General features: G+C 42.8%; 7 protein-coding genes across 12 annotated transcripts; 5 read left to right on the top strand and 2 right to left on the bottom strand.

The window, feature by feature from the left end:
* The first annotated feature begins 5,222 nt into the window (after positions 1 to 5,222).
* Positions 5,223 to 8,007, top strand: LOC115789188 (lysozyme C-like). Its single transcript, XM_030742469.1, has 4 exons — positions 5,223 to 5,515; positions 6,666 to 6,824; positions 7,661 to 7,736; positions 7,819 to 8,007. Exons 1-4 carry the CDS (start codon positions 5,389 to 5,391, stop codon positions 7,883 to 7,885), a joined length of 429 nt encoding a protein of 142 aa, XP_030598329.1. The 5' UTR covers positions 5,223 to 5,388; the 3' UTR covers positions 7,886 to 8,007.
* A 4,496-nt stretch (positions 8,008 to 12,503) lies between these two features.
* On the bottom strand, positions 12,504 to 75,225 carry mbd2 (methyl-CpG binding domain protein 2). The gene is made up of 9 exons (XM_030742467.1): positions 75,195 to 75,225; positions 40,386 to 40,476; positions 37,863 to 38,006; positions 31,215 to 31,374; positions 28,827 to 28,967; positions 27,743 to 27,833; positions 27,487 to 27,664; positions 20,579 to 20,706; positions 12,504 to 13,181 (listed from the first exon to the last, which is right to left on the bottom strand). The coding sequence occupies exons 1-8, from the start codon at positions 75,208 to 75,210 to the stop codon at positions 20,589 to 20,591; spliced, it is 939 nt and encodes a 312-aa protein (XP_030598327.1). The 5' UTR covers positions 75,211 to 75,225; the 3' UTR covers positions 12,504 to 13,181; positions 20,579 to 20,588.
* c12h18orf54 (chromosome 12 C18orf54 homolog) lies at positions 37,820 to 84,407 on the top strand. 5 transcript variants are annotated; one of them, XM_030742466.1, is made up of 17 exons: positions 37,820 to 37,982; positions 74,481 to 74,618; positions 75,208 to 75,343; positions 76,422 to 76,581; positions 76,688 to 76,855; positions 77,361 to 77,460; positions 77,541 to 77,601; positions 77,675 to 77,855; positions 78,676 to 78,767; positions 78,915 to 78,954; positions 79,047 to 79,085; positions 80,649 to 80,741; positions 81,001 to 81,055; positions 81,231 to 81,282; positions 82,614 to 82,778; positions 82,905 to 82,969; positions 83,992 to 84,407. In XM_030742466.1, exons 3-17 carry the CDS (start codon positions 75,209 to 75,211, stop codon positions 84,140 to 84,142), a joined length of 1,557 nt encoding a protein of 518 aa, XP_030598326.1. In that variant the 5' UTR covers positions 37,820 to 37,982; positions 74,481 to 74,618; position 75,208; the 3' UTR covers positions 84,143 to 84,407. The 5 variants fall into 5 exon arrangements, with proteins under 5 accessions (XP_030598326.1, XP_030598324.1, XP_030598322.1 ...); XM_030742462.1 differs by lacking the exon at positions 78,915 to 78,954 and having other exon boundaries at positions 37,821 to 37,982; positions 78,977 to 79,085; XM_030742464.1 differs by lacking the exons at positions 74,481 to 74,618; positions 78,915 to 78,954 and having other exon boundaries at positions 78,977 to 79,085.
* Positions 84,408 to 85,666: 1,259 nt separating this feature from the next.
* Positions 85,667 to 87,680, bottom strand: spag16 (sperm associated antigen 16). Its single transcript, XM_030742461.1, has 3 exons — positions 86,715 to 87,680; positions 86,491 to 86,595; positions 85,667 to 86,423 (listed from the first exon to the last, which is right to left on the bottom strand). Exons 1-3 carry the CDS (start codon positions 87,678 to 87,680, stop codon positions 85,776 to 85,778), a joined length of 1,719 nt encoding a protein of 572 aa, XP_030598321.1. The 3' UTR covers positions 85,667 to 85,775.
* On the top strand, positions 87,459 to 102,687 carry wdr91 (WD repeat domain 91). Of its 2 annotated transcripts, none has more exons than XM_030742459.1 (18): positions 87,459 to 87,547; positions 90,732 to 90,868; positions 91,137 to 91,316; positions 91,395 to 91,602; positions 91,712 to 91,794; positions 93,426 to 93,535; positions 96,704 to 96,875; positions 97,495 to 97,686; positions 97,878 to 98,050; positions 98,155 to 98,209; positions 98,309 to 98,404; positions 98,752 to 98,846; positions 99,076 to 99,229; positions 99,941 to 100,049; positions 100,210 to 100,322; positions 100,474 to 100,581; positions 101,031 to 101,120; positions 101,486 to 102,687. In XM_030742459.1, exons 2-18 carry the CDS (start codon positions 90,746 to 90,748, stop codon positions 101,648 to 101,650), a joined length of 2,226 nt encoding a protein of 741 aa, XP_030598319.1. In that variant the 5' UTR covers positions 87,459 to 87,547; positions 90,732 to 90,745; the 3' UTR covers positions 101,651 to 102,687. The 2 variants fall into 2 exon arrangements, with proteins under 2 accessions (XP_030598319.1, XP_030598320.1); XM_030742460.1 differs by lacking the exon at positions 87,459 to 87,547 and adding an exon at positions 88,368 to 88,629.
* A 190-nt stretch (positions 102,688 to 102,877) lies between these two features.
* On the top strand, positions 102,878 to 107,418 carry LOC115789187 (CAX-interacting protein 4-like). Its single transcript, XM_030742468.1, has 2 exons — positions 102,878 to 103,750; positions 104,536 to 107,418. Exons 1-2 carry the CDS (start codon positions 103,184 to 103,186, stop codon positions 104,680 to 104,682), a joined length of 714 nt encoding a protein of 237 aa, XP_030598328.1. The 5' UTR covers positions 102,878 to 103,183; the 3' UTR covers positions 104,683 to 107,418.
* Positions 107,419 to 109,406: 1,988 nt separating this feature from the next.
* thap1 (THAP domain containing, apoptosis associated protein 1) lies at positions 109,407 to 112,296 on the top strand. Its single transcript, XM_030742612.1, has 3 exons — positions 109,407 to 109,594; positions 110,256 to 110,448; positions 110,632 to 112,296. The coding sequence occupies exons 1-3, from the start codon at positions 109,524 to 109,526 to the stop codon at positions 111,043 to 111,045; spliced, it is 678 nt and encodes a 225-aa protein (XP_030598472.1). The 5' UTR covers positions 109,407 to 109,523; the 3' UTR covers positions 111,046 to 112,296.
* The last annotated feature ends 17,865 nt before the right edge of the window (positions 112,297 to 130,161 follow it).

The following is a 130,161-nucleotide window of genomic DNA, read 5'->3' on the forward strand; positions in this document are numbered from 1 at the left end:
ACACACTGGGTAATTAGAGATTGGACACACCAGGAAACACAGCTGAACTGAATCACACACTAACTACACAGTGGAAGCAAAACTGAATATCAGGCACATGACACAAGGACTACCAAAGCAAAACAGGAAGTGGAAAACGGAGACTCCGACTAAGACACATGAACCTGATACAAAGACACAAGACTGACTAAAGGCAGGGCACCGAAGATTAAACACAGAAACGAGACCAGGACTGAATCTGGGAAACAGGAATAAAATATAAAATAACCATAACCCAGATCAGAACTCAGATATCTAACTAACAATAACACAGAGACACAACAGAACCTGAGAATCCAAAACCAGAAAACACTGGGTCCTAGATCCAGGACCGTGACACTGCCAAGTCTTCATAATCAGAGGACAATAAAAAGATTCACACTGACAGTGGCTCACCAACTGCTGCACCTGCAACAAAATGCACACAACAAAGCAAACAGCAAAACAACAACAGATACACAGACCAACGTAAAATCTTAATTACTTACTTACAGTGACCCCCAGGGCCACAGGCAGGCAAAGATGGACCCAGGAGACCAGGTTTGTCCTCAGCTCCCCCAAGAGTACTGAATCCCAATAACTACCACATGCCCACCCCAGAGGAAGGAAGAGGGAGGCCCCAGATGGAGCCCCCATGAGCAAAGGGCAAGAGCTCTAGAGAAGCTGACCATCTTTACAAGAGGCGAAGACAGGGCACCAGGCACCACCCAGCAGACATCCCTCTGCCCCTGCACTGAAGAGGCACGAGCCACCACGGACTACAACCCCCAAGGGAGCGGGTCAGCAACCAAACCAAAACACACCACCATGCACCCCAACAGGTACATACATCCTGGGGGAGACAGAAACTACCAGCCGTGGGTGATAGGGAGGAGCAACCCTTCACCCTTCATGACAATGTCCCACAGGGGCCAAGATTATATTATCTCCCATGGTGCTGATTGCAAGTCAGCTTGAAAAAAACTACAGCTGGAACGTTTTCAGTGTTTCGTAAGACCTTCAACAGATTTTGTAACCCTGGAATGTTTATTCAGATAAGTGAGCTGGGTCTGAAGCTGAAACACGAGCAGCAAAGAATAAACATTAACATAATACGTCAGTATAGTTACACAATAGAAATTCTGTAAACAACAGGAAATGGAGTTACACACTTATCATATAACAAAGACATTTGATAGACTGTAGCTCACATGGTAAATGCACTTGTTCTCTGCTCTACTGGAGCACTTAAAGCACTTCATACAACAAGTCTAATTCACCCATACAAGCACTTTACGTCTAAGGTCTTTCTAACATTCACACTCAGATGAATCAGTCACGAGCAACTCAATCTTCTGTTTCTTGCCCAAGGATAGACCAGAGCAGCCAGGGATCGAACCACCAACAATCCGATAAGTAGAGCACACGCTCTACCTCCCGAGCCATAGCCACTGTGGTGACAGAAATGGAAACATAGCTACACCAACCAAAGCCTAATTACAAAGCAAAGAGTGATCTGCATTTTAAATGAGAGCTCCATGTGTGGCACTCTGTCTTCATTTTACTTATGCTGCTAGAACCATTTTTGTCTCAGCACAGTAACTTTTTGATTGCACTTTGTAAATGGGTCCCAATGCTGTGCCAATAATGTTGCTCAATCAAGGCTGAGGCTAATCAACAGATTCTCAATCCCAAGACATTATACACTAAAGTTTGGTCAGGACCAGGGTTATAATAGTTTTGGATTTTACATTATCGTTTAGTTTTAGTTAGTTTTTACTTTTTTTTTCTTTAATTCAGTTAGTTTTAATTAGTTTTCAGAGTGGTTTTGCTCATTTTTATTAGTTTATTAGTTTTATTGCTTAGTTTTAGGGCAGCACGGTGGCGCAGTGGTTAGCACTAGGTTCAATTCCACCTTGGCCCAGGCCTCTCCCTCTCTCTGTGTGGAGTTTGCATGTTCTCCCTGTGCTTGCGTGGGTTTCCTACCGGTACTCCGGTTTCCTCCCACATTCCAAAGACATGCACTTACTGGGATTAGGTTATTTGGTATTACTAAATTGCCCATAGGTGTGAGTGTGAAAGGTTGTTTGTCTCTCTGTGTTGGCCCTGCGACAGGCTGGCGACCTGTTCAGGGTGTACCCTGCCTCTCCCCCTATGACAGCTGGGATAGGCTCCAGCCCCCCCGCGACCCTGAACAGGATGAGTGGAAGCGAATGGATGGATGCTTAATTTTAGTTTAGTTTTCTTTAGTTTCAGTATTAGTTTTAGTTTTTCATACTTTGTCAGGTACCATAGTAACTATTGTGTAATAAAAACTCAACCAAAGATCCCGTTTAAATAAATATATTCAACAACCAACTGTTCACAGACAGCAGCACTATGTGCTAAATGTGTGTAATATTAAGGACACACATTTTCACTTTCTTCATTCCCTCGCATCCATCCCGACAGTTTTAGCAGCTCCCTCCAGGAATTTGCTGACATTTGTGAGTCCTTGTATTGATTGTTATTCTCTCACTGATAAAGTGTCCAGAAACGCACAAGGACGGAACAGGTTCATCGTGGCAGCGACGAGTAGTCACGTTTCTCCGGAGGTGAACGCCAGATCCTGTCGGTTCAGAGCGGTTTCCTTGTGTGCGTGTAACGGGTACCGGTTCACAGCGCCCGTGAGCAGCTTTACCGATAGCTGGAATAATGGAAAACAATAAGATGACACAGGAGAAGCGGTTTGTCGTCTCTGATTCCTCCTCAGCTATTTTTATTAACACATCACATATCATTAACTGTTAACACTGTCCATTTTAAATCAGCATCATCTTGCTGTACACACATATGTATAATGTCTCCTTAGACATGTTTCAGTGTCCATAAATCACACATATTCATCAGACATTAACTCTGTTACAATATCTCCTTTATGTCTCTTTCTCATATCACAGATTAACACTGGTTAGTACTGTATTTTAAATGTACCTTTAGAAAAATACCATGAGGTATTAATGGACTCCATATTAAACAGTAGTAAGTAAATAAACACAAACTTTTAAACATATTGATTAATTTATACATTTTACTCTTCTCAGTTTTAATCTACCTTTTAACTAGCACAAAGATATAAACATCAAATACATAGAGAAACTTGCCACGTAATACATGAAACAATGAGAATGAAAGTGCATCAGCTCACACAGGCTTTCAGTAGTTAGCTGCCTGCTAGCAAAATGGCCGCACTGCTGTCACTTTCACTCTCGGTGACGATCGATCTCATAAACAAAGGATAACGCATCTTACCGCTCATTAACACCATCGTTCTGAATTCGACTTTGTCTACAAACATTAACTAGCAGTTACACCCACTTTCCTTACAGTTTCAAACACAACATACCTGGAATAATGGAAAACAATAAGATGACACAGGAGAAGCGGTTTGTTGTCTCTGATTCCTCCTCAGCTATGAGGGGAATCCACGAGCGGCAGGCACACCACCATCTCACAGTGCCTCCTACTGGTGGGAGCGGAGTAACTGCATACACACTCAATATTTAACACAGTGTGTGAACCAAATTTGACCCATATAAACACAAACAAAATATATCTGAAACACAGCATTATACACCTTATTCAACTGCTTATTTCTAATTACATCCACATGTGAACACACACTTGTGGGCTTCACACGCGCTTCTCAGGTGGACTTTGATGTTGCTGTTTTTTCCTCACTGAGACGTGTTCCATACATTTTTCATCATTCACAACAAGACACGCTTCTACCTGTATTATCGGACTCAAAGAAACTCCATACGGGACGCTTTCTCAGCAGACCGCTGCCATTACTTTGCGGTAATGCCAGCGGTGAACACACGCATGCACGCACACAGCTGCCCGATGGCGCTCCCAGCTTAAACTGGGAGAGCAGAAAATGATCAGTCCATAAGGCTTTTAAATCAAATGACAAACAAGTCTATAATTTTAGTTAGTTTTTAAACTCACAATACAGTTTTAGTTAGTTATCGTTTTTTCCTTTTAATTTTAGTTTTTATTTATTTCAGTTAACGACAATGTTATTTCAGTTTCAGTTTTCCTTATTTCGTTCATTTTCATTAACTATAATAACCCTGGTCAGGACCCACAGCCATAAGATTTCTTGAAGAACTGAGTACCTATCATTGTTTCACAATGCAAGATAGTCCAATAGAAATAAATAGCTGCTGTGATAGTGCAAGAAAAAGACACCTGGAGTCAGAAAATGACTCCAGGGGTACACCTTGCTTTTTAAATATGGCATTAATGGGATTCTGACCAAGCATCAGTATAAGAAAGGTGGGTAACTGAGGGAGAGATGTTTTGATAGCTGGCATTTAACTTTTACATGGTCTCTGTGTCTCTGTGTGTTCTATCTGCAGGGATTTGCTCATGCTGTCAAGCTATGACACCCTGAGCAAAACCCACAACACTGATGGACCCACCGACATCGGCATCTTTCAAATCAACAGCTGGTGGTGCAATGACCTCATCATCCCCTCAACAACTGCAACGGTCGGTGATGAGCCAACAGATCTTGTTGTGGCCTGAATGAACCTGAGCTTTAACCCCCTGAACTCTAAATCATCACAGGTGCTGCCCTAATGCTGTATTTTGGAAAAACAAAAAGTGAATAGTTTTTGATGGGTGTCAGAATGACTGCTTTCTCCATTCCCTGATTTCCAAGACATGGGAAACTTGGGAAATGTGATCACGAGGTGGTGGAGACCCAAACAGAATTAAAACTCCAATGTGATGGTGACACTAGAAATAGATAGCTGTCTGACAGACCTCCCCACCCACCCATGTAAAAGGCTCTTTATATCCCAAATACCAACCTCTGAACAAAGGAATTTATTCTTAGTTAAAAACATTATGTGTAAGTGCAACATCAGCACTGCAACTTGTATCTATTTCCCATATTTCTCCCATATTTCTCCAAAATATGGGATTAGAGCTGGAGTTAGGACTTTTCAGAAACAAATGTAAAGAGTTTTTGAGGCATGTGACAGTTATTTTGGTCCCCTGATTGCCAAGATTTTGCAGGGCAATAAAAAACATTCAAATGTCAGAAGGTTAGGGTCATCACTGACCCTACAAAAAAAAAAAAAAACTTTTCTCAGAGTCTGTCTCAGTCTGACTGATGTGCTTTGTTTGTCTGGCTGTATTTTGTAACCACGGACCCACTATTGCTTGCTGTTTGCTTTTACGTAACTCATGCCTTACGTTATGCATTTAGGTCCTCTTATCTGAACCCAGACAGTCTCAGCATTTTCAGCCGAGCTCTTTCGACAAACCAGGAGATTCAGCAGCAGCCGTGGAAGCATTCAGACCAACAGAGACGCCATCATGAGAAGTCTAATATTTGTGCTTTTGGTGGCTGCAGCCAGCGCTAAAACCTTCCAGCGCTGTGAATGGGCGCGCACGCTGAAGGCACGTGGGATGGACGGCTACCGTAATGTCAGCCTGGCTGACTGTGAGTATGAACCTGTCAGTCTGCACATGTTTGCTTTATTAAGAAACCTAAAGACCAACCAATGCAAAATGACTTCACATCCACTGTTGAGGGTTATGTTCATATCGACCCTGTATATGGAAGTTTTGCCTGTTTGGCATAACCAAATGGAAATTATATACCAGAAAACTGTAAAGCCAGAAATGCATGTAAGCAAATATGTTCAAGTTTCTGAAGCTATCCTCCTTCAGGATGTGGCTAAAATGCAGCACTAACTCTGTCACTGAGTGGTTCAATGATGACCCAGTTGATGACTCACTGTCACGTATGCTGTTTGCACTTCATGGAGTCGACCTGAAAGAAACTACAGTGCTGTCCAAAAGTCTCATTTCTTTATATTTTGCTTCCCAGGACTTCCTTGTAATCTCTAAGTGGTCTTCAGCAGTCGTTCTCCAGTCTTTCTGAGGTTCTTTCAAAGTTCTTCTTTGGACATCGGCTGCTTTTTCACTCATGTTCAGACAGTCCTCGTACCTGACCATGTTAGGAATGGGGCTTTTTTTCACACTGACCTATAAGTCATTCAACCATAAAAAGGCACTCAACTCAGGGGATGAACCAGTGTTGTGCCTACACATAACAGACAACTTAGAAAAGAACCAGTTTTAAATTGTGTCTTTAGACACTTTGTTACTATCAGCCTGCTGCAAAACATATAATTTGTTCCCATTACTTTAATTAAATTTACAAAAAGTAACAGTTTGACAGGAAGAAAATATAATCAGTGGATTCATCTGCCGTTCGCTGAAGCCTCATCAGAAATGGAAGGGTGGCTGTCAGGAAGAGCTTCTTGACAGCCACTCTTCAGCTGGTGGTGTTGGAGATCTTATCAAAACCGATGGAATTATGAACAAAACATTGAAATAAAAATAAAAACAGTCAGATTTTGACATGCAATACCATCTGGAAGCCTCTGATTGTCGTGCTTCATTTTTCAGTGTGGCAATGATCCCAAACACACCGCGAGTGCAGTGAAAGCATAGCTGTTAGAAAAACACACAGCATCAGCCTGTTTTTATAATATAACAACAGAAACGTGTGTGAGTGAGAAAGTGTTGCTTTAATACCTGAAGTCTGGGTTTCAGGTGTGTCGTCTCTTGTGTTTCGTCTGCAGGGGTCTGCCTGACCAAATGGGAGTCGAGCTACAACACGATGGCGAAACACCACAACAACGATGGATCCACTGATTTTGGCATCTTTCAGATTAATAGCTACTGGTGGTGCAATGACCAAATCATGTCTTCAAAAAATGGATGCAACATCAACTGCAGCGGTCAGTGATGAGCCGGGTCTTATTCTCAGGTCTTGTTGTAGCCTGAACGACGCTAAGCTTTAAGATCGGGTCGTGCCGTGAAAAGAACTTCATCAGTATTAAAAACGTCACGTTTTCTATCAATCATTACGTAAAAGTTATACAGGTCCAGCCCACTAGAGATCAGATTGGGGTTTACCTGGTCTATGAATTAAAATGAGTGTGATATTTTTGCCCTCGGGCCAGGGTTATTTCACTGATGTTACCGAGCTGAGGTCTGTGGAAACATCACCTGATGATGACCCCGGTCTGACCCTATCTTTGGGAGAAATATGGGGTCAGAGTTTTCAGAACAAATGTAAATAGTTTTGGAGGCACGTGATAATTATTATTTTGGTCCCCTGATTGTTCTGCAAAGTCGTGACAATCTAATCTCAGAGGGTTGGAGATCATCACTGATGAGGGTTAACTGAGCAGATGTTTCCTGCTCCACCGTGTGTGAATACTAGTCACTAACTACAGAATAACTACTGGTAACCTTCTGTACTGTAACAGGGACAAAAATATTTATGTTAATATTAACTTCTGAAAACATTTTGGTCCTTTCTATAAAAATGGGAACCAATTAAAGATTTTAGTTTGCGTTCAGCTCATCGTAGCATCTACAGGACTGCAGGAACTGCCCTCAACCCACTGAGAATCCTGCTTCCTGATCTGAGATCAGTACAATGCTGAACATATTCTGAACACACCTCGTCCTTGTACCAAAGGTGCTTCATTAACATCACTGTTTGTGTGTGGATTCGTGTTGTACTTGTTGGACCTTAATCTCCACTTTTTTAAAATGATCATAACAGAGCTTTTGAGTGATGATGTCACCGTAGCAATCAAATGTGCCAAGCGCATCGTTTTGGAACAAGGCATCAGAGCCTGGTGAGAACAGATCACATGATCCTCAAACTGCTGCTTTCACTGGCCTGATGTTCACATGTGAAGGTGATCCTTGTGGTTTCAGGTATGGCTGGCTTAATCACTGCGATGGCCGTGATCTCAGGCCCTATTTGGACGGATGTGGTCTTTAACCAACGCAGGAGGGTCTCACTGACATGATGAAATGTCCTCATCTTCTCCTGAAGCATTTAAACTATCTCTGAGCTGCAGAACAGCGAGCTGCTCTAACTAATAAACTCAGTTAAAATCTAAACTTTCAGTGTGTTTGATTTATTTCTAGGTTTTAACCCTAACCCAACCCCAATACTAATCTATGCTGATCTAAGTCTTTACAATCAAACAAGAGCATAATACCTGCAGCTGACACAAATCAAACACTATCTAGAGTTTTTCCAAAAAGTCCCTCTTGCCTTTCTCAGAGAGGTCAGGGTTATCAGTGATGATCTGATTCCTTTTTTCACCATATTTCTTACATTATTTTTCAGCTGGAGTCCTTTTAATTATATCTGGCTGTCTCTTATTCTGGATTAATGGCACAGATTAGAAAATTAGCGCCACCTGCTGTTTGTTTTCATTCATTCATTCTCATTTTATTTTGGTAATAAAATCTGACTGACATTCAGAAGGGAACGTGATCATGTTAACACGCGCTCATTTTCAAAATGATTTTCTGATGTAAAAAAATCATAAGTTACATTGTTCAGGTTGTTTGACCCAGTCAGTGAAGGTGAAGAAAGTTTGCCATCATGTTTGGAAGCATTAGGACGTAACTTTAACACAACCTCCGAGTCTGAGAAGTGAAGTCACACCAAGCACCTCAAACTTTGACTCTGCCGGCGGCAAAAAGAAGTTCAAATTTTAAAAAGTCTATGAGAAAGAGCCTTAATGTGTTTATGTTCTCGTTCACCAGTTTAAAGTCTTCCTTAACTCAACATGAGTATTTTGTAAATTTATGGTCCCATGCTGTGTATAATAAATGGTCACAGTCAGGAATCTGAATGACTGCAGCTTGTAGAACTTCAGCAGATTTTGATTTAGATTTAGGCATAATTTAGTCATCTGAACAGTTTTAGTTTTAGTCGACAAATTATGGTAAGAATATAGTCACTAAATCTACAGTCGATTTAGACTAAAATATAAAGGGTGTAAAATGTAAATGCTTTTTCTCCAGTTCCCTTCAATTAGTCATTATACACACTTACACAAAATTAAACATTTATTCAAAGTTAGGGAATATTATTAATAATATTAACATTAGCGTTTCACCTGCTTCCCACACACCTGATCATTAACACCACCTCACTGAGATAATCGGAGCGTTTTACAGCAGGACGCTCTGAAAGGTACAGGGCAGTGTTCAGGACTAAGATTATAAAGGCTAATCCACCGCGGTGTGGAGATTTTCTCTGAACACAAACTGGGAAAAACACTTTACCCTGCATGACATTAAAATGCTGACCTTTGCATGGAGATCTGGGTGACTGGTTTGCAGATGTCGTTTAAGATTTGTCTGTTTTTACCCGAGATAGTCGCCCCACATGGTTTACACATCGTTTTGTTTGTCACAACGTCAAAGGACAAATGCGTCCATACATCGGCTCTTCTCTTTCTCCCTGCTGACATTGGTTACATCACTTAGTTCTATCGGAAGGAACGACCAATCACAGGCTAGTTTGGTCTTCCTGGGTTTAGAGCAAATTTGTGTATCTGTGCGTTTGATTGGATGTTTTCCTAACTTGTCCCACCCTGTCACAAAATTAAATAAGTTCTGATTGGATGTCGTCCCCGACAAGCATTTTTGTCTCGTTTTCACTCCTTGATGAAAGTCAATTAATTAATTTAATCATCGTTTTTTTTCCTTTTAGGTAGTTTTTATTTAAAACTGAGGAAAATATTTCGTCAACAAAATTAACACTGATGACTTCATCCATCTCTCACAGTGTTGTGGTGGAAGTTCAGCCCACTCTTTCAGTTTGTTGCGGTGTTTGAGGTTGTGCGCAGCTCCCTGAAGGTCCTGCCACAGCATTTTAGTCAGTTGAAGGTCTGGACTTTGGATGATTGTAACATCTCGATTCTTCTCGTTTGCAGCCCTTCTGCTGGAGATTTGCTGCTGTGCTTGAGATCAGTGTCCTGTTACGTGACCTGATTTGGGCCAAGCTGACATGTGACCCTAAAATACTTTGATATATAAAGAAGTTTGTTGTCGACTCAGGGACTGAAAGGTGCCCAGGCTGTGTGGCTGCCAAACAAGCCCAAATCATCACCTCTCCACCACCGCGCTCGACTCTTGGTATGAGGTGTTGGTGCAGTTTTCTCTGCTTTGGTCTCATCTTTTCCAGCAGTCTTGTGGTTGGTTGGCGAGCCAAAGTAGTGCTGCCCTGTTCTTCTTAGAGAGCAGAGGCCTTCTCCTCGCAACCCTTCCAAACAACATACAACATGCTTGTTTCTTTCCAAATTGTGCTGTCATGAACTTTAACATTTAAGATACTGTCTGAGGCCTGCAGAACCTGAGATGTAGCTCTTGGGTTCTTGGGTACCTTGTGACTGACATGTCACCACCACACAGTGTGTCCCTGCTCTTTCAGTCACCCGGCTCGGCTCATCTGGTTTAAAAAACTAAGATAGGGACAGAAAAAAGGTCCAGTTTGATCATTCAAAGGCAGATTTCACAAACCAAGAGCTGATTTAAGAGGCCCGCTTCCTACTTTTCCAGCTACAGTCGACAGACAGAAACATTTCAATAAGTCTGGTTTTCAGAAGTCATGATTTCACAGAGCTGAAGAGTAAACACAGTGACTTCACTCCTGTCAGTGATGCTTGGCTGACAAACATCACACTGAGTTCATCGTTTATGTTGAAGCTCTGTAGCTGATGGAGGTTTCAGCACCTTCAGATGGCCACGGTGGGGATTTGAGCGCCATGTAAACAAACCTGAACTGAGCTGAACTGGGATGATGATAATTTAACTGCAGTTAAAGATGTTTGAATTTTTTGAATGCTGCTGTTTATTTCCCATAAACTACAGTTAGGCTGCACCAATGATGACTGCACAAAGACACACACACACAAATTGTTTGTATTGATATAATGGATTTTTTGACCCCTCACCTTACATCCTTACAGCTGCGCTCATGAATATTCATATGTTATAAATGCAAAAAAATTAATTTGTGTATGTGAAAGGGGTCGCTCATAGTGACAAATACGCTGATAATTATGCTCTGCAGCTCTCATCAGCACTGGAGCCTTTTTCTTGTTTATTATTGTGTCTTTTTGTTCCTTTGATTCCAGAGGAAACGGCTGCTTTAAGTCTGAAAACGCTGATAAAGCCTCTGCACGCTCGTAAAGTCAGGCTTATGCTCAGATTCATGAAATATGCAACATATAAGCTGCAACCTCTCTCGTCTTTGTGCTCACACTTCTCCCAACATGCAGGAGGACACCCCAGCTGTCATATTCATATTCACTGAGTCGTGCTGCTCGGTGAATATGAATATTTTTAAAGAGATAAAAAGTTCATATTTGGTCAGTGATCACTTTACTGCTCACAGCAGAATGGAACAGGTATTTATACTACTAAAATACTTCAATACTTCTTATTGAAGTACGCTATACTCAAGTTGTGCTGACTGTATCCTGACTGTCCATGAACACAAAAATTAGCTTTTTTGTTACCATTTTGTTTTCATCCCTGAGGCCTGCAGTCACAGCACTCAGCAGCTCCTCTACAAAACTCTGCATGTGTTAAACTTTCTCTGTATATGAAGTTTTTATACCTTCATGTTCTCAAAGAGCTCCTCAAACTCTCAGTCTGTTCATGACATCCAGCCCTGTGTGTGTTGTAGCATCTCTGAATGAAGTGCTCTCGAGTCTGAATGGGAGCAGAAGTCTGCAGCCAGCTTTCTGCGTGTCACAGCAGCAGAGCGATGCTCGTGTTTGCGAAGTTTGAGCATAAATCCAGCTTCATCACGACTGAAATCACCATCCTGCTGGCAGCTTCCTGCCCCCAGTCGAACCTCGGCCGGGGTTTTCTCATGCAGAGCACGGACGGAGCTGCCGTCACAGGATGGAAACAGGAATCCCTGAACGAGGCAGAGAGAGAGGAGCATCTGGCACCGAAGCGGGATTTTAAATGTGTGGTTGCGGTGATCAGAAACCGGCATCATGGAGCCATTAGCAGATGCAAATGAGGGCAGAGCTGGCAGGCTGGTTTGTCTCAGTCCATCTTTAACACACAAACACCACACACACACACACACACCAACACAACCACACAGACTCCCAACAGCTGGACCGGGAACAGTTTGTGCCAGCTAACTGACAAACAAACTACCTGCTGATCACTTTTCTTCGAGCTCCACCAGAGACGTCTTATCCAAGAGTTTCTTCATAACAGCATTTCCTGCTCTGCAGGCCTCTGCACCTCGATGCTCCCGGCTCTGCCTGGAGACAACGGTCCCCCCCACAGATCAACTCCTCACTGAGAGGCCGGGGGGGTGGCACTGAACCTGGTTAGGTTTGGGTCTTCAGTTTACACCGATAACCCCACACAGCCAAAGTCCCTTCAGCAGCAACTACAGTTTCAGTCTTCTCGGGACACTGGGATTTATGGAGGCTTATCCCATCATTCCTGGCAGTCAGAGAACTTCTATATAAACTTCCTTCAGCCCACTTTGAGCCACATCTCTGATTTCTTCAGCCTCAGTTTGGGGAAAAATCAGCGTCAGAGAAAAATAAAAGAAGCGTGACTGCGAATATAATCATTTATTCCAGTACAGGAAATGTACACATACGTTCTCAGAAGGTATAAAATTTGTCTTTAAATAAGCAATTGTTCTATTTCATATTCATGTAAATTCTCATTAATTAATTAAAACCCCTGAAGCTGACATATGACACCACAAAACAACCAAAATCATCAGAGCGAAAAATCAAAGTTAGAGTCAGCAGAAGCCGTCCAGCAGTTTGCAGCCTGACTTTGGGTCTTTGTGAGGGAGTTCTGAAGGACAATCTCTGGTTTTATTATTATTTCATCTGCTTCATAATAAAAAGAGAAACTGTGATCAGATAAATGCATGTTGTAAAGTTTGCACAGAGAGGATTTAAAGGCTTCAGACTCCACTTATTGCTGCTGTGGCCTCCGAGGCTGAAGGATCTGTTGCTGGTATTGTTGGGATTATTGCTTTCACTGCTGCTGCTGCTGGGAATCTGGAAAAAAGGTAAAAAAATCACTGCTTCCAGATGTTTACAAATGTCCAGTTAAAAAAAAAAAAAGTCCTGAAGAGGAAGTTTGAGGGAATCGTCCACAGAAACAACAGATCGGAGCGGGGGGGTCTGTTTGGGTCTGTGGGAGGTTTTTGGTTCGCTGAATGCATTTAGATGAAGATGAAGATGAAGATAACCCTGAGACTGGTGAACAGAGGAACTCTGGAGAGACACAGAGAGAAGAAGAAGAAGAGTTATTCATCCTGATAACAGGACAGTTCACAGTTCTGATTTACAAAGGAGGAATAAACACAATCATTTTAGAAAAATATGAAGCGGTCACACAGAACGCAGCGATGTGAGACCGTCCAGCAGTTTAATATCAACACTGCGTTTCAAACACTTTGGTCAATAAGACTCAAAAAGAGCTGCGATATTGATAAAGTTCAGCTTATTTGAACCCTGGAGAGAAACTGTAGGTTAACAGATTATCAGTATCAGAGCTCGATCATTAGGGAGTATCAGACTGATCATAAATGAGCATTTTATTAAATTAATCTTTAAAAGGCAGTTTTAGGTTTGCTTCTCTCAGCTGCAGCCTCGGCGTGTTTGACAGTCAGTAAAGACCTCACACTGGATACAAGGTCACCGAACAGCTGCTCCGTGTTAGGATCAGTGCTTACAGCACAAAGCTGTGAACTGTTTGATGAAAATAAGAATTTATATTAGTTGGTGATCATCGGGGAAACTGCACCGAGGCTGAAGCAGAGATCCTGGATCAACTAAAAAATGTTGTAACAGCCCTTTTCCTGTGATGGGGCTTTGCTGCTCACTCTGACCCCGAGCTTCAAGCCTTTGGATGGTGCCGTTTGTTTCAGATACATTTTAACTTGTGATTATGGAGATGAGCTTATTTTACTTTATATGACCGTCTGACTTCCTTTGTCCAGCTCTGAGGAAAAGAAGATATTTCCGGGGTGAATCGTGGTATTAAAACTGTGCTCACACACAGAAGCTCGTGTGTGTGTGTGCATTAATGAACACTGATATCTAACATTGTGTGAGGCTTCCTGCAGAGACCTCTGAATAAAACTCCACCGCCCACCTCCTTCGTCTATAAAACTCAAATTGACTCGTTAAGTTCATCTTAATAAAACCCCCAAAACAAACTGCTGTGTTTCTGCCTCCTCCTGCAGAACGAGACACATTCGCCTCTGGACACACAAAAATATCCAATTAATGCACTGAGCTTCCATGCTAATCATTAGCTTCTCCATTAACCCCTCGCCACCTCCTCCTCCCCCCTGCTGCATTAATGAGGAGGGTGGAGCTACAATTAGGACCGCTTGTCTGCGGAGGCCCTCTGAAAACATTTTAATTATACATAAAACATCAGAGTGAAGCGTTCAGGCAGCAGGGGAGCAGGAGTGATATCAAACATTTCCTCCTCCTCCTCCGTCATGTTAACTCGTGTTTAAAACAAATGATGGCACATTAAAAACATCACAATCAAGAGAACAAAGAAGGAAATGTTTCCTCCGGACTGCTGACCCCTCACTTTCCAAATTTTCATCTTTAATGTGCCATTCTGAATCCCCACGTTCCCAAATCCTAAATAAACTGGTTCCTGTTTCAAATGTCCAATGCAGCCATTTTTAATCTGTAACTGTGGCGTTTTCCTCCTTCATTTTCTATTTTCCACCATAAATCTCTTCTGAATCCCTCTTGCTGCTTTCATTGTGCAGCTTTGAGCTCTAACTTTAGTCATCCTGCTAATTACCATCCTCAATTATTTATCTGCCATTGTAGTTGCCCCCCTTTACCTTCTGATTTAATATTTAATTGTGCCATTTGATTCCTTCGTCATGCAATTTGTCATTCATTGAGGTGTGTTTAAACCCCCCCCCATTCCTCCCACTCTCAGCCCTATACTGGTCACCATTTAAATGCAGAATATTTGGAGCTTGTACCATTAGGCTGTTAGAGGGTAATTTGATTACATTTGTCCCAATTTAAACTGACAGCACCATTTGGATTCCCTCCGTCTTCCCATTTGTAATGTTTCTACAGTTTTGAGTCCAATCTTTTACCCTTCACTCTGCAGTTTATAATTATCTGTTTAAAAGCTTCATTGTACCTTCCACCCCCCCACCTGTGACTGAACCTACCACCCCACAGGTAAGCGTTTTATTCACGGTCCCTTCCTGTGCCATTGTGACTCCTTCAAGACTTGTGTCTGTGTAGATTCTCAGTTATCCAGGTCATAGTAGTCTCTGGAGCTTGAAAAAAGGCGACTGGACTTCTTTTTGTTTCTTGAAGACGTTTCACCTCTCATCCGAAAGGCTTCTTCAGTTCTCAACCAAATGGTGGAGAGACCCAGGTATTTAAACCCCTGTGGGCGTAGTCCCCTGGAGGTGGTTATGACCCTCTATTGATCATGTGCGTGAACACTCGACAGGACAAGATTCAGCAGTACATCTGCATCTGAAGGAAAAAGGGCACTCTTTTGAGGATGCCAATGTTCACATTTTGGACAGGGAAAACAGATGGTTTGAAAGAGGAGTGAAAGAAGCCATCTATGTCCACTGTGAACAACCATCATTGAACAGAGGAGGTGGATTACGTCACCAACTTTCCCCCGCTTACAGTGCTGTCCTGAGCTCCCTTCCCAGACGTCTCAACCCCCATTCACACCTTTGTTCCAGTGACCTCAATAGGCCACAGGAAACAATGGAGCAAAGTCCTAAATTGGTTTCAACTGAAACCACTGATTAAATATGACCCACGCCCCCTTCACACCTGGGCACATGTGTTCAAGCACATGATCAATAGAGGGTCATAACCACCTCCATGGGACTACGCCCACAGGGGTTTAAATACCTGGGTCTCTCCACCATTTGGTTGAGAACTGAAGAAGCCTTTCGGATGAGAGGTGAAACGTCTTCAAGAAACAAAAAGAAGTCCAGTCGCCTTTTTTCAAGCTCCAGAGACTTCAAGACTTGTGTTGCTAAATCCAGACTTGATGATGAAGTCTTTGTTGTGTTAGTGTTTCTTTGTTTTACTGTCTGAGTATTAATGTGCGCGAATGCTTTCTCCCTTCACTGTTTCCATGTTTCGGTCTGATAATCCTCGACTCAGTCTTAATTACTCCCTAATAATTAGAAAATCCCGATAATCTGCTGCTTAATCGAGGCAATTCAGCTAACTGACAGCGCACACGCACACACACTCAGCGGTTATCAGCCTCATGAATGACTCTGAAGCAGATAATTCTGTGTCTCAACATGCACTAATTACCAGCAGCTGAAAAATGCTGCAGGAGTCTGAATCAGCTCCTCTGCAAATTACAAGATACACAGCTAATATCCACACACACACACACACACACACACACACAGAGAGAAAGAGAGAGGCGCTGTGTGTGTGTGTGTGTGTGTGTGTGTGGGTCACAGTCTTTCCTCAGTCAGCAGAGTGAATCTTTAGTCTCGATCAGATAAAAACAGCAGTCTGCACATTTTAAAGGAACAGTTCGACATTCAGAGAACTCCTCTTCCTCCTCATGTGAGGAGATGATCTCAGCTTCATGTCTGTGGGAGAGCTCTGAGTGGAGGAAGGTGGAGGCTCTCAGAAGGAACACTTTATTTTACCCCTTTATTCTGTTTACACACAGAAATCATAAATGAGGAGGATCACTCAGAAATTTTTGACAAATTCCACTTCAACTTAAAAGACATAAAATTAAATTAAATAGGAGTGGACTGATGTCAAAACTCAAAATCAAGGACTGCATGATTGGTGAGACGGTGGTGAAAACTTTAACATGGGTGAATGGTGGGTGTGACTTAGTTCATTTATATATTTTTGTTGGGAACATCCAGCGGCTGCTACGATGATGTGTGAGCGTCTGTGTGGGACTCTCATGCTTGCAGATAAAGTGTCTTCATGAACGAGGCCGCCCACCGGAGAGCAGAGAGCTCAATTCAGTTTAAATAACCAAATCATTAGAAAACGTACTCGTGCATGGAATCTGATTTCTACTACAGTACTGGTACTGGTATCTGCCTGTACTTGTGTATTTTTCTGAAGAGTTTGAACTTTGAGGAGTTACAGCCGCTGTGGTACAAGTACTACTGCAACTTAGAGCAACACCTGCTAATGAGAACTGATGAGATTTAAAGAAAAAAAAGAGGGCGTTAGACGTGTTCCCCCATCACTCATGGCACCACAACACGAGTGATTGCCACCTAGTGTACCATGTTTCCATGCAGAATAGAAAGAGCCGCATAAAAGATGGAGAATGGCAGAAGCCAACTCAGCCAGAAAACCAACATAAATAAATTAGCAGGATGCTGCAAATAAGAGTCAGAGCAGCAGGAAGCAAAGCAAACAGTGAGGATTCGACAAAGATTTAAAAGGCTTGTTTCAACAGCTCTGAAGCAGAAACACACACACACGCTGCCCACTGCACCCCCTCTCGCTGGTCCAGCTATAAAAACCCATTAGTAATCACTCCTCGACTCTCAGTGGCTCTTTTCGCCCAAACGACTTCCATCCAGCCAATCTGCATAAATCTGCATTAATGGACAATTTTGCCTCCATAGAAAACAAATGTGATAAAAAAAAGCCTCCTTATCTGCCAGCTTTTAGTGGAAGCATCAGCACACACACACACACACACACACACACACACACACACACACACACACACACACACACACACACACACACACACACACAGGCAGCCTCCATTAACAACACATAAATCCTGGCAGACATATCATGACATGTCTACAAAAGCACTGTAACACGAGTGCAGGACAGAAGAGCACTGTGATGCTGATGCTCTAGCTGCACAGAGCCCAACCAGTGAAACTGCAGCATTTGCACCACAGACTGTGAACATGTGCACGCAGCCACTGTAGACCTTCACTGATTGGTCTGTGGCAATTTAAAGCCTCGACTTCACAGCCATCACCATGCAGGTGCAGGTAGAAGGTTGAGAGCTAAGCGAACAGCTAACGCTGGAAAGCTCGGCTGGGTGATTTACACACACACGTGCTGCAGTCCTGTCAGAGGTGCAGGTGAGAGCACGGTGTCAGATCAGCCTGTCTTTAACCTGCAGCTCCCAAACAGGAAGTCAGTGTCACGTTGGATTGCACCAGTGCGCGAATAATGCAGGTAACAGTCAATGCAGCAGTAGGACTGCTGCAGGGACCACAGACAGGATAAAAGATGGCTGTAACTACCCTGATGTCACCCACTGGCTGACACGAAAACACCGACACATCAGGAACGTGCTTAGAGGTCAAGCTCAGGAGCACTTTCCCCACTTCTACGGAACCTGAAGTCGCCCCCTGGTGGCCATTAAAAACAAAGCAGTTTTAAGTCACCTCCACATTGGCTTCATTCTTCAGACCCACGAGCTGCAGCAGCCTTTAATGCTGCCGCTGTACGGACGTGTTTAAGGCCTGGGATTAGTCTGCTTTGGTGTTTGATAAGAGGTTTGTTTTCTTTGTTACATTTATTTTGCTACAGCTGCTGTAGAAGCAGAAACACCATCTTTAGCGCCACCCTCAGGACAAACTGCACTCAAGTTTTAAGCCACGAAGTCGCACCAAAGTTTAACTGACCAGACTGCAGTCATCAGATGAGTCTCCTTCTTGGACAAAAACCCTTTAAGGTCTGAAACTGCAGCAAAAACCTGTTCAGCAGCCTCTAATCTGCTGAGCCGTCCCGTTACCCCGGCGACCCTGACCTGGATAAGCAGCCGAGAAACAAGCGAGATGATGGATGGATGAGAACTTCTGAAAGTAAATGTTTTTAATCTGCTTTTGTTTACAGGCTCCACAGAGTGAAACACAAGCAATAACCAAACAAACTGTAATACAGCACACGCATTAACCACTAACACACACACACGACCCCACAGACCATCAATCACACACACACACACGCTCACACACACACACACACACACACTCACACAGCTACGCTGCTGCAAAGCCGCGTTTCAATCAGACACTGAGAATCTCATCAGCATTCACAACAAGTCTCACTGAACACACACACACACACACACACACACACACACACACACACACACACACACACACACACACACACACACACACACACACAGAGGAGGTTCTGCATCATTCCAGATGTTTAAAGGTTACACATTATTCCTGTTTGATTCGTGTTGTGTAGTTTGTTTGTTCCTGGATCCTCGGGGTGTGTGTTTGCCTGGTTGATCACATATATGTACTGCAGCACAGAGTAAAATAACTTTTAAAAGCCTCTCGCAGTTTTTGTCAGTTGTGTTGTTGCATATTTGTGCAAATAAACAGAAAAAAAACATGATCTGTAACATGTGACACAAACTGACGCACAAACGTGTGACCACTAACCACATGACTTAATTTACTCATGATTTTGGACGTGTGACAGTCACAGTGATAATGTAGAATCAAATAAAAAAGACTGCAGCCACACAGGCTCAGAGACCGCTCTGCAACCCTCTGGAAAGTATTTCCCGACAGGTTGTGAGGTTGATGGCAGTCGCCGGGAAAATGATGATGATACTTTATTGATCCCACAATGGGGCAATTACAGTTAACAGAACACCCATCCAAGAGGACAAAACAAACAAACATGGGGAGATAGGTGAACTGTGGCCATGCTGAGAGCTGAAGAGAAAAAATGGGAAAATGATTGGTAAAGTCCAGAGGCGTCTGATTGAAAAATCCGCAGTACACAAATGGCTAACAACACGCAGCGTTCCCTCCTGAATGTGCGCTCTGGGGGCGTGGTCAGCAGGTACGGTGGTAATCGATGCAGTGACCGGCTGCTAAACAGCAAGCTAGGAACGGCGGAGATGGCAGAAAAGATAAGAAAGCCGGACATATGTGGCTAATATTCAAAGCACAGTCACTTGGACTCAGTCACATCACAGATATCCAAAGGTTTCCTTCACTGTTTATATGGTGCTTCAATTACAGGTGCGCCTGCAGCACCTTCTTTGAATCCCACCCAGTGCGAGCCGGCAGCCTCCAACCCCTGGTTGTATCGTGTCCAATATGGCGGACAACTCTCAAGCAATATGTGCAAGAGGTCATGTGAGAAATCTCAGCACTGACTGCAGTTTGCTAAGCTGAATGTTGTTCAGGGGAAATAAAGTTATATTCAAAAAGAGGTAGAGATCTCCACATCTGCAAACCAAAGGTATCTGTGTGGATAAACAGCAGCAGGAGGCTTTCACTCACTGACTCGAAACTTGGTCAGGAACTGATGATGGTTACAAAAGACCAACTTTTACCCCATCTAACAGTAACACTTTCCACGTGCACTTCTTCACGCTGCCACCAGAGGTCATCAAAACCTAACTAGAAGCTGCAGCAGCTGCTCACAGCAATGAGCGGTGACGGCTTTTCGGAGTCTGTTCATCACTTCATGGCAACTTTGTTTCCCGTCTCTCAGCGATCGTTCACCTCTGCTTCTCTTATTCAGTTTCTAACCTTAACCTGCAAGCCTGGAAGGTAGGCTGAGTTGCCGTTACAACAGTCTTACCTGCAGCTAATTCTGGAGACGGCATCTTTAACCCGTTAGTGCTCATTTCTCACCTGTCTGTCTTCAGGCCTTCTTCCCCTCGAGCAGCTCTCGGGTGTTTTCAGCAGCCCGCGCCAAACCGTCGGCCATCAGCGCTTCCTCCAGACTCCTCCTGGCCTGGTACACTTTCATTTCCTGCTCCCTACACACACACACACACACACACACACACATAAGTCTTTTTCTATTAAGATATCTTTATTACAATTCTTATTCCACAGCCTGCTGGTTTCCCCTGACAGTTTTAATTTAACATCCAGACTATTTTTGTAAAAAACAAACCTGAAGCAACTTTATTAATCAGTGCAAATGTATCAGAGCCTGCAGACTAAACCTGCACCTGAAGCACTAAATCTTAATACAACAATAAATCATCTGACATTAAAATGAATGAGAGTAAACACTTCTGATTTTCTCTGTCAGATGTGTGAACAATAAAAGACTGGTGTCTTTAATAGGGTCAGGTAACTGGACGCACAGATCAGGTCTGATCAGTTTTTTGGAGGGTTTTGTTTGTTTTTATTGGTCAGTTTTTTTTTTTGCATGATTTCATTAGATTTATCTCAACTTTGTAGTTTGTGTCAAGAGCTGAATATAAAAGATAAAAGTGAAACCAATGTGCCTCAAACATGCATTCTTTTTATCAGCCAGCAGGGGGTGACTTGCGTGGCTGCAGAGGTTTCTAGGTGCACAGACGTCTATGAGAAAACGGCCACAGGCTCAGCTGATTTGTGAGCACTGCAAGGTGAGTTTATGGTCTCAGTTGCCAATGCAAGTCTTACTGAATGTGACACGAGGTTGATTTTGGTCCTCAGTGTTTGTCTTCACATGAAGCCGTTCCATTCAGTCTGTGTAGACTCACTCCAGCTGACACAGACACTCAGCTGTTCATTTCCTGTCACGCTGAATGAAACATCGTGTCCATTATGTAACTTTAGGTCACTGTAGTTTCAGAAAGTTATCCAGGATCAGCTCACTGACAAACAGCTTGTGGCTGACCCATCACTGAGTCACAGCCGCCCCTCTATCATCACATCTGGATTTAAAACATCAAGATGGCGACGGTGGAAACGCTCATCTCAAGGCTTCAGCAGTACTTCACACACCAGCGGGTCAATGTGGCAGTCACAGCCATCTTTTATGCCATCTACGGTCTGAACGCACCAGAAGGAAGCAGGCTGTGATATTACTGTGTGGCAGGCAGTGAGGCTGCGCTGTCCCTGTGCTTTTCCTTAACTAATCAAAGTAGAATTTCACCCAACATAAACACTACAGCCAGAATACTTCATGACTTCCTGAACACACCCTCCATTTTTACATAAAGCACGAGGATGTACGCTTCCATTAAAACGTCCACTTCTCATTTCCAGCTTCAGGAAGCTGATCAGACACAGGCCAAAGATCATCACTGAACATCTAACCTCCTATATTCATCACTTTTATGCACAAACACTGTTGGGATTAAACGTTTTTAACTCATTCTCACCTAAAATATTCAACTTATTTTATCAAAATGAAGATATTATGTAGCCACATTCAAAGCTGCTTTAAAGCTACTGTGTAAGCTGGTGTCTCTGTGCTGAAGCATCCTTTACCAACACTGGCCTCACCTGAACATCTGAGACTGAATCTGGATTAATGAGTCTGAGAGAAATCTGAGGAACCGTGTCAGTCTGGACACAGACTCATTTTCCAAGCAGTAATTAAAAATGGAAAAATGTGGCAAAAAGAGAAAGAAAAGGTGGATAGACTGAAAAAAAAATGAGAAAGTGGGAATTTAAAAAAACAGACATGTGGGCCTGTGTGCCACAGGAGGAAGAGGTGGAGGAATGATGAAGAGGAGGAGGGAGAGGAGAGGAATGAGAGTGATTTAGGATGACAAGCACATTCAGCTGAAGAGCGAGAGAGAGAGGAAGAAAGAGGAGGTAAGAGGGAGAGAATTGGAAATTAATGGAGGGGAGAGATAAGAAAAGGAGGAAGAGGAGGAGGAGGAGGAGTGGAAGGAAGGCTGGAGGGATGGAGGAAATAGAAGAGGAGAGGAGACAGAGGAAAAAGGAGGAGGAGGGGTGGAAATGGAAAGGAATGAAAGATGAAGGTGGGAAAACAAAAGAAGAGGAGGAAGAGGATGCAGCATAGGAAGGATGGAGCCAATAAAGAAAAGAAGAATGAAACAATACGAAAGGAAAGAAGAAGTGGACGATAGAGTAACAAAGAAAATATAATTAAAGGATTAAAAATGGAAAAGGAGTAAAGAGGTGAGGAGAAAACAGGAAGAAAAAGGAGGAGAGAAGATGGGAGGGAAGGATCGTGTGATGCATTCGAGTGATTCTGCTGTAATGGCTTCAGCCAGCTGTTCTCCCCACTGTTTTCCACTGGACACACACACACACACACACACACACACACACAGTCAGTACATGTGTGTCCCCACAGTGCCTCCTGCTGTCAGACTGCAGTAACTGCCTTTGTGGTTTATGGGGACTCTGGTCACCTGGCAGGACAGACGAGGGCGGAGAGCAGCAGCAGGATTATAAAGTGTAAAATGAGCTGCTTCGCTTTCCAGATAAATTAGGCTACATCGAGCCTGCAGGCATTCAAAGCAAAGAGGACAGAAGAGAGCTGATGTCCTCATAAATCAGGAAGCCCTGGCGTCCCATCCACGGTCTGTGCAGGACAAACACGCCCCCAGCAACCGGCCTACAAAACAGTCCTTATAGACGCTCATCGTGTCACTCAAAAACCACTCAGACCTGCTTCGAACTATCAGCTAATGCTAGCTAGACTGTTAGCAGGTATCTGTGTCAGTCAGACACACCTGGTAATTAGTGCTAATTAACAGTAACAAAATAATTTTGTTCAACAAAATTGATGGTTCGTTAGTACGATTAACTGCAGTCTTTTTATTTGTCACATTAATGCATTAAAAATGGCTCCAACAGCACAAACGGAGCTCCAGCTCAGCGTCACCATCCACCCGTCAGAGCAGCAACTTTAAGCCTCACCAACATCCAGACTGATGAGTTTAGAAAAACCACCGTTGGTGTAGTTGGTGTGGAAGGTCAAATATGGCGGTCAAGGGGTTTTTTTTGTAGCAGGCTGTAAACGTGGACGGTTAAACTTGGGAGTCTACGGGGACGGCCTCATCTTTGGAGCCAACCTGAGGCAGACGCTAACGGAGCTGCAGCGTTCAGCGTGCCGTAGACGGAGCCACTTCAGGGCAATGATGGAGGTAATGATGACCTGCAGCTTAAATGCCAACATCCTCGTCCTCTCACAGCAGCTCATTCTGAGCAGATAACCGGGCTGGTGTTTTGGAGACCGTGAACATTTTTTGTTCCAAGACAGTTGGATATTAAATTGAATCGTATGTTTGGTGTGAAATTACCAATGTGGTTTCTTTTCTTCCTCCCCTCCTCCAACTCCCTTCGTGCTTCATTTCTCCTCATCTCTCATCATTTGTCTCCTCTCTCATCACCATCTCATCCTCCCCTGTCCCTACAACTGATTATTCCCTTTACCCAGCATGCATCAGTCATCGGCCCTCATCTGTCTCATCCAGCAGGGCGATAGAAATCCTTTAGGTTTTTATCAGAAGCTAGAAGGAGTGAGAAATTATATTTTTCTTTGATAACAAACAAAACACAGCTCCGCCCCTCAAACGCCATCACTGCCTAACCGAGCAAACATCACTGGGCTGATACAGTGGATCCAGAAAATATTCAGAGCACTGTTTGCATGTCTGGAGATGTGTCCATAATTTAACTGGAGTCCACCTCTGACTGAAAACCTGGAGAAATCATGGCTCAGGATTATACTGCAGACAGACCCTACTGGGAGCTTCCCAAAGTGCACTAAAAGGAATCATGAAATCAGGAAAAATGTTATCTGGACTCCAAGTACTGTCAGTTTAACACCTTCAGATACCGTCTCTACAGTAAAGCACGAAGGCAGAGGCATCGTGCAGCAGGGACCGGTCAGAGACCCAGAACATCCGAGGACAGAAGTGAAGCCACTTCCAGTCCAAGAGAGGAAGGATGGAGATAGAGAAGGAGAGAGGAGAGGAAGCGAGGTGTGGAAAGAAGTACAGGAAGTGAAAGTCTCATCAAGTATTTGAGTATTTCTGTTCTCCACTGGACACACACACACACACACACACACACACACACACAGTCAGGTGGTGTGCATCCCCACGGTGCCCCCTGCTGTCAGTCTGCAGTATCTCTCTGTGGTTTATGGGGACTCGGGGCACAGGGCTGGTAAGACAGGACTCTTAAATTCCAGAAAGGAGGATGAAAGAATGAGACAGCAACCGGATTATAAACTGGGATTAAAAACTGCTTCACCTCCCAGATAAACAACATCAAGCACTCAAAGCCAACACCAAACAAGACAGACTAAACTCAAATCAGAAGACCCGATGTCCCATCTCGCCTGGAGTACAGAAAATTATTAGTACACTAATATTAATACACTACTTTCTTTAGGACGACAGCCAAAAAGCCACCGTTGAGAAATCATGTGGAGTTAGCTTCAAAAGCTTACAGCCTGCATCTTTACTCTTCCAATAAAGATCCATAGTTTGAATTAATCTATCTGAGCCATGTGCAGCTATGGAGGACACAAATAACATTTTTGGTTATGATAAATGGTAAAAGACGATCTAAAGAGTCATGAAAAGTCAGATAAGCAGTTAAAATCAGCAGCTGGTCATGCTGAGCTGGATGAGACTGAATGGGAAACATTTTTATTACAGCTTTTGTAAGAAGGCAACACGATGGTAAGAAGAGTGGATCCCAGCGTGCATAAATCAAAGGTTGATAGAGTTTTTTTTAAACCACTTGCAGCACTTAAAATTTCTTCAAATATTCCCACGAGTACAAAAGTTCAAGGACAACAGTTTTCCAAGTTCACAGAAGCACAAAATAAATCGCCACTGAGAACGGCTTCATCATTCAGAGACGGCGCAGAGGAGGAAACGCTCGTCACACTCAGAGGTGTGATGAGGGGCAGCTCTATTGATTCTCATATACAGTAATAAAGATTGTTTACTTTGGCCCAGATAAACAGAGCCAGTCTGCTTGGATGTTACAGGTTCAAACGAATGGTGTAAAGGTCAAAGGTTCAGACGTCCGTCTACTTTTCAACTCATTTTATTGATAACAGGATGTTTTGTTTCCACCCTCTGAGGCCGAAGTCATCATCGGTGATGGCCGCCACGCTAACCCTCAGCAGCATGTCTTTATTTATTTATTGTCCTGAGTCATGGAAACCAGGACACAAACAAAAACATGGATCTAACTGACACACAGCCAAAAAAAAGGGTCATTTTTGCCTTTCTCTGAGATATTTGGTTAGGGTACATTATGGTTACCATCTATGATACCTCAGAGGGTTATGACCTGATGACTGGCAGGTCAGATTTAGCCCAGTAAACAGCACCCATGTTTGCTGCTTTTAACCAAAGCTCAGCTTTGATTAGGAGTCTGTGACACCTCAGCAGGTTTTTGGTGGCTGCTCAGAGGCAGGAGCAGAGCTGCTGCTCCTCCATGTTCAGGCATCTGATCGCGAGGCCTCTTATCTGCATGCATATATATATATATATATATATATATATATTAGGGGTGGGACTTTAACGCGTTAATTTTGATTAATTAATTATGGGGAAATTAACGCGTTAAAAATTTTAACGCATTTTAATCGCACTTTGCACCGTGGAACGTTTCTCAGTGCACGAGTTCCCGGCATACAGATTATATCGATGCACAATGTCCAAATTAGGGGCCGCATCCTGCGAAGGACCCGGCCCACGTCTTTCGCAGCCCACGAACACCACAAAGGCCGGAAGTGAGCAGCTAGCCTTCATATCAGCTGCCATCACCTCTGCGTAGCTCATGTCGCCTAGCAACCGTGAGTGCGAAGCACAGCTGTGTAAAAGCAGCTGTTAAACGGAGAACGAACTTTTTCTCCTTTTTGTGGTTTAATTTTAAGTCTTTAATTCAAATAAGCTGTTAAAACAAGCATAACACATTTCAACATCAAGGAATACAGCTGAGAGAATGATTAATTTCCAACTATATTAAGTGAGACATTAATGTTGAATAAAACTATCCAGTTATGATGCTTAACTTTAGTTTCAGGTGTTTGCTTATCACAGGAGCACTTCCACCCTTCATTGGTCTGTGTAGTAGACTGGTGGGAAAATAAACAACATTTTGAAGTTTAAGCTTATGTATATTGATTCATTCATCAACTAAACTTAAATTAATATTTCTTATGTCAAATATTGAAATGCGATTAAAATGCGATTAATTTCGATTAATTAATTACAAAGCTTGTAATTAATTCGATTAATTTTTTTAATCGAGTCCCACCCCTAATATATATATATATATATATATATAAAATCATATCTAATCAAACTCAGCATCAGGTAAGTGGAAGAAAACAGATAAATGAAGTTTCTCTGTGAAAGGTTCTGCACAAACCACTGAATTACTTTGATTCTTTGTTTCTTAAACAGGTCCTGCAGCTTGAAGCATAGATGTTTATGGATGTTTGTTTGCTCAGAGATAATGATATCCTTGGAAAGTGTAACTCACACTGTGTATCGTGTCTTTGTACTCTGATTAGTTGTGACTCACAAGAAGCACTAACTACAGCTCAAAATGCAGCAACAGGACACTGAGGGCTTTAAAGTGCCTTAATTGCCTTCTTAAGCTGTGTGTCTGTGTGTGCGCTGATTGTCCCTTTCACCTCACAATATGAAAATCCCTGCTCCAAATTAATCCTCAGAGCTGGGTTTCTCAGAGCGCTGGCACAAACATTAGCATCTTAGCACGGCTTCCGGAGCTCACGTCAGAGGCAGAGACACGTGCTGAGATCTGAGCGGGAATAAAGCCCGTCTAAGGGCCGCGCGTCTCACCGGATGTGCTCGTCGGTGACGGTGAAGGCCTTGCAGAGCGGCTGCGACGTGTTGAGCCAGATCGCCGGGTTCTTCTCGGCAGCCACGGACGTCTGTCCCGTGATCGGAGCGGAGCTCATGTGCAGAGCGCTGGCGATGGCCGACAGCAGAGTGTCGTCGCTCGCGTCTGGACCGACGCCTGTCCAAAGAGAGAGGTCAGAGGTCAACACTTGAGCTTAGTGTGTGGGTTCTGTTCAGGGTGATGTTGGAGACCTACTCTGCAGTCCTTTGGGCAGGTCCATGGTGCGCAGGACCTGCTCTGTGACATCTGATGACCGGAGACCTTTCAACCTCTTCTCCCAAAACAGCTGCAGACAGACAGACAGACAGACAGCTGATTATCCGATCACCTGATTAGTTTTGCTTGTTAATTTTGGGGCACTCTCATATATAATCCATTTTAAATAATTAGGCTCACAAATTCCCCTATAAGGCCAAGATGAATCTGGGAAACCTGATTTTAACGTATCATCTTCTATATTCTGTACACTTGACTCAGCGTGAGGCTAAAGTGCAACCTAACCCTGATCCTACTCCCCGGCAGCTTGGTGGGTGTTAAGAGATTAAGCTGGGGTGACCTGCGTAGGGTCAGGGTTGAGTTTTAACCGCATGCTGAGTCAAATGTTCAGAAACCAGAATGTTGCCTATCAAATGCTCAGAGATTCATCGCAGTCTCACAGTTTGTTTCTGTTTGAGGTTTGAGGTTCATTTGGGTGTTCCCCTAACCGTCGCCGGAGACCTGGAGGATGTTAACAGGATCATCGATTAGTTATTCTCAGCATGGTGACAAGACGTCTTCGGAGGTCACGTAAAGCAGTAAAGGCCTGACGGTCCGCTTTCTGCCGAGGCCCCATCAGAGCTGAGGCGGACCAGAAAGACTGGCTCCTCTTCTGTTAAAAAATGTTTATATAGGTAAATATTCCATATTAAGGGGTAAATGTGACTCTAACTCCAAACGTGTTGCAGGCAGCCTGACGGATGCTGACCTGTTACTGCCAGCCACCTGTTTAGGAGCAGGGTACGAGATCATTTTCATCTAGTCTGCAAACCCAAATTAAAATCTTATAATAGAAGAACCGTGGGGCTGAAATGCATATTTTATCATCTTTCATTAACGATATCATTGTCCTCAACATATTTCTCTCCCTCCTCCCTCCCTTGGTACCTCAGCACCCTCTAGTGGTTCCAGTCGTCATTACACTCTCCTCCTCCTCCTCCTCCTCCTCCTCACGCTCATCTCTTATGCAACAGGCTGACCTCACCTTCTTACCTGAATGCATGTGAGTGTTTCAGCGTCTTACCTGTTTGGGCTGTTCGATCGCTCTCTGCAGGTCTGTCTTCACCTTGTTTCCGGGGTGACTTGTAACCTTGGTAACGGGCTGTTTAAAGATGGACGCCGTCTGTCTGATGGGCAGGGCTGTGTTCAGGTCTGGTTTCCCTCCCTGCAGGAGACAGATACAAGTCCAAGTGTTGGACGGCTTCTTTTGCTTCCTGAGTTCCTACCTGAGTTCCCCCCCGCCCTCCCTTCCTTCCTTCCTTCCTGTTTCTTTCTTCCTTTCAACTCCTGTTTACCTGCCTGTGTGTGTGAGTTTGATTTAAGCTTAAAGAGTTAACTCTAAGCTGAGACAACAACAGGAAGTGTGTGTGTGTGTCTGAGCTCATGAGTAATGAAGTGTGAAGAGCAGCAGTGCAGGGTTGCAGACCGTGTCAATACAACACAAACACAAACACACACACGCTGAAATTAATATCCACTAAGCATGTGTAGATTATCCGTGTAGTGCACGGAGACTTTTTTTTTTCCAACTTCTGGAAAGACTCAGCCCTACTTGATCTCTGATTGGTTCAAATCTTAACATTTAACCAACCATCAACCATCTCTGATTCCATCAGCGCTCACAGTAAATGGATTAATACTCATAAAGTGCCTTTTTACTCTGAGCACTCGAAGCATTTTCATCATCGGTCTCTACGGAGGCGGAACTGGAAGATTTATCCGGCCTGAAGCGGTTTTCACACATGAACCGTAGCTCTGAACTTTTCTAGCCATAAGCAGACGTTCACCAATGAGTAGGCGTCATCTCCCAGTCATTTCCAGCAATCAGAACACGTCTGAAACTGACTGTTTCCTGCTGTGTACGTCATGTAAGAAAGGACTGTGGAAAAACCCTGAGCCGATGCTCCTGAAATCCTCCGAAGTCTATGTGTGAGTTTTCCGGGTCCTGTAGTCGGGACCAGATACGCCGTTTATTGTTGCGTATCCAAGAGACAAGGGAAAGGTAGTCAATCTACTGCCAATCTAATTACAGCATAAAATCGCCCAGACCGACAGAAGACAAGAAATAAATCAGCCAAACGCACAGTTTGTCCCTGTGAGTCCGATCGGGCTCAAAGAAGATAATCCCACCAAAACAAATCGAACGTAACACGTCGAAGACACGGAGACGATTCGGAGTGAAAACCTGAGGCCAAAACACCCACAACTAACTAACACTCGGGTTATCCTTAACTAAGACAGGTTTTAACACCACAGAGTGGAAGAAACAGTCACAGCTACTCCTGTGACTGTACGCAAGTCTGTTTTTATTTAATCTTTATAATCAGTAATTCTGTGGGACCTGCTTCACTGACACTGAGCAGACCTACAGCTAAACTTTATATCCAAAATCAGCCAATTAAAAAAAACAAGAAATTTGATTCTGACTGCTTTTGTCTTCATACTGGATGCTAAATAGGATTTTTCTGAGGAGCCAAACCGTGTTTTCCAAACTCTGAGGGAATTTTTTACTGGCTATGAAACAGTTTAACAAATCGAGGTCAAATAATGAGAAGACTCAAAGGCAGTAATTTATGAATAAAAGGGTTATGTATTAACAGCGTTTTTAAGCATTAAGATCAGGCCTGATCCACACCGTCAGAACCAGAACTGGTCCATAAACAACACATCCTTACCTGATTTTAATTTGGGGTTTTCCACCTCTATCCATGAGATGGAGATAAATCCAAACAGGGGAAAAACAAATCCAAGTTACACCCAGAAGACCAAGAAACCTCAGAGCCAAAACACGAGGAGGCGGCAATACAGCTGGGTCAGTACACCCAGGAGACGGGCCTGTCCCTGAGAGCAGGACTGCTGGGATCACGCTTCCTCGTGGACGTGCACACAGTCAGCTTTTGTGTCCACATGGATAATTTGGAGGGTAAACGAACCCTGTGAGGTCATCATCACCCAGAAGTACCCCACTGGTGTATATTTCACACAGGAAGCCCCCCTCCCCAAATATTTAGAAACCATGTAATTGAGCATGTGTAGAAACAGATCTGAGCTTTTAGCCAGGAGCTGATGTTTATGTGTATTTCAGGAAGTTACTTCCTCAAACAGAGGACAGAATTATATCACACAGCAGATCCCCTCTGACTCTCTGACATTAAGCCAAACTGAATTCAGTGTAAAATGTTATGCTGTTGAATTATCATATATGTGCTTCTGGGTTTTTATCTATGCAAATGAGCCTGCGTGCCTTGGGCACATCCACATGATGGATGAACAATGAGCACCAAGTTCCCATAAGCTGACCCGGTGGCCTTTCGACCTGTTGCCGGAAGAGTTTTGTTAATCTGATAATCAGTTTAAGGACAACACAAACACACACCGCCCCTCCCCTACAGGTGTGAGTCATCCGTCCTACCTTGGCCATGCTCAGCGGGTCGTGTCGGAATCTCTGTTTGTTCTTCTGCAGTTTTCCGGGCATCATCTTGCCCGTGCGAAAGTCAAAACATGCCAGGTCCACTGTATTTCCGAGGTAACGGGACAGCTGGGGCTTACTCCGGAACTTCTTCCCTGTAGGACTGAAGGGGAAAAGGGAAAAGGCACTGTCCTTAAAAATTCATACGCATACTACTTTTCCAGTGGTGGGTGCCCAGCATGGCCTGAGGTCAGTGGAGGTACAGGTAACCTCAGCTCAGACAGCTTATTCTACCTTTGGCTCAGTATTATGTCAAAGATATGTGACGGAGAGCGAGAAGCTTGATAAACAGCAAAGACTGAGAAAAGGTGAAGGTAACCCTGTGCTAATCAAACAGTTCTGTCCTAGGAACAGCTACGATACTGCGGGAGCCTCCCAGGCTTCTGACAGAGGACCGAAGGTCAGAGGACAAAGACACAGGGCGAGTGGGGATCTGTTTCAGTCAGTCAGCCTGCGAAAAACTAAATACATCTTACTGGTTCCAGTGAGAACCAGTAAGATGTACTTTAACATTAAAGAGGTTAAACAACAGCCAGATGCTGCTAATCAAATGCACTTGATTAACTGATCATCAGCAAGTGTGAGCACCTCTTTGAAAGCAGACAGATGCCGGTCTTCTCAGGAGTGGACGTCCCAGCAAATTCACCTGAGAGTCAGACTGAAACTGCTAAACAACAAGAGCTCCACCTCAGACTCTGCAGGCCTCAGTTAGCATGTTAATGTTAAAGTTCATGAGAGTACAATTAGAAACAATTAGAAACAAGTACGGCCTGTTTGGAAGGGTTGCCAGGAGAAAGCCTCGTCTCTCTAAAAGAACGTGGCAGCACAGCTTAGGTTTGCAAAGCTGCATCTGAACAAGCTGCGAGACTTCTGGACTTTTGGACAGACGAGGCCGAAGTGAAGATGTCTGGAAATAATCCGCAGCTCCACCAAACACAGCGTATCAGCACAGACACCTCATACCAGCTGATGCTTTCAGCTTGTTTTGCAGCTGCAGGAACTGGGCACCTTGGAGTCACCGAGTCGACCGTGAACTCCTCCAAAGTATTCTAGAGTCAGATGTGAGGCCGTCTGTCTGACAGCTAAAGCTTAGCTGGACCTGAGCCATGCAGCAGGACACTGATCACCAGCACAGCAGCACACCGGCTCCAGGGTCCAGACCTGAACCCGAGTCAAATGCTTTACTGGGACTTTAAGAGAGCTGTGCATACATGAATGTCTGCAAACCTCAATGCTCTGCAGCAACGTTGTAAAGAAGGGTGGGCCAAAATTATATATATATAATGTGTGTGTGTCCTCAGCATCTGTAAAGGTGTAAAAGTATAAATATGGCAGAGCAGACACATTCGTGCAGGCAGCAGCAGCGAAGCTGAGAGTTACTTTTAGTCTTCGTTCAGGATTTTACTAACTGTAAAGTCAGCAGAATATTATACGGTCTATAACTAAAAAAACTGCACTTTTATGGCCTGAAAATATCTTGTATGGGTGTGAAAAAGTGTCCCGATCAGCATGAGTCTGTAAAACCGGTGGAGGCCTCAGCAGGGTGTTGCTGCTCTTCCAGTAAGCTGACCTGCTGTGGCTGGTTTTCTTACTGGAAGTGATGAGTCACTTCACAGACCAAACTGAAAGTGAGCCCTCAGAATGTGACGGCGCTCAGACGTCTCCGAATTACACAGCGAGCCGAGCTCAGCCTCTCGCTGTGCAGATCAACAGGAAGTAGAGAACAGCCAGTGGCTCTGCGGCAAGGCTGCGACGCCGCAGAGCTGCACCAGGAGTGACTTCCTCTGCGATCTGACGCACAGCGCTGAGCAAAAAAAGGAAAAACGTAACAGCCAAACCTCCAAACTCAACTTTGATGTGCTGGGGAGAAAAGCTGAGGCAGAGAAACGCAGACACGGAGCTTTTCCTGCCTGAATGCACTTTTACTGGATAAAAAGAAATGCAGGGTGCAGGAAAAGTGCAGAAACAGTACAAGTGAAATGACGCTGCATCTTACTCAGACTTTTTCCTATTTACTGCAAACGCAGTGGGATTCGTGTCAGAATGCAAGGGATATGTCCTCCCTAATATTTCAAGTAAATTTGTGCTTTAAAAAATAGTTCAACAGCTTCCAAAATTATCCAAAGTCATCAACAGAATTTAAAGAAACAGCCATTACTACTTTAATTAAAATAAGAAAAACATGAATACTTTATTTATCTTTATTTTTGGTCAATTCTTTATGTCCAGCATCTGTTGTGCTGAGATATCAACTGAAGTTGAACTGGGGCTGGGCTGCACTTTGATGTAATACCAGCTTGTATCACAAGATGGTGCAATGAGTCACTTTAACCTCTATTTTAGCAGGTAAAAGAGCACACTCCTATTATAATAGTGAGGGGAAAGCCAAGCCTCAGGAGGAAATTTGAACTAAAAAAATTTATTTCAGAATTTAAACAAGCAGCAAAAATGTTTCCACAACTCTGCCCCCTGGTGGTGAAGGGTTTAGCTCCATTTTGCAGAAAATAATGGCAAAAAAGACTTTCATGTGCCCCCCCCACCACCGCCCAATACTCAAAAGAAACCTACACTACGAACAGAGAGCTCAATGCTAAGTTTAGTAAACTTAGTAAAAAAAAATGTATACTGTAACAATAACACAAAACTAACTTTACTTTTAGTCGTTACTGATTAAATTTGTCAACACAAGCAGCCTGAAGAGGCCCGAAGAGGCTGCGATGCAGGTCCTGTATTTTTGTGCTGTTCAAATTGTAAAATCGGACAAATACCACACACATCAAAATCAAAAAGTGAGCACTGTGAGGCTGTTAGAGTTTAAGATTCACTTGAACTTGTAATTAAATTAACTTCATCTGTCCAAACTTAAGCTTAACATACATTTTTGTTTGACTCTTGGCCAGATATGACAGAGGAGGTGCAGAGAGTAAGGTAACGCACACTTGTTGCCTTTAAATGTGAGTGATCTTAATCACCCATGAAGACTCCTTTGGATCCACTGATCGCCTACTGATTGGTGAAATAAACTGGGGTTTAAGAAACAATCTCGTTCATTTACCTGCAGCTCGGGTCTCTCAGGCCTCTTTTCCACCAACGGAGTTCTGGTGCCGGTGCCAGTATTTGCACCGTTCAGCGGTTTTTCCTCCACGAACGAACTCGGTGCTCGGCCGAAAAACGGATTCAACTCGGGCTCCGCAACCTGGTCTCGAACCAAGAACGTGTGACGCAAAGGGCAGAAGGGCGTGGCTCTGCCGTCTCAATGTAAAGTTTTCTACAGCTATTTCACTGATTGGTGTGTATTACATGAGAAAAAGGAAGCGATTTTCACGGCTGTGAATTAGGTTGGGCTCTAAGGCTGAACTTGCTGCTTTGTATCAGTTCATATCACAGATAAAAGGACACAAAGTGCGTACTTGTCGTCTTGCTCTAATCGCTGTCTGTGTTTCCCTCTGTGCTGCACACAGATGCTGCAGTAGTTTGGTTTGGACCCTAAAACGTATTTGCAGCACAGAAAGGGGAGCGTGTTCTCCCACGTTTGTGCCCAGGCGCGGAGCTTCTGGGGGAGCTGGGAGGACAGCACACCCCCGGCCTGGGCCTAGAGGGGGTTAGGGTTAGGATAACATTTCAGGTATCCCGGCCTCTATCACGTTCGAGGAGAGCTGGAGAAGGAAGGCCCTCCCCTGAGTGTATCCGGATGAACACGATGTATGTCCAAAGATATATCCTACTTTACATCAGCCATCATTCATGTGTTACACGGGGGTTTTAAAGGTTGCCACAATCAGGACTGAGTCATGGTTGCTAAAAACTTTTCAAGACCGACTGACTTTAGTGAAGTAGTAGGTGTAAAATATTTAATAAAATGTTGTGCTGCATGACTGGCTTTATTTTCACTCTTACATTTAACTTTATGACACGCAAATTTTCAAGTGGATCGCCGATATTTTCTCCAAGTGTATTGTGGGTAAAACTCGTCACCAACCGTCCACCAACATCATCGTCAGTCTCTTGGCAACAGATTGTAAACTAAGTGGAGCATTTTTACGCACTAAGCTAACATGAGTGGCACTTCATAACATACACATGCCCGCTGTTGTGGGCATGTGTATGTTGTAAAATGATGTTATGAGCTTTATTATTTGGGTATAAAGGGCCCGGTCATTCGCCCCGCCCCCGGCCCGGTTCTGATTTGTTCCGCTAGTGTTTGTGCCCTTCGGCTTCTGTGTCCAGACGAAGACCCGCCCACACTCATACGTAAAGGATCAGTTCACAAAGCGCGGTGGAAACACAGACTTGTTCTTAAGTGTTTTGCCGGTTCACTGAAACCGACACCAGCACTGGCACGAGCACCGGCACCTCAGCGGTGGAAACGTGGCATCCGATCCACTGACAAAGATCTCTCACGTGTCCCGAGGTCACACCTCAAACAAAAAGGTGACAGGTTTGGCAGTCGCGGCTCCGTGTTTGTGTACTTGGTTCCCACCCAACATAAAAAGTCTAGGCTCAAACCCCACCTTCACTCTCTGACCACTAATCTCTCCTTTGTTGTTACATCTGTAACCATTAGTCCCTGCCGGGTGTTGCTGTTGTGGCTTCTATGTGTCCACTTTATACTTTTTTATATAATTACATGAGTGTGCATGCATATAGGACAGTACATATACAGCACTTTGGTCAGTGAAAGTTGTGTTTAATACAAAAGTTGTGCTTTATACAAAACACAGCAAGTACAATGTATCATACAGTCCACTATTTAAACAATACTCAGCTCCATCACAGCTGCAGTATTCACCCTCAAGGCTATTTAAAAAGCTTCTACAGAAAGCTGAAGTGAAACCTCTGGGTTCTCTGTCAGCTAGCTCGGGCAACAGCAGCACAAACAGCACGCCCAGCTTCACGGTTCCCGGCTTTATGAAGCACATGGTTGGCTGTCTGAGGGCAGGGACGGGATCTTCCAACAGTAGTTTGTCTGTGACACAAACAGAGAGGCCTAACCCTGCTCCAGTCAGCGGTTATCTTGCTGTGCAGCGTTAGACGATAACAGTTTTGCACGATACCTGCTGGTATCAGTGCAACATGCTGCTTTTTTTACATGGCATGTGTCAGTAGGAAAGCCCTGTGGCTGTTAGGAGGCCTTTAATGGATGCATAGGTGACAAACAGTGAAACACGACAGCATAAGCCACTTTCAGATTCAGGCTGATTAAGAAGAAGCAAAAAAAAAAAAAAAAAAAACTGATTTGTGCATAGACTGTATATAAAAGATGGCCACCATGATGTTCCCCATTTGTTTTGGATTATATATTTGTAGCTTCAGCCGTTTTCAGCAGTTTTCTCAGCCAGAAAGTTGATTCACTTCATCTGGAAGCAAAAATTTCAGTGGGAAGAACTCAGTCTGAGCTGACTGCAGGCTTCCCCCAGCTTACAAACAGTACAACTGCATAGCCATCTGAACCAGCACCACTGCATAACAATGAGCAACGAGATCAGTTTCATGCTCATTAATGTGCAAATTGTCACGGCTGTTAATCAGTGCCAATGAGTACTACACAGAGAGCTGGGGAACAGCTGCAATCACAGCACTCCACGATGGCGAAGGACGTTCTCTGAGGCCCCCCCTCTCCCCACTTCGGTGATGGCTGTTCCCTTCTTTGACTCCAGGAGGTCAAGGAGGCAGTTTATGTAGAAAGGTAACGACCATCTCTGTGAACAGTGCTCATGGCCACTGATCAACGGTCATGACAATTTGCATATCAGCAATCATGAAATTGATCTCATCGCTCACTGTTATGCAATGGTGCTGGTTTCAATTGTTCTGCATGTGTATTGTTTATACAGTCAGCTGAGAATGAAGAAGTCAGATGAAATGAATCAACAAGCTGTGTATGGATGCAGTTATCAGCTAATTATTGCTACTTAACAGACTAAATACACAACCTCAGTCACCGAAACTGGAGCACAGACATTTTGGACGTCTGTCAGTGCAGTTTGGCAGATAATTGCATTAAAAATGCTCTAAATGGCACCGACAGCACAAACACGGTCGAGAGGTTCAGTTCAAAGACTCAAATGAGGCGACATGAGCGAGGCCTTGAAGACGGCACGCGCCTAAATTTAGGCCTTAATAATATCCAAATGAGTAAGTTATAAAACTGTAAACATGACTGCTGGAGCCAGCCTCAGCTGGACATTAGAGGAACTGCAGCTTCTGGCATTTAACTATTGGTTTCATTTTAGCTCATATTGCACATTTATGGAGGTGTGAGGTGTGTCCACAATAAAATCTTAATAACTGACTGGACTTCCCACCAGTGTTCGCCGCTTTGGTTTGGCTTTGGTCACCCTGCTGTTTTGGCCCCTGATGGCTGACCTCTGATCATTGTTGCCAGGCTGTTATTAAAAATTATTTCTGAATGGTTACTTTGCTGCTCTGCTACAATGTAACTTCTCAGACTATACAGTCTGATTGGTCCACTGAGTCTGAACAGAAGTGAGCTCACACACAGTGTAGGGTCAGGATTGATAACCACAGCTTAATAACTGACCGGTTATCAGTTTCCTGTGTGACCACTGATCCATTAGTGTGATGGGCTACCTGTAGTAGTAGACGTCGCTCTTTCCGGCGCTCAGTCCGGACTTCCTGATCACTTCTTCTTTCTTCCAGCCGGGCGGCAGAGCGGGACAGTCCGTCCGCTTCCTCTCCATCATGGCACAGGTATCGATCCCACGATTCAGGCTCCTAACAGCGTAATCGATCACTTCGTGAGTCCCGGTGTGAAGCCCCCAGGCAAACGGCGTGCTGGTTAAAAAAAAAAAAAAAAAAAAAACAGCGGAGCGGCGGAGCGACGTCACGGATGTTACGTTAACGGCGGCTCTCCCACTCCCTCCCTCCGCCCTGCTTGTTTATGCTCCTTATTTCGGGCTGAGCAGAAACAAACAGGGTGTTCCGGTTCGGGTTGTCCCGGGTTAAACCGCTTCCAGGTCCGGGTTTAGTTCAGTTTACCTCCTGAGAGAACCAACGGCGCATCCGCGGATCCGATCTGATCTAAACTGAACTGAACTGAACTGAACTGGACCAACGGCAAGCTGTGACGTCTGAAATATCACACACACGCACGCACACACACAGACACACACCTCGATCAAACGCGCACACACACACATACACACTCCCCCAGAGATCGTTTAGAGATGAAGATCACTCACTCGGTGGCGGGTTAGGAAAAACTGAATCAGTGACAGGAGGAGGTCTGAAGTCATACAGTGGTATGCAAAGTTAGGGCACCCCTGATAATTTCCACGATTTTCCTTTATAAATCATTGGTTGTTCGGATCAGCAGTTTCAGTTAAATATCTCATATAGCAGATGAACACAGTGATATTTGAGAAGTGAAATGAAGTTTATAGGATTTACAGAAAGTGTGCAATAATTATTTAAACAAAATAAGGCAGGTGCATAAGTTTGTGCACCCTTGTCATTTTATTGATTTGAATCTAATTATTGGAACACTTCTCAAATATCACTGTGTTCGTCTGCTATATGATATATATGATATATTTAACTGAAATTGCTGATCTGAACAACCAATGATTTATAAAGGAAAATCATGAAAATTTTCAGGGGTGCCCAAACTTTTGCATACCACTGTTAATGCCTCTAAGATTAAACCTGCAAAAATAATTTTTAAAAAATGTACATAAAATTAAATATTTTCTGAAAATCATTTAATTTCAGGAAAAAACATAATTGCTATTTAAATATATATTTACTAAATAAGCCAAGGTGCCTTAATTACTCAGTTTTTAATCAGCCTTCAGAATATGTTAGCACAATAGACTGTATATAAAAGATGGTGGCAGCCACCATGACGTCATCCCCCGGTTTTGATTCTGCATTTTAAACTGCAGAATTTTACTCCCTAAAACTGGAGCTCAGACTTCTTGGATGGTCTGTTAGTACAATTAACCACACAGCAGCCATATTATTGGTCAGATAAGCAGAGGTTTAGGGGGACGGAGCCTTTGCTGTGGCAGCCCCTAAACCGTGGAACTCACTGCCACTGCACATTAGACAGGCCTCTTCACTGGTCACTTTTAAATCTTTTCTTAAGACCCATTTATTTCACCTGGCTTTTGACCAGGCTTGAGAGGTTGATTTTAGTTTTTGTGTACTTATTTTTTTTATTTATTTTTGATCTAGTTATTTTATACTGTTTTATTATTTTATGTATTTTATTGTTGCTTTTATCTTGGGTGTTACCTTATGTGCACTTTTCTTGTGTACGGTTGTGTTCCTTTGTTCAGCACTTTGGTCAGTGCTTGCGGTTTTTAAAGTGCTTTATAAATAAAATTGGCTTGGCTCAGATAATTGCATTAAAAAGGCTCCAACAGCACAACAAGGTCCACAGGTCCAGATCAGGGACTCCAATTAGCTGAGGTGACACAGGATGTGTTAGCGGGAGGAGGAGGTGATGAGAAGATGATCAGATAGATAGGAAGATTTCCCCCCCTCCAGTACAGTGGTTATGAAGGGGAAAATTAGCTATAACATGGGCGTCTACAGGGACTGACTCACTTTTGGAGGAATATTAGAGGAACTGCAGTTTTTGGCTCCTGGAGGTTGTTGTTTGGGAAGAAACAAAGCAATAAAGTGGGCCTATTCCTGAAGTGCATATTGATTTGGATCAGATTGTTTTGCACTGCCTCCCTGATGAATCATGTGGAGTTTACTGGTGCTGACGGGGCTAAAAAAAACAAACATATTCAGCAAAGCTGTCTGTGTCCTTACCCTGAGGGGAGGCAGGACAAAAGTCATGCCCCAACAACCAGATGAGCCCTAATGAGACCTCTGCTTAAGTGTTTAGGTTTTTTGTTCTGTATTGACAACTTAAATCTTTACAAGGAATGACCTCATATATATATATATATATATATATATATATATATATATATATATATATATATATATATATATATATATATATATATAAAAATGAACACTGATGTGGCCTGTTGGTGCTCTGAGGTTTTTCTGGTGTCTGCAGTTTGAGGCAGAGTGATCCCTCTTTGCTCTTTATTCAACATTCACACACACCCCTGACACGCTGACATCACACACCCTGGGTTAAAGGGGCCTGCAGCAGAGACAGGGACCCCGGAAAAAGACTTGGTCGTCCCACCACGGCTGACCTGCGGTTCCCGTATGGATTCTGGGAAAGAAGTGAAAACAGATAGAAAGAAATAATAATAATAATAAATGTACATAAACCGGCTCTTGTGAAAAGGAAAACATGTCCCAACCGGCCCACCCCAACTGCTTCTGCTAATGAAGTCATCACAGGAGCAAACGGAGTGTTAAATATGCAGTCTTTTACTCGAGGATAAGAAATCATTTTAAAGAATGTTAAACCCTCCAAAAGTTTGCAGAACTCCAAATAAACAAGTCAATAATTATATGCTATGTATGTTTAATTAGTACAGTAATTTAACATGCTTAATAAGTCGACTCAGAGATTTACAGCTTATATGATTCAATACCATTTTTTTTAAAGTTACAGTGTCACTGTAATTATCTCAGATACGTGACTAAACCTTCCTAAACTAGAAAAAGCATTTCCTGAAGAAAATGCACTGTGAATGCTGCATGCTGAAAGATTGGAGCTGAAATGCCAAGAAAGGCTTCAAACAGCTAGAACTTTATTTGCTGAATGAGCTTCAATAAACTGCTGAATACCTGAACTGCTGAACTGTTGAATACCTGAACTGCTGAACTGCTGAATTGCTGAACTGCTGAATACCTGAACTGCTGAATTGCTGAACTGCTGAATTGCTGAATACCTGAATTGCTGAACTGCTGCATTGCTGAACCGCTGAATTGCTGAACTGCTGAATTGCTGAACTTCTGAATACCTGAACTGCTGAACTGTTGAATACCTGAACTGCGGAATTGCTGAACTGCTGAATTGCTGAACTGCAGAATACCTGAACTGCTGAATTGCTGAACTGCTGAATTGCTGAATACCTGAATTGCTGAACTGCTGAATTGCTGAACCGCTGAATTGCTGAACTGCTGAATTGCTGAACTGCTGAATTGCTGAATTGCTGAACTGCTGAATTGCTGAACTGCTGAGAAAACTGCTGAACAGCTGCTAAACTGCTGACCAGCTGTTAATAATGCTTCAAACAGCTGAAAATTTATTTGCTGAATGATTGGAGCTGAAATGCCAAGAAAGGCTTCAAAGAGCTGAAACTTTATTTGCTGAATGAGCTTCAATGAACTGCTGAATTGCTGAACTGCTGATTTGCTGAACTGCTGAATTGCTAAACTGCTGAATTGCTGAACTGCTGAACAGCTGTTAAAAATGCTGAACAGGTGTTAAAACTGCTGAAAGGCTGTTAATAATGCTTCAAACAGCTGAAACTTTATTTGCTGAATGATTGGAGCTGAAATGCCAGGAAATGCTTCAGAGCTGAATTCTGATTGGCTGAAAGAGTTAAAGCAGCTGACAAATGCTGAAAATGAATTTTAAATGCAAAACAGCTAAAATTGTCAAGAAAGTAACTACATTAAATTCGATTTGCTTAAAGGGCAGAAAAACAACCTGAAGAAATTTTAACGGCAGCTGAAGAAAAACCATAAAAGACATTGAAATGGGTAAAATGGGCCACCATGAGTGAGATGGCTATGGCAGCTGATGACCTTGGGCCATTTTTCCTGTTCAAGTTTCTCTAACTTAAGTGCAATACCTATGTGCAACCAGTAGGTGAGCACAGGGTTGGCGAAGAGTTAGAAGATTTCTTTCTTAAATTAAGTTTGTTTAATTGCCACTCACTATAAAGAGATGTGAAAGTTAAAAAAATGATAAATGCCTAGAGACATTTAAACTGCAGCTGAACAAAAACCATCAAAGATATTGAAAGGGCACCACCATGACTCAAGTGGTTATGGCAGTAAATGATGATGGCCCATTTTTCATGTTTAAGGTGTTCCCACTTTGTCTAAATTAAATGCAGCTTTTCTCTGTAACCAGTAGGTGATCACATGAATTGTCAGAAGCTACAAGGTCTTTAATTGTAGTTCATGAATTTAACAAGTATTGAATGCCAAGAATCAGCCTGAAGAAATTTAAACTGGAGTTAAAGAAAAACCGTAATCATATTGAGAAGTTAAATCCAAGTTTAGTACTGTAGTTTAATATCTTGCAACTGAAGGCTTTCAGCTGAATTGCTGTCATTCCTGAAATATTTGGGAATGTTGTTGAAAATGTTAAAATACAATGAATGATTCTCCTAAACATGGAGGAGAATGAAAGTGCAGAAAATTGTGGACAGAATGAATCTGCTGTTGTGGCAGCCAATGGGAGGAGCCACAGAAGCAGGGACTTATGGGAGTGTTCATGCTGATGTTTGCGAGTTTTAGGTATTGGTCTTTATCAGTTATTCAGTGAAGTTTTGTTGGTTTCACTGTGATTGTTGGTTTGTGATGTCAATGTGATGTCAATATGTTGTTATTCAGTGTGGCTGATAATGGGCCACCATGACTGAAGTGGCTATGGCAGCTGATGACCTCTGCCCATTTTTCCTGTTCATACCATTCTGACATTGTGTCATCAAAGCTGCTGCTTCTCTGGTTAGCCACTAGAGTGAATGCAGTCACAGCAAATTAAAGCAACAAGATTTTTTTTTTTTTTTTTTTTTTTTTGTTCAGCTGAAATTTGCTAAAGTGTTAATATAAAAAGTTTTAAAGGGTCAAATGGCTTGAAGAAACAAACACACACTAAAACTTTGTGCTAAACATGAAGGAGAAATAAGGTGCAGAAAACTGAAAAAAATTAAATATCTTTGAATATGAAGAGATTTAAAGTTCCAAACCCAATGGAAAATCTTTTAAGTTTGGGGTAAAGTGGGACTTGAACCTGCTCTCTCTGCATTCATGGTCCAGGGTTTCTACCACTCAGCCAACAGGAGTCTCATACAAGCAGTGAGGTTTGCATGCATACATATTGGAGAGCTCCTCCAAGCTGAATGCTTGTAGATGAATGATTGGAGCTGAAATGCCAGGAAATGCTTCAGAGCTGAATTCTGATTGGCTGAAAGAGTTAAAGCAGCTGACAAATGCTGAAAATGAATTTTAAATGCAAAACAGTTGAAATTGTCAAGAAAGTAGCTAAATTAAACTTGATTTGCTTAAAGGGCAGAAGAACAGCCTGAAGAAATTTTAACAGCAGCTGAAGAAAAACCATAAAAGACATTGAAATGGGTAAAATGGGCCACCATGAGTGAGATGGCTATGGCAGCTGATGACCTTGGGCCATTTTTCCTGTTTAAGTTTGTGTAATCAAAGTGCAATTCCCATGTGCAATCAGTAGGTGAGCACAGGATTGCCAAAGAGTTAAAAGATCTCTTTCTTCTTCAACTCAAGTTTGTTTAATTATCCCTCACTATAAAAGGTTGTATTAAAAAAAAACAATAAAGCCTGAAGACATTTAAACTGCAGCTAAAGAAAAACCAGAGAAGATATTAAAAGGGCACCACCATAACTCAAGTGGCTATGGTAGCAGATGACCATGGTCCATTTTTCATGTTTAAGCTCTTCCCGTTTTGTCTAAATTAAATGCAGCTTCTCTGTGTAAGCAGTAGGTGATCACATGAATTGCCAGAAGCTACAAGGTCTTTAATTGTAGTTCATGAATTTGACAAGTATTGAATGCCAAGAATCAGCCTGAAGAAATTTAAACTGGACTTGAAGAAAAACCGTGAAACATATTGAGAAGTTAAATCCAAGTTTAGTACTGTAGTTTAATGTCTTGCAACTGAAGGCTTTCAGCTGAATTGCTGTCATTCCTGAAATATTTGGGAATCTTGTTGCAAATGTTAAAATACACTGAATGATTCTCCTAAACATGAAGAAGAATGAAAGTGCAGAAAATTGTGGACAGAATGAATCTGCTGTTGTGGCAGCCAATGGGAGGAGCCACAGAAGCAGGGACTTATGGGAGTGTTTATGCTGATGTTTGGGGGTTTTAGTTATTGGTGTTTATCAGTTATTCAGTGATGTCTTGTTGGTTTCAGTGTGATTGTTGGTTTGTGATGTCAATGTGTGGTTATTGAGGGTGGCTGATAATGGGCCACCATGACTGAAGTGGCTATGGTAGCTGATGACCTCTGGCCATTTTTCCTGACCATGCTGTTCTGACTTTGTGTTATTAAAACTGCTGCTTCTCTGGTTAACCACTAGGGTGAGCGCAGTCACAGCAAATTAAAGCAACAACTTCTTGTTTTTTTTTGTTTACCTGAAACTTGCTAAAGTGTTAATCTAAAAAGTTTTATAGGGTCAAATGGCTTGAAGAAACAAACACACACACACAAACTTTGTGCTAAACATGAAGGAGAAATAAGGTGCAGAAAACTGTGAAAAAAGTGAGTTAAATATCTTTGAATATGAAGAGATTTAAAGTTCCAAACCCAATGGAAAATCTTTTAAGTTTGGGGTAAAGTGGGACTTGAACCTGCTCTCTCTGCTTTTTCTGCATTCATGGTCCAGTGTTTCTACCACTGAGCCAACAGGAGTCTCATACAAGCAGTGAGGTTTGCATGCATACATATTGGAGAGCTCTCCCAAGCTGAATGCTTGCAAATGCGCCAATTGAAAACACCTGCGAGGTGCACTGCTTACCTGCTGAGGTGCGTGCACTCTGGCCAAATTTGACTCGGCGCAACTGTCAAATAAGTGCTTCTAAATCAAAAACCGTAGCTCCTATCAAAATCATTTTTGAACTGTGAGCACCACAAGGACCTGCTCTAAACAGTGGTGTCATTTTTATTTTCCTGGGCTCAAAAGTGTGGTTGTGGGAGCAGTTTAAAAAAGGTGCTCATTTCTGCTTTGGAGAAAATCACCTCTCAGAAATTACTATGGAGGTTAATGAAGGAGTTGGAAGGTACTCTCTCTGTTTGAATGCTTACAGTTTAAAAAGTGTACATTTGACAGGGTTTAAAGACACATTTTTTGAAAGTAGAGAAGCAGCTCTACATTTTGAGCAAAAAATCATGGCTGTAGAGTGAAGAGTGTGGACACAGCGGCAGTTTAGAAATAAATTTTCCATCTGAAAGTTTTGAAGTCTCCCACTCTACTAATCAGGCTCCCACTCTAGCAAATGCAATACACAACCATTATAAACTCTGAAACGCCTGAAAAACATCCTCAAACTTAAATGCTCACTGTGCTTAAACCGGAAAAGATTTTAAAACACAAAGTAATAGCTGAATAGCTGAAAGGCTTGGCTTCATTTTAAAGCTTAAATGGTTTCTCTAGCTTAAGGTATGCTGAAGTTATTAGCTTTCAAAGCCTGAAAGGATTTTTAAAGGATTTGAAACTTCCCCATTCATTTTCAATGGGGCTAAAAATTCAGAAAAATATTAATATAAAATCAATGCTTAAAGATTTGAACCAGAAAAGTAATAGCCCACTTCTCCTGAAGAAGCTGAACGTTTTGATACCTTAATTATTTTTGTAGCTTAAGCGGTTTTTGAGTTTTTAGCGGTCAAAAAACGTACGGAAGAACATATAATAATAATAATAACTAGAAAAAGCATTTCCTGAAGAAAATGCACTGTGAATGCTGCATGCTGAAAGATTGGAGCTGAAATGCCAAGAAAGGCTTCAAACAGCTGGAACCTTATTTGCTGAATGAGCTTCAATGAACTGCTGAATACCTGAACTGCTGAACTGTTGAATACCTGAACTGCTGAACTGCTGAATTGCTGAACTGCTGAATTGCTGAACTGCTGAATACCTGAACTGCTGAATTGCTGAACTGTTGAATTGCTGAACTGCTGAACTGCTGAATTGCTGAACTGCTGAATTGCTGAACTGCTGAACAGGTGTTGAACTGCTGAACGAGTGTTAAACAGCTTAACAGCTGTTAAACAGCTTAACAGCTGTTAAACGTAATGGCATAAAGTAATAGCATAAATCTGCAGAAGAAGTTGAACGTTTTGATACCTGAACGGTTTCTGTAGCATAAACGGTGCTGAAGTTATTACAGCAGAACCAACAGCTCAACTTTGAAGGACTTGCATGCTGAAGATAATTCCACAAATCAGTTTAAAGACTTCAAAGAGCTGAAACTTTATTTGCTGAATGAGCTTCAACAGCTGAAGAAGACAAAAAAATTAATTTGAAATGCAATACAGCTGAAATTGTCAACAAAGGATCTAAATTGAACTTGATTTCTCTGAAAGGGGAGAAAAACAGCCTGAAACTAAAACTGGAACAGAAGACAAACCCATCCATCCATTCACTTCCGCACATCCTGTTAAGGGTTGCGGGGCAGAAGACAAACCATCAAAGAAAATATTAATATACATTTTTATATGTTTTGCCGTCATTTTAAAGCTTGAATTGTTTCTGTAGCTCAAAGTATGCAGTTTCTAGGCCATAACAGTAAACAAATAAAAATACAAATAAATGCAATTGATTTAATTAATTTTTAAATATTGTTATAGTTATATTTTTTTAATTGTATAATTTATATAATTCCTTTTTAAAGTCACAAGACTTTTCTAACAAATTGAGCAGAATGTAACAGAAATATTCAATCTATTGTGAACTGCTACATCTAACAGTGTACAACACAAAGAAACACAAAGGAAAGCAACATTAAATATATTCAAACATTTCAAATGATTAAATTGTGCATTCACTAACTGGCTCATTGTAAAATAAAAAAATATAAGAAATCCTGATCACATGGACACCTTGTTGGCAGACTTGGTACTGTAAATCTAAATCTAAGTCCATTCAGGGAGTGTGTATGAACAAAATGCCTATGTTTGCACATTGTGTGTTACATGCTGTGCTCTCTGGCATATACAGTCAACATGAACTCAAAGAAGTAAAACTCAAAGTGCTGCCATCAGTCATCATCTGACTCAGTGTCCTTTTGTCACAAACTGATTGTTCTTTTTTGCACAGTATCCAAATAATAATGTGTTACTGATGAACTGTGTCAGGATATACAGGTGAATATAAAGTAATGTGCCAACATAAGATAATAAAACTTAAATCTCAGTAACATTTCCAAACAGTTTTTGACCTGTTTAGCACCGATTAGCTAAGCTACTGATAGCTTTTCACATCATGCTTAGACCTCAGTGTGGAAATAGACTTTCAGTGTTTGTAGACTGTTTGATTATAGCCATGATGGGAAAAATAATCCCAGAATACTGTTAATTTGAATATGACTAATGTCTATGTACCAGGGTTTTCATTTGCCCCAGTCTAAGGACACAGATGTGAAAAGCCTTTGAGCTCTTACCAGCTGATACCCCACAATAAACACCAGGGATGTCAAGAGAACCAAAATATTGTTACCAAGTCATAATGACATCATTCGGCTTTTCAAATTCAAGCTTCTATCTGTTTTTGTTCTTCTGCGTATGCAGCAGTTCTCAAAGAGTTTAGTTTAGAGTGCATTCATTTCATTAAGAAACTGTTTTAAAAGGTTAGGAAAGAAACTCCCAGATTTCTGGTCCTATGACATCCCCAATGATTATCCCAAGTCCATCAATAAATAAATAGATAAATAAGAGTGTGACAACTGTGTAAAACAAAGGGCTGTGTATATTTATGTTATATGAATGTGTGTGTAGGTGAATGAAGCTTGTAGTTGAAGCTCTTTGAATGCTCAGTATGAGCAGAATAGCACTCTATGAATAACAATCCAATATTACATCCATGTACAGAGTTTGCACAGAGGTCAACAGTAAACTGGTGTTGTGCTGTTCAGAGAGTCTTTGTTCTGTTGGTTAGTCACTATATTCTGTTATTGTGCTCCTTGTTGTACCTGGTGCTCCAAACCAGACTGTCAGATGAGAACAGAGTCCTTGTGAAGATGACTGGAGGCTTTAGAGTGGATCCTCCAAATGATCTGATGTTACAGAAAGGCCGTGTAGGGAATTTGAGGCCTTTAAAGGATAAATGTTACCTTTATGAAGATTCTTGATACTGCACAGATGAGGCAGTCAGTCTGAAAATTATAAATAATCTGCAGCGGTGTTTTCTTGCAGCAACGTTCCTGATCTCCACCCTAATGGTCAGTTGTAGCCTCTGCAGAACAGATCAGAGGATGCATGGAGGTGTGCATGTAGAAGGATGGAGCTTTTTCTGAGAAAACCAGAAAATAAACATCCTATAATAAACTGTAGTCATTACAACAGGACATTTTAAGGTGGCACAATTCCCCCTAAACTAAATACCTTCAACAGTGCTGCAGCAGCTCCAACAGTCTTCATTCTGTGTCATTTCAAATGGAGATTTATTGGAGGCTCAGTGATGTGATCTCTGGAGTCTTCAGTCCAGAGAGTTTATGAAGTGGACCATAAAGGAGAAAGACCTGAGGGCAGACATTAAAGTATGTGATATTTGTACACTCTTAGATGTAGCATGGATGAAGATATTAATAATATCTAATGCAATGTTAACATTTGGATGAATTCACAGTTGAAACACACTAGAAGTAAGCAAGTGAATATGTTTTTAATAATATATAAAATACCTTTGTGGTTGCTGAGAGGAATCCTCACACTAGCAGAAGGTGTGTGTCTAATGAAGCAGTGGTCCATTCACTGTTGAAGGTGTGGCAGCATGATGTTGTCCTCAAGTCCAGAGAGGTCAAGTGTGCTTTGAAGAATAACTGGGACTGACATGATGGAGAGCAGTTTGCTGTGTGCTGTTGAAGTCTCTGATCTGTCCCGCTGCAATAAGCTGGGATTGTTACAGTTTGTGGTGATCTTCGTAGTGATGGAACATGATGAAGTTTGAAGAGACACAGGAGAACTTTGTCTCCTGTGAGAATAAAGTTACCCCCCTAGCCCCCTGGCCTACCCCGTGGGGTATCAGCTGGTAAGAGAAGGCATGTGTTGTGTATAGAACACATGCCTTCATTTCTACTGGAGATGATATAACCAACAGCTGTGCACAGCTGTTGGTTATATCAGAAATTAACCTATTAAATAAAACCCATCTACATGATTCCTAACAAATATGATCTTGTATTAATTTGGTGCCTTTTAACTGAACTTAGCTATTAAATCAAAGCCATCTACATGATTCCTAACAGACATGATCTTGTAATAATTTGGTGCCTTTTAACTGAACTTACCTATTAAATCAAAGCCATTTACATGTTTCCTAACAGACATGATCTTGTAATAATTTGGTCCTATTAATTAGTCTACCTATTAAATTAAAGCCGTGTACATGATTCAGAACCACAAACATGATCTTGCAATAATTTGGTCCCTTTTAAACAGTCTAACCAAGGGGTGCCCAAACTCCCGACCGTGCTTCGGGTCTGTGAATTGATGTCAAAAATAACATTGTCACCTTGTTAAAAGAATGGCCTAATGAAAGTTATTTTTTTGGCTGAAAAAACAATGACTTAGGCCATTATTTTAACAAGGTGATGACATACAATTTGGCCTTTTAAGTTATTTTTTTGAGATTTCTCCTTCCCCTCCAACTAAGAAGGTTAAGTGAAATGTCAAAAAAAAAAATAACTTCAAGTGCCAAATTATATGTTATTTTTGACATAAATTTGAAGTAGGCCTGTGGGTTGGGAGTTTGGGCACTCCTGGTCAAACCTATTAAATCAAACTCATCTACATGATTAATAACAGATATGATCTTATAATAATTTGATCCCTTTTAACTGAACTTACCTATTAAATCTAAGCCATCTACATGATTCCTAACAGACATGATCTTGTAATAATTTGGTGCCTTTTAAACAGTGTAACCTATTAAATCAAAGCCATTTACATGATTCCTAACAGACATGATCTTGTAATAATTTGGTCCCATTAATTAGTCTACCTATTAAATTAAAGTCATGTACATGATTCAGAACAACAAACATGATATTGCAATAATTTGGTCTCTTTTAAACAGTCTAACCGAGGGGTGCCCAAACTCCCGACCGTGCTTCGGGTCTGTGAATTGATGTCAAAAATAACATTGTCACCTTGTTAAAAGAATGGCCTAATGAAAGTTATTTTTTTGGCTGAAAAAACAATGACTTAGGCCATTATTTTAACAAGGTGATGACATACAATTTGGCCTTTTAAGTTATTTTTTTGAGATTTCTCCTTCCCCTCCAACTAAGAAGGTTAAGTGAAATGTCAAAAAAAAATAACTTCAAGTGCCAAATTATATGTTATTTTTGACATAAATTTGAAGTAGGCCTGTGGGTTGGGAGTTTGGGCACTCCTGGTCAAACCTATTAAATCAAACTCATCTACATGATTAATAACAGATATGATCTTATAATAATTTGATCCCTTTTAACTGAACTTACCTATTAAATCTAAGCCATCTACATGATTCCTAACAGACATGATCTTGTAATAATTTGGTGCCTTTTAAACAGTGTAACCTATTAAATCAAAGCCATTTACATGATTCCTAACAGACATGATCTTGTAATAATTTGGTCCCATTAATTAGTCTACCTATTAAATTAAAGTCATGTACATGATTCAGAACAACAAACATGATATTGCAATAATTTGGTCTCTTTTAAACAGTCTAACCGAGGGGTGCCCAAACTCCCGACCGTGCTTCCGGTCTGTGAATTGATGTCAAAAATAACATTGTCATCTTGTTAAAAGAATGGCCTAATGAAAGTTATTTTTTTGGCTGAAAAAACAATGACTTAGGCCATTATTTTAACAAGGTGATGACATACAATTTGGCCTTTTAAGTTATTTTTTTTGAGATTTCTCCTTCCCCTCCAGTTGAGAAGGTTCAGTGAAATCTCAAAAATGTAACTTGAAGGGCCAAATTTGTTTGTGGTCACCTTGATAAAATAATGGCCTAAGTCTTTTTTTTTTTTTTTTTTTTAGGCAAAAAAATAACTTTCATCAAAAAAATGATTTAGGCCATTCTTTTAACATGGTGTCAATGTTATTTTTGACATCAATTTGTGGACCAGAAGTAGGCCCGCAGGTCAGGAGTTTGGGCACCCCTGGTCAAACCTATTAAATTAAACTCGCCATGATTCAGAAATGTTTGCATATTATCCTGTACTCCTCTGCACTGTTTCCAAGCACCTGTTGGGTAATATATTATCCTGTGCTCTTAATTCTTGCATTGAAAATAGAAACTGTAGTCAAAAATCAGCTCATTACGTTCGCAAACCATCACAAGACAGTACACAGTACACAGGATCGTGGTAACTGTAGTATGTTTTCATGACACCTGAATGGAGACACCTGTGGGGCTGAGAAATGAAAATGAGGTCAAGCAGTGTGTTCTTGTCTGTGGTAGCAGCAGTGATGAGTTGTGCGTATCCCCTAGACTGAAACAGCTCCAAGATTGGTTTACTTGCATTGGAGAAAAGATTCTCATTAAAATCACCACAAACAATGATGGGATGACAGTCCATGATCTCCAGTGAATCTAAAAGGCTTACCAGGTTTTTCAGGAATGGCCTCAAACTGTAGTCTGGAGGTCTGTAAACAGCTGCAATCAGTGCACTCACTGGAGCTTCAACCTTTAAAGCCACAAACTCAAGGTCAGTTACATTATGGATGTACTGTTTTTCATGCACTTGAATGTCACTTCTCACATAGACAGCGACTCCTCCACCACTTTGGTTTGCCATTTGGGGAAAGTTTGTGTAGGACAGGTGTCTGTTGCGTTTGAACAAATTGTAATTTTCGAAATGGAGACTCTGTGCAACAAAATTGCCCTGCAGATGAGTTTCTGTTAAGCACAAAACATCCGCTAGACACAGTTCATGATGACTCTTGATGTCATTAACGTGAGATGGCAGTCCCTCTGTATTATGGTGAACAATGGTGAAAGCTTCAGACCTACTTAGTGATTGTCTCAAGTGTAGAAGAGGCATCATCATGTCATCCAGGTTGGCTTGTCTCATGTTCTGGAGTTCTGCAGTGATTTCTAGGTTGGCGTATATTTTCTTCTCATCCAGATCAAGAAGATGCAGTCCACTGAGGGAGGTCACTCTGCTGATAGCTACATAGGCCATGCCAGGTTCAAAGATGCCCTTGAGAGAGACTACAGCTGATGTGGTTGTCATACCTTGGACCTTGTGTATAGTACATGCAAAAGCCAGCTTTACTGGGAACTGTCTGCGTACCACTCCTTTCTGCTTCAGGTTCTCCTCAGATCTTTCGATGTACACTAGGTTGTCAGGGTCTCCTGGTGCTCTGTTATCCTTACCAGGTGTTTCGTTGTCCATCTTAATACCAAGCTTGAAGACGTGTCGAGCATCATTTTCATAATATACTACTCTGAGTAGTTTACCAAAAGCTCCATTAACCAAACCACTTTGAATGTCAATGTTTCTGGTGAGCATGACACGCGCTCCCTCTGCAACCTTCAGTGTGTCGGGTAACTCGTTTTTATTGCCTTTGAACGGGCTGTCTTGTCGTGCCATTTTGCCAGTTCTCGGATCCTTTCTGTAGTCATCTGCATTGATGTCAATGATGTTAGAATGGAGCAGAGTCAGTGTGGCAGTGTTGTGTTCATCCACTTGCTTATTAGTTGCAAAAATGCGCAATGCATCATTTGGACAACGGGTCGGTTCAGTTATGGTCTGTGACAACAAATCTTTGTCTGCTTCCGAAAGCTGATCCAACTTTCCTTTCACACGGATCCTGTTCAGCATCTCTGCAAAGGCAACATCATCTTTCTGACGCATAATCTCAGTCAGTGTGATCATCTGAAAATGCTCTCGCCACAGGTCAATCTCTGATGGGTCATGCACACATAGAGGGTTAGACTGTCGCACTGGTGGTAGCTGATAGAAGTCTCCAACAGCAATGACTGACATGCCTCCAAACGGTCTGTGACTCCCTTTGATCTGCTTGAGTCTAGCATCTACATAGGCAAAGAGGTTTCTTGACACCATAGACACTTCATCAATGATGATTATTTCAGCATTCAAGAGTTCTGATCGGACTTCATCCAGCTGGTTGCCGAGGCCGTGAATGGGAGGTTTTAAGCTTCGAGGCAGCTTAAGAAGAGAGTGCAGTGTTGTTCCACAGATATTAAATGCGGCTGTCCCAGTGAAGGCAGTTAACAGCACAGTGGGGTTCGATATGTCGGCCTCCTCTGCACGTCTCGGCACTTTGCTCAGTATCTTAGATGCTTCTGAGTAGATGCATTTGATGAGATGGGATTTTCCTGTTCCAGCACCACCGTTAACATAAAAGAAAAACTGCTCTGGATTTAGACCACACACTCTTTTAATGCACCAGTCTCGAATTGCATAAAACACACAGGCTTGCTTCTGATTCAGATTCTGTAACATCTGGCGTAAGACTCTGGGATCAAATGCGGGAGGTTCTCTGATAGCTCGGACTTCTGTTCCAGCATCAGCCTGACGACTGTAGTCGGGGACATCTTCCTGTTCATTGTCATTGTCTAGCTCCTGCTGTTGGTCAACAAGTGGCAAAGTCACTGCTTCAGATTCAGGAGCGAGATTACACCATTCATCAATCACCTCTCTGTTCTGCTCAAACTCTTCAATTGCGTTCTCAATATCTTCACTGTTTTTCTCATATTTCTCTCTGTTTCTTTTCACAATGTGTTGCACATACTCAGGGCGGTCGGCACCTCGTAGCTGTACGTAACCGGCACTGTAGAAAGACTCATAGGTTGGCAAAGATGGTCTCTTCAGTTGGTGATCTGAACGATGAGGAAGGTAGAGTTTCAGCAGTCTTCCGTAATATTGCTCTGGATGTTTTTCTTGTGAGCAGCGGTGAAATCTGATGACAGCAGGCTTATCGTTTTTACGCCTTTGCACAAATCCCATCTCATTGAGGAGGGGCAAAACATCTTTACCTTTTTTCTGTTGACCATAAACAATCCTGCAAGTAGCCGCAAAGTCTGCCAGGCACATGTCCTCATACTCTGGAGTTTCAGGTCTGGATTTGTACTTGTCACTCAAAGATGTCATCCAAATGTTGGAACATTCTGCTGTTGTGTTCTCCAGGACCGACAAGGGCCGACTCATTCTCACAGGGTTATCATCGGTCGGTATGAATATTACGGCACGTGAACACTGCTTCATGTGAAGACCACATGCACGAGCAACACATTCCTGAGCGCTGACCTCTCGCTTCTTCGAGTACGCCTGCATGACTGCTCTCATCTCGTCACACTCATTCACATTGTTGGTGTTGGAGTTTGCAATGACCGTTTTCAGGTACTCAGAGAGGCCTGCTTCTTTTTTACTGATGTAACTGGTCAAATAGACTATGGCGCCATAGGCATCTACTATGTAGCTGACATCGATATTGGCATTCCAGGCTTCAAGCAGGTGTGGATTATAACCATTTACCCAACAGTCCTTTGGATCACGCTTTAGTAAGACTGTGCTCCTTGAATTCATCATATTCAGGTATTGCTCATATTGTGTGTGTGTTAATTCACACCTAGCCAAGAGTTGCTCTAGAGTGAAGGAAGCAATTTCAGGTTCATTCAGCAGCTGGTTCAGCGGTCTGAGCTTGTTCTTTGCTGTTTCTACATCCAGTTCATCATCGTCACAGGGTCTTGTGATCATTGTCTGCTTGCAGGGTGGTTTGGGAAAACCAAAACGGCATCCAGAATTCAAACTCTTGAAACATGTCTTTGAGTGGTTCCTACTGTGTTTTTGCACTTCTGTTACTTTCTTGTGCAGTTCAGGTTGTGTCTGTGGATCGGGCAGCTGAGCTGTGATGTATTTATTTACAAAATCCACAACAGTCTGATCATCATCCTCATCAAACACAGGAGCACCTTCTACCCATAAGAGACAGTGTATGTGTGGGCTTCCTCTGTGCTGGAACTCAACTCTGTAAAAGTAGTCAATGACTTTGCCAAGTGGCTGTGCAGGAGATAAGAGTAAATCTCTGAATAAAGCCTCAACTCTCTTATCAAACATGCGCATTGTTGTCACAGGATTGCTTCTCAGTATGTCACACTTTGCTGACCAGTCGAGTTCTTCAAAGTTGACCTCTTCACATTGCTGTCTGGTTATTGCCTCAATCACTTCAGGCCAACGCATTTCAGCAGCTGAAAATGTGCAAAAGAATGTGGGCGTTCCCAACTGTCTGATCATGGCAAAGAGATCTCGTGTGGTTTTCTCCCAATAGGCCGGGGTTCCTCTGAGCGGCTGCATGAATCTCACTGCATCTTTATTTCTCACCAGCTTCTCAACCTCGCGTTTATCTTGTAACATACCTGAGGTTATTCTCCGTCCATCTCGAGTCATTGGTTTTGCCTTCCTTAACTGCACCGTCATGCTCGAAGTAGCCAGATGTATTTCAGTCACAAACTGTGCAAAAAACAAATAGTTGGTGTCTTTGGCAAAACGTTCATCGATACAGAAAAGCCTGGATTTGAAATAGGCACTCGGTGATACTTTAATCAGCCTCTGTTCATCCAGTGTGTTTTGGCCTGTAGGAAACTGCACAGGGAATGCCATGGCCTCCAGTTTAGGTGTTCTGAAAAAGCTTATCGGACTGTTTCGTTCAGCTGGTGCAACACAGTAGATTCCTTCACTGAAACATAAGATCTCCTCAGACACATCAGGGGGCTGCAAACAGGACTCGAGTGCAAAACCACCATTAGATGATTCATCTGCTGGCTCTGGATCATCTCCCATCTGCTCATGTGGTTGTTCACCATCACACAATAACATGTCCTGTTCATTTTCAGGCTCATTTACAGCTTCACACAGTGCATTTTGTTCACACCTGTCAATTTCCATTAAATCAGCCTCATCATAATCCTCCACATCCATGCTGTCATGCTCATCCTCTTCATCGTCATCATCAGGTATTGTAGGATCACATAGCTCAGCTTCATCTCTGATACTTACATCCTCATACTGTGGATGAATCTCTTTCAGTTTGTGGAGTGCCTGCACAAGTTTAGACCAGGTTACTGTCTGAAACACCTGATGACCTTTGTAACACAAACGTCTCTTCAGTTTAACTCTCATCACTTGACAATCACTTCTCAGTCGGGGTAACACATCTACAGTTTCCTGGACCTCTGAGGGCACACACACAACGTTTCCTCTGATAGCACTCTGTCTGCCTTTGGGAAGAGGAATGATCTTTGCAAATGGAATACATTTGGCAATCAGATGTCTTTCCAGTATGTTGAGATCAGACAGTTCAGGTGGAATATCAGCAAGCTCCAATTTATTGGCAGCAGCAAGTGATGGCATGGATCCATTTTTAAGATGGTTATGGCAGGTGTGACAAATCCACTCTTTCTTTCTCTCATCAGGCAAATTGCACTGTTCATTTCTGCAGGCATCATCACACACATGAACAAACTTTCCTGTCAAACATGTTGCAACCACATGTGGATTCTTCACATACCTTGACCTTCTGCAGAGTTGCACTTGGTTAGGAAATGAAGCCTTGAAACATACAGTACAGGGGTACGATGGACCAGCCTTTATTTGAGACTTGAACGCAGATATGGCCTCATTGATCAGACTGTTGTCACTTTCTTGTGGTTGTCTGTTCATCCGTTTGTATTTCCTTTTGATTTTCATGGCACATCTCATGTTATGCATAATTCTAAATGCAAGATTGTTATTGTACCTGTTTCGCATGATCCGTTTCATTGTTTCTCTGTGTCTTATCCTAAATGCTCTGTCATTTGCATACCGCTGAGTCATACGAGATCTCTGCCTGTGTCGAAACTCTGGACTTTCTGTGTAACGGTTAGTCATATAGAGTCTCTGCCTCTGTCGAAACTCTGGACTTTCTGTGTAATGTTCAGTGATGTATTGTTTCATGTACTTTTTCTGTCTCTGTCTGAATTCTGCATTTTCACCATAACGTTTAGTAATGTAGCCTCTTTGTCTCTCTCTGAATTCTGCATTTTCACCATAACGTTTAGTAATGTAGCCTCTTTGTCTCTCTCTGAATTCTGCATTTTCACCATAACATTTAGTAATGTAGCCTCTTTGTCTCTCTCTGAATTCCACATTTTCTGCATAGCGTCTAACAATGTAATCTCTTTGTTTCTTTCTGATTTCTACATTCTTGTGATAGCGGTTTGCAGTGTACTGGGTTTTCTTATGACTGTTGTCTTTATATGTCTTGCTTGCATATGTTTTTTTGTGTGTTTTATAACCTTCATCGGTAGCATATTTTTGCCTTTCTTTTCTTTTTTGATTCTCTTTTCTTCTTTGTTGTGGTTTCTCTGATACCATCAATCTGTTTTTCATTTTTCTCCTTCGGTTTTTGCTACATTTTTTTAGCTTCTGAGATATTGATTCACTCTGTGAGTCATCATGTGCTTGAGGGCAACTAAACTGAGCTGATGGTTCTGGTTCAGTTTGACTTTCAGGAAGAATGACCTCTTGTTGTCTCACACATGTGAAAGTGACATCAGTAGTTGTTTGACACCTTAATTCGGGGTTTGTCACTTCACCTATGAGTCCTGATTCATTCTGAGGATCATTGTGTGAGGGGACTTCTGTGATTTGGACATATTGTTGATTCACAACTGTGTTTTCAGTGTTAAGTGCAGATGAAATGCTCTCAGGAATAGCATTCTGTTTGATTCTCTTTAGAGTTGATGAGTGTGATTCCTCAGCAGCTTCAACCAACAGAGCAGGTGCAGCAGTAGTGTTAACTGGACGTGTGCAGTCTGTGTCTGGGACAGCATCACTCAGGTTCACTGGGCTCAAAGTGTAGAAGTGCAAAGGCTTCAGCTCGTATTCACGGCAAAGAGGTACCTCCATCTTTTTATACAAAGTTAAGAGTCTGTTGATCATGTCACTCAGACGTGTGAACTTCAACATCACAGCTTTACCACAATTGTGTAACTCTGGTGGCAGAGGAAGACCATTGGCTTTCCTGGAGTGTGGATCAAAGAAACCATATTTGCCTGATCTGGATCTGAACACTGCGATGCACAATGAGTTCATAATCAACAATGCATACTGCACATCTGACAACAAGCAGCTCAGTCGTGCCTCTAGGATCAAAAAGGTATCTCCACTTTTTTTTGAAGGTTCTCCATATTTGCCATACCTGGAAGGCTGCGTCATGTCCACATGATACGTACACCTGCGAGCATCAACTATGTCTGGGAGTTCATCAGTTGCCAGATGGATACTGTTGGGAAACCTTTTCCTGGCCTCATTGTACATCACATCACCTTTATCCAGGACGCAATTCAGGTCAGCTGTAGTTATGTTTTCATCCTCATGAAGGAATGCCAGGAAAGTTAGAGAGTTACACGTGCACTGGCTGTTTCTAGATTCACCATATTTGAGATCAGCCTGGCTGTGAGATGCACAGACATGTGTTTCTGAAGGCTGATTTCCCATACTCACAAAGGATGGTCCTGCTACATCACTGTGACATCCTCTCTTTACAGTGTTGGACACCTGCGGTACACCTGACACCTGGTTTACCTGCTGTTGATGAGAAGGTCCTGCTACACATGTATCATCATCATGACGAACTGCAGTTCTGCTCCGAGTTCTGTACTTTATATGACTTTCAGAAGGTCCTGCTACAGACACAGCGTCACGTTTTACAACATCTGTGTATGTCACCTCTGGTACACGTACAGAGTTATGTTGAGTTCCCCGTTTGACACTTTCACCTGTTGCCTGTGGAGACATGTTCTCTGATGCACACTTCTGGGGACCAACATCTCCTTGTTGCTCACTTGTTGATGTCGTCCTGATGTCTGATGTCTGCCAACGTTTCTTTGCAGCTTGTGACCTGTTCCTTGACTTTCCCATTTTTGCTCTTCAAAACCACAAATGTCTTATTCCTGTATTTCTATAATTCAGATAACAGAACTGACTATAGTGTAAGATGTACCTTTAATGCAGAGTTTAATTTCTTTTAGCACAAATTCCAAGCTTCTTCAAGAGTCCTGAGATTAAATTGTCACACTTACTGTTGGCTGAAAAAAAAAATGCCTCTGTATAAATTCTAATGCAAAATCACTGATCACTATATTCAGCGTAAGATATAAGGTTTAACAGATAAGATTTCAAAATTAGCTGTTCAATAAATCAAAATATCAAAGTTTCTTTTTTGTGGTAATATGCCAAAAACAGGTTATCTGTACTTGTTAAAATACCTCAGTATAAAGGTTTTAGCCTACAGTGCAGCTCTATCAAATACTTTATATTTCACTTATATTAAGTGAATATTTCTCAGTACTTCAGTATCAGCTACTCTGTCCTGATTCTCAAGTGCTTTCACTCACCAGCAGAAAGTAACTGATAAAGATTTAATAAGAGGAAATGTAATTGTGGGTGATAAACTCTGGCTTATATTTTAAGGTGTAGATTCAGTCAGCAGCACAGGTGTAGCAGTCGAATGGCAGGTGAGGGCTTCTGGCAGCAGCAGGAGTTCTCCACCGTTTGGTTGAGTTGAGACAGGAAACAAGCACGCCAAAGAACTGCAGGTCCTCCTTACAGATGTCTTCTCTTTTTATTTGAATATTCACAAAAAAACAGCAAAACACTTGAATATGCACTCAGTGACTGAATAAAGTTTATATATATGTCCAATCCAAACACCTCAGACTGGGTACAAAACTGCAGATCAATTTCAGATCAGTCCAATTATTTTGTTATGGTAAATATTTATCTGCTAATATTCACTGTCTACTGTATTCAAATATTAATGTATTTGGAGATCTGGATTTCCTCTGATCTCAATCAAAAAGCCAAATGTCTTATGAAAACAGTGTTATTTTTTACTTAAAATGAATGTGTTCTTAAGTGTTTTCCAATTTTTTGAAACACTTTTGTTTTTCACAAATTAAATTTCAATGTTTTCTCCTAAATATTTAAATATCAAGATCAGTTAGGAGAAAATATTTGGCACTTTTTTCTTGCAAACAAAATATCACACAGACAGACAGACAGACAGACAAACAGAAAGAAAGTGAGTACTTGTAACTCAGCTGGAACCTGTATCCAGAAAGATGGAACTTATATCCAGAAAAGTGGTACCAGTAACCACAGCGCTTGTAAAACTGGGCAAGTGTAAAACTGGGCACTTGTAAAACTGGGCAGTCGTAAAACTGTAGTCAAATTGGAGTCTTGTAAATTAGATAGAGCGGTCGGAGATGGTGAGAGAAAGATAGAATGGCTTTTTCAATTAGACAGAGCAGGTTAGAGGAGAGGGACAGAGAGCTGGAGTGGCTTTTTCAATTAGATAGAGCAGGTTAGAGGAGAGGGACAGAAAGATAGAAAATCCAATAATCAGACAGAGCGTGGTAGATGGACAGGAAAGACAGAGCTTTAATAGAGAGGAGACACTGGAGATGGTGGTCAGCAGGATACCTGAAAAACACAAAGACATCAGTTAAGCTGCTGTTTAAAAAATAAAGCATCAAGTGTCACTGAAGTGGTTTATCATAATATACTCCAATTAACACAGCATTTCAAGCTGTTCTCAGCATATTTCAGAGTTCTCAGTGGTTATGATTTATATTCCTGGTTTAATTCCAGGAATAATAGTGTTCCATAGGAAACACCAAAATCACTCTGCCTTTACACAATTAGGCCCTTTTTACCCCAACTATTTAACTGTATGGATGAGTTTCTGCCTTTTCATAACAGGTCATCTGTGTATAGAGTGACCCACTCTGAGAGTCAAGCATGTAAAATGACTGTATGCTGGTGTGGTAAATGGTAAATGGACTAGTTCTTATATAGCGCTTTTCTACTCAGTATGAGCACTCAAAGCGCTTATACAACCTGTTTGCATTCACCCATGCACTCCTATTCATACAAGCACTTCCATTTTTTTACGAAGCTAAGTGCTTTTAATTACCTAACATTCACACGCATTCATACTCCGACAGAACGGTCGGAGAGCAACTTGGGGTTAAGTATCTTGCCCAAGGATACATTGGCATGTAGCCCGGAGTAGCCAGGATTCGAACCGCTGACCTTCCGATCAGTAGGTGACCTGCTCTACCTACTGAGCTACAGCCACCTGGGGTGGCTGCAGCTCAGGATAGCAGGTGCTATCCTGAGCTTTGATGTGTACGTGTAGCTGTGTGCTGTAACCAGGTGACTGTCTTGTGCTGTTATTGGTATTTTAACTACATTCCTGCATAAAGACCTCAGATGTTAGAGCAGGCAGCAGCTTTCACAGAAGATGGTAGTTAAAAACAATGAAATCTCTATTGCAGCTACTGCTTCTAATGCTTTTGTTCTATTTATTGAACACTGGTGCTCCCTTACCTGTTCAAGCAATCATTTCAAATGATCAGCATTTTATCTGCAAATATCATAGCTACCATCAGACTAATCCACCAGCCCTTCCCAGAGGACCACAAGCATACAAATCTGCATAGTTCACATCCTCAAAGCCCTTCAATGTGTGCAAGGCAAGTCAAAATTTATTTCTATAGCACGTTAAAAACAACTTCCGTTCCCCAAAGTGCTGTACAGATCATCAAAACATGCAATAGTCATTAAAACAGCAATAAATAAAATAAAAAAAAAAAAAATCAAAAATTAACTGGTAAAACCCTAGCAAAGATCAATGATATATAAACCTATGATACCATAGTAAAGCCAGAATACTCCACTCAACTAGCGAAAACCACAAATGCAAGCGAAAATACAGTCAAAGAGAGCCAAAGTTCTGCATTTCACATCATTTAAAAGTAACATACAAATATTATTCCAGTAGCTGTAGTTTTCTCTTATTAACCTTTGACCTCTGCTTTAATAGCAGAATCCAATGTTTTGTAAATTTCCCACATTGTGGGATGAATAAAGGATTAACTTTAATTCACATGGTTAATCACTGCTAAAGTGATTATTCAGCACTAAAAAGCAATTTTAAAATATCAGTTCAAACAATCCAAGTATTTTGACGTACACTTCACCATATGCCGGCCATGGTAAATTATGCCGGAATAATTAGTAGGAGCTCAAATTATTTTGACTGTTGGGTTTTCTCTGTATTATTGTAGGGTCTTTACTGACAATACAAAATGCTTTGAGGTGACTGTTGTGATTTGGTGCTATATAAATAAAATTGAATTGAATATTAAATCTTTATTAATGTATTCCTATACTTACAAGCCAAAGCACCAAATGCAGTCAGGTTTCTGTAAGAGAGAGAGAGAGAGAGAAAATAAAATAATTACACAGTATTATTATTAAAACTAACACCCCAAACGAGGAGCAGTCTATGGAGCTGATGGGCCAACCCCCCATTTTATAATTCAAACTGACTGAAAAGGCTGCATCTATGATCGACTTCACTCTGAAATGGTATTTGTTCATTTTTCATGACAGACTAGTTTTTCATCCATCCATCCATCCATTCGCTTCCGCACATCCTGTTAAGGGTCGCGGGGGGGCTGGAGCCTATCCCAGCTGTCATAGGGCGAGAGGCAGGGTACACCCTGAACAGGTCGCCAGCCTGTTGCAGGGCCAACACAGAGGGACAAACGACCTTTCACACTCACATTCATGCTCTCATTCACACCTATGGGCAATTTAGATTAGCCAATTAACCTAACCCCAGTAAGTGCATGTCTTTGGAATGTGGGAGGAAACCGGAGTACCCGGAGGAAACCCACGCAAGCACGGGGAGAACATGCAAACTCCACACAGAGAGAGGGAGAGGCCTGGGCCAAGGTGGAATCGAACCCAGGCCTTCCAGATGGTATTCTAACTGTGAGGCAGCAGTGCTAACCACTGCGCCACCATGCTGCCCGACTAGTTTTTCAATTATATTTAAAATATACAGGTACACATTGTAAAAATACAGGTCAAAATGTAAAAGGTGCTGTAATACATTTTTCTGTTCTGTGATTTCAGTCACTGAAGTGACTGTCAACACTAATGCATTCAAGTGATACCAGTATTATTATTATTATTATTACTACAATAATCTGCCTCACTACAGTTTCTTGTCCATGTGATTTTTGCATGTGCATGGTTGTGCACATTATATGTGGAATATAATGTGCACAACCATGCACACACAAGATCATCACCAGACTTCTGTGAGTGTCAACACTGAGCCATCATAATCATTATCAAACAAGGATATTTCAGCCTGCTGGGCTGATATGGATATTTTAATACAACTGTTCATTTGCAGTGATGCTTGTTTATCTGGACAATACAGGAGAACAGCAGGTCTAAGGTCAAATATAGCTGTTCAGCTGTTATCAAGCCATTTATGCTCACTAATTAATATCTGTTTTATATGTCAGCATGCAAGCATTTCCTCACAGTGAGAAAGACCTCAGTGTGCCTTTACTGTGTTTGTCTGGGCCACACAGAGTATGTTACAGAGGGTGGACAGCCCTACCAAAACACAGGGCTTTCAAATTATGCCGGCAGGAGGCGCATTTTGACTTACTTTCAGTTGCATGATTTGATGATGATTTGATGATGAATTTCAGAGCCGACCGTGCTGTTTGTTCAGTTTGACAATAAAATAATATGCATTAGCATAGCTTCTCTACTTTTGAAGATTAACTTCCAAAATTATTTCAAATCAGAGGTGGGAAGTAACAAAGTACAAATACTTTGTTACTGTAGTTAAGTACATTTTTCAGGTATCTGTTTTATACTTGAGTATTTATTTTTCTGACTACTTTATACTTTTACTCCCTACATTTTTACACAAGTATCTGTACTTTCTACTTATTACATTTGCATTTCCGTCAAACATCAAACAATCTGAGCCTAAACGGAGGAATAATAGCACTTAAGAGACAATCGTACTGTGTGTCCTCCATCAGCGGGGCTTATTGGGTACAAAGGGATTAAATAATTAAACCCATATAATTAATGTCTCATTTATAGGGCTATAATCAGGGGTTACAGTGGGCCAGACCGAGTCCGTAAGTTGTGCTCGCAGCACATAAACAGCTTAGCTAGCGCTACTGAAGAGCAGCGAGCATAAAGGGAGTAACTGTGGCAGGTAAATGCAGCATTTCTAAATGCTCAACAAATATCAGCAAACACACAAAATGTGTGCAGTTTGTCACACAGTGTGTCTGCTAGCTAAAAGAAGAGCTGCTGTATTTCAGGGAGAGCAAAGAGAGAGAAGTTCACTCAGAGATGGAGAAAGAGGACAGGAGAGGAAGAAGAGAGATTAGAATTAAAGGTAACGACAGCAAAACAAACTGAAGTATGCTGACTTTGTGTTATTCAAAGATTGTATGAAAATACTGCAGTTTAACACGTAATAAACAGGTTAGCTTGTTGTACTGTATTTACAGTAAAGCTCTGTGTTGGTGCACAGAGGCTGTGTTCATGGTCAGAGTTACAGGTTACATCAGTGCAGCAGAGATGAGTTTGAATCAAAGCTGATGCTGAGATTCATTCACTGAATCCAACATTTCTACAGCCTGTATGCTGTCAGTGTAGGGGATGGAGATCAGCTCAGATAGCTGTGAAATACTGGGTTACATCTCTGTGAGTTCAGTTCATCCACACAGAGCAGTAAACCTCAGAGCAGCAGCAGCAGGTCAGCTGATCACAGCCTGCACACCAACATCATTTCCTGCAGCTCACAATAGAAAGCTGTGATTCTTCTGTACTTAAGTACAAAATGTCAGTACTTTTGCCACCTGTGTTTAAAATTAAACCATAACATTGTTGAGATGCATTGCATATAAGTAATGGTTTGTGAACACATCGGCCGTGGCATTTCTTCCTTTCATAGTATAACTTGTTGATATATAGTAACTTTGATATACTTATGGGCGTACTGAAAGAAAGTCTTTAAAAAGTAGTAAAATTTAGGGGATAGTACTCATAAAAGCAAAACAGATGGGAAAAGATGCCCATGGAGGACAGCAAAGGTCTCAGTCATAAGGTGCCTGCTACTTTGGCATGCCCCCCCTTCTACTCCAAAACAATTTGAAAGCCCTGAAAACAGGAGGCTCCTGTGCTTCCATGATCTAAAATACTTTAACTGTAAAATATAAATTATGTTTAACTGGTCTATTTTACTGACAATACGCCCATACTTACCAAACAGCAGCAATCACAGTCAGGTTTCTACTAGTCTGATAGAGGGAGAAAAAAATTAGTTTGTCCATCTGAGTGTTCATAACAGCAGAAACATTAAACACAATACAATAGGTTAGCTTGATGGAGTGGTATTAGGTGAGATTGTGTGTCTCTGTGGTTTTAGACCAAAATGTAATAAGCAGACATTAAAAAACATGTTGCCAAGGTCAGGAATTAAACCCACAACCTTGCCTTCCTCAGGCAAGTGACTGATGGAGCTAAAGCAGAAGCTCAAGTTTCCTGCAAATGTGGGATGCTGGAGAGCAGAATGTGCTGCAGACCTAACCGCAAAGAAGCACTTCTCACACAAAAACTGGCAGTCCCACTCACAAACATTTTACATTGTGAATACAAGGAGATTCCACTGAAGCAGGAAATGTAGTTTTTTAAATCTCTGTACTTCTAAAGTATATTGAGAAATGGCAGTATAAAAAATGCCTTCATTTTGGTTTTTGCTCTCATGAGAGGAGAAAATTTAACATTACAGTGAATGAGAGATGGGGAGAATACACCTGTCACTCCAAGTCTAGTTTAAGTTCTGAATATGGCAAAGTTTTGTAAAGTACAATTTCTGAAAGAGCACAACCATAGCTACAATTTGAAGTATAAACTGTGTGGCTACAAACACAGTTGAGTGAATAAAGACAGCTGAAAGAGAAAAAAATCAACATTTAAACCAGCTGAGATTCACAACTAATCTTTGGCTAGCTTATCTCTAGGCTAAAGAACAGTAGCCACAGTTGGAGACCGAGCCACAGACTGAGAGCTAATGTCTCTCTAAAGTTCACATTGACAATATTTTGCTCTCTGTCTTTTACTTTTACTCTGTTTGAGTGTACCATAACATGTCATGTCAGTTTGAGCAAACACCAAACATGTCATTTTAGTGTGTAAAAACCGAACGGGACCGAGTCCCGACTACTCACCTCAGGGGACAACAGCGGAATGGAGTCTTGTTTGTTTTCAGGTGCGACAATAGGACGAGGCGTTCAGGGGTGCTCGGAAATTTCAGTGTCAGACTAAAATGGTGGAACGAATGTGAAAAGCAAACTCATTACTCCACTTTGAGGTCGTTCTACTGATCAAGAAGTACTTGTACTTGCTTTTTTGCAGTATTTTGAAAAACATTTCTTTAATTATCAAATTTTATTTTCCATGTTTTTTTGTCCATTCTTGAGTTATGACAGCAGATACGAAGTTCATCACAAATAAGTATGAAAATGAAATCAACTTAGATTGAGCCAAGAAACACCAAAAGCCCACAATAAAATCAAAATTAACCTGAAGACTATTGTAAAATTACACTGACAACATAAATTACACTACACCTACAAAATCTTTTCTGAAATAGCAAACAGAAACAACAACAGCAAACAGCAAAACTTGGGTAGTAGGGTGGGGTTGAAGAGGATTTGAAGCTTGGTCCATTTATTTCCAAGCCCTGCCCCCCAAAAAAGTGAGATATTTAAAAATGTATATATAACTATTATCCGAAAGAAAATTAAGCCTAATTCTCTAGAAAAGACCAAATGTTTTGAAACAATGGGTTCTGTAGTATAAAGCATGCACAAGAAGGATTTAAAGTGCAATGCCTAGAAATGCCTGAAATACCTGAAAGTTAATCAGAGTTGAAGACAAAAATACTAACTGGAAAAACAGCTGAAATGTTCAGAAAAGTACCTGAATTGAACCTGATTTGCTGAAAGGGCAGAAAAACTGCCTGAAATGAAATATAAACTGGAGCTTTAAAAAAAAAAAAACCATAAAATATATGGTTTTAGTTATCAGTGTTTATCAGTTACTCAGAGATGCTGTGTTGGTCTCATTGTGATTGTCGGTTTGTGTTATGAATTACATGTTATTGACGGGGGCTGATAACAGGCCACTATGACTGAGGTGGCTATGTCAGCTGATGACCTCTGGCCAGTTTTCCTGTTCAAGGTGTTCTGTGTCCTTAAAGCTCCAGGTTCTATGAGCAACCAGTAGGAGAGCACAGGAATAGCCAAAACCTGCTAGGTCTGTTCTTCAATTGCAGCTTGTCAAAAATATCAGTGAAGATCAAAAATTTTAATGGGCAAAAAAACCTGGCTAAGTAAATTTAAACTGAAGTTGAAAAAAAAAAGAAAACACTGAAAGATATAGAATAGTTGAATGCAAGTTTAATAGTTTAATGTCTTGCAGCTGAAGCCTTTGAGCTGAATTGCTGTCATTGCTGAAATATGTGAGAATGTTGCTGAAAATGTTAAAATGCAATGAATGATTGTCATACCCTCCTGAGAACCAAATAAAAAAAAATCTTTAAACTGACCTTTTTTGTGAGCACTACAAAGGATGCGAGGTCTCAGGAGGTTAAGCATGAAGGAGAATGAATGTGCAGAAAATTGTGGACAGAATGAATATAATATTGTGTCAGCCAATGGGAGAAGCCACCAGAGCAAGGACTTGTGGGAATGTATATGCTGGTGCATGGGTGTTTTAGTTATCAGTGTTTATCAGTTATTCAGTGATGTTTTGTTGGTTTCACAGTGATTGCTGGTTTGTGATGTCAATGTAATGTCACTGTGTTATTATTGAGGGTGGATGATAACGGGCCACCATGAGTGAGATGGCTATGGCAGCTGATGACCTTGGGCCATTTTTCCTGTTCAAGTTTGTGTAACTTAAGTGCAATTTCTATGTGTGACCAGAAGGTGAGTACAGGGATGACAAAGAGTTAGATCCTTTTCTTCCTCCTCAGCTAAAGTTTGTTAAGATATCAAGCAAAATGAAGAATTGTGAAACATAAAAAAAAATAAGCCCTGAAGATGTTTAATCTACACCTGAAGAAAAACCATAAAAGGTATTGAAAGGGCACCACCATGACTCAAGTGGCTATGGCAGCAGATGACCTTGGGCTATTGTTCATGTTTAGGGTGTTCTCACTTTGTCTAAATTAAATGCAGCTTCTCTGTGTTAGCAGTAGGTGATCACATGAATTGCCAGAAGCTACAAGGTCTTCAGTTCTAGCTTGCCAATATATCAATTTGACAAGTTTTAAATGGCAAGAATCAGCCTGAAGATATTTAAACAGGAGTTGAAGAAAAACCGTAAAACATATTGAGAAGTTAAATGCAAGTTAAAAGTTTAATGCCTTGCAGCTGAAGGCTTTCAGCTGAATTGCTGTCATTCCTGAAATATTTGGGAATGTTGTTGAAAATGTTAAAATACACTGAATGATTCTCCTAAACATGAAGGAGAATGAAAGTGCAGAAAATTGTGGACAGAATGAATCTGCTGTTGTGGCAGCCAATGGGAGGAGCCACAGAAGCAGGGACTTATGGGAGTGTTTATGCTGATGTTTGGGGGTTTTAGCTATTGGTGTTTATCAGTTATTCAGTGATGTTTTGTTGGTTTTACTGTGATTGTTGGTTTGTGATGTCAATGTGTGGTTATTAAGGGTGGCTGATAATGGGCCACCATGACTGAAGTGGCTATGGCAGCTGATGACCTCTGGCCATTTTTCCTGACCATGCTGTTTTGACATTGTGTCATTAAAGCTATTGCTTCTCTGATTAACCACTAGAGTGAGTGCATTCACAGCAAAAAAAGCTAGAAGATTTTTCCTTCTTCAGCTGAAGTTTGCTAAAGTGTCAATATAAATAGCATTAAAGGCTCAAGAAGGTCTTGTAAAAATAAACACACACTGAAACTTTGTCCTAAACATGAAGGATAAAGAAGGTGCAGAAAACTGTGGAAAGAATCAGTATAATATGATTGAATAAGAAAAGATTTAAAGTTCAAAACTAACTTGAGAATCTTTTAAGTTTGGGGTAAGTTCACATAAAAATAATTTTTGAACTGTGAGCGCCACAAGGACCTGCTCTAAACAGTGGTGTAAATTTTATTTTCCTGGGCTCAAAAGTGTGGTTGTGGGAGCAGTTTAAAAAAGGTACTCATTTCTGCTTTGGAGAAAATCAGCTCTCTAATCAGGCTCCCACTCTAGCAAACACAATACACAACCATTATAAACTCTGAAACGCCTGAAAAACCTCTTTAAACTTAAACGCTCACTGTGCTTAAACCGTAAAAGAAATTTTAACAGTAGCTGAAGAAAAACCATAAAAGACATTGAAATGGGTAAAATGGGCCACTATGAGTGAGATGGCTATGGCAGCTGATGACCTTGGGCCATTTTTCCTGAGCATGCTATTCTGACATTGTGTTATTAAAGCTGCTGTTTCTCTGGTTAACCACTAGAGTGAGTGCAGTCACAGCAAATTAAAGCACCAAGATTAATTTCTTGTTCAGCTGAAATTTGCTAAAGTGTTAATATAAAAAGTTTTAAAGCCTCAAAAAGGGCTTGAAGAAATAAACACACACTGAAACTTTGTCTTAACAAGAAGGTACAGACAACTGTGGAAAGAATGAGTTTAATATTATTGAATATGAAGAGATTTAAAGTTCCAAACCCAATGGAAAATCTTCTAAGTTTGGGGTAAAGTGGGACTTGAACCTGCTCTCTCTGCTTTTTCTGCATTCATGGTCCAGTGTTTCTACCACTGAGCCAACAGGAGTCTCATACAAGCAGCGAGGTTTGCATGCATACATATTGGAGAGCTCTCCCAAGCTGAATGCTTGCAAATGCGCCAATTGAAAACACCTGCGAGGTGCACTGCTTACCTGCTGAGGTGCGTGCACTCTGGCCAAATTTGACTCGGCGCAACTGTCAAATAAGTGCTTCTAAATCAAAAACCGTAGCTCCTATCAAAATCATTTTTGAACTGTGAGCACCACAAGGACCTGCTCTAAACAGTGGTGTCATTTTTATTTTCCTGGGCTCAAAAGTGTGGTTGTGGGAGCAGTTTAAAAAAGGTGCTCATTTCTGCTTTGGAGAAAATCACCTCTCAGAAATTACTATGGAGGTTAATGAAGGAGTTGGAAGGTACTCTCTCTGTTTGAATGCTTACAGTTTAAAAAGTGTACATTTGACAGGGTTTAAAGACACATTTTTTGAAAGTAGAGAAGCAGCTCTACATTTTGAGCAAAAAATCATGGCTGTAGACTGAAGAGTGTGGACACAGCGGCAGTTTAGAAATAAATTTTCCATCTGAAAGTTTTGAAGTCTCCCACTCTACTAATCAGGCTCCCACTCTAGCAAATGCAATACACAACCATTATAAACTCTGAAACGCCTGAAAAACCTCCTCAAACTTAAATGCTCACTGTGCTTAAACCGTAAAAGATTTTAAAACACAAAGTAATAGCTGAATAGCTGAAAGGCTTGGCTTCATTTTAAAGCTTAAATGGTTTCTCTAGCTTAAGGTATGCTGAAGTTATTAGCTTTCAAAGCCTGAAAGGATTTTTAAAGGATTTGAAACTTCCCCATTCATTTTCAATGGGGCTAAAAATTCAGAAAAATATTAATATAAAATCAATGCTTAAAGATTTGAACAAGAAAAGTAATAGCCCACTTCTCCCGAAGAAGCTGAACGTTTTGATACCTTAATTATTTTTGTAGCTTAAGCGGTTTTTGAGTTTTTAGCGGTCAAAAAACGTACGGAAGAACATATAATAATAATAATAATAAACTAGAAAAAGCATTTCCTGAAGAAAATGCACTGTGAATGCTGCATGCTGAAAGATTGGAGCTGAAATGCCAAGAAAGGCTTCAAACAGCTGGAACCTTATTTGCTGAATGAGCTTCAATGAACTGCTGAATACCTGAACTGCTGAATTGCTGAACTTCTGAATACCTGAACTGCTGAACTGTTGAATACCTGAACTGCTGAACTGCTGAATTGCTGAACTGCTGAATACCTGAACTACTGCATTGCTGAACTGCTGAATTGCTGAACTGCTGCATTGCTGAACCGCTGAATTGCTGAACTGCTGAATTGCTGAACTTCTGAATACCTGAACTGCTGAACTGTTGAATACCTGAACTGCTGAACTGCTGAATTGCTGAACTGCTGAATTCCTGAACTGCTGAATACCTGAACTGCTGAATTGCTGAATACCTGAATTGCTGAACTGCTGCATTGCTGAACCGCTGAATTGTTGAACTGCTGAATTGCTGAACTGCTGAATACCTAAACTGCTGAATTGCTGAACTGCTGAATTGCTGAACTGCTGAATTGCTGAATTGCTGAACTGCTGAATTGCTGAACTGCTGAACAGGTGTTAAAAATGTTGAACAGGTGTTAAAACTGCTGAACAGCTGTTAATAATGCTGAACAGCTGTTAATAACGCTGAACAGCTGTTAAACTGCTGAACAGCTGTTAAAGTGCTGAACAGCTGTTTTAAACCTGAAAAGGCTGTTAAAGTGCTGAACGACTGTTTAAACCTGAAAAGGCTGTTAAAAGTGCTGAACGACTGTTTTAAACCTGAAAAGGCTGTTAATGTGCTGAACGACTGTTTTAAACCTAAAAAGGCTGTTAAAAGTGCTGAACGACTGTTTAAACCTGAAAAGGCTGTTAAAAGTGCTGAACGACTGTTTTAAACCTGAAAAGGCTGTTAAAAGTGCTGAACGACTGTTTAAACCTGAAAAGGCTGTTAAAAGTGCTGAACGACTGTTTTAAACCTGTAAAGGCTGTTAAAAGTGCTGAACGACTGTTTAAACCTGAAAAGGCTGTTAAAAGTGCTGAACGACTGTTTAAACCTGAAAAGGCTGTTAAAAGTGCTGAACGACTGTTTTAAACCTGAAAAGGCTGTTAAAAGTGCTGAACGACTGTTTAAACCTGAAAAGGCTGTTAAAAGTGCTGAACGACTGTTTAAACCTGAAAAGGCTGTTAAAAGTGCTGAACGACTGTTTAAACCTGAAAAGGCTGTTAAAAGTGCTGAACGACTGTTTAAACCTGAAAAGGCTGTTAAAAGTGCTGAACGACTGTTTAAACCTGAAAAGGCTGTAAAAGTGCTGAACGACTGTTTAAACCTGAAAAGGCTGTTAAAAGTGCTGAACGACTGTTTAAACCTGAAAAGGCTGTTAAAAGTGCTGAACGACTGTTTTAAACCTGAAAAGGCTGTTAAAAGTGCTGACCGGCTGTTTTAAACCTGAAAAGGCTGTTAAAAGTGCTGAACGACTGTTTTAAACCTGAAAAGGCTGTTAAAGTGCTGAAAGACTGTTAAACGTAATGTCATAAAGTAATAACATAAATCTGCAGAAGAAGCTGAGCATTTTGATACCAGAATGGTTTCTGTAGCATAAACGGTGCTGAAGTTATGAAAGAACAAAAAACAGCTCAACTTTGAACAGCTTGCATGCAGAGGAATAATCCACCAATCAGTTTAAAGTATTATGAGCCAATCAGAATGCTGCTACACATTTAGTTCTGCCAACTCAAAACAGCTGTGTAACTGTTTAACTGCAGGCACTTTGTGGCACAGCCCTGTTGAATTTGTCTTGGCGCACCTCCCGAACAAATGCTTATAAATCAAAAACCGTAACTCCTATCAAAATAATTTTTAAACTGTGAGCGTCACAAGGACCTGCTCTAAACAGCGGTGTAATTTTTATTTTCCTGGGTTGAAAAATGTGGTCATGGGAGCAGTTTAAAAAAAGGGTCTTTTCTGGTTTTGAGAAAATCACCTCCCGAAAATTACTATAGAGGCGGATGGAGGAGTTGGAGGGTGCTCCCTCTGCTTGAAGCCTCACAGTTTAAAAAGTTTACATTTCTCAGGGCTAAGAGACACATTGTTTGAAAGTAGAGAAGCAGCTCTACGTTTTGATCATAAAATCATGGCTGTAGAGTGAAGAGTGTGGACACAGCGGCAGTTTAGAGAGATATTTTTCAGCTGAAGAATTTCAAGTCTCGCACTCTAACCTTTGGAATGCGCACTCTAGACGACCACATACACAACCATTATAAACGCTAAAAAGAGCAAAAAACCTTCTTGTGCTTAAACTGTAACTGTTTAAAAACCATAAAAGATATTAATACAAAAAGTAATAGCTGAATAGCTGAGAGTCATGGCTTTATTTTAAAGTTTAAATGGTGTCTCTAGCTTAAGGTATGCTGAAGTTCTTAGCTTTTAAAGGCTGAAAGGGTTTTAAAAGGTTTTTAAGCTTTCCCCATTCATTTGAATGGGGCCAAAAAAATTAGAAAAATATTAATATTAAATTAATGGCAGAAGATTTGAACCTGAAAAGTAATAGCAGCGATCTCCTGAAGAAGCCGCACGTTTTGATACCAGAACGGTTTCTGTAGCTTAAACGGTTTTTGAGATCGAAGCGGTCAAAAAACGTACGGAAGAATAATAAATAATAAAGAATACAACAACAATACTGTGAATGCTTTGCAGCATTCACAGTAATAATAAAGATTACAAGAACAATACTGTGAATGCTTGCAGCATTCACAGTAATAAAGATTACAAGAACAATACTGTGAATGCTTGCAGCATTCACAGTAAATAATAAAGATTACAAGAACAATACTGTGAATGCTTGCAGCATTCACAGTAATTAAATCCTGCTATTAGTGATATTCAAATACCAGGTCTTCATTATTATTCTTGTGGCTGCCCAATTTCAAGCAGCAAAGAAATTAATCTAATAAATTGATCTGAGTTTCTTCTTTCCCTGCTCACTGTGAGTGCAGCTTCTCGGAGTGGAGCAGACAAAGAACTGCAATAATACTAATCCACCTGATAATAACACATTATGTTACCATCAGAGCAATAAATGCTTTAAAGAGTTACTCTGAACATAAGGAGAGACAGAAGCAGACAGAGGAGGTGTCTTCATTGAAGCTTTTTCAGTCCTGATGATTCAGATTGGCCATAATTTACAAACAAAAGGTTTTTTCTCCTTTCTTTTAAAACTTGTTCTACTATACAGACATATTGTGCATGTAGTATGCACACAGGTATCAGTGGGAGCTGCTTAAGTATTATAGGTAGTGGATATTACATCCTGAATTCTTAAAAAAAAAAAAGTACCTTAAACACCATTAACACGAAATTACACCATATTTGATGTTTTACTAACTCCTGTCAGAGGATGGGGTTAAACGCGTCAGTCTGTCTGTAACAGGCGCCGAAAGTTTCTTAAGACCATAACAGACCTTAACTGTGCAAACGATAATTATATACTGAGAGTGTGTCCCGATAACCATGAATATAATTACTTACCAGATTTATGAACGGACTTTGGTTGCAGCATCTTCCGGAAGTGACTGCAGCTAACGGTGAGCTAGCTTTACCCGGGAGCCTTTGAATTGTTTCTGGAGCCGCAGTGAGTGTACGCAGAGGGTTGGGCAGGGCGTACAGTGAAAAGGAGGACTTTTGGAGCAAAAATGTGAGTATTTTATGTGTTTATAAAGTTTCAGGAAGTTCGGGGAAGTGCTGCGTTCGGATATGCGTTTATAGCCTAGCAGCGCTGCTAAGTTGAACTTTAACGTCAGTGAGAAAACTTTTGAGATGTTTGAGTGCGATGAGCCAAAACGCTTCTTTATCCGTTTATCAATACTGTAACAACACTAAACTGTTGCTGTACGTTACGGTGACTGAATGTGGCAGGCCTCTAATGGCCTGTTTGACTGATTTTTGTTCGTTTTGGTGTTTTTTTAGCCGCAGAGCTCGGCTAGTGGCAGGTTAGCAAACAAACGCCAGATTTAGCAGTCAAAGAAAAGCCCGTCAGCATCGGGTTTAAAGGGAAGACGGGAAAAGCAACCATTGACAATAAGCTGACAAACCCTGAGAGGTGGTCAGCTTTCTAAAATCAGCGTCAAACAGGTGCTTTTCCACAGGTAAATCCCCGCCTCTGACTAGGAATGCCAGCTGTGATTTAACTACTGATACCTATATGAACCCCACTGTGAGCATTTTTACCCCGTATTTTCCCTCTGTTGCAGTGATTCAAACTTTACTGTACCTGTTTTTGACAGCATGGAGTGCGGCGGCCTGTGGGGTGACTCTCTGTCTCCAGAGTCCACCGTGACCTCCCTGCTGTCCAAGTCAGGTCACCTGAGGAGCAGCCTGCGACCTCCTCAGCACAGCTCCACCTTCAGATACAAAGACAAGGTGTGCGGGTCATTTGACTCAGTGTGTGGGCGCCAGAGCTTCTCACCTGTTCAACACCGATCTTCTCTTTTTGTTGGCCAGTCTGAACATTTGAACATATGAAGTTCTGCTTTGCTTTGTTGTTGTTTTTTTTAAATTGTCCTTTGTGTTTTTTACATTAAATTTATAATTTTATGAGAAAAAGAGGTGGTAAATTTATCATGAAAAATTAACACAATTTATGAGAGCAATGGGCAAATTTCCAAGATAAAATGGCAAATTTAGATGTGGAAAAACTGGCAGATTTCTGAGACAGAAACTGGTAAATTGTAAAAACTGGTGTGTGTGTGTGTGTGTGTGTGTGTGTGTGTGTGTATGCATGTGTGTATATATATATATATATATATATATATATATATATATATATATATATATATATATATATTGGAAAGTAAATTTGACAAACTGCAGTTTATGAGTAAAAAGTGGCAAACAGAAATGGAAAAAAATGTTGAGTTTATGAGTAAAAACTGTAAAATTTCAGACAAAAACCTGCAAATTTCTAAGAAAAACTGTCAAAATCATGACAATAAAAAAACAGGCAAATTAATGAGAAAAAATGGGAAAACGCCAGTTTGTATTTTAATGGTTTTTTTTTATTTTTAGTGAAGAAAAAATATCACTTTTGTAGGTTAGGTTGGACGTAATTTCACTCCTGGCTCAATAATAAATTTGGAAAGAGGTTGGTGTTCTAATCAAAATTTTTTATTGATCAAAGGAATTCAAATATGTGACTTTGCTTTCAATTTAACCTTAAAAAAGTACAAAAAAAACCCGTTATTATTCTAAATTGTTTTTCTTCTTAAATTGCCTCTTTTTCCTCTCATGAAGCGACAACTTTAACTGAGAAAATTTGAATTTCAGCTCCTGAATTTTTATTATTATTTTTAACCTTCAGTGCTCCCAATATGCTGCTGTTCTTTTCTTATAAAAAGACACACGATTAACTCAGCATTTATTTTAGTGTTAGTACTGCATCTGCAGCCTGTGTGATGAGTATATTAAAACCAGGACATCCACACTGACTGTCTGACCGCAGGAGTATGACTCGGCGTCGGCGACGCTGGACGCTTACATCGCAGACTTTGAGAGGAGTCGTGAGAGCAGCGAGTCGTCGTTGACGGGGAAGCTGCTTCTGCCGCACAGCCCACCCTCCACGCCGTGCAGGCACAGAGTGGGCACGCTCAGAAACAAAGACGGTAGGTCGCCACTCAGGATCAGGTATTAAAATCTCTCAGACTTTATCAAACAAGGGAATCTGTTATTATACTGTGGTCATTTTTATGTACTCCGTTGTTGTTTCAGTTCTCAGAGAGCGTTTGACCGACAGGGAGCTGGACTTCCTGAATCTCCCTGTCAGCGTCCTCCATCACCGCGCTTACCGGGACAGACTCTCTATGACAACAGATGAACTGCTGTCCATCCCCTATGATGGCTCAATGCCCGTCACCCACACCACCGCCTTAATCCAAGGTCTTTAAACACATAATACTGGACCTTTAAAGCCCTAAACACTCAGTCCCATCATTTTTGTGTACATCTGTATGGTGCCACAGAGAGGGGGTATCCCTAATATGGTCTGTAGAGTCCAAGACTAAAAGTGTGGAGCTGGAAATCAGCACAACTGGTCGCCTTTAAAATGTGTCTCTTACCATTTCAGGTTTTTAAATGCAGCAGCCACACATCTGCCTCATAAGTTCATTCAACACATCATTTACACCTTTTGTCTTTATCCAAGGTCATTACTCATTTCCTCCAAGGCCATTAAACGCACCACTCATACCAGGAAAAACACACCTCTGCTTTTACGTGCTGTCTTTAAACACATCGCCCACGTTTCAGCCTTAGCATTAGATACTCAGACACATCACTGTTGTAGCTCAGCCTCCATAATCAGTGTTAAATCAATAGATGATTCATTAATAACAGCAGTGATGAGTTTGCCTCAGTTCCTCACTCGTCTCCTCTGCTGGTCCAGACTTCCTGTCCCGGTCTGCAGCCTCCCAGCCCTGCCCCTCGTCCTCCTCCAGACTCCTCCACCATCACTCGCTTCCACACAGGACGTCCAGGAGCGCCAGGTTTGTGCTGCTTCCTGGCTCGTTAGGGATGTTTCCTGTTAGATCTGAGTCCCAGGTTATTACTGTCTGCTCCTCTCCAGGTGCAGAGACAGACCGAGGGCCACCGCATTTAATCCAGGCCTTCACAGCGACAGTTTTAAGGTGACCCTCGCTCACTTTTCTGGATTATTCTGAGACTGTAGCAGTGTCATAAACTGCTGTTTCTCCTCTTCAGAGATCAGAGCAGGCGCCACCGTCCTCGTCGCTCCACCTCCCTCGCTGGTTCACCAGTAATAAGGCTGATATGGACTGTTCAGGAATCACCAGCGTGCCTGATCTGAAGTATCCAGCCTGGCTGCAGAGGTGTGACCTCAGCGAGCCGCCGCCTCCACAGTCAGAGCTGTGGGACGACCACGGTATCTTCCTCTTACACATATCTGCACAAAACCTCCAAGATGCCACAGCATTAATTCCAAAGCTTAATTTAGCAGCTTTTTTTTTATATTAGCAGTAGAGAGTGACAGGAAATGGGGAGGAGAGATACAGGGAAAGGCACGCGGGAAATAGGCGACAGGTCAGGACTCGAACCTGCGCCGCCCGCACTGCTACGCAGCATATGAATATGGTCACTTACTCAACCACTGAGCCACCCCAGTGCCCCATTTAGCAGCTTTTTATTATTAACATTAACAGTAAATCTACTAATACTTTATGCTCCGTTATTGTATATAACAGAGAGAAGTGACCCGTCAGGTTGAAATAATACTGAACACTAAGGGGAAGTGTTTTAATGAAGTCTTTTTCTCTGGTGGTTTCTGTTTATATGACCTGCTGGAACAACAGAGTAAGAATGCTTTGGGATGGAATCAGATGGGATTTTTGTCGTCCCTCCATGTAGACAGATTCTCTGAGCTTCTCTTTCCTAACATCTTATCCAGCCTCCTCCTCTCCTCATCACGTTTTCTATAAAGGCTGAGGAAGAGTGGTTATGAAAAGGAAGTAGGAGGTAAATATTTGGACTATTCGACCACAGCCCAAAGACCTTCTTGCTATAAGGTAGCGGTGCTAAGCACTGTACCACCGTGCTGCCTGTGTGCTGGATACATCAATCGTATCATTTTGAACCTCAGTGAAAATAAAATGTTTTCTTCACATACTCTGATAGAACATAGTTTATTTGGAAGTAATTGTACCCTTAAGCAGCATTATTTGATGGGGTCATGTTTCTTCTTCCAGATGTTCTTCCACCTGGAGCTCCCAGAACCACAGCTCCATCCTGGGTAGCAGACATGGAGAAAGATGAAGAGGCTGACCAGACACCTGCACAGGTGAGAGAAGCAGCTGCAGTGCAGCTTTATTGTCCTGCTGCTCTCATTGGTTAATGCAGAGCTGCTTCATTGTGTCTATTAATGAAGGCTTTGAGTGCACCCAGGTGCCCCAGGTAAACCATATTCTGTCACATGTGTGTCCCACAGTCAGAAGAAGAGCTTCATTGGTCAAGTTTGGAAGTAAAAGGTGTGTGTGTGTGTGTGTGTAGGCTGGCAGTCAGCAGACACTCAGAGACCTGAGGCTTCAGTTTGCTGAACAGATTTCTTTGCTCACTGCAGAGAGGAAGAGCTCTGACGTTGTGATGAACATGTACCAAGGTAAACGCACGTTTCAGTATAATGTAAAATAATCCGTGTGTGAGCAAACAAAGCCTCTCAAAATACAAAAAACCTTAGCTTACTTAAATTTGGTGAAGGCGGCTATTTTTAGATCTCTACCTGGAAGTCAGATTCTGACCTCTTACACTGTTTGGTCTGTGATTTCATCGCTGACCTCAGACTTGTGCAAAGAGCAAAAAAGGACGTGACGTTCACGTGGACAGTCTTCACTGGTGACGAGAGCCCGGTCTGCAGCTGCGACAGCAGTTTTCAGTCAGAGTCCAGAGTTTCAAAGGCCGGCGGCCAGGTGATATTCATCAGGCTGTGCACGGTGAATTTGTTCCCTGTCAACACAAACTTTCATTGTACTGTTCAAATTTTTGGCCACAGGAACACAAGCGTCAGATCTCTACATGTGACTTTTATCATTTCCAGAAAACATAAATCAAGTTGAAGGATTACTGCTTTGACACACAGGAGGTGATCCAGTGACCATCATAGAGGCAAAACAGGGCTCCTGTGGGCCATTAAAAAGTTTTAAGTCATGTAAAATACCGAGTTAAAGTATCTCGCCATCTCTGCTCGGGCAGCAGGATGGATGGGTGGATTAATAACAGGCCAAATTCAGCTCCAAAACTAATTAGATTCCTAGAGTAAGCAAATAACTTACATTAGGTTAAAAACAAATTCTGTGAGGGTGATTTTTAGACCCAGCAGGCTGCTGAGCTCGCAGCTTGTCTGACCAACAGATTCGAGTTCAGACTACTGCACTGTACCCATAGACTGTATATCAAAGATGGCCATAATCACCCGTTGGTTTGGGTTTCTGTATTTTGAAGCCTCAAAGGCTCCCTGTTATTGTTTCAGATGCCAAAATGTTTTTATTTTAGGCCCGGATATCATCACATTTAGATGAGATGTTGAAGTGCAGATACCTGCTACTCAGTAATCAGTAACATCTAAATACAATCCTAGAATTTCACTCATCTACACTGGAGCACAGAGTTCTTCTTAGACAGTCTGTTAATACAATTAACTGCACTGCAGCCGTATAATTTGACAGTTAATTGCATTAAAATGCTACAAATGGCTCCAACACGGTCCAGAGGTTCAGTTAGGTTAGCTGAAGTAAAGCCGAGCAGACAGCTAGCAGCTACAGCTGCCTGCATACCACTTGCCAAAGAGACCATGTCCCTAAAAATCAAACTTTAAGCCTTAATATAATTTAAACAGGTGACTTATTAAACAGTTGTTATGAATGGGGAAATATAGGGACCAAAACAGTTTATTTCTGCTGTAAAAGTGGACATTTTACTGTGGGGGGTCTATGGGGACTGACTCACCTTTGGAGCCTCAAGTGGACACTAGAGGAACTGCAGTTTTTCTAGTGGGACTAAACAGATCTAAAACCAGCAGCCATACTGAAAATGGTCGAGAGCTTGCAAGACAAGATGATCTTTAACATGAGACTGGCCTTTGGATCACACCTCCTATAACAGCATTTCAGTCTTTTAACCTTTTTTTATGCTAAGCTTGTTCCTGATGTGTGTTCCCTCCTGTCAGACAACAGGATCGAGTCTCTGATCCAGAAGGCCGATCAGGTGTTGAACTCTCTGTCTCAGAGTTCTGGACAAGCAGAGTGTCCTGCAGATCCAGGTAAAAACCAGGACTCACCTGAAGCAGCTGAACGTGAATAACTCTTTTACCAAAGCTTCTTTTTTTTTGGCTTGTTTCTCAGAGAGGCAGAAACTTTGAGTCAGTTACAAGTTTAAACACTTTTTCTTAAAACACAGCCGTGTCTGGTTGTTGTAGAAGCTGTTAAAGCAGAATTTGACCTGCAGAAAAGCACAGGTGTTACAGGTGATACCAGCACAGCCAAAGGAAGTGATCAGGTCTTTGTTTCTGGTGTTTTCAGTGAGTCCTGTGAACACTGAGGAGCTGCTGCACCATTCGCCCTCACACTGTCCTCTGTGAGTAAGACTCATTTACTCTTCTCTGTGATTATTGTAGGGTCTGTACCTTACAATATAAAGCACCTTGAGGCGACTGCTATATAAATGAAACGGAATTGCACTTGTGGTTTGTTCTGATCTGCTATGACTCCACACACTGAGTCATATCTGTGGTGGCATTTTCATCCTGCAGAGACTCAGCAGCAGGAGGCTTCACAGAGGAGCTGACTAACACAGGAGCAGAGGTAGGTTTAATGTCATCTTCTCTCATGTCAGCTCACTGCATAATTTTTAATTTACTTTCATTTCCTGAGTGGTACCCAAATGTGAAACACATGAAACTTTCAGATCAGTGGAAAAGCCCTCTGTATCGTCACCTCTGAGAGAAGGTGACTGCTTCAAAAAAAAATTAAAATGTCAAAGCGAGGATGGCAAACATACACCATGAAAGGCAAAACCAGCCCATCAGAGTCCTGTCTCACTGCATGGCTTTGCAGAATGCAGAGTATTTTGTCCTAAAAAGTCGATAACCTCTCAGAAGCTGTTAGTTTAATCTGAGCCAGAGGCCTGAACTGTTGTCAGATTTACAGCACTTTATTTAATCCTCTCACTCAAAATAAAATGGGAGGATATTGTAATTACATGTGATCATATCCTGCTGTGTGATTGGCTATACCTACTTGCCCGTTATTGGCTGAAATGGAGAGAGTGGGGATTCCTCATATATGGCAACCTCAGTCGCTGAATCCCAAATTTGCAGGTAAAGAGCCAGTGTGTTTATAGGAACATTAATTTAGGCTGCGGTCTTATTGATTAGCCTGTGGTGCCAGCTTCTGATTGGCTGAGCATTGTTTAACATTAGTTAGGGTTAGGGATGACTCATGGCCATAAATAGTACAGACTGTGACCCATCGTCTTAAAGCCATACCTACTGCTCAGCAATATTACTTAAATGTAAACAACATGGTTGACTTTTGATTAATGATTTTATACAAAATACATTGATACCAGCAGATTATGTAGGATGGGTGCATTATGTGGTAATATTCCTGTAAACAGGAGTATAATATGATGTGCATACCTAGTAAGTGTGCATTATGTCTGGTTTATTCTTAAAGGTTATGTAAATAGAAATATATTATGCAGTGTACGCCTTTATATAAGAGTATTGTATGTACTTTCTCTAATTTGTTTTCCATGGAAACTTTTTGTCTGTTCTAGGATGTGGTTTCAAAAGTACTGTAGAAGTGTTACAGCTGATCACAGAATATCAGTCTCTTTTTTATTGTAATAACTTGAATCGGTGTAATTTTGTAATGAACAGTATCACATTATCTGCATACAGTGTTAGCTTGTTCAGTCTGTCCCGCTGTTATTCCACAGATCATACAGGTATTACAGAAGGTTGAACCAGATGAACCCACTTTGTGAAAGTTTTGGGTTGAATAGCTCTTATTTGTTCAAGATTTTAATCCCAGTCCGTCCTAGGATGCACGGCAGTTTTGTCTCCAGTGAAACCTCGGTTGTGTGACTGAAGTCTAAACGATTACAGCACTTCCTGTTTCCTCTCTCTCAGGGTTGGAGTCATGAAAACAGCATCTGGAAGCAGCCTGGTCCGGTGGAGGCTCTGAAGCAGATGCTGTTCAGACTACAGGCTGTGGAGGCGGAGCTTCAGCGACAACAACAGGGCACACCAGCAGCTTTCGCTTTCTCCGAGCAGCAGCAGATGCCAGCAAAACAGGTACAAAGAGCCGGGCAGGCTGGACACAGATCTTTAGACAATGTGGATAATAAAATGCAAATCTGTGTAAACTGAGTTTAACTTTAAAGAAAAAAAGACTTAGATTAACAAGAGTTTGTGTTGCAGTGGCCTGGTGATGACGCAGAGCTGCAGGAGCTCCAGAGCTTTCCTGGTAGACCATCACTGGAGAGGTAACTGACTCTGAACATCAGAGAGACTGTGGAGACCAAACTGATAATCTGTGCTGACAGTACAAACTGCATCAAAGACACCGCTGCACCTCCAGGCAAAGAAAAAAAATCAAACCCATTATGAGAAATCATGTAGAATCAAATGGGGCCTTTTCTTGTTGTAATAGTCTGCAGGTTTACATTTTTGGGAGGTTCAAGGACCCATCTGTGAAGGTAAAGGGGCATCCACACAGGCAGCATAGCAGTGATGTGGTCAATGACATTCACCGACAGGTAGCATTGACAGGTGAAATACTGCTGGTGATGCAAAGTGGGCGTGTCCTGAGTTAAACTTTTCTCAATTTCAAGGCAACTGATTGAAGTATCCAGATGACAGGATGATAAATATATTAAAGGGTTACTAACGCAGCTGGAAGGTCTCCTCTGTGGACCCCCCCCCCACCGAACCATCCTAGGATGGATGGTTCAGGGAAAGGATTAAGGCTCTCGTGTTTGGTGGGTTTTACTTATTTAAAAAAAAAAAAGACATACTCATTAATTTTGTTTTTGTTTTTTGTTTTTTATTTCAAATTAATTTTGAAAGCTCCTCCAAAATAAATCCTGTTCAGTTTTTAGACTTTACATCAAAGACAGACTTAGCCTGTGCATGAAGCATGCTTTCTTTCTAATGGCCAACAGGGGGCGGCGACTCTGATTCTGTAGGAGTCTATGAGAAAATGACTTCTTACTTGATCTGTGACCTCAGTGGAGCCCTTCCTGATGGGTTTATGGTCTTGAAACGTGATTTGCTCATTTACTAAATTATGGTCCCATTAATTAGTGATGTGGTGACTCGTGTCAGGGTTCAGAAAGCTGAGGCAGCGATGTAAACACTCTTAGCCGGATAGTTCAAAACCAAGATTTCAAAGACTATTGTGTGACATCAACACATCTGCGTCCATCATCACGGTATCTACGTCAGTCTGACGCCAGTTTAGGGTGAGTGAAGCAGACACGTGATGATGAATGTTTGTCCTCCTCAGAGCTCTGCATCACCTGAACCGCCTGAAGATGCTGGTGGAAGAACCCAGAGAGAAAAGCAGAGAGGAAGAGAAGGACGACGACGAGGGGCGCTACTCCTCCTCATCTGCCGACAGACTCGTCTGCTCTCAGCAGGAACCCTCCGGAAACTGAGAGCCACCTACAGTATCTGCTCTGTATTTATACATTTTATATGAGAGAGTGCAGTTATTTTAAACACTAATACAACCCTGATATTAAAGCAGACTCTGGATTTAGAGTCAGGAAGTGTCTTGACACTGAAATGAAACTGATAAAGACTCTGAGGAGGAGTCAGAGCACAGTGTTGATTTAAAGAGGAGGATGAAATTGTGAAGGACAAACTCAGAGAGAAAACACGTCACATCTTTTATTCTGAATGTGCCAGGATGGATGGATGCACTCGGTGCCTGCTGCTGCACAGAAAGTGTTCTGCTGATGAGTTTGATCCTGTTTGCAGACACACTGGGTGCCATAAAGTTAGCATTACAGTCATTCCTGTTGACAGCCTCGTGGAAAGGGCGGGGCCACCAAGCAGAAGGAAGAAACCCCATCAGTGCTGCTGCTGAGCCAACTTTCAGCTGCAGCTTTTTTCAGTTGCTTGCTGGTAAAACTACATTAAATTTTTACTGTAGAAAAAAAAATTGCATGTTTACAAAATGCAGCAGCTACCATCACACTCCAGTCCCCTTCTTGAAGACTCGAGCTGAGTATTTGGTCGTTACTATCTTAGCTTTTTGAAACAGGAAGTACTGAGCGAGGGGTGGCTCTAGGGTGCCCAGATGTCCCTCTTTATGTGGGACTGCACAGCATTTTATACCTTGTCCCACATCTGGAGACAGTGTCTCTCAGGACATGCACATCTGTAAAGTCTGACTTTTACCCCAGTGTATATGAAGGCAAGGTTTTTATTATAGTCTGAAGAAGATTAGTCATCAGGGAAAGTTACCAAAAAGTCACAAACTTTCCAGACTTTGTTGAACATGACAGAAACCACAAAGAAAGTGAAGCAGCAGCATATTCAGAGAAATATTTATTTCAGTTTTGCAAAGGGGGTAAATCTGGTGTACAGTGACACAGTATGTGTGTTATAATTGGATAACAAAAACCTGTCAGATATGGCTCTAAGTGTGCCAGTCTGTGGATAGGTTCAAACAGAAAGCCCAAACACCGTCACCAGATAGAAGAACGGTGAAATGAAAGCATGTGCAGAGGTTCATGAGACCATACGAGCAAACTCAAGTTTCACTTTGTTTTACAGTTTCAGTATATTCTGTAAATGACAGTCTGATAACATGCACAGTCGTATTTTTCTGTCAGATATAAACATTTGAGAATACCTCTCAGCAGTGTTGATGTCCCCACTTTGTCCCAGTTAGTTGGGATCTGGTCCCTGTGGGTGGATCTGACTGTAAAATCAGGGGGTGATCATTTAGAAAATGATAATGTAAAAAAAAAATAGATGGATGACACCATGAAACCATCTGGAAAGTCTTCAGAGGTCACAGGTCAAAGCAGGGTCATTTTTACAGTCAGGCGTCGCCCCCTGGTGGCCATCAGAAACTTCAACACTCGGATTTGGGACGGGAAGTATTTTTAATGACCTTCAGGTGATGAAGACACCTGATGTTAAATGTCTCCAGCTGCACGGCTGGTCTTTGCACATTAAAATATTTTGGTTTACTGCCTCCATGGTGTCTTTTTATTCTTGGTTTAACGGGAAATTGTAGTTTTATTCTCTGATATCGATCACTACGGTGGTCAGATCTTAGGACCAGATGTTAACCCTCCCGTCGCTCCCTGCTGATACCACAGTCTCCCCCTTGTGGTCAAAGGTCACGCTCTCCACGCTGTCGCCGCGTCCCTCCAGGCTGCTCACGGTGCCAGAGTCCACCTCCACCAGTTTGACCGAACCGTCGCTGCTGGCGACCACCAGCATCTTCCCCGATTGGCTGAAGGCCACCTGGTTGGCGCCGCGCGGCCCGGTGTCCACAGCAGCCATCGGCGCCGCGGGTTTTCGGATGTCCCACAGGTTAATGACGCCGCGAGAATCACAGGAGGCCACGGCGCTGGTCGCTGAGGTGAAGGCGGCGTGGTTGCAGGGGTGACCGTGTCCAAGAAAGGTGGCGGTGCAGATGCCCAGCCTGGCGTCCCATAGAGCCAGGGTTTTGTCGGCGGAGCAGGTGAGGAGGAGGTTGGAGCGGGGCAGGAAGCAGACGCTGCTGACGGAGGCGGTGTGGCGGCGCAGCGTGAGGCGACAGCGCTGGCTGTTCAGATCCCACAGCTTAGCGGTTCTGTCGGCGGAGCAGGAGGCCAAGAAGTGACCGCACGAGTGAAAGGAGCACGCCCAGGTGGGCTGGGTGTGACCAGAGAGCGTCAGCACACAGCAGCCACGAGAGAAATCCCAGAGCCGCACCTGCAGGAAGAAGGAAGTTCACGTGTCTGAAATAAACACCTGTGACCACTGAGCAGGACGAACTCACTGTCGCGTCTCCGCTGGTTGTCGCCAGTTTGGATCCGTCAGGGTGAAAGCTGCAGCCTGACAGCCAATCAGAGTGACCCTCACCTGTCAGGAGCATCTCACCCACCTGGAAACACACGTTTAGTGACCTCACATGTCAGTGCATCAGCCAATCAGAGTGACCCTCACCTGTCACCCAAATAATAAATTGAAATAACTCCAGAGCGCCACACATCCTCCTCTCACCTGCTCTCCTTCAGCTGGCAGAACCCACAGCCTCCAGGTGCGATCATCGCTGGCAGAGGCGAGGATCGATTGACTTGGATGGAGATCGATGCAGCTGATTGGCTTCTGGTGCGCTCTTATGAAGCACGTGAGGCTAAAAGAACCGGGGCTTTTCCCTGTGTGAGCATTCACCTGCGCCAGGTGAGTCCTGGGCAGCCCACTGCAGGGGGGAAACTCTGAGTCCTTTGGGTGTCCGGTGGTCTGAGCTGGTGGATTTTCAGCACTGGTGCTCCTCCTCTCCTTCCTCACCTGCGCTGGTTTAGGGTCTGTGCTGCTTTGCAGTCTCTCTCTGTGGAGGCTGAGGAGCGTCTTCTGCCTCACAGCTGTTTGGTATTTGTCCTCCAGCTGCTTCAGCGCGGGCTCGTAGGACTCCAGATGTTTCTTCAGGTGTTTGAAGTCTTCTATAAGCTTGTTTTTGTCCTCGGAGACTCGCTGGTACTGCACCCGGTGGAAGTCCCTCTCCCTCTGCATCCTCACCAGGCTCGCTCCTGCAGCCAGCACCTCCTCCCTGAGCAGCTCCGTCTCTGCGCGAACCCGGGCCAGCTCGTTCTGGAGGAGGTGTCGGTGTGTGAGAGCATCGGGGATGAAGAAGACCGCCGGGGAGGCAGCAGCTGCAATGTTCAGGGTCTCTGTGAGGCGTTTCAGAGCGGAGCCGTACCACTCCACCTCAAAGCGGCTCACAGTCCGGACCAGCCCGGCTCTGCGCAGGAAGTTCCTCAGGAAGTCGTCCACCGCCTCGGGGGTGCAGGTGACAGTTTTGGCTGCTGGTGGTTCAGAATTTCTCCTGGACGCAGGTGAGGATGAGGAGGCGGCCTCCTCTTCGTCCTCCTCAGCACTGTTCCCCTCCTCCTCCTCCTCCTCCTCCTCCTCCTCCTCCTCCTCCTCCTCCTCCTCCTCCTCTGGTCCTTCTCTTCTTCTGGCTGACATTCTCTCTCCTCTACCTCTGAGCTTGTTTACGCGTTGCTATGGTAACAGCTCTGCGTTGGTTAGCATGTTACCACGGTAACCATGTGACGCCTGCGCAGTTCTTCATGTTCGTGTTTTGTAGACGTTAAAGCACACTGATAAATATTATATACTTATTTTGCATTTTAAACATTTTTAATGATTTGTTTTCATTTTCTGTTTTTCTATTTCAATTGTTTTTTTAAATTTCTTTAAACATGTGTTTTTAGGATGGGTTATTGAGGTCATCTTAGGATAAGAAATAAAAAAAGAATTGTTTTTTTAAATTAATATCTATTAAATAATCTTTGATAATAAAGTTGTACATTTACAAGAAAAAAATAAACTTATAAAGCAAACAAATTCTGATATTTCTCTGTGATTAAAAACAAATACTTTTTTGAGATTAAAAGTTTACATGAAAATTTGTTTTTGGTTGATCAGATGCAGCAATGAGGAAATAATTGGGATTTTATTTTTCTTCATTAAATTTTCTAAAACACCTTTAACAGTTATGTTTTTGCTACAGGATGTATCCCGCAGAAATGTTTTATAAACGCATTAAAACGTTAAAGTCTGCAGTGAGCGTGAGAGACCGGCAGGTGCTTCGTCCTGTGTCCGGCACAGGTGTACTGCGACGCGCTGACCCACAGGGGGCGCTCACGTGCCACGTTCGCGCGTCACATGACTGTCAGGAGGAAAAGCGAAGCAGGAAGAGAGTTTGATTTCTCTTTGTTGTAAATATTTCATTTTCAGAAAAATACGGAGGAGCAGCGGTTTGCTCCGAACATACATGGATCTAAATCACCTTAATCCTGTTTCTGCGTGTTGACGGTTTACTTTCATGGTGCTGAAACCAAAGAAGAAGAAGACCAAAACAACCCTCGCTTAAAATTTGCTGTACTTGAGATAATCTGGATTATCCTCCGCGGTACGTAAATATTAAGACATGATTTGATTATCTATTTTATAATAACGTAATGAATGTTAATTCGGCCTCCATATAGCTCGTCCAATATGATAGATTTTGTGAAATGATGAAGAAATGTGTCCGAGCCGTTTGTTTTGGAGGCACACTTGATGCTAAAATGGAGCTAACTGCAGCTACTGTGTCACTTCACCAATTCACCAAACAACACTTTCTGTTCTGCTGCAGACTTTCAGGGGCGGGTTCATCCTTTTTTAAAACTATAAATGTCCTGCTGTGGATGCATAACGTCGACCTAATGTTGCTCCGGGTTGGGACAGGAAGCGTTTTTAGGGGAATTGCTGTTTATGGCGTGAACATCACCAAACGTCACCAAGACCTCGAGCAGTATTAGCAATGATGCCAGTTAAAATGGTAACTCTAAACGAGATTAAGTGGGCTGGATTGTCATATTAACATTGTGACATTTTAGTTTTGAATGTGGTTTTTCCAGTAGAATCCTCCCAGTAAGTCATCACTTATGTAAAGTTAGTAAATGCATTTCCTTAAGTAGCTTTGCATGATTCACAGCTCAGAATAATCCTCCTCTTTTTCCTTATATCACTATACTAGTGTTACAGTCACTATTTCAAACGAGCAGCTTTAGCTCCTCCTACTTTAAGGCACCTTTCTTCTGATTGGCTGTCCTTTGTAAACAGAAGTTCTGTGCCTGAGATGAGTAGTGAGGTTTGTACAGATAAATTCTGAAGGAGATGTATGCACATATTAGCAGAATCTGTGAACCGACGTATCAGGAGAAAAAATGTAAAGGTGTCCTTGAAACGACCAAATTCAAATATTTTATCCCCACGGAGCACGATGTGAGGAGGACGTTCAGGTGTGTAAACCCCAGGTAGGCCGTGGGATCCCTTCCCCTCCCTGAGTGTATTATCTCCACATGCTTCAAGAATACAGCAATAGTCCCTGTTCCCAAGAAATCCCACCTCTGGTGTGGACTGTCAGCCCACAGCACTCATGTCTGTGGTGATGAATGTTTCTAGAGACCGATCAAAACTTTCATCCCCGCCTGCCACCCTGGACGCCATAGACAACATACTCCACTCCACGCTGGCCCACTTGGACACTGGCCACTAAACTGAGTGACTCTGGCCTGCACCCCTCCCTGTGCAGGCTTGCCCTCAGTTTCAGACCACAGGTGGTTCATGTGAGCCACCACACATCATCTCCTCACCCTCAACATCGGGGCTCCGCAGGGTTGTGTCCTGAATCCTCTGCTGCCCTCCTTCTGCACCTGTAACTGTGTGGCTGCCTCATACTCCTACACCATAGTCAAGTATCGTGATGACACAGCGGTACTTTCTTGTTCTCAAACAACGATGAACTGCCTACCAGTGTGAGATGACTGGTGTAAGGGGAGCAACCTTGAGATGAACATCTGTAAGACCAAGGAGACATCACTGGGTAACAGCAGAGAAACCTTCACCCTCTCAGCATAAATGGGGCCTAGGTGGAGAAGGTGGACAACTTTGAATACCCTGGTGGTTACATCTGTCAGGACCTGTCATGATCCTGCCAGATTAACACCCTGCGACACCTCTACCACCTCAGATGATTAAAGGACTTCAAACTCCCGCTCAGGAGTTTCTATACTCGCACTATAGGAGGTGTTCTGAGTGGAGGGCCTGGACGGGACCACTTGGACCTCACGAGGGTAGTTCAGCTGAGAGAACCATCAAGTCCACCTGCCCTAACAACAGACTGTTCTCCATACTGCCATCAGGGAGACACGATCATGAGCTGGACAGATCAGGACATCAGACTGCTGAATGAGACTGAAACCTAAGTCCACTCCACTCCACCCACTACCTGCCTGCTACTCAGCTACTCATTACTCCTGGACTATGGTTGCACTACTAGTTAATCATGTTGGTTATTAATCAAAAGATGTTGATTGGAATTTGTCTCCGTTTATGTCTCCTTCTTTATTTGTGTACATAAGCATTAATGTGTGTGAGATAAAAGAACTTGAATGTCTCTATTACAGTAAACACTAACATGAAATCCAAGCTGGGTAATCCTAATAAACATCGACTTGTACCCTGTAGGGTCAGAGGTCACCATGGGCTCTGCGGTGGAGAGGACGGACGAACACGTGAGGGAGTATCTGATCTATCGTGGCTTCACCAGCACTCTGAAACATCTGGACAACGACATCAAAGCCGACAAGGAGAAGGGCTTCAGGGTAAAGCTGACAGAAACGCTGCATTTGTGTTTCCAGCAGTCTCACTGTGAAACAGTCACAAGAGTTAATCTAATGATCCCTGTTTCTGGACACTAATTTTACTACTTTTAAAGAGTTCACATTTGGAGGTTGGAGGAAGGAGCTGGCAGTGGTGTGAAAGGGTTAAGGAATCAAACTACTCTCTCAGCTCCTGGGACGCAGACAAAGACGTTTCTTCTTTCAGTAGAAAAAGGATGTTAAATAACTTCATTATGTTTGTGCTGTGCAGGTGGATAAAATTATCGACCAGCTGCAGCAGTTTGTCCAGAGCTTCGACCTCTCCGGTCTGAAGGAGTACTGGCTCTACCTGGACAGACGTCTGTTCAGCAGACTGGAGGACGTCTACAGATCCACCGTCAACAAGCTGAGGATCAGCCTGTACAGATACTACGTCATCAACACCGTGCAGGTATCGCCCCGTGGGGAAGTCAGACACCCCGCCGCGTGTCTCTGAAACTAAGATTTCAAATCTGTCTCGTGCTTCCAGAGAGGAAACCTGGAGAAGACTCAGGAGTTTTTCCAGAAACAGGCGTCGGAGCTGCAGGGTCAGGCTGAGTGGCGTGATTGGTTCATCCTGCCGTTTATCCCCTCCCCCGAGCAGAACCCCGCCTTCTCTCAGTACTTCTCCCGCCAGTGGGCTGACACCTTCTTGGTTTCACTGCACAACTTCCTGTCGGTCCTCTTCCAGTGTATGCATATCCTTCAGCCGAGCACAGCCTGCAGGCTGATCAGATTTAAAACGAAAGATGCTGCGATGCACCGATCCCCTGAAATTCAGTTTTCACTCCTTAACTTGTTTCTCACCTCAGCCTGTCCTGCTGAGCTTCGATGCTGAGGTCCAGAAGATGACCGGCCTGAGTGAGGAGAACGAGCAGCTCCGTCAGCTGGTGAGAAAGAGCCCTTCATCTTTAATGAAATCATCCTAGTGTGAGTAATAATATAGAGTATAAATAACAAAGATTCATGGCCCTAAAATATTCTTAGAGTTTAGTTGAAATTTCCCCAAAAAGTTCCAGACTGGATGTGATTTGTTGCCTCATTCGGTTCAAAAGTTTTATGACCATCTTTATTTTAAATAAAGTTCTCTTCATTTATTCAAAATGTTTAAACCAAGTCTCAGATTTGGTTAAAGTGAAATCCTGTGAAAGTTTATAAAATTATACTAGATTATAATATTTTTGTAATATTTTTATTTTCATTTAGAGACTTTGATTTTCTGTTACATGGCACTGAACAGCAGTGGCCCTCCAATCTCATTGTACATCCTGGATAATGACAATAAAGGCATTCTATTCTATTCTATTCTATAAAAGCTTCATCTTATGAAAAAGTCCCATGTTTTGGTCGCTTTATTAGGTACACCTTGTTAGTGCTCCTTCTCCTTCAGAGCTGCTTTAATTCTTCACGGCACAGATTCAACAAGCTGCTGGAAACCTTCCTCAGAGGTTTTGGTCCATGTTGATATCAGAGCGTCACACGGTTGCTGCAGCTGCATGATGTGAATCTTCTGTTCCACCACATCCCAAAGGTGCTCTACAGGACTGAGGTCTGCTGACTGTGGAGATCATTTGAGTACAGTGAAGTCACTGTCATGTTCAAGAAACCAGTTTGGGATGATTTGAAGATACACTGTAATCACAAAGGCATGGGTGTGGTCAGCAACAATACTCAGGTAGGCTGAGGCATTGAAATGATGCTCAGCTGGTACTGAGGGCTCAAAGTGCGCCAAGAAAATATTCCCCACATCATCACACCATTGATGCAAGGCCTTCAAGCTGTTTATGCCAGATTCTAATCCTGTCATATAATATTGCAGCAGAACTGGAGACTCATCAGATCAGGCAGTTTTTTCCAATCTTCCGGTCTATTTTGGTGAGCCTGTGTGACCCGTCGCCTCAGTTTCCTGTTCTTAGCTGACAGGAGGGCAGTGTGGTCTTCTGCTGCTGCAGCCCGTCTGCTTCAAGCATTCAGAGATGCTCTTTTGCATACCTTTGCTGTATAATGAGTGGTTATTTGATTTACTGTTGCCTTACTATCAGTTTAAGGCAGTCTGGCCATTTTCCTCTGACCTCTGCTATTTTCACCCAGAAGAGGATGGAAGGAAGGAAGGAAGGAAGGAAGGAAGGAAGGAACTAACTAACTAACTGCTGCGCACTGGATCTTTTCTCTGATTGGCCCATTCTCTGTAAAGCGTAGAGTTGGTTGTTGAGCAGATCGGCAGTGTCTGAAATACTCAGACAACCATGCAACATTCAAAGTCACTCAAACCACCTTTCTTCCTCATTCTGATGCTCAGTTTGAACTTCGGCAGCTCATCTTGACCAAGTCTACCTGTCTAAGTGCATCGTGTTGCTGCAACATGATTGGCTGATTAGATATTTGCATTAATGAACAGTTGAGCAGGTGTACCTATTAAAACAGTTCTAAAGTGCTCAGTCATGATGTCCATCTTTTTCCACAATCCCACGCTGAGCTGCTGTTCGGCGTCACGTCTGACCCCCTTTCGTATCTTCTGCAGCTGTTTGCCCTGCAGACGGAGAGCCGGGACCACCGGGGCGGGGAACAGATGGTCCACCACAAGCTGCCGACGTACGTCCAGAACATGGACCGACTGGGCGACACTGAGCTGTGAGAGACTAACATCACTGTCTTTACTGATGACTAACCACGGCAAAGATGGCTGCCATTCTGCCCGTTTTTAATGTTTGTTGTGTTGATTTTAAAAAAAGCAAAACTGCCAAAATCAGGATGTTTTTAATTCTCAACAGTCTGAACTTTTCTGAAATGACTGCCACGCTTTAAAAAAGCATTTCTGTGGGGAAAAAGGCTCATTGTGCTGCACGGTCCACGTATTTCCCACTTTGGCGCGCTGTGTGTCGTGTGTTGTGAGTTGCAGATGGCAGCCATCTTAAATCTTAAAATCTTAATCAAAGCAGGATTTTAAAACGTTGCCGTTTGTTTTTGTTTTTTTGTCACGTTTTTCCACGAAGCACAAACATTTGAAGCGATGTTAGCATGCTAGCTTCTTGTTTAAGCTAACTTCAGGTCTAAACGAGAGCTGAGGTTATTGAACTTTCTGTGACACTATTTATTGGATAAACCTCATATCTGCATCTTCATTTTCAGGCACTTTAAATCAAACAAAACTGAGTTATTTTGTATTTATTCATAAAAAAAAAACAATTTTAAAAAACATATTTTAACTAATTTATTGTTAATGCCAAAATATTTATGCTGTTGCAGTATTTAAACTGTGTGCTGTAATGCGGTTGATGTTTCAAAATAAACAATTCACCTGATGAATTGTTCCTTTTTTTTTTTTAAACTTCCACTTTACATTTTTACACGCTGACAGAAGGCATTAGATCATCGTAAATATCGTACACAGATAAGAAACTTTAATATACGTAAAAATCATAAAAACACAGAGAATACTACTAACGATAGACTGATAGAAATATTTTTTAAGAGGTGAGTTAAAGAGAAATTTAAGAGTGGTGACTCATCAGAGGGTTTAATGGACCCAGAAAAATCCGCAAACCCAACATACTTACATTTTCAAAAAAGTGATACACGATGGATCGACCGCGACTCGACTGTTACAGTCTGTGTTGTCAGGGTTATCAGTGACACCGCCACCATTTTTCCTTCAAAGTATTCACTTATTTAAGACATACTGGTGGTGATGAACCACGCCCACCTGAGTATTAGACACAAATGTAAAACCTGTTAGGCTGAAATTTCAGTGGGTGGACATCAAGGACGTGATAACCCATTCGGTTTTGAAGTGGACTGAAGAAGACCTCAGGCAGGAGGCCCTGGCATCCATCCATCCAGTTTCTTCTGCTTATCCACTTTAGGGTGGCGGGGGTACTGGAGCCTAACCCGGCTGGCTGCACCCTGGACACGTTGGCTGGCCAACACAGAGAGTCAGACAACCATTCACACTCACATTCACACCTACGGCCACTTTAGAATCACCAATTAACCTAACCCCACCAACTGCATATAACTGGACTGTGGGAGGAAGCCGGACCCAGAGAGACATGGGGAGAACATACAAACTCCAGACAGAAAGGCCTCGGCCAGATGGTGGATTCAAACTCAGGACGTTCTTGCTGTGAGGAAACAGTTCTAACCACTGTGAAACCCTTACAATGAGTGGACCACTTGATTTTGAGTAACTAAGAACCAAGTAGACCCAAGAGGTTCTCTACCAGGAATCACTGACAGCAAAGCCACAATACCCCACTTGGTTCTGAGTAGCTGAGAACTACGGAGGTCGATAAAGATCTTCAGCAGAACGTTCTGACAACAAAGACGCAATCCCCCACCTGACTCTGAGTAACAGAAAACCAAGTGGACCCATGAAGAGCTCTACTAGGAAGCTCTACCAACAAAGCCCAGCATGGTTCTGAGCAACAGGCAGCCAAATGGACCCCAAGAAATATTAGCAAGGGAACCCTGGCAGCAAAGGCTTTATCTTTCACTTGTCATAGAGCTCTCACGGGAACAAGCAGCACATCTTTACCTGAAGATCTCAGGCTGCAAGTATGTTTTTGGGCTTGAGAACCTCTAAAAAAAAAAAACTAACAAACAAAATGACTTTCGGCTGCCACAGCTCTGCATGTTTGATTTACAAAAACGAATACCTTTATTAGTCCCACAATGGGAAAATTACAGGTAACAGCTGTTTAGCAGAGTTTTCCAGCAGATGCCCTTAATGATGCAAGCCCAAAGGCAATTTGTGCCTCGACACAGTAAAATCTCGAGCATGGTTATAAAAAGCATTAGAAGTAACCTTAAAATCTCAATTGGAAAACAAACTGGTAAACAGGCTGAAAATGACCTTAAATCTTTCTGGATTTTTAAAAGACCACTGTGACTAGACCTTAGTCTAGTCTTATATAATGTCAGCATTCTTTAAAACCAATCGGTCCATTTGTGGAGGATTCTGTTAGACAGTGATAGCAGGACTGGACTCAAACGGGCTATCACACCTTGGGTTTGACATTGTGCAAGCAATAATATAACACTGTTTCTCAAACTGTGGGGTGCACCCTACTGGTGGGGCACAAACGCAGGATAAAAGTCATGCGTAAAAAAATGTTGACCATCAGGGTAATCCTTACGCTGGAACAAGGAAGCATTAGCAGGTACGTTAGCACAGCGACTAGCGAAACTCTCCACCATCACTGTCTGCTGTATACATAGAGCCGTCATGCCGTCGCTTTGGAGAAGTGTGCGATGATGGAAAAGGTTTAATGAAGAGAACTGCTCTATGAGTCCAAGGAAGAGCAAATGTTGAACCAGAAACATGGTCATTGAACCCCAAGGACTTCTGATGCTCACGGGGTCAAAACAGCTGCTGTGGTACAAATCGTTGAAGACATCGGTGCTGTTTTTTGTAGAAAAGCATCAGAACACACACAGGACTTCTTCTCTTGTTGCATATGGAGATGGGTAGATGCAGACCAGTTTACTCATGCTGACACCTATTCACCCAACTGGACCATGAAGCAGTGGAAAAAGTGGACTGTTAGATGTATGCCCACCTCGGGAAGAGAGAGAAATATGTGGCAAAGATAAGTCAGTGGAGGCAGTATGCTGTCTTGGGTCCTGGCATTTGTCGATGTTACTTTAACCAACTAACTAAAAAGTGTTGCAGAACTCATACGCCTTCATGGGTGAGGTATTCTCTGGTGGCTGTAGTCTCTTTCCTTGGATTCAGCGTGTACAAATTTAGTATGTTGTTGTTAAGCTTCCTCGCTTTTTGCTTTCTTGCTCTCTTTGTAGGGACTTGGTGACGAGCCAGCGAGCTGTGAGCAGTGCCACCACCTCTACCAGGAACTTTTTCTCTACATTCCTACCACAAGGCAGACGCACCTCAGGGAAACCACTGCAAGCCACCTCCGGGTCCTCACCAAGCCAGGCAGCAATGGGCAGGAGGGACCCATCGAGTAATCAGGTGAAAGCAGGAAGTGCCAGATTCCCAGATTTAAAAAAGACTGACTCAACAATTGGCTGGTTGTTTGTTTGAAAAAGTCATTTTCAGGTTTTGGGACTAGTGATACAGAGACATATATATGGAAACTGAGCTGGGGATGCCTCCTGGGCACCTCATATGTGAGGTGTTTCATGCATGTCCAACAGAAGAAGACCCCACAGCAGATCCAAGACACACGGGGGAGAAAAAGTCTCTTAGCTAGTGTGGGAACACCTCGGTGTCCCCACAGAAGAGCTGGAGCTGGTGTCAGGGGTGAGGAAGGTCTAGTAATCTCAGCTTATACTACCACCGTGATCTGGACCCAGATTAGTGGTAGGAAATGGCAAAGATCATGATGTGCAATGGACGGTGACCTCACTGTCCAATAACAATTAAGGTTTCCCGTAGCAGACTAAACTTCACACTGACCCAAGGATCAAGGCTTGGTGATGGGTTCATGGGTGCATGCATTTGCATAATTTATCCTATTGCAATTATTTACTACCACAAAGTTTTAAAACGTTCCCTCAGGAAGTTGTAGAAAGCTACACGCATGTTACACTTTTCTACATTTATGGCTGTAATCTTTTGTCTTTTTTAGCATGTGAAATCCAAAGAAGCAGGCCAAGCTAAGGAGGTGAAGCCAGCTTCCACCCAGTCATCAACCAGTGATCCTGTGGGCTCCCAGTCCCAGCTGTCTACGAACCAGTCAGCAAACCAGAATTCAAGACACAAAAGAATCCAGGATCATGAGAAGGAGAGGAAGGAGCTTTTCTCCAAACCACCACCACAGGTCCTACAGGCATGGTTACATTCTTAGGATATAAACCTGATGCCCTTACTCTTTACCTTACCTGTAGAGGTCAGGTTTTGCACTTTGAATTAGTAGTTGTCACATCACCAGCCTAACCTGTTTCATGTTGACAGACACCATTTCTGGTCTGGAAAGTTTAATCTGAGAGTCCTTTCATGTGTTGTCTTCAGACACCAGAGAAAAAAGGGGAGCCGTGGGAGGTAGAACCTCCTGCTGAGTCCTCCAGCGAACCTCCTGATTCCTTAAACAGCAGAAGCTGGGGAGCAGGAGTAGAGGAACAGCCTTTCATCAAACTCAGCCAGGAGGAGTACGGAGAACACCACTCGTCCATCATGCACTGCAGGTCTTCCTCCAACGCTGTCACTTTGCACCTACTTGCTAAGTAAAATCAAATTCTGAAGTCCAATCAGACTTCTTTCTTTCTGTCCTCCTTCGTTTGTTTTCCAGGGTTGACTGTTCTGGTCGCCGCGTCGCTAGTTTGGATGTTGACGGAGTCATCAAGGTAAACCTGTATTACGTGGTCTTCAAGCTAAATTATTCTAATAGCTTATACTGAGATGAAAACTCTATAAAGCCTTCTCTGCTGATCCGACTCCATCAGGTGTGGTCATTCAACCCCATCATGCAGACCAAAGCCACCATCATGTCCAAATCTCCTCTGCTGTCTCTGGAGTGGGCCACCAAACCAGACCGACTGGTAACAATGTTTACTTTCAGATACTGATTTTTATCAATACTGCTTATTAACCTCTTACTGTCCATCAGGTCACCAGTGAATCCATTGAGGGTTAGGGTTAGGATTTAGTGAACTTGCACTTATTAATGCTACAGCCACATGGAAAAGCTTTAAACAAAATGTGAAAATTAATTTGTCAGACTTCATTTGAAAGATAAAATCTCAAAGTTCCTCCAAGTTTGTTTTAGCCGCATGCTAAATGGGCTAAAACAAAACCCAACCCTAAGTCTAAACCCAGAGGAGGTTGCTGGTGGCCTAGTGGATTAATTGAAGACATCTGTCCAACAATAAAATGTGTGTGTGGTCAGTTGTTATTAGGCAGCGGCGTTGGCACAGTGCGGCTCTACGATACGGACGCCAAGAAGAATCTCTATGAGATGAACATCGACGAGGCTCATCCACGGTAAACCTGCAACACTGGAGCTCCTCAGTCACATAATCAGAACGGCTCTTCGTTGGTTTATATTCATAATGCTCGGAAAATAAAAAGAAAAAATGCCTAAATCTGCAGCTAAGGAACTCAGAAGTTTTTATAGGGTGTTAAACTGAAAACCTTTATTTATTTTTACATTTATTTTGTCTGCAACAGTCGACGTCACTTTCGTATAAGAACGTGCTTTTCTGCCTTCCAGTATCTTGTCTTTAGCCTGCAGCCCCAGCGGTTCCTCATTCGTCTGTTCAGCTGCAGCTCCCGGTCGATCCGGAAGCGCCGAGTCTGCTCCTCGACTTCCCATACCGGTGTCTGGTCAGCTGCTGCTATGGGACACCAAGACTGTCAAACAGCAGGTGGTTAACTACTCGTCTGCTCTTCATTCAGAGGCCATGAACAAACCCAGCGAATCTGGTTTTAGCATTTTGGCTACCATCGTGTTATTTTTGGTGCATGGAGGAACCTTATTGGTATGAGGGGGTGGAGTGTGGGTGCTGCACACAGGCACAGATACCTGTAATAATATCCTAGAGTTTTACTCAACAAAAGTGGAGCACTAAAAAGCTCCAGCAGCACAGACTCAGTCCAGGGGTCCAGTTTAGGTAGCTGAGGTGAAGCTAGCAGGCAGCTAGCAGTCTAGAGGGCAACCATGTATCAAAGTGACCACGCTCCTAACTTTAAGCCTTAATCTAGTCAACGTGTTCAGGGTTCAAACAGATTCACCCCTGTACAGTTGTTATGAAGGGAGATGACTTTGTAGCAGGCCGTAAACATGTTTATTTCTGCTGTTAATTTGGTCATTTTAACATGGGAGTCTTATGGGGACTGCCTCTGTGTTGGAGTCAGCCTCAAGTGGCCATCAGAGGAACTGCAGTTTGTGACCGTTCACCCCCAGAGGTGCTGCTTTAACAGGCTGCCTGACTGCCCTAACACACCTGAAACCTCTTTCAGAGATTGTGTCTGGCTGTGTGCTTCATTTCAGTTACCCAACAGTTTCAGTGAAACTAATTTAGACTCTTCATATTTCCTGCCTGTGGTGTAATCAGTGTCCTGACTTTGTCTCTTAGCTCCAGTTCTCTTTGGAACCAGAACCAGTGGCCATAAACTGCACGGCCTTCAATCACAACGGAAACCTGCTGGTGACCGGAGCTGCTGACGGAGTCATCCGCCTGTTTGGTCTGTGTTTATACTCAGTTCACCCAAAGACTAATCTGTTGCCTCTTTGCTGTCACTTACCATATCCCAAGTAAATCCAGGAAGTATCTTAAATATTACATTCATATTTACTCATGTGATGAAGTTAAAGCCCTCTGAATTGTCCGTCTGTCTTCTGTAGATATGCAGCAGTATGAGAGCGCGATGAGCTGGAGAGCTCACGACGGGGAGGTTTACAGCGTGGAGTTCAGCTACGATGAAAATACCGTCTTCAGTATCGGGGAAGATGGCAAGGTGCGTGAAAGCCAGGACTCAGTTTGGACTCCTTATTTTATGCAGGAAAGTTAAAGTAAGTGTGTGTGTGTGTGTGTGTGTGTGTGTGTGTGTGTGTGTGTGTGTGTGTGTGTGTGTGTGTGTGTGTGTGTGTGTGTGTGTGTGTGTGTAGTTTATCCAGTGGAACATCCATCGCTGTGGGGTTAAGCAGTCAGAGCAGATTTTACCTCAGGACGCCACCGGCCCCTTCGTCCTGTCGGGGTACAGCGGCTACAAACAGGTAAGCAGTCAAACTGATGTCGAGTTAGCTCTGCCAATCAGGAACAGCCGCCTCCCCCCTCCTCCTTGGAAGGCATCAGCTGTCCAGCAGTTCGACATGAACACATTGATTCCATAAATATTTATATTTACGCAGTCATTATTCGCTAGCAGGCGGTCAAAGATGAAGAACCTGTCACCAATTTGTTCACGTTTGCTAAACATTATTAGCTCACTGATGATGTCACTTCCTGATTTTGTAGAGACAAGGAAATGACGTCCTTCATGGACGCGGACAGGCTGGATCAGTTTTCACGATCAAAGCTGCCTGAAATAAATAAAAAGTAAAAACAGTGAATTTTGCAAACTAATTTAAACGCCGTTCATAAGAAAATCAATCCTGTGATGGAAGTGAATAAATCTACTAAAGTGAAGGATTTTGTCTAACTTTGTGATGTAACTCTCGTTCAGGTTCAAGTCCCTCGAGGTCGACTCTTCACCTTCGACTCTGAAGGTCAACACGTGCTGACCTGTTCCAGCTCCGGTGGACTCATATACAGAGTGAGTGCACCTTCATCCTTTCTGGATTCAGCTCCTGCCATAAAGAGAGCTTCAGGAAATCATTCCCCCCGTTCTCTGTAAACTCTACAACAGCTCCTTATTGTGACAGGTGAACACACCTGTCAGGACGTTCCTCACACATTTCTGTACCTGCTGATTCTCAGATTTATTGTGCATGTTATTTATTAATGCCATTTTACACAGTTTTCATTATATTAACTTGAATGAAGACTTTTTAGTATCACTTGGATCCATTTTGTTTTGTCTGATCTGATTGTGGTGATGTAGAGTTAAAATGTATCAGTTCTTTAACGCTTTAAGCACGTTTGATACTTTCATTTACGTACCTGCTCGCCCTCTTCCAGCTGGCCAATGGGGAGTCGGCTCTGGAGAGAGTGCTGTCGCTGGGCGGGCACAAAGCACCAGTGGTGACGGTGGACTGGTGCTCGGCGGTGGACTGCGGCACCTGCCTGACGGCCTCCATGGACGGAAAGATCAAACTGAGCACGCTCCTAGCGCAGAAGTCCTGATGGAGGTCCTCAGAGTTTAATCCTGTGCAGTTTAGAAGGAGATGAATGGAAGGCCTGAGGAATGCATCATGATACAAACTAACCTGTTTTTAAATTCAAATTAGGATTAAAATCTTACTGACGGTTCCACCGCAGAGCTCGTTTCTTTTGTTAAAGCTGTGTCTGTTGATATTTTCACTGCTCCGAAGTCTGACAGACTCTCAGCTCCATCTCAAGGGTTTCAGTCGAAGGCGCCTGGACTTCTTTTAGCTTCTTGAAGTTTCAGGAAGTGAAGAAGTTTCTCCAGAACGTCTTAAAGAACCTAAACGAGTAGTCCAGTTGCCTTCAGCTCAAGGCCTTTAGACTGCCGTGAGCTGGATGAGTGAGAATACGGATGAATCGGAATAACAGACTTCCAACTGGGAAATCTCACATCAAGTCTGAAAAACATTTTGGAAAGTTTTTGTTACAGGAGCCGAGCAGGGTTTCTATTTAACCCAAAATAAGTAAGACTAATAATAGAATAAAACAAAAAAGGGTAATAAAGTCTAAAGATAATCACCTCATCAAAGAGAACCTGAAAATTTGTTTTATATGTTTTATTCTGTATTATATTTGATTTTATCATCATAGATGTTTAGTGTACAGAGTCAGTTTATTTCCAGTAAGTACATTTCCAGTTTAGCTCTTTTATAGTGTACTTTTTGATTCTATTAGATTATGTTTTTGGGTTTCAGGATTATTTTTATATGGAGGATTTGTGAAAGACATGAAGTACAAACACGCATTAAAAATGCCACTTTGAGACTCTGAAGGACTCACAGTCACATCCAAAAAGCTAATCCACACAGGCTCCAAAGTGTACATACAGGCTCAAATATATACATGCACTCACTGAAATCATTCAGTACCTGCTGCTGAAGGCTCTGCAGTGATTGTACAAAGGCTGCGTTCAATCATTCCAGCCTGGACAAGAAATCACGAAAATCCCCAAATTATCATGATGAGTGTTTTTAAATGTCTGACCACAAATATAAATAAAATTGACATTAAAGATGCTTCCTGTAGATTATGAGTTTATTTTGCACGGGTCCACATTATTATTTGTGTTAATTAAAGGTTTTTGTTAGATGTTTTTGTTTAGTTTTATGAACCTGGGCTTCTTCCCACTTCGGATAACCGTCTGAGACTGTAGTACCTGCTCTCCGCCGCAGGAGACGCGCTCTCAGAATTTGTGCCGTAATTGTTTTGAGGGAAGAAGCAGCTGGAGCCACAACAATAACAGAGGCAGCTTCAGGGGCTGGAAATCCTTTAAATGTGACCTTTTCGGCGCCGATTTTCGTGTCGTACCGGATGCAAACGGGTCGTTTATGAGAAAAGACTCCGAAATAATTGCGCACAAAGGTGAATTCAGGCGCTATGTCGCGTGTTTCAGCGCATAAATGACATTTCGTTGATGCGAGGCTAGCTGCGCCGTTAGCCTGCGTGCACTGAGCCCGGGTCCGTCGTCGGTTTTCCGTTTCATGTCACTGCCCTCCGGTACCGCGTGCAGACATGGAGAGTTTGTACAAGCGGAAAATGTTCGCGTCCATGCGGAAAACCAAAGTGGCCGCGTCGAAGAAGCGGCAGATCGGCCTGCCCGCCTCCATCCTGGACGACAGTGACGAAGGCTCCTTCTCCTCCTCCTCCTCTTCCTCTGGCTCGCAGTCCGACTTCCAGAGCTCCCCGGAGGATGACAGTGAGCAGGAGAACCGGGACCGGAGCGAGTCCGGGGGGACCTCCAGCGACGACAGCCGCTCTGTCACCCGCAGAAAGCGCTCCTTCCTGGGAGGCGACGACAGCTCTTCGTCGTCCAGCCGCGGCGACGAGGATGAAGAGGACGACGATGATGATGACGACGATGATGGGGGTGACGACAGGAGTCACCCGAAGAGGATGGTGCAGCCGAGGAAGAGGAGCAGGCTGCAGCGGCAGGACGAGTCGGACTCGGACCGCGCCGAGGAGAAGCGGAGAGAGGACGCGGAGAAGGCGAAGAGGAGGCAGAGACACAACAAGCTGCTGGCGCTGTCCCGGAGGATGAAGGCCCGGATCCCGAGCCGGAGGAGGAGCCGCGTGAAGCAGGTACACCTGGACACCAGCGTCACGCACAGAGGCGCAGGTGCTTCTGCAGAAACACGTTTAAAAAACAAACGCGCCTCCTGTTGATGCTTGAGCCTTCAAGCAGCTCTGCAGCGTTAGATAGAAGCGCAGGGAAATGAGAGAAAACTGGCAAATATACGAGAAAGAAAGGCACATTTATGAGGGAAATATGACAGAATTCAAGCAAAAAACAGCAGATTTAATTACATATGGAATAAAAAGGTCACATTTATTTTTAAAAACTGAAAAAATGGCTTTCGTAGAAGGAAAATCTGGTAAATTTACGAGACACATTGATGGGGGAAAATGCTAAAACAGCACATTTATTTTAAAACCATTTATTTGTAAAACTGGTAAATTTAAAAGAAAAATTAACTTTTTTATGAAAAAACTCACAAACAAGAAAAAATAAGTAAATAAAAATAAATGTGCAGATTTACACCAAAATGTCAAATATGCAAAAAAAAAAATAGCATATTTCTGAGAACCTTTTGAATGTATGCCATAATCTAAATGGAGATGTATATATATATAATATTTATGAGAAATAAGTCGGTAAATTTATAAGCGGGAACTTGAATATAAATAAATATACAAGAAAATGTAAAGGAAATTGGAAAAAATGGGAAATTTAAAATAAGAAAATCTGTCCTTTGTGTGCTGAAAGTTTCCCCTGCAGCCGTCATTTCAAACTGCTCGCTGTGGTGAAACATGCACTTCATAACCTAATAAATGAGTAAAATGTGTTTATGCTCTCTTTTTTTAAGGCTGCAGGAGACAAGGAAGAGTCTAAAAAAGCTGAGGATGAGGCCAGTGCTGAAGATGGAGATGGAGGAGGTGAAGAAGAGGAGGGCAGCAAGAAAGAAGGGGGTGACGAAGGAGAGAATGAGGAGGAGAAGGAGGAGAAGCAGTAGGCCTCTGAAAATGACTCGCAGCTCTTTATCTGTACAGGATTCCTGGTTATATATCTTGTCGCTATGACAACAAACGCTGGTAACGAGCAACAAGGAGAAGAAACGAGGAAGTGGACGGCGGCTCTGAGCTGGCTGTGAGGTCGCTTTTGCTTCAGATTGAAAACACTCGCTGATCTGCCGACAGCTCGGTTTTATTTACACGTTGCAGATGTTTCCACATTAATCTGCCAACAGCTGGAGGCTCCAAGCAGGGCTGACCCTCTGTGACCTCACAGGCAAAAGCATGGAGTGGTTAAAGTGCATTTGAGCAGGTGATCGACACTGTCGGAGGGAGTTAGGATTAGTGCTTCGTCTTTATTTTCATCTGTTTCTGTAACACTCAGAGGTGAGTCTTTTTCTGCAGCGTCCATCAGAAGGTCACAGGTCATCAGAGACAGGAAATAAACTGGAGTTGATTGTTTTTGTTTGTTTTTGTTTGTTTACCACAACAAATTGAAAAAAAACAAATGAAACGTGAGATTTATAAGGAAAAAAACTCAAATTCCCATATTTGAATTTGAGTTGTCCTGGACTAACAGCACAGGGACCGTCTGCACCTACGTCAGGAACCTTTGCTCTCATTGATTTTGCTTTGAGTTGTGAGTTTGACATTTCTGTCTCTTAAAATTATGGCTGAATATGTCTGACAGAAGAAGCAGACACAGTCCGGTCTGATCTGCCTCACGTTTGGCTCGATCACCAGATGTGGCCCTGAAGTCGTGAGCTGGGCTCGACACGAGCTGCGTGGGCCAGATGTGACCCGCAGTCTGCAGCACAGCTCACATCTGGCACATAGATGGTGGACCGCCGAGCTGCAGCAGCCTGAGTCACAGCCAGACGTGGGCCAAATATTCCTGCTATCTCAGTTATATTTAACAGGTTTGAAGCAGCAGATCTTTTTTGCCTTAAAATACAAAAACGTGCTCGTTTTCTGTGGTTTGAGTCACAGCTCTGTTTGAGAGGCCAACAAAAAGCCAGTAAGAGGTCCTTGAGTTCGGTCAGAGGAAATTCCTGCCGGCAGATCAGCAGGTGACTAAAACCAGGGCGACATCTTTCCTCGATTTGGAGCACGGAAGCTGCTCCGGATGGTTTTCCCAGAGGGGAGGGAGGGCAGCTCAGTGGGCGGGGGACGTGGGACTCCGTGTCATCTTTAAGACAGAAGCCGAGCACGACTCCCAGAAGGCATTGCTGTGACTCTTTAGTCAATTCTTAACGGCGGCGTTGTGAATATGCTAAAACCTCTTAATCCATGGCCCCAGAGGATTCTGGGTGTTGTAGTATTTAGAGACATTCTTAACCGACAGCGCTCTGACTCGTTTATGTCGCACTTTCCTGCTTTTTATTTCCAAGAAGAGCTTGAATTTGATTGGTCGCCGCTCTTTTTCAGGTGTGACGGCCTCGCAGTCCAGTCGGCTCTGTTCCTGTACAGCAGCTTTTTCATCTGTCGCATTTTTTGAAGAAATATTTTCTTTTTTTTTGATAGTTTTGTCCATTTGTTTTTCAAAATGCCTCCTCTCCGGTCGTCTCTAGTTTTGCGTTATCTCACTGTCAGCTGAATACCTTTGAATGTTGAACAAAGCAAGAACTTCAGACATGTTTATGAAACGCTGTGATCACAATCAGAGAAATATGATTCTTCTCCTTTGTGGACATCATGAGGCATAGTTGTTCTTGCAGTGTAGTAAAACCAAATTATTTGTCAGATAGTTGCATCAGTAGGTTCTCAGTCTTCCGGGTCACTGTAGCCGAGAGTGCTTAAGAAGGAGGCAGCTGGACGTCTTCAGGTTCATGAAGGGTTCTCATCCCAGAGGCTTCACAGAGGTGGTGGTTTACCACACCAGCTGCTAGCAGGTCCCTTCCCAGGTGTTTGAACCCCTCACAGCTTGACTCAGGGGACCTCAAAGGCTCCTGTGAGGGTGGGGCGAGGCAGTGTCTTACAGAGGGTTCAGACTCAGTGCTGGTAATGAGGGAACAGCCCCCATTAGGGGTTAAATTCCTGGGACTCCCTGCTTGGGTTATACTCTGTCATATCACCTGTGATGTAGAAGTGTCATATTATGATATCGTTGCTATAACAACACCGTGCTTACACACTCCCGAGACAAACCAGCATGTCTGAGAGCAAGAGCCACGCGTCAGCCTCCAGTGATGAAGAGCAGAGCTGCTTCAACCTCCAACAAAGCGCAGACGGCAACACACCGTCGAGTACAAGCAGGCTGCGAAGGAGGGGATGCGAGCGTGGTCATATGCAAGACAAATGTAAACAAATGCCTCCACCGAGCATCGCTAGGAGCACCCCGTGTAACAGGAAGAGCGAGCGGTGGATGGGAATTAGTGATTCAGTTACATGGTGGAAAAACAGGCTTAGTAGCTCGCTTAAAAGCTTGAGCCAAGATGCAGCATCCCAGGTAGAAAATACTTTTCACGTCTGTTGCAGCTCCTGGAGAGTCACAAGGTTAAAGTCTAGTTATTGCTGCATCACTGTAATCCTGCTGCTGCTCGTGGCACTTTGTTTCAATACAGTCACACTTCACATTCTTCCTGATTGTAATTATGAAGCTATTTAAAGTGTGTCATCAATGACAGCAGCTCAGTGGAAAAGGCCTGATATCAGGTCATTTTGAGTGAGAAACAGCATTTCTATCACAGGGTAGAAGCTGCACTCAGTTTTTGGCAAAGTTACTTTTATATATTTGTTTTTTATGAAGGTTAAAAACTGTCATTGACATTAAAAATCTATTTTTAAACACAAATCTGACTCAGAAATCACAACAAATATAACATCACAGATCTATAAAGATATTTGAAGTGTCCAAAAAGCTCTGGATTGATTATAATGTAGGTACAATAACACAGACTCCTAAAGATTGCTGAAAAACAGGTTATTTCTGTATGTTATATATAAGCCCTTCATAAATCATGCTGACTGCACTCTATTTACCAATATAAGCAAAGACATTACACATAAAAACACACAGAAACATCAGGATCACTTTATGGCAGATGATCATGTTTTGGCACAACAGCAGTAAATACGTGTTAATATGATGCAGGACAAAAAAAATGTTGCTTAAACCACTCTTATTCTTTTATAAGTTTCTTTTAGAGCTGACAGTTGGAAAGCTGTGACCATCTGTAAAGAAGGACTGAAGGAACCTTTAGTTTTTAAGGTTTCTTTGGGCGTTTCGTGATTACCCAGCAGGTAGAAAATGGTCTTCATCCAGGATTTCAGCTGCTCATCCGACGCTCGGAGCTACCGGATCGTTCTGGTGTCCTGTAGAAATGTTTGTGTAGTTTAAAGAAACCGACAACTGTAGCAGTGACGTTCATACAATTGACAGGAAGGATGGACAGAGCTATCAAAATAAGGGTCTGTTTAAAAAAAAAGAAATTCTGTGAGGGTTTTGTTTGTTTTTGTTTGGTTTTTTTTGCCCACATTGGATCAGAGATTCTGGACATTTCTCCATAACCCAGAGTCTAGTTTACTTTTTGCACTTGCTGAATACGTGGGGGTTGGGGTGTGTGTGTGTGTGTGTGTGTCGGGAGGGGGGTGTCCTGTACATAAAAATGAATCTGGGTGACGTACCCAGACTTTTTGTATTTTTCTATTTATTTCTTCCTTTATAAAGTCTGCTACAGGCCGCAGTCTTGTGATAAACATAATTGGACAAATGATGAGAACTTTCTCCTCGTTTCCTTCCATCCTTCTTCCTAAATCCTTCTTTTTTCTGCCTGTAAAGGTGCGTTCATGTACAGTGGTAATAATAGGAAAAAACACACCTGTGCTCATGTTTCTGAGCCTCGGCCGCTTCCGTCACAGCTGGTGAGAAACTGAATGTTTTTAAGTCGAGTTTCCAGCTGCTGAAACTGAACCCACAGAGTGTTTGAGAGCCTCGTGGCCTCTTCTTTCAACAAAAGGACTCAGTATGATATACAGTATAGTGATAATACACACACACGTGTTATAGGTACATATCAGTGCTGTGTATTTACCTGTTTTCAGTGTGTTTCTGTTGCTGTATAAAGCTCTTCAGACTGACCCACGGTGTTGCAAACGCCTGTTTTAATAATAAAGTTTTGTTTTTTGACCAACAGATTGTGTGTTGAAAGGCTTTATTGGTTATCTTTACACATTTTGCATGAATACGCAGGCCCGAGCTATGAAATAACTCATTACTTTTTATAGTGTAAGTGGTCTGCACTAATAAATAAAAAAATCTTTTTCTATTTTAGGTCCTCTTTCATTTTCCTGATATATGTCCCCCCCCAGCTCAGTCTTCCAGAAATCCTCACATCTGACTGACCACTCAGTGAAAGTCCTGGACTGAAGTCACAGATGGCAAAACAATTTCCATCATCTAAATGGCAGCAGAACTAAAGTTACTTTATATGTTTTTAATCATGTTCTTGGAGAACGAGATAACAAATGAGTGTACCTGTAAAGCACTTTGGGTCAGCTTCTCTTGTTTTAAAAATGTGCTATATAAGTGATTTGACTTGATTTAAATTTAATATTTAAATGAATGCTTATAAAATTAATGGAGACTAAATAAAATCAAAACAACCTAATTTGTCCCCTTCATGGAATCTGTCTCCCCCTGGTGGACACCCTGCACTATTACAGGGATGTAACGACAGAGAGCTCCACCAATTAGAGCTGAGAGTTTCAGTCAGGTGACCGATTCTTCGCCGCCATCATTGTTGGTGGCAGTGAAGCCTGTGTGGAGGGTGGGAAGAAGCACCAGCGGATCTTGCTGGAGTTCTAGTCCGGCTGCGAGTGAGTGTTGTCCGGATATTCAGCCATGGTTCAGACGTGCTCAGCGTACGGCTGTAAGAACCGCTACCACAAAGACAAAGACGTTTCATTCCACAAGTAAGTTGGCGTAAAGTCTCTGCGTGTGTCTGCGTGTGTGAGAGAGCGAGCTGGGTAGCGTTAGCTGTCCTGACATGGTGGTTGAGCAACGTCCACCAGCCTGCGTTCACTAATCTGCCTCATTAAAGATTAACTGCCCTTCCTCAACAGTACGCGACACGTGGAGTCAGACGCTGGACACTTTTGGTGTCGGCAGGTTTCACCGCTGAGATCCGGATACACGAAAGTCACCAAACGGTGGTTTTTACTCGGAAAAGTCAAATGTTTTTATCGAGTCTAAAGTCACAAGTTTCTCTGTGGCGATACGGAAGCACTCAAGTTTAGATATTACTAAAAGTTTACAACCATTTACCTTTTTTTTGCAAACCGAATTCACCAACACATAACGGAGTTACTTTTAAAGCCCTGCAGTTTTATTCATTATTATGTTTGCCACGTCCATAAATCCGAGAACAGTAAATGTCCCCAAATTTTACTGGAGTTTGGCGCAGTGTGTTTGTTTAGTGTCCAACTGTAGCCTCCAAACAAGCACCAGAAAGGTTACCGCTCCAGTTTTTTACCGAGAAGTTTACTGTGAAACTAATTACTGACGTTAAAAATAGTCCCCAAATCGTACAAAACCAGTTAGACATTAACTGGTTGTAACTGGTTGTGTTTGCAGGTTTCCTCTGGCGCGTCCTGATGTTTGCTGTAAATGGGTGGCGGCGATGAGGAGGAACAACTTCAAACCAACAAAGTACAGCAACATCTGCTCCCAGCACTTCACCGAAGACTCCTTCAAGAGGGAGTGCAACAACCGCGTGCTGAAGGAGAACGCCGTGCCATCGCTGTTCACCTTCAACCTCAGCATCAAGGTGACCTGACCGAAGCAGGGCTCTGCTCCTCTCAGTTTCCTGTCATGTTTTCTTTATTTCAGGATAAGAGCACAGTCCTGAGAAACGGCGAGGAGTGCTGAGTGAGCCAGATAACTCGATCAGGTTACCTTCACCTTCAGTTAGTGGAGCGACTAGTTAACTCCTCTCTTTTCTGTCTGGCAGTCCGAGTCCCTGGAGGATCCCTTTCCCTCCGAGAACCTCTTCCCGCTCTCTCTGCCTCTGACCTCTGACCCGACGGAGGAGGAGGAGCCTGAGAGCAGCCCGCCCGACACCAGCAGCGACACGATGACGACGCCGACAGCAGCGGTGTCCTGCGACCACAACTACACGGTAGAGGACTCTGCGCAGCAGAAGAGACGCATTGAGCTGCTGGAGGAGCAGGTGGAGCATCTGAGGAAGAAGCTGAAGACGACGCAGCAGAAGTGTCGGCGGCAGGAGAGGCAGCTCAAGAGGCTGAAGGCCAGCCGGGAGGCGGCGCCCAGGAGCGCCCGAGAGGCGGCGCCGGAGCCGGCCTTCAGCGAGGGATACGTGATTTTGCCTAAACACATCTACCACAGTCTGAAAGGCATCGAGTGAGCGGGAGCAGAGGACGCTTTCATCAGCGCTGAGCTGAAGGACGCTGCAAATACTTACATATCTCTGTTTGTTGTTTTTATTTTTGGAGCTCGGGCTGCCGTCAGATGACTTCTTAAATCTTTAGGTTTTGGTTTTCAAGAGCTAAGCTAACCACTCTCCATACTTGACGCACACAGACTGATGTTTCTTCAGTCACGTTACCCCAAACTGTTGAACTGTTCCTTTAAAGAGGACCTGTTCTGCCTGCCCTTTCTATTCTGCCATATACGAGGTGTTAATAAGCCGAGGTGGGCGTCTTCTCTGGAATTTCTTCACTGATTTGAGCGAACATCAGCTTCTGTGTCACACCGAGCTGAAGTTACTGTGGAGGATCATCTGCAGGGAGGAGAGCTGCGTCTGCAGCTACAACCGAGCAGCTTTCATCTGAAGAGTCCACAGTTTAAAAGGGTCGAAGGTGAGGAGCAAAACCACTGAGGTCCTGAGGCGTCTGAGGCCGAACATTCAGAAGAAACAATCTGAACATTTAGGCTTTGAGTTTTGGGAACTAAAGAGAGAAAAACTGGCAAATTTATCAGAGCAAAAACGTGAGTTTTGGTTCCAGTCTGGCTCCAGTTGCTGGATCTGCCTCCCTGAAACTTTGCTGTGCTCTGTGAATCAGGATTGAGCTTTAAGTGCTGTCATTGGGACATGCTGGAGGAGATCAGCTTTCATCAGAGGCACAAGCAGACATGACAGGACTGAGAGATCCAAAGAGAAAGCAGACAAACGGGATGATGATTGATGATCAAACGCAGCCAGAGGATCAAACCCTGAAGCTCAGGCTTCACACGGCTCTAAACACTCCGTTTACCAGTTTTTTTTACTCTTGGATCTGTATGATGTCATAGAGAGGTGATATCTTTATATGGTCATGTTTGGCACAGAAGCCCCACCTGCTTCGCTTAAAGGAGGAGGAGCTAAGACAGCTTGTTTCAGACAGGGTGATGTGAAGGCTGGTGTCAGATAAAGAAGGATTATTCTGAACTGTGAATCATGCAAAGCTGCTTTGAGAATTTAAGAACAGGAAGCTGGAAATGTGCAGGATAGGTCCCATTAAAGATTCTGGTAATTTGGTAATAAAATTTGAAACTATAAAATAAATTGACATGAAATTCTTCAGGTTTTGTTTGTTTTTCAGAGTTTTTTCCTTAAAGGCTGTTTTAAAAAGTACATTTGTTGTTGTTTACATTTATTTTTTTTTCTCAAGCTGCAAAAAGGTGAAATGTGCTTGTTGCTGCTGGTGTGCAATAAACTGAAGCCATACTGCTGCTTCTTCTGCTCTCTGTGCACTTCCTGCCCCGAGGAGGCCGTGATCGCTTTGCATGAACATCTTAGCAGAGGCGAAGCTCAGCCAGACTTGATTAAAGTGAAGACTTGATGTCGTATCTTCACAATTATCAAAGTGATAAAAGGAAAATCCAGCAGACATCATCTCGATGTTCTCATGAAAATGTCACAACATGATCCAGGTCCGGGTCCTCGTAGATCCGGGGCTCGGTTCATGTTCGGTGGGATTTTCCTCCTCGGTGTAGGTCTGCAGTCATTGTCCGCATAAAGACCACCAGTCCAGACACATCATGTTTGAAATTCATCTTTTTGTTTTCCGTCCTGTAAAAGCATCTTTACGTTATTACAGTGGGATATTTTTCGCCCCCCAGTCCCCCCCCGGCTCAGCGGGTCAGCCCAGCAGACAGCAGGATCCTCGGCAGCTGCTTAATCATCACGTGGAACCAAAAACAAACAGAAACCTGCCAGGAAGCCGAAACCAGCAGAGAGAGCAAAGATTCATTCGGTCAACACCACAAAATCTGCCACACAAACGAGAGCAAACGCACAGTTCTGCTCGACCGGGTCCTGACCTTTCAGCTCTTTAAAAAACCTGTGAGAAGGTAACAGGCCTCGGCCCTGTCGGGTTAAAGGTCGACACACAACCTGCAGCACCACTGAGCAAAAGATTTGAGCCTCTATGTCCTGAACCTGTGCATGTCAGTTCAAACCTGAGCTCCCAGCTCTTATTTTTAGTCATTACAGTGATTCCACCCTGGAAGATATCTGATCAGAGAAATCATTAAAAGCCCAAAATGACCACGACATTCACGCCCACAGAGTGTGTGTGAACTTCTGCCCACAGCTGTATACACAGCTGTGTCAGTAAGTGTGTGGTATGGTGTAGTGCAAGTCAAACAGAACAGTTTACATTGTGCAATAATGGTGCGGTTCAGGGCTCAGAGCAGACGGATGGCTTGTGGGTAAAAACTCTTCTTCAACCTTTCAGTCTCAGTCCTCAGGCAGCGGGAACGCCGGCCTGATGGGAGCAGGGAGAAGAGAGAGCGTCCGGGGTGGCCGGGCTGTTTGAGGATCTTCATGGCCCCCGAATGTCCTGCAGGTTGGGGAGGGTGGTTCTGATGGTCCGTTCAGCTGAATAAACCACTCTTTTTAGAGTATGAAGTCCTGTTTAGTGCAGTTTCCCATCCAGGTGGTGATGCTCCCACGCATGATGGTCTCAGTGGTGCAGGTGTAAAAGTTCCTGAGCACCTTGAGTGGGAGCTTGAAGTGTCTCGGCCACCTGTGGAGGTGGAGACGCTGTCTGGCCTCCCTCCTGTAGGCTGTCTCTTCATTGTGGGAGCTCAGTCCCACAACAGCAGACTTTATGATGACGTTGGACTCTGACGTGGCCTCGCAGTTATGGGTGTACAGTGAGTACAGCAGAGGGCTGAAAATATGAGCCGCAGGGATACTTTTGTCCAGCAGGTGGTGGTACAGAGCTGCATGTCGGCGGTCCGAGCAGCTCAGCGTCTTCATTCAGTGAACCAGGTGAGTAACAGGTGTGCCAACCTCTAATTAAGACTAAAAATACTCTAACCTGTGAGCCTGCTGGTCGATGCGGTGTGTTGTAGTGTAGAGAGGCCCAGAGGGCGTGATGATGTGATGTCTCCAGGATTTGACAACAAAAGGCGAAGTAACAGGAGTGTTTCTAGGATTTTTTAGGGTTATCCAGAGAAGGACCTTTGGGAAGTCACTAAATCTATGAGATAAATACCAAAGCAGTTCACTTGTAAAAATTCAGTGTCAGACCTCCAGCCTCCATAAACGGGCAGAAGTAAAGATCATATATGTCACATATCTTTGTTTTAAGTATGCAAAGTAAAGTTGGGGCAGGGCTGTCCCCCAGTCTGAGTGTTTGGCTTCGCAAAGCGTGAAAATTGCAAAGAAATTAATAATTTGAGTTGTCAGTAAAATTCGCTGCTGTCTCAGTGTGAGCATGCCAGCACAGGAGTGATCGTTCATAGTTTAATAAATGTGGAGGCTTTTGGAACGATTATTATTCAGAGATTTTACAGGTTCTTACCTTCCTGTTTTGCATCAACTTGAACCTGATGTGACCCCCTGAGTCAGGGAATTACAGGCCGTGTGAGGGATGTGTGGGGGAGTCTGCTTTTCATATCCTAAAACTGCTGTTTGGCATCTCTAATGAGAATAAGAGCTCTCATTGCAGTAGTTTATTATTTAACAGTATGAAGTTTATATTTACTTTTTCCCCCACAGAAAAATGGGATCCAAACCCCTCCATCATTTTCACCTATGACTGAAACACAGGTTTGGGGGTGGGGCCCCCGTTTAACCACGCCCCTGCAAAGTGAATTTAATGGTCTGTAAAGAGTTTGTGGCCCCTTCAAGTTTTTCTTTTGACTCTTTTACGAACTCTAGTCCTGGTTCCACATTTCCACTGATGCTGTGGGTCCAGATTTGGATGTGGGAGGGGCTAACCCAGAGATATTCAGCAGTTATTGGCAGATGAATCGAACACAGGTACTATCTGCCATGTGATCTGAGGCACTGAAATGACCCCAGCTTCTCCTATGCTGGTTCTCCAAATGTCCTGAGACAGGACCGAGTCTGTAGCAGCAGATTATGGGTAGAAAGGTGGCGTTGAAGAGCTGGGAGCCCCTGGTGTGGTGTGCATGTGATTATGTTGTACATGCAGTGCATTCATCAGCCGTCCATCAGACCTCAGGGGACACCAACAGTTCGTTTTGCTCTGGTTTCAGTTTCTCCTCACGACCTCGACCCTCCTCAGGTGACCCGCCCGCTGCAGGGGTGAGTTTGATCCAGGTGGACGTGTTTGGTCTGAAGCTCCGCCCCCAGGCGAAGCATCAAGGTCGCCCTGTCTGAACGGTAACGCTCTTCAGGCTGCAGACTGACCGCTCTCATTAGATAACACCTGGTTGACCTGCTGCTCCCAGCATGCTCTGCTCATGCCACTGAAAATCAGAGCAAAAAAACACTTTTCACAGAGATATAAACTAATAACATAAACTATAGTGCAGTCCATTATTCTCATGAGCAGAAGGGCACATTTAGAGGTACATTTGAGGGGTAACGTGGGGCTCCAGAGGTTAAAGATGAACAGCAAGGACACATCGTGTCTCCTGCTGCTGGTTTGCTTCTGCTCAGCCTCCTCTCCTGTGGATGTGCTGCTGATGAACATGTTCATCCTCTGACCCAGATAGAAACTCCCGGCTTCACTTCTCATTCTCTTCAGTCTGGACTGGCTGAATTCAGCCTGCAGCAGCGAGCCAAGCGCTCGGAGTAAACGGAGGTTAGCGGGACGGCGCAGCGCGGCCATAATGATGTATATAAATATAAAACACCGCCATCATTTTCAGATGTGCCCGGCAGCGTGTATTCGATCTGTACAGCGGTATGATCTCTCTGCCAATAATCTGCTCTTTCCTCAAAAACTCTGAAGAGACGCCTGAGGGGAAGCAGCAGAGCGGGGGAGGAAGACGAGGGGGGAGAGGAGAAGAAAGAGATGAGAGGAGAGAGAGGCTGAATCAAAGAGCCGCAGCCGGGAAATAACAAGCGACAAAAGCAGATGCAGAAACGATAAAGAACGAATTTAAGGCTGAGTTAATGAATTCACAGATTCATGCTTTAATTTATGCTCTAAATGACTTAATTCGTTCTTTATAAATAATTAATTTGTGTTCCAGATGAAAGTTCGCAGTCAGGGATCTGAAGGATCTGAAGGATCTGAATTCATGCTCTTGAAGAAGCAGCAGAAAGAAAGTATTTTCATATTAAAGCACTTAAACATACTTGAAGTTCTCTATGCTCTGAATAATTTTAGGTAAGAAAAAAATAAACATTTTTAGACTCTCCCAGAGCACCAAAAATTCTGGAGCCTGAATTATTTCACATAAACAAACTTCTGTCCTGAAATGATCGTGGAGCTGCTAGAGCAAAGAGTCAGACTTAAACACTCTGAGCTCTGGATACACTTTAGTGTTTGATCTGAATCTCCGGATCAGCCCAGTTTAAATATGTGCAGTCTTTATCTAGAATCACCTTAATCATGTTTTATAAGCACTTGATTTGTGGCGGTACCTCAGTTAGGCTCCAGGATTCGTGCTCTGTAGTAACTTAATCTCTGAAATTCATATTTTACAATCATTAAATTTTCTCTCTGGGTTTCCTCATCAGGTCTGCAGCTCCTCCAGGCTGTGCGCTGGTTGCTTCATTCATGCTTTAGACACAAGTTTGTTTAGTCCAAATAATTCTGGCTCCAGGACGACGTTATCACAGGTGCATCATCGATAGAGGAGAGTCTGTGCTCTACCGAATTTATGCCCTAAAATCATTTATATGATGACAGCATGCCCCACATAGACTCCATGTTCCAGTTTACATCTTTACTCTGGAATAAATGGTCCTGCTCTACATTATTTTATTATATTCTAGGACTGGTTCATTTGTAAGTATTTAATTTCTCCTCTGTTTACTTACATTAAACATCATTATCTGTGCACTAACATTAATATGTCGGCATTTATTAGGAAGTTAATAATAATAATAGTGTTGTAGCATTGATTCCTTATTTCTTTATATTTGGCTAATTTGTAAGTATAATTGTATTAATTGGGGTACCAAAATAACTCATGTTGTGAACATTAATTCATGCACTGAAGATGCTTAATATGTGCAAACAGATAGTTTTGTGCTGAAGGCAGCGAACAAAAATGAGTCAGAGAGGAGAAGCTGTGAGATGGAGAGGAGTGAAGGGAGCAAAGAGGAGGAGGAGAAGGATGGAAGTGTGACCTGATGCAACTGTTTGTGTTTCAGCACATGGGAATATTTAATTTAAACTCACAAAAGGTCATCAGAGGTTCACAATGATCCGACCTGCTGTGATCTGACCAGAGAGGATATGCCTTAATGATGGAAGCACCTCCAACTGAGGATCTGTGGATGCTCATTTTCCCTTTAAGGTCTAAATCTTGGAGAAAAGCTCTTTACAGACACATGATAATATCTGTGTGAGCATACTCGGGTAGAGCAGTATTTCTAGTGCACCCTGGTGCCTCGTCAGACGGTGATGGACTGTCTTCTTGGTGCAACACGAGGACGAGTCAGCGGTGAGGCTCAGATTTTTGGAGGCTGACAAACATGAGACAGCTCCAGTCTCATACTCACTGATTCAGACGCTATTATTAATTTACATTCTTGCTTCTGATATTCAGCCAATGACGCCTCTTCTTTCCCATGACATCATAACTGGTTGAGGACCAATCCCAGAGGTCTACAGTCAGATATTAGATTTTTGTGGCTCTGGCTTTAGATTTGGACCCAGTGGTAACCTTTGAGGCTACCGAATCCTGCAGTTCCCCCATTGTCCACTTGAGGCTCCCTCCAAAAGTGAGTCAGTCCCCACAGACGCTCGTGTTAAAACGTCTGAAATTATAGCAGAAATAAACAAGTCTGCAGCCTGCTTTGGTCTCTATAGCTAATACAATCCTTCTGGACTCAGAGTGAATTTTTATATAGCTCTCTCATTTCAGTTTTATTAAGGCTTAAGTTTATTAAAATTAGAGGTGCATCTACTTTGATTGACAGGTCCTGCTCAGCCTGTTTTCATTCCTGGGGAGTAAAATGATGCCATGTAGTCAAAGCCAGTGTATCAACAGGGTGACTTTTGCCTGGTTACAGCGTTACTGAGTCACTCTCAGCTTGTCACTTTTCAGTGGGAAGAGATACTGATGCATGTTTTAACCCAACCAAGGTGTTAGTGTGTGTGAACCTAACAGAGAGAAAGCAAAAGTAAAACAGTGAATAAAACCACATAAATTCATAAGAAGCATCAGTGCTGTACATTCAGCTCTGCTGAAATGTCCACATTACTGTAAGTTATTAATACTTCAGTGGTAAAATGAGGTATTCATCCAGCTGCATGATACAGATCCTCAGCCTCTCTGTGGAGGACGGCCCAACATGCTCCTTACTGTCTGCAAATTTAAACAGTCGGCTCTTTAAAAGCCTTAAAGCTTGCATTATTAGGGGCGTGGCCTCTTTGACTGACAGGTGAATGGCTACACAGGTGGCTGTAGCTGCTAGCTGTCTGCTAGGCTTCACCTCAGCTAACTGGAGGCCCTGTTTGTGATGCTGGTGCCTTTAGGACCATTTTTAATGCGGTTAATTGCACTAACAGACCATCAAAGAAGTCTGCGGTCCAGGTTTGGTGAGTGAAGTTCTAGGATTTATTTTGGATGTGATTTAGTATGTAGGATGTAGTTTGCTAACCAAGCTGGCTGAGAAAAAAATCCATGGAACTTCAAAATGTGGAGTCCAGAAACCAGGTGGTGACATCACTGTTTGCTGCCTCCATCCTTTAGGCCTCGGTCCTGCAGGCCTAGAGCCCGGTCACTAGGGAAGAATGTGTATTCCCCGATCGGTTGGTGAGTGGTTGCTGGAGGTTGCAGGCTGTTGCTGGGTTAAATTGGTTGCACAGACGTATACAGTGCTGCACCAAAAGCCTCCTTACAATTGCTTTGGTCACTAGCAGATTGCTGCAGTTGCCAGTAGATTGCATGGAAGACACCGACCAACACTTGGGAACTATTTATTTGAGTGGTAGTGAAACAGAAGGGTGTGACTCAAACCGGAAACTGAGAACATTTACCTTCAAAGTAAAAGTCCTGGCTTAAAGTACAACCAACATGTTTCAAAAGGTTCAAATCAGCAACAAGTTCTTTGTGACCTGCTTCACCCAGAGGCTGCCAGCAAGCACTCGCCGACCAGTTTGGGGAATGTACATTTTTCTTTAGCAACTGCATGTTGCCAGAGGGTCACTGACCGTCTGCAGGCCTGTGTGTGACTTTAAACAGTCGATGGTTTGGGCTCATTATTCAGCTGCACAGATGCTGTCCTGATGGCTCTCTGCAACACTGGAATTCCTCTTCTGGAGAGAACTCAGGACTTGGAGCCTAAAACTTTCTCCCTGCTAACTCGTAAAGTGGGACTCACAGATCCCTCACAGTGCCGAGTCAGAAGAAAACCTTCTCTCTTCCTGGCTGGAGACCACATTGTGTTCTGCTGTAGCAGATGAACGATGCTCCTCAGTGGGTGTTACAGTTTATTTATTCAGCTCCGTAAACAGAAGCCTCTGTGTGTGTGTGTGTGTGTGTGTGTGTGTGTGTGTGTGTGTGTGTGTGTGTGTGTGTGTGTGTGTGTGTGTGTCTGGCTTTGTGTCCGTCAGCGTCACTCTGACGCACAGCAAGGTGGAGACCATGTGACATCACTCCTGTGGGGTTAAAGGGCGTCGCTGTGACAAAACAGTAACCATAACGACGTGGTTTCACCTCCTCTTTGTGTGTGTGTGTGTGTGTGTGTGTGTGTGTGTGCGTGGCACAGCAGAGGTGTGTTTTCAGCTTGAGTCACGTCTGACAGTTTAATTCCTGCCTGATGTCATGAGAGACTTTGTAACGTCTGACTTCTGCACTCAAATATTCATCACTTCAGCGCCGTCACTCAACCTTCCCCTTCTTTTCATACACCCACAGCACAGCTGCACTCACACATTCACACCTGAACAAAGTTCCCACTGCAGCCCCTGAAAAACCACGCTCTGAAGGAATGTAGTATAAATACTGTCAGATTTGTCTAAGTTTGTGTTTTAAATGCCTCGACGCTGTAAGGGTTAACACGTTCAGTCAGCAAGCTGAAGGTCGCTGGTTTGATTCCAGCCAGAACATGGGACTGAAAACCAGCCTAGGCTGTAAATGCTTGTGCAACATGCTTGTGTCTTAAAAACATAAAACAATTATTTAATTTTAAATCTGGAATTAATTAGCCTGGAATCATGTAGTTCAGGTTATGGATAAATGTTAATGCTGCAGGATGCAGGATCTATGATGCAAGCCTGGTGGTGTGGTGGTTAGCACTGCTGCCTCACAGGAAGGTTCCTGGTTTGAATCCACCATCGGGCCTCTCTGTGTGGAGTTTGCACGTTCTCCCCCGTGACTGCGTGGGTTTACTCTGGGTACCCCGGTTTCCTCCCACAGTCCAAAGACATTTATGTAGGGGGGTTAGGCTCACTGGTGACCTGTACAGGTGTACCCTGGAGTTACTCAGTTCTTGCTCTGGATGAATATTTGGGTTCTATTGTCTTCATTTTTTGACAGACAGTAAAGAAAACATTTAGTTTTATGTGAAGTGGACCTGATCTATGCACCAGTGTACTGAACTTCAAGAATCTGTGTACACTTCATGCTAGTTACACACTGAGGGTCAGGAGGACCTGCAGGGAAGCTCAAAAATAAAAATATGCACATTTAAAGGAGCAGAATTGAAGCTGCAGAACCTCAGCAGATGAAAACATCCAAAGAACAAAGATTTGTATTTATTTATTTATAATTATCATTTTCTATTATACTGAAGGAATAATAGAACCAGCAGATGACACATGGACCAAAATTACACTGTTGTCCTGTTTGGTCGTCAGTTATTGTGGCAGAAGATCCGGATCCAGCCGAGAGGAAAAGAGCGGGAATCTAACTCAGGCTGCAGTTTGTTTGTGTGTAAAGCATGGATGTAAATCCACGTGCATACAAATAATGACTCATTAATGTGTCACACTAAGCCTCGTTAATGGTAATCTGAAGGTGCAGATGGTGTGGAAGGAAAAAATCAGCTCACACAGACACACAGACGCACACTCGTGTCAGTCAGTCGTTTGTTTGGGATTTGTCTGCTTTAATTCGGGAACATTAATCTGTACAAACTGAACATATTGAAGCTGTATGGGATGAGGTGCAGCTCTCTAATCTCCACCTGCAGACTGCTGTCACCACAGTAAACAGTTCAGCTGCAGCTCCTCGAGTATCCGCTGCACGACGATCCTGAAGTGAAGGAGAAAACTTCCCTCATGCTGGCGTTCCTGCACGGATTCGGGTTTTCCAGCAGAGCTTTTGCAGGAACGTTTTCTTCAGTTTGATCAGATTACTGAAGGTTTTGGTTAGTGTTTCCATGGTGATGCCGAGGTTTTGGGTCATGTTTGTTAGTTATTGTTTTCCTGGTGTTTGTTGAATTTTTGGATTCCTGTTTGATTTCTTTTATTATTATTTTAGTAATCTGAAAGTTTTCTTTCTTGTGACATTATTGAGTATTTGATTCCAGTTTTTACTTTATTGTTATTCTAGTGATATTCCCTCTCCCAAGAGCCCACTTTGGGAACTGGGGATCAGACCGCCAGGACCTCTGACCCTTCCCAGGGGTGGCTCCAGAGGGAGGCCTGGGTAACCTGCTCCTGGCAGGGGAACCTTGACCTCAATCACACCTCATCCAGCCCCTCACTCAGAATTTTCCTTGGGAGACCCCTACCTGGGGAAATCTGCCCAGGATAACAGCTCTTGGCATCACTCAGGCACCCAAAACCCTCCACCATGAAAGTTGGTGATTCATGGAAGAATGCTGCTCTCCTCCTGCAGACCAGCTCTGGATATCTGAGCAGGATTCCTCCTCTTAGGGGAGCTGTTTCAGGCATGTCCTCCTGGTAGGAGAGCTCAGGGTAGACCCAGGACACACCGGAGAGAGAGTCTCATCTGGCTCGGGAACACCTCGGTGTCCCTCCAGAAGAGCTGGCTGCTTAAACAAAATGAGTGACTGAAGCCATGAACTCAGCAGGACGGTGTTTACAGGGGTGTTCCTCTGGTTCTCAGACAGATCCAGTACCAAGAGTTTAATGTGGAGAACATTCAGCTCGAGGCTCTGAGAGCACGACTTCAGTGGCTGTGTTCATCTTTTAAATACAGTCTATGGTTTGACCTGTTCGGGAGAGCGAGCCGGTACTTCGTGACCTCTTCAGTGTCTGCGGTGAAGATGAGCTGCTGGTTGTTTTCAGGCTTTTGGCCTCAAGTTTTTTCTCTAAATATCATTTTCAACCTTGACTGACTTCAGACGGCTCAGTGGGCCAAACAGCTCCACGATGACCTTTGATGGCCAGCATTTAACGTCGTGCTTGACATAAAAAAAAAAGAGATATGGGCGATTACATATGAAATCAGCCAAATCCGAAAGAAATTCCCACCTGACCTCCTCAGAACCACGAGGTCAACTTATTTTCTGAGTACATTTAATGAAGCCATGCAAAGTTTTACCTTCGCTGTGAATATTTGCAAAGAGAGTTTTTCAGCTCTGAAGACTTCACGTGGATATCTCCTATACTCATGAAGTTATGAGGGCTCAACAATGCTGGGAAAATAATTAATTTCAGGGCCTGAAAAATTTCCCAGTATGAAGGTAAAAATTTGAGCATTTAAAATCAGCTGATTCTGAGGAGGTCAGAATAAAACCTTTTTTTTAATCATGTCTGACTGCAGGACGGCTGCAGCTGACTCTGACCTCCAGTTTGAAGAGCAAACACGAGGCGTCATTATTTTCAGACGAGCTGCGACTCTGGATGAAATTAGTTTATGGCTCCGTGAATGTGCATCGTTCCCGCTCCCCCCGCCGCCCCGCACCGCCGGCCTCGTCCTGAACGTGGCTCTGATCAGATCTGATCAGCTTCCGCTCAGCTTGCTCTCCCACAGCGTGAACACAAAGAGGCAGCGGCAGCATAAATTTTCCTTGCCGTGTTTTTTTCTTTTTTTTTCTTCTGTAATTTCATGCAGCAGAGCAGCTGCAGGGCCTTCCTCCTCCAACACCCATCCCTCCCCCTGACTGACTGACCGATCGTGCCTCCGATCGCAGCTGAGCAGGTCGCAAGATGAACGCCGATGAAGAGGAAGAGTCGTCATCGCCAGATAAATTCCAGCGTGACTGTTCCAAAAAGAAAATGGTCGTGATCGGAGCGCACGGACAGGAGGAGTGACTCGAGTTCAAAGAGAGAAGATTCAGTCAGACTTCCAACAACATTTTGAGATTTTTTTCACAGCGACACCTTTTAGTCCGATTTAAAGGCAGCAGGTTGGCTGATGTCTGTGGTTTTCTAACCAGGATTAGACCGTAATCCAAATACGGTCACCTCTGGATCCACAAAACAAAACAAAACACGGCAGCAGCCAAAATCCGGAAGTCGGGAACCAGCCTGTGACATCACGGTGGTTACGTCCATCTTCTATATACAGGACATGGACCAAAGTACTGAGCCACACGATTCCTGCAGGAGCTGCTCAGCCATGAAGTTACTGGCGCACAGCTTTAGTGCTGATGTTAATGGTTTGAACCTGTGTGATCTGAAACGTGGTTTGATACCTCACAGTTGAGCTGCTGTGGTTCCCAATATTTGTTCCAAATATCATGAAGGCCACTGCAGTTACCTTAACGCTCCAACAACTGGACCTAATCCAGGTGTTGTTCACCTGTGGCTCCTCCGCCCGTCTCCAGCGGCTCTCTGTGGTTTTCACATGAATCTAAATAAATATGAGAATCAAAGCAGTCGGCTTGTAATTATTTTTACTTGCACAAACTCAGAGCGGCCTAAACGGGCTTCCTCCACCTCATGGCTGCTGTTTTATTGGTAAAAATATTTAAATTCTTTCTTTTTTAGTTCAATTTAATAAATGCAAGAAAACATTATTTTAATGAAAATGCCAAGTTTAAAGCACCAGCTGCAGAGTAGTCACATGTGGTAAAAGACTTAAATTATGCACAGCTATCAGTAATGTTGGTCTGCATATTTATATTTAATAGGCTACTTTACTTCCATTAAAGGCTCAGATATGTTTTTCTGGTTTTAATGGCTGCACCTGAGGAGGACGTTCTCTGCACCTGCTGCACTGACTCATAAATCGGGAGCGTATTAATAGTTTTATGTTTTGAGTGTGACCTCTTCTGGTTGATTAAATGCAGAAATGTTCACTTGAGGAATAATGAAGCTTGTAGCTTGTGTGACCCTCTCTCTGCTCCTCCTGCGCCTCCTTTCTTGCTGGTAGGAGGCCCCGCGGTCCTTGCCCCGTCCTCCTGGTTCCTAATCCACCCCGGCCTCTGCCGGTCGCCTCTGAGCGGCCTCTGGTGGATTGCTGCCTTGCTCCGGGGTCCTCTCCGGTTCTACTCCTGTTTGCTCCTCACAAGCGTTCCCAGCCGGCGCTTGGCTCGGCTGCGGGGATTTATTTGGTGTCTGCAGATTGATCACACTGGTTTGTATTTAACCTACTTAGGCAGAGAGCGAGTGCGCTAAGCTGAGCCCCCTGCAGGATTTAACATTTCCAACTGTCAGGACGAATTAACCGGCACTAATACCGCTTTCATCCCTCGCTGGGTTCCTTCAGCGCAGTGACTCACGGCTCTGTAACGCCGAGCAGGAGGATGTTGGAGCGTTTCTGAGAGTGATTCTTTTAAACATCCATGTTGATTAGACTCTGATCTGCTCCCAGGGCTTTTGAGAAGACGAGGAAAAAATAAAAAAGCACAAGGGTTTGATTTGTAAAACAATTATTGAGGAAAACTATTATTAGCTTGAACTTTACTGCTGAATGTGTTCCCGGGTGGAAGCATCCTGCTTTCTAAATGTTACAACAGCACTGGGAGAGAAGAGCTTTTGCATTGTTTTTGCATGTAAGATAAAAGATGAACTGCTGTTATCTTGTGCCCAGAACATCTAAAAGTCTTCTTGCTTGTTGTAATTTGTTTTTCTCAGCGGTGCCAAAGCTTCGAGAAAATTAAATAAGTTTGAACGCTGATCTAACAAGTGCTGGAAGAAGTCTGTAGACTTTAAAAGCTTAAATCAAGCAAAAATAATGAATTCTGACAGCAGAGCTGCCAAAATCGACCCAAATCAGACCAAACTGTGTCTGCTAATCAGTAACCATCATTCCTCCAGTGGAAACACATCCTTAGACTCTAACACACCCTTCTCTTGGATTATGTGTAAATGTTTAGTTGACAGTGAGCTTTCAAACATTTTCCTCACCTCAAACCACTGTGTCTGCTTTCTTTGTAACCACAGCTGAAAGATTTCTGTTGGTGGAACCTGACTAGAAAAGAGCTGTTGTTTCCACGAAACTCCTCGTGAAGTCTCCTCTGCACCTCCTCCACAGAGCACCTCAAACAAGAACAATCTGAATCCAGGAGGGGCTCCTCCCCAAAGACTGTACAGCCTGCTAGAAGCAAGTCTGGCCATCAGTGAAATGGCTCTGGGCATATATGTGGGCAGTTCATTTCACCATCCAGATCTTATTAATAAATGCATCTCTGTAGGTTTATGATCTCCAGCTTCTAAACCAAACTGAGATCTGATTAAAACTAAGTGCAACCTCACTGCTTCCAAAATAAATTAAGAGCCAGGTGCTGCTAATCAAATGCATTTGATTAACTGATCATCAGCAAGTGTGAGCGCCTCTATACAAGCAGGGGTTTGCATTCAGGTGTGTGATAACACAAGGCCAATCAATCTGGGAAGGGTTATAAGGCCATCAGCAACACTTTGAAGTCCATCCTTCTACAGTGAGAAACATTGTTCACAAGTGGAAAACGTTCAAGACAGCTGTGGGTCCTCCCAGGAGTGGATGTGACTGATGTGACTGAGGAACGCTCAGAGAAACAGCAGAAACTCCAAGAGCTCCATGTCAGACTCTACAGGCCTCGGTGAGCATGTTAAATGTTAAAGATCATGACAAACTGAACAGGTATGGCCTGTTTGGAAGGGTTTCTCAGAGAAAGCCTCTCCTCTCTGTAAAGAACTTCGGTTTGGAAAGTTGCATCTGAGCTGGAACAAAGATGTCTGACCAGAATGCACAGCACCACGTTTGGAGAAAACCAAACAGCATATCAGCACCTACACCTCAGACCAGCTGTCAGCTGTGGTGGTGGAGGGCACCTCACAGTCACCGAGCCGACCACGAACTCCTCTGTATACGAAAGCGTGAGGCCGTCTGAATGACAGCTGAAGCTTGGCCCAAACTCAGTCAGCAAGGACAATGTTCCCAAGCACAGCAGCACATCTGCAGCAGAACAGCTGAAAGAGAAAAGGTGCTGCAACAGCACAGTCAGAGTCCGGACCTCAGCCTCACTGAAATGCTGCGGTGGGACCTCAAGGGAGCTGTGAATGAATGAATGCCTGGAAACATCAATGACGAATGGGCCTCCCCAATGATGATACAGCACTATGCTGCATGAGCTCTGAAAGTGTCATTCACCCATTCACACCTGCACTTTCTATCTAACACACACACACTCACACGGACCCAAGCAACCAGAGATCGAACCACCAACCTTTCCATTAGCAGAAGACCTGCTCTCCTCCTGTGACAGACTGATGCAGTTATACAGAAAACGATTACTTCTCATGATTAAAGCTAAAAGTGTTTCTACAAGCTGCTCAATCGTGGGGTGCACTCAGTTTTTCACAGGACCCAAACTCTTTTTTGATGATGATGCTGATGATGGAGCCAGCAGATCTAAACTTCCAGGAGACACTCCATCACTGCGTTGGCTCTTATTAATCAGAGGGTCGATATTCTCAGTATCTGTGGCACCAGCTTCATTTTCCACACATCAGATTGATGTGAACTGAAGGGCTGTTTTAATTTGAAAAGGCTTTATGTTCTTAAATATGTATGAGGACAAATTTAAAGGGATTGAGGATTTCAGTCTTTCTGCAGCTTTAATCACATTTTCGATCTCACTCTTGTTCTTTGGGTTATTCTGGGTTCTTTAACATGTTTATTGTTCTCTGGAGGATTAAAGGTTAACACCAGTTCCCCCCACAGGCCCGAGACATGCGGCAGGGGGAGACATTAAGATTAAAAAACAAAATTAAACATTTAAAGCATGTTTAATTACAGAGCCCCCCCCCCCCCCCCCCCCCCCCCCCCCCCCCCACACACACACACACACACACACACCACCAGCACCTCCTTATTTTCCTCAAACTGTGTAAAATTTAAATAAGCCTCTCTCTGTGTTCCAAATCCAAGAAAGGGGGAAAAACACCTCCATGAATTATAGATGAGCGTGAAGAGGATTAATTATAGCGCAGTAAAACCTGTAGCTAATGTGCTGCGCTCAGACCGACACTAATGCTAATGACAGGAACCTCACATCTCCACACAGAGAGGAGGATCTGCTGGTGTTCCTCTGCAGGGTTTGGATTCCTGACTCTCACACTGACCTTCAGCTGCTCCACCACCGACAGAAAACACTTTATTTCCACATGCAGAGCCACACTGAGCCAGATCCCCCTAAAATCTGCTGTTAAATATGGCAAGCCTTTAAAGGACGGTTCACATCCTTCAGTCTGAAGCCGCTCACATCTCATGGTCATCTCAGGCATGGAAGCCCCACCCACCTTGTGGTCTTTACTTTTTGTTAAGGAAGGCAGCCAGTCACAACAAAGTTGCCTTAAAGGGGGAGGAGCTAAAACAGCTTCAGATAGAGGAGCAACTGAGGTTCTGGTCTAAGGCCCAGTATCAGATACAGGAGGATTATTTTGAGCTGTGAATCAGGCAAAGCTACAAAACTAGAACCCAGTAATAAGTTACTCAGAGCTGTAGTTTATGTTTTGAAGAACTGCATAAAATACAGTAATGACAAAGCACCTGCAAAAAAAAACAAATTAAAAATAAAACAAAAATAAACACTCGATTTGTAACTTCTCTACTCTGGGATCTGTATGATGTCATAGAGAGGGGATACCCCTAACAAATTCATCTCAGGCACAGAAGCCCCGCCCACCTGCTCTTCCAATCTCCTGTTTGCAGTGAGCAGCCAATCAGAAGAACAGGAACTGCAGAACTGCAGTTCCTCCACTTGACACTTGACATCCACTTTAGGCTCCAACAGTGAGCCAGGCCACACACATTACCACGTTAACATTTACAGCAGAAATAAACATGTTTACGGCAGTAGAGCCAAAATGATTCATTTCCTGAGAATAGGAAAGCAAAAATATCAGTGGCAAACATTCTTGCATTACAAACACATTTCTGAAATGTCAGGAATGAAATCTGGGAGATAAAAACATGACTGAGAAAGCAGTGAAGGTGTGTGAGAAATGTAATTTTGTCTCTGTACTTATTGTAGGGTCTTTACCTCACAATATAAAGTGCTTTGAGGTGACTGATTTGTTGCTATATAAATAAGTTTAATAGAAAGACCCTACAATAATACAGAGAAAACCCAACAGTCAAAAACGACCCCCTATGAGCAGCACTTGGTGACAGTGGGAAGGAAAAACTCCCTTTAACAGGAAGAAACCTCCATCAGAACCAGGCTCAGGGAGGGGGGGTCTTCTGCTGGGGGGGAGGGCAGGACAAAAGACACACTGTGGAAGAGAGCCAGAGATTAATTATAACTAATGATTAAATGCAGAGTGGAGTATAAACAAAGTAAAAATAAACAGTGCATTATGTGAACCCCCCAGCAGCCTAGGCCTATAGCAGCATAACTAAGGGAGGGTTCAGGGTCACTTGATCCAGCCCTAACTATAAGCTTGATCATAAAGGAAAGTTTTAAGCCTAATCTTAAAAATAGAGAGGGTGTCTGTCTCCTGAATCCAAGCTGGAAGCTGGTTCCACAGAAGAGGCGCCTGAAAGCTGAAGGCTCTGCCTCCCATTCTACTCTTAAGTATCCTAGGAACCACAAGTAAGCCAGCAGTCTGAGAGAGAAGTGCTCTGTTGGGGTGATATGGTACTATGAGGTCTTTGAGATAAGATGGTGCCTGATTATTCAAGACCTTGTATGTGAGGAGAAGGATTTTAAATTCTATTCTATCTCTTATCTCTTGATTATATTGATCATACTAGATTATAATATTTTCATAATATTTTTATTTTAGAGAGTTTGATTTTCTGTTACATGGCACTGAACAGGAGTGGCCCTCCAATCTCATTGTACATCCTGTATAATGACAATAAAGGCATTCTATTCTATTCTATTCTAGATTTAACAGGGAGCCAATGAAAAGAAGCCAATATGGGAGAAATCTGCTCTCTCTTTCTAGTCCCTGTCAGTACTCTAGCTGCAGCATTTTGGATCAGCTGAAGGCTTTTCAGGGAGCTTTTAGGACAGCCTGATAATAATGAATTACAATAATCCACCCTAGAAGATGACTGAAGGGAAACATAACAGACTTCAATCTTTCTTCTTCACAATGACCTCCAACAAAATCAAAAATATTTTTTTTTTTAATGAAAATTGATGCATTGGTGTGTTTTACAGTGCAGAGCAGCCAGAATGGGTGATTAGCCAGCAACACACTGTCAGCCCACAAACAGCATCTATATGAATGTGTGTGTGTTTCTGTAGGCATCGAGCAGTGTAGCCGCAAGGAAAAGGCAGCTGTCTAAACGCATCGACACACACTGCTGTGAAGAACGCACACACACACACACACACACACACACACACACACACACACACACATACAGAGCGTATTAAATCTTCTTACTGGTTTAATGAGGTTTAATGAACACAGAATATTTTGACTGGTTCAGCTGCTTTCATCGTGTACTGTTTGTGAATCAGATTGAACTCCTTTTGCAAGCTGACTTTCACTTTGTGTCTGAGTTTTAACCAGTATACTTATTTTGGTACCTTCATCATCATCCATGTGTGAAGAGTTTTAGAGGTAAGTGTGTCTAAAATGGTGGAGAAAACATTAAAATATTCCCATTCAGTGAAAACGTTTGGACAACAGAACTAACCAAGAGTACCAGCTGGGAGAAACACACACTTCCATGTGTGTGCAGACAGCCCCAGATTTGTGATTTTCACCGATTTATCGCAGTTAATTGCTTTATAATTGCAAACAGGTAGGACCAACTTGTACCTGTTCACAGACTGATGGAATGACTCCATCTTATT

This window comes from Archocentrus centrarchus, chromosome 12, assembly GCF_007364275.1.
Source record: "Archocentrus centrarchus isolate MPI-CPG fArcCen1 chromosome 12, fArcCen1, whole genome shotgun sequence".
In the NCBI taxonomy this organism is placed as follows: Eukaryota; Metazoa; Chordata; class Actinopteri; order Cichliformes; family Cichlidae; genus Archocentrus; species Archocentrus centrarchus.

Excerpts from the sequence above, each read along its gene's own strand:
- LOC115789187 (XM_030742468.1), top strand. The coding sequence starts at position 103,184 with ATGGAGAGTTTGTACAAGCGGAAAATGTTCGCGTCCATGCGGAAAACC. Across the intron at positions 103,751-104,535 it reads GGAGGAGCCGCGTGAAGCAG|GCTGCAGGAGACAAGGAAGA; the intron begins GTACACCTGGAC and ends TCTTTTTTTAAG.
- LOC115789188 (XM_030742469.1), top strand. The coding sequence starts at position 5,389 with ATGAGAAGTCTAATATTTGTGCTTTTGGTGGCTGCAGCCAGCGCTAAA. Across the intron at positions 6,825-7,660 it reads ATGCAACATCAACTGCAGCG|AGCTTTTGAGTGATGATGTC; the intron begins GTCAGTGATGAG and ends TGATCATAACAG. Across the intron at positions 7,737-7,818 it reads GAACAAGGCATCAGAGCCTG|GTATGGCTGGCTTAATCACT; the intron begins GTGAGAACAGAT and ends TTGTGGTTTCAG.
- wdr91 (XM_030742459.1), top strand. The coding sequence starts at position 90,746 with ATGGGCTCTGCGGTGGAGAGGACGGACGAACACGTGAGGGAGTATCTG. Across the intron at positions 98,405-98,751 it reads CCACCAAACCAGACCGACTG|TTGTTATTAGGCAGCGGCGT; the intron begins GTAACAATGTTT and ends GTGTGTGGTCAG. Across the intron at positions 100,050-100,209 it reads CGGAGTCATCCGCCTGTTTG|ATATGCAGCAGTATGAGAGC; the intron begins GTCTGTGTTTAT and ends TGTCTTCTGTAG.
- c12h18orf54 (XM_030742464.1), top strand. The coding sequence starts at position 75,209 with ATGGAGTGCGGCGGCCTGTGGGGTGACTCTCTGTCTCCAGAGTCCACC. Across the intron at positions 76,582-76,687 it reads CACGCTCAGAAACAAAGACG|TTCTCAGAGAGCGTTTGACC; the intron begins GTAGGTCGCCAC and ends TTGTTGTTTCAG. Across the intron at positions 77,856-78,675 it reads AGAGCTGTGGGACGACCACG|ATGTTCTTCCACCTGGAGCT; the intron begins GTATCTTCCTCT and ends TTCTTCTTCCAG.
- mbd2 (XM_030742467.1), bottom strand. Across the intron at positions 31,375-37,862 it reads AGCGACGTCTACTACTACAG|TCCTACAGGGAAGAAGTTCC; the intron begins GTAGCCCATCAC and ends TTTCCCCTTCAG. Across the intron at positions 28,968-31,214 it reads ACCCGCTGAGCATGGCCAAG|GGAGGGAAACCAGACCTGAA; the intron begins GTAGGACGGATG and ends TGTCTCCTGCAG.
- thap1 (XM_030742612.1), top strand. The coding sequence starts at position 109,524 with ATGGTTCAGACGTGCTCAGCGTACGGCTGTAAGAACCGCTACCACAAA. Across the intron at positions 109,595-110,255 it reads AAAGACGTTTCATTCCACAA|GTTTCCTCTGGCGCGTCCTG; the intron begins GTAAGTTGGCGT and ends TTGTGTTTGCAG. Across the intron at positions 110,449-110,631 it reads CCTTCAACCTCAGCATCAAG|TCCGAGTCCCTGGAGGATCC; the intron begins GTGACCTGACCG and ends TCTGTCTGGCAG.
- spag16 (XM_030742461.1), bottom strand. The coding sequence starts at position 87,680 with ATGTCAGCCAGAAGAAGAGAAGGACCAGAGGAGGAGGAGGAGGAGGAG. Across the intron at positions 86,596-86,714 it reads TGCCAGCTGAAGGAGAGCAG|GTGGGTGAGATGCTCCTGAC; the intron begins GTGAGAGGAGGA and ends GTGTGTTTCCAG. Across the intron at positions 86,424-86,490 it reads CAACCAGCGGAGACGCGACA|GTGCGGCTCTGGGATTTCTC; the intron begins GTGAGTTCGTCC and ends TTCTTCCTGCAG.